Here is a 144,179-nt window from a genome sequence, read left to right as displayed (position 1 = left end):
ACTTTCCCATCTTCCATGGACACCCCAAGAATAGCTATTGAAATCCCCTTTGGTAGGTGGGGATGAACCATACTCATTACGCCTGTAACTATGTGATGACAAGGCGCTAGAAACTCTTTGCTGATCTTGGAAAGAATCCTCAAATTCACTAATTTTGTTCCAAAAAAAAATCAGATTAAGAACAATGCATATCATGATGCATGAGTAAACCGGTAGCAGTAACTAAAGCCATGCAAGGCAATGATATAAAAAAAGGGTACTCCATTGTCAAAATTCACAAATGCGGACTATAACGACATATGTTTATTAGCCCCTATAGAAAAAGATTCATCTTACCTCAAAATTGATTGATCAAACCCACTAGGCAACTTTCTGCAAACATCCAATTCGCTTAATGACAATAAAAACTCCCTTTTATATAAAATTTTCAATTTCCTGCATCATTAAAACAGTTTTTTATCAGAGTTCACCAAAAGTGGAGAAGCAAATACAACATAAAAGCTCAGAAAAGAAAAATTCGGCCATAAAAAGTGGAAACGGAAACAGAAGTTCATTACTTTTGCCATTCATGATTCGTTTCAGATGGCCGATCCAATAAGTTTTGGTCTTCATTCTCTAAGCTCATTCTGCAAAGTTTGGAATAAACAATATGATGACAGCAAAACAGCGTGCGGTCTCAACCACGGAAACCAATACCCGGAAAGCTTCACCAACTCTAATACAAACTCCTGCTCACTAGGCAATGCCCAGAAATCATAACGTCATCTGCATCTTAAAATACTCCGACATAGTTTGAATATTTTGAAACTATATCCACCACCTATTCAAGAAACTACACTAGTAAAACCCTACAATTTAGTGAATTCGAATTGCCAATTCCTTCTCATTGACCGAGGTTTGGAATTTCCAAGCCAAACCTCGATCCTAACTAATCGAAATCATTGAAAATCTCTAAACTGTCAACTCTAGAAGCTTGATGTTTCTTTCTACGATCCAGCTCAATCTACAAGAATCACCCACGCAACCAAAAATTTAGAAACCACCCCCAAACTCCTATTTCTAATTTTGTGCAATTTCCAACGACCTTCCAAAACCCTATTTCCGGAAATTCAAGCCCAAAATACAGATATATGTACACATAACATCTAGAAAATTAGCCTTCATACAAATCAAACCCCGAATCTCGCATATTGTAGGAAATGAATCCACAAATCATCACAAAAGATAATCGAATTTTGATCAAATCAGCTCCGGACAAGCATCAAGAGAAACAAGCTATAGGGTTTCGTTTTAATCTACAAGCTCCAAAAATAAAGGGTTTTCGTTTACCCCGATCAGGAACACGAGAGATAAAATTACAGTGACGTGGTAAGAATTTAGGTATTTTGATCTGTGATTTGTGTCTCTTGGTTAGTTGGGAGCGATCGACGACGGAGACGGACAGAATTTTAGAGTAACACACTACACAGCGAAGAGGGAGAGAGCGCGCGCCCGTGAGAGGGAAAAAAAAGCTTCCGCATGGCAAAGTATTGGAAGTTGCACGCGCCGCCTGCTTCGTTCGTGACAAGCACGCTCTCATTAGGTGGCAGCGAACCTATTTAAATTCGAAAATGACAAACTTGAAATATTTAATAAAGAACATTACAAATTTTATAAAGAAATTATATAAAAATAATTTTCTGAAATAATTTTATTTGATTCATTACATCTATTTATAATAAAAATAATTTTTAAGTTTAACCAACAATAGAGCAATTTGGAAATTCATGTTAAAATATAATAAATTTTTATTTTTTCAAATTTACAAAAATAAAAATTCATTGACATACTTTTCACACTTAATATATATTTCATAATTTTTCACAATATATATATATAAATATTATGATATAGTCTACAAATCTAAATAAATAACTATGAATTTATTTTTATAGGCCTTTTTGTGTTCTTTTTTCTAATGATGAACATTGGCTTAGATGATTTTAATATATGGATCAGTTTTATCATTTTACAACCATTTTGACTCAAGGCTCAATTGAATAGAACATCAAATAATTCGAATTTAAGACAAATTACATAGACTAATTTTATGTTTAACCTAACATATATTAGACTAATTTTATGTTTAACCTAAGATTAAATATATGTTTTGCCCCTAAATTATTAGGTATTTTAGACTTTTCATCAGTAATTACCATATCACATATTACATTGTTCAACTATTATTGATTATCAAACAACACTCTTCATTCAAATCTACTTTTAATAGGGGTGATAATATGTGGTATGATTCGTAAACTCAATACAAACACAACACAGAATTAGAGAGTTTGAGTTTGATACAAATACAATCGGGTTAAAACAGGTTGACTCGTTAAGACAAGATTAATAAATAGATTGATAACGGGTCAACTCGTTTAACCCAAAATCAACCCATTTTGCCCCCTTTTTTGAGATTTCAAATATGTTTCACGCTTTGCCATTTTTTCATGCTTTTAGAATCTTGTGAAAGCCATCCATCTATAGCTCCCTCTTGCAATCAAACTCCTAAGAAAATATTTTCTAACTTTATTTATGGAATCTTCACCAAATAATAGCAAACTATCTGTGGTTTTCCACCAACACTTATGCCTTAGAAAGAAGTATTTTCCTATACTTCTATTAGCGGATCTTCACCACATTTTCTTTAATTTCTTTTCTTTTAAGACCCACCACAAGTGAAAGCATCTATCCACCAAATCAAAGTGAATGCTTAAAAGTGATGCATTATTGCAAGCCCCAAATAGACTCGTAAAGAGTTATCCTCTACTGATAAGGTCTATTAACTTTTATCTAAATTTCAATTTTATCTATAATTAAACCGATATCATTATCGATGTAATTAACAAACTGTGAATTTTATAAAAATTGTAAGACTCATTTCATACGTCTTTTATTTTTATTTTTTTGAAACTCTTAAATTCAGATAAAAACGTGAGATTCTAAATTTTGAATAAGAATTTGAGATAATCGTTTAATTAATGAGAACCGAAAGAAACAATTTACTACGAGATTATCATGCTTTGTAATTCATCACCCCAAAGAAAGCAACCCAACTATTGTGTCACAAAGACAGAACAAAACAACAAGAATCTTATTCACATTACATAATCTGTAATGCTCTCCTCCATTCATTTGTTTGGTAGGCTTTTAAGCCATTTATGCTTTCTTTCTTGAACCAAAAACACCCTATAATTTGCAACTTGCAAGTGACAAAAGTAGCAAGCATTTTCTGACCTACCTTCCCATCTGGATCAAAAAGGTTACAAAGTCACATTATCACTTGCTACACATCCAAAAGTCTTACATTTGGGAGGGTGGGGGCCTACCTGCAAGCAAGCAATCAATCATCTGCAACAAGCAAGCATTTTTAGCCGTCTGATCTATGAAGGATGTATTGTATTGTATTGCCTGGCCGTGTCTATATTATAACGGGCATCTTTTGATTGTACAAATACTATTATTTATTCCCTTATTTATAATGATAGAACCTTGAGAGCATTAACTTTGTTATTATTTCTTAAGAGAAAAGTTTTCATGGACACTTCTATAAGTAACCTACCTCACCGCTCATTTGAGGGATGTTTTAGAAAATTTGTAATAATCAACTTAAAAAATAAAAAATAAAAATAATTTAATTTGTCACTTTGCTTAATACTATTTTCTCTTTCTTATATAAGATTTGCTTAAAAATTTTACACACTTTTTTTAAAGTTTTCATAAAAAAAATATATATATATTTAAAATCGAAAGAAAGAGATTATGGGCTAGTTTGAGTAGCAGAGTATTCTCAATATTATTTATTATTTTATTATTATTCACTACTATTTATTACTATTCAATATTCTATTATTATTTTTTTATTATTATTTATAAAATATCTGATATCATCTCAATATTCAAACGTAACCTTATAATTAAAATGAGAAGATTTCTAACCATAGAAGTGGGAATTTGAAAAATAATTACGTGATTCCTTATCTTTTCTTACTTTTGTAGATGGGGAGATACATCAAGTTTGAGGAAAATCTTGTAGGGTCTTGTTGTTGACTGAATATAATTATTTATTTCATAACTAATAAATAATCCTCAAAAAAAAATTATTACTAGTATAACTTAAAAACATGGCTCAATGCAATTGAGCTAAAAACTGCAGCAGCATCTTTACAGCTACTGCTACAGAAAAGGATACACACATTTCTCAATTCATTCATAAAATATTCTTTTTCCCACTACACCATTCTTCTGGTATTGTTTCCAAATCTTCGAGTCTCTTCATGACCCTGTGTTTGCCGGACGGTAAACCCAGTTCTCCAGGTTTTCCGGCGAGTCCAATGACACCTACCCTTTAATTCCTTTGTTTTTGTCTCTCTGTATATCATACACGCAGTCAAACAATGTCGGTTTACGACGCCGCATTCCTGAACACGGAGCTGTCAAAGCCTACCTCAATCTTCGGCCTTCGCCTCTGGGTCGTCATTGGCATATTCATGGGCTCGCTCTTCGTGCTCGCCCTCTTCCTCCTCTCCCTCTGCATCACCTCTCGCTGTCACCGCCGCCCCCACAAGCACGCTAAACCCAACACCGCCGCGACCACTACCACGCCTCCCATGTCCAAAGAAATCCAGGAAGTCTCGCACCCCCAGGCTCCTCCACCGGCAGATATCCAAATCGAGATCGGGAAGCTCGAGCATCGCGTGGTTGTGCTGTCGGATCGGTCGAGCGGGGAGAGCAATGGGACGGCGACGGTCGAAACGGGGTCGTTCGGGAGCGGGAGCATGGTGGGGCCGGAGGTGTCGCACCTTGGGTGGGGTAGGTGGTACACTCTCAGAGAGCTGGAGGCGGCCACCAATGGGTTGTGCGAGGAGAATGTGATTGGCGAAGGGGGGTATGGGATTGTCTACTGTGGGGTCTTGCCTGATGGTACCAGAGTCGCCGTCAAAAACCTCTTGAATAACAGGTACTCTACACACTGTCTTATTCCACTAACATTGTTGTGTTAGACACCGTTTAGAACATTTTAATCTGGGTCGCATAATTTTCCTTTGAGATGATTAAATTGCAAAGGAAAGATGGATGGCTTCTCTCAACTTTGCCTGATGGAGTGATTGGATTTTGTGCGTATTTAACCATATTTTCTTTTCTTCCTTTCTCTCGGTAACCAATCCAAGTTCTTTTCCGTTGGTCATGGTTATGTGCTAGTTCTTTGTTTTCTTGTCTTCTGGTTTATTTTCTTTTCTTTTGTACAATATTGTTTCTTGACTGCGTGAAAAATGAGAATTCTGCTGCAAAGTAGCACGCTTTCGAGGGTCTCAATTTCCTTTTTAAGCCCTTGTGCCCCTGATTAAGCCTGAGTAAGTGATGTTTCAATGAGTAAAATTTGATATTTTTCACCTCCTCTCCCCCTTCTTCAAACTGTTGCACTAATGGCTGTCATACTCAAGTGGACTCCATTATCTTTACCGACTCGGATTTTTCTGAGTTCCTTGGCTTTAATGTGTATATATAATGCATTAGCTCAATTAGCTCATTGATAAGCAGGGGTCAAGCTGAGAAAGAATTTAAAATGGAGGTGGAAGTAATTGGGCGGGTGCGGCACAAGAATCTTGTTAGGTTGCTTGGATACTGTGTTGAGGGCGCATATAGGTATCAATAATTATCTTCCTATTTGAGCCAGGGGTTGTGGTTTCTGTAGCGTCTAGAGATGTAATAATGTGTGATCTGGTTTTGTTTCTTAGGATGCTTGTATATGAATACGTCGACAATGGAAATCTGGATCAATGGCTTCATGGTGATGTTGGTGCTGTCAGCCCTCTAACATGGGATAACCGTATGAACATCATATTGGGAACTGCAAAAGGGTGTGCTGATATTTTTATATTAGTTTTGCGTTGGTTTCTTTTTCCATCCAATGCGTGCAATTGAACACTAGTTGTGACTTTTTGCTCTTGCAGATTGGCCTATCTTCACGAGGGTCTTGAACCAAAGGTTGTCCATCGAGATGTAAAATCTAGCAACATACTACTTGATCGTGAATGGAATGCTAAGGTTTCTGATTTTGGGCTTGCTAAGCTCCTGTGTTCTGAGAGGACTTACGTGACAACTCGTGTGATGGGAACATTTGGGTTAGTCCATTTGTTTTGTTTTAGTTAAAGATGGCCTTAAACCAATGTCATGCATTGAGGCAGTTATTTGTTTTCTTCTTTAAGTTGGAAAAGTATCTCTCATCCTGTGTTTCTCTAGGTATGTTGCCCCAGAATATGCTTGCACTGGAATGCTGAATGAGAAGAGTGATGTTTACAGCTTTGGGATACTTATCATGGAAATAATTTCTGGGAGAAGCCCTGTTGATTATAGTAGACCAAAAGAAGAGGTTAAACTCAAATCGCAATTGGCTTATTTCTTTAAACCCTTCTTCTATAAAGTTCCCTTCGTTTGCTAACTAAAGGTAAGTACCAAAAAAATTGCAGGTGAATTTGGTAGATTGGTTGAAAACCATGGTTGGATACCGAAAATCTGAAGAAGTTGTTGATCCCAAGCTGCCTGAGATGCCCGCTTCAAAGGCACTTAAACGTGTTCTACTGGTTGCTCTTCGATGCGTTGATCCTGATGCGACGAAGAGGCCAAAAATGGGACATGTGATCCACATGCTCAAGGCAGATGACTTGCTATTCCACGATGTATGCGTTATATTTTGTCCATTTTTTTCTGAAGTGTTTTTCTTCAGGAATTCTATAATCCATCCAATTTCCAACTCCATCCATTTCTATGATTAATATGCAGGAACGCCGGATTGGGAGAGATCCTTCCCACATGCATAATGATAATCAGCCAGAAGACAAGGCTGTTTCAAAATTAGGCAATTGACAATTTGGTCAAGGGACTTCTGATACAAGTAAGGTGATAGTGGTAACTAGGAACCATCATCAGCCACAACTAGTTGGAGAAGATACCATCACTCAGTTCAAGTTTCCTCCTAGTTTTTTAAGCTTGTTTTATTAGTTCCCCATTTTTTTGATTGTCCCTTCAATTCCAAGCAAACGATAATAGGCATGTACTTCATATTTCGTTTACATTGTTTTTTCCGCACTGCCTCAAATTGGGATGCAATTGTACAATTCAAATCATTCATTCATTCCTCACTTTGTAAACAATAGCTGTTAGCATATTACATCAAATGTCTATTCATAGTTTTCACGTTACAAATTTTGTTATTTGTATGTCCAACTGTTAGTTAAATAGTCGTGTTCTCAAGAGGATATCAATTACTTGGCATGTTTGGGTTTCCATTTCACCATTACTGCCAGCCTCGAACCAGATGGCTATGGGTGGTGGATCCAACTGGACCAGCTACTTTGATTGAAACCGTTAATCAAATCACATCACATCACTGCAAACTCTGAATTGGACCCCACAACCAGTAATTCAGTTTTTATTCATGTGGTTTTTCTTGTCCCTGTTCGACCTGCTAGCTGGGCAGGCCAAGATCTATATTGGAACTGGGGTCAGGGGTTTTGGTTTAACATCACTGCCAGAAAATGCTCTTGCCTACTTAGCTCTGAATATTGGCATTTGGCAGGAGATGAACCCCCCCACCTTTTTTTATTTTTTGGTTTGTCTCATTACTCCCTACAATATTGAATAGTTTATGATGTTAATGTTGCCAGCAGCATTCCTGAATACTTAAAAAAAAAAACATAATTTCTTTTCCTGCCTGCCTTATTGTGTGCCGGCTTCTTTGTAAGTTGACAAATTTTGACAAACTGCATTATTTCATAAGATTTGGTCATTGAGATCGATCTGAATTACTAAAACTGAGTAGTTTTTGGTGTTGATTAGTCAAATTTTTCATAAAGAGTCCGGCACCCAGAGTAGTCTGTTCAATCTGACCGTCAAATTCAACATTTTATTTTTTTTAATTTTTCAATTCATATTTTTTTATCATTTTAAAATATTTTTAAATAATATAAAAAAAATATCAATATACAAATAGTCACTTCTTTAACTATTAAATAAATAAAAAAATACACGAAATATCAAAATGAGTAGATAAAGTAGCATTTTTTTTCCGTATAAATAATGATGTTAGTTTGACCTTCAAAAGTTTTATTTCTTTTCCTTCAGAATTTTTAAAGGTCTAATATTTATGAAGCAAGCTTGTGAATCTTTTTATCTAATTCTCTATTTCTTTTTTTTTTCTTTTTTTATTATCATTGGCTAGACAGCTACTATCCGTTTGGGATTGAATGACCATGAATCTGGCCGTACAACAATTGTCCACTTATTTTATTAACGATATATTTTATTAATATTTCGGCAACACCACCCAAATATTTTATTTACTTTTTAACTCCTTTCCTCTAATATAGACATAATAAGTTAGTCATACAGTATTTATTGAATATTTAACGAAATCTAATAAAGAAAACATAATAAAATAGTAAAATATATTTTACGTGTCTATATTCAATTTTCCTTTTCAATTATTTAACTAAATTAGATATTTCAATTTTTAATAAAGATGGACATATTATGTGGGTGCCGGTCACATTTAATGCTATTCGTATAAGCTTTTTTAGACAATATGGACTCCACAAGAGTATTTGATATTGTATTTATCTCTGTGCATTGAACAATCTAATTCAGTCAAGCAATTGAATAATATTTTAATTCTTCGTGTAAAATTCGAAATCCTAATTCATAATTCGTCTTTCCATGCACTATAGGTTATAAATACTATAAAAGAGAAATATTATTTACAGTCTTAGGGTGAGTAAGTCTCGCACACTCCATTTAAAAAAAATAGATACATCTAGGATTTACATGAAAAAATTATTTTTTTAATAATATACATTACTTTTTCAAAAAGAGTGCGCTGACTTGCATATCCTAAAATTGTATCTAGTATTACTCATTACAAAAATTTATTTCATTCCTAATTTGATTATTTGTACGTGAAAATATATTAATGCCTTTGTTAATATATAAATTTGCACAACAGTCCGGAATGGAAGAAATAATTATTCCCAGCCCACTAAGATGATTTGGGTTTCGATACGATGTTTTTTGTGTTCATCCATAAAATAAATAGCAAATAAACAAATAAAAATAAATATAGATAGACACAGAAATTCACGTAGTTCGACATAAGAGCCTACGTCCACGAGTTGTTTGGGGGCGAAATCCACTTTGATAAGCGATTTTACATATCTCTCATGACTTCACATGTCTCTCAATATAATGGAGAAATTTGAGATTTCGGGAGGTCAAAGACGTTGCCTCCCTTGATTTAGGGTTTAGGAGTCTGAGTCAACTTCTTTTGGTTTATCTTTCCTTGTTTTATCTCTTCCATGTCTTATCTCTTGGCTTATTATCAGTAATAGGTTTTCAATGGGTTGAACTCAATCAATTTTATCCCTAAAAGATGTCCACGATTCTTAAGGTCGACTTGCTCGATAAGAAGACCTTGAGAATCTTTAAGTCAACCTTGATGGAGATAACTTGTAGAAAATTGTAGAAAAATCAATTATGGGAACTGGTCCATAGTTTCCCGATGTTATGCAATGGAGATCTCCATGAGTGATCCTCAAGCAGAATTCGTGAAATTTATAGTAAGGGCCTTCGAGTAAGAGCTTCTAGGAAGTTTGTTTGTAATAACGTTTGCCTAATAATCGAGTGTACTGATGATTGCATGTGACTGTTTATCGTTAGCAAAGTGCGCATATTTTCGTATTTGGTGATCATTTTTGTTTTTGGTAGCATTAGCGGATCTTTTGCCCCGTGATGCAATTTTTTGTTGGTGTTTAATGTTTTTGTTTTGTTGTAGATGTAAGAGCTTGTTTGTAGTAACCCGTACTTAAGCAGTTAGGGAGCCCATCGACCCCCTGGACCCATCTTAGGCGGTTGCTAAGCCCATCTACTCATTCTCGAAGGAAATCCGCGTGAGACAGTTGTAGAGCTTAGAGGCTCGTTCTCGAAGGTAATACGTTGGTGGCACTATATAAAGCGTGCACAATGCTCCAATCTGGTGAGTATCTCTGCCATGCAGGGCGACCGCCCTCAAATCCCGTCGTGCTATGGGGGTGGTGGTTGTAGGTTCAGTGCGATGAAAGAACTAGTTGCACGTCGTGCACCGCTTACGTACATTGTGCATGGCATGCACAATGCATCTGTCACTTGCGCAGTGCATGCCATACACTCCACCAGTTTACTCTTTTTTTTAACAGGGTTAACGAAATAAAAGGAAAATAATAGATTAGTATCAAAAAATCTTATCTGCATTTTGTTATGGAGAAGATCTCACGAGTCAGGGAATCATCTTTCTTCCACATCCTGTGTAGATAGTAATCGATCCCATAGACGGTGCCAACTATTCATGTGTAAATTTGCACAACAGGCTGGAATGAAGGAAAAAATTATTCTCAGCCCATGATGGTGATTCAGGTTTCGATACGATGTTTTTCATGTTCATCCATGAAATAAATAGCAAATAGACAAATAAAAATAAATATGGAAAGACACAGAGATTTACGTAGTTTGATATAAACGTCTACTTCTATAGGTTGTTTGAAGGTGAAATCCACTATGATATGCAATTTTACATATCTCCCATGACCTCATGTGTCTCTCGATACAATGGAGAAATTTAGAGTTTTGGGAGGTCAAAGACGATACCTACCTTGAGAGAAGATCCATTAGAGTCACTGTGCGTGATAAAGATTGTCTAGAGAAATTGTAGAGAGTCCCCCTCATTTGTAGAGATCTCCTCATTTTATAGATATCTATTTTGTTCCTTGAAATGATTGAATCCAACTTGTCTTATGAAACATTTTCCTTTTAGAAATCTGAGTTAACTTCTTATAGTTTATCTATTCCTTGCTTTATCTCTTGACTTATTATTAGTGATCGATTTTTAATGGGTTGAACCTAGTCAATTTTAACCCTAACAGCCTTTGTGTATGAAAACTAAAAGAGATGCTGAAAACAAACAACGAATGGCAAAGGAAGCTTACTTTGAAGGAAAACAGCGCCTAGAAAGCAACCAAAATCTTGAAACCCAAGTCGGGTATGTAGGAGCGTATGTTTTCTTCTTGTAGGCCAACTTCACCTTTGAATATAATTAAATGCGGAAAATAGCAAACAACGGTCGGATTTTGCGGATCACGAATGATGATGGTGACTGGACACCGTTTATATGGTCATGAGGGCCTTTTTTTTTTTTAAGAAAAATCCACTTTTTTTTTCTCCGACAGAAAAAAGGAGTTATTGTTAAATATTATATTCTAGTCTCATTTTTATCCAAACGTGTTGATATTCTATCAATTATTAAATAAACTCTTAATTTTTTTTAAACTAATAAATTTATAAATAATATCACATCAATATAATAAAAAATAAATGATATAATATATTATATTTTATGTAAAAATTATCTCAATAACAACTTTCATCAAAACATCTTAAATAAGATTTCTTTGACAGACAAAAAAATAAAACAAGAAAAATTTTTGCAAAACTTATAACAATTTCTCAAAATAAAAACTTTTCATTACTTTTTAATTCATTATTATTTTTATTTATAAACTCTTGATCATGAAATTATAGAAACAATCATGACTCAAAAATGTCATTTCCATTTATTATTGTCATTTTCATTTATTATTTTCAATCTGATTTTCAAATTGATTCCAATCAATTCAAAATTATTATTTTTTCTTTGTCTCATGGTCAAATTAGTAGCTTATAATTTAGTCTCAAGATAAGGCTAAAAATCAAGCTAAAAGATAAAGTCAAGAAGAGACTTACGTTTGGGTGTTAAAAAATGTTGAGAAGTGTTGAGAATGTTTGTGAATAGTTATGAGTAAAGATTGGAGTGAGTTTGTAGGTCCCATTGAGAGTATTTTGAGTTGTTTGGATGTGTGAAATATTTTGAGTTGTTGACTTTTGAGTAGGTAGTTGAAAAATGTGTGGGTCCCATAAATATTATAGTGATTTGATTTTTAATAATAAATATAATAATGATTTTATTATAGTGATTTTTTAAAATTAATAAATATTGTAATGATTTTATTTTACTTTTATATATAATAATGATAAATATTATAATGATTTTATTTTTAATTTATATATAATAATGATAAATATTATAATGATTTTATTTTTAATTTATATATAATAGTGATAAATATTATAATGATTTTATTTATATATATATATAGTGATAAATATTATAGTAATGTTATTTTTTATTTATATATTATAGTGATTTTATTTTTAATTTATATATAATAGTGATAAATATTATAGTATTTTATTTTTTATTTATATATAATAGTGATTTTATTTTTATTTATATATTTTAGTGTTTTTATTTTTTATTTATATATAATAGAGATAAATATTATAATGATTTTATTTTTTATTTATATATTATAGTGATTTTATTTTTTATTTATATATTATAATGATTTTATTTTTTATTTATATTTAATAGTGATAAATATTATAGTAATTTTATTTTTTATTTATTATATATTATAGTGATTTTATTTTTTATTTATACATTATAGTGATTTTATTTTTTATTTATATATTATAGCGATTTTATTTTTTATTTATATATAATAGTGATAAATCTTTTTTATTTATATATTATAGTTATTTTATTTTTTATTTATATATTATAGTGATTTTATTTTTTATTTATATATCATAGTGATTTTATTTTTTATTTATATATAATAGTGATAAATATTTTTTATTTATATATTATAGTTATTTTATTTTTTATTTATATATTATAGTGATTTTATTTTTTATTTATATATTATAGCGATTTTATTTTTTATTTATATATTTTAGTGATTTTATTTTTTATTTATATATAATAGTGATTTTATTTTTTATTTATATATTATAGTTATTTTATTATAGTGATTTTATTTTTTATTTATATATTATAGTGATTTTATTTTTTATTTATATATTATAATGATTTTATTTTTTATTTATATTTATAGTGATAAATATTATAGTGATTTTATTTTTTATTTATGTATTATAGTGATTTTATTTTTTATTTATATATTATAGTGATTTTATTTTTATTTATATATTATAATGATTTTATTTTTCATTTATATATTATAGTGATTTCATTTTTTATTTATATATTATAGTGATTTTATTTTTTATTCATATATTATAATGATTTTATTTTTTATTTATATTTAATAGTTATAAATATTATAGTGATTTTATTTTTTATTTATATATTATAGTGATTTTATTTTTTATTTATATATTATAGCGATTTTATTTTTTATTTATATATAATAGTGATAAATATTTTTTATTTATATATTATATTGATTTTATTTTTTATTTATATATTATAGTGATTTTATTTTATTTATATTTAATAGTGATAAATATTATAGTGATTTTATTTTTTATTTATATGTAATAGTGATAAGTATTATAGAATGTTTGTGAATAGTTATGAGTAGATATTGAAGTGGGTTTGTGGGTCCCATTGAGAGTATTTTAAGTTGTTTGGTATGTGAAATATTTTCAAAAGTACGAGAATACTTAGAAAATGTTGAGGAATGTTTGGTACCCAAACATAGCCTTAAGACTCCTAAAAAAAAAGAGACTCCTATTTCTAAAAGGAAAAGGCTTAAAGCAAGTTAGATTTAATCACTTCAAGAAAATAAACCTCTATACAAGGAGGAGATCCTCTACAAATCTGACAGACTATCTAAGCTCTCTCCACAAAAGCTCCCTATGTGCAGACTCCACCATATACACAATGATTCCAAAAGATCTTTCCTAAATTACTCTATTGTATTTTGAGATATGTAAAGCCATGAGAGATTATAAAATCAACCATTATAATAGATTTTGCCCCCAAACAATTCGTGAACGTAGGTATTATATCGAACTACATAAATCCATGTGTCTCTCTTTAGTTATTTTTATTTGCTTATTTATTATTTATTATATGGATGAACGCGGAGAGCATCGTATCCAAGCCTGAATCACCAACATGGGTCAGAAATCATTCTTTCATCTCTTCCGATCTGTTATACGAATTTTAGGCATTAACACCTCATATGTGAGATTTCTTAAACAAAAAATAAGATCATTTTTCATTATTGTGCACACCAGGCAGGAGTTATAGAAAATTGAACAAAAGAAAATGAAATTATTTTCTTTATTTGGTCAAGAGAAAAACTATGATTTAAATAGACCTCTATTTAATTTATTTAAACACTAAATATATCAGACTTTTCAAAATATGTCAATTGGACAACACTAATTCAATATTAAAAAATAAATAGAATGAAAATAAAGATCTTATCAAAAGGACTTCATGCTTCGCATTTTGCCTTTGGAAAAACGATCTTCCTAGTAGGGGTGTACAAAAATTGAAGAAATCGACCATATCCGACTCAAACCGATCGAAACCAGCAGAGAATCAGTCGTCCAACGGCAGAACTATGTCAAAACTAACGTCGGCTAGTTCGGTCAGGGTTTGAAGTTGGACCGGACTGCTGAACCAACCGATTATATATATATTTTAAATTATACATATATAAAACGACATCATTTCACTTAAGTGAATGAAACGACATTATTTTGTGTTTGTAGTTTGAAAAAAAAAATATACGAAACGGCATCATTTTGATTTAGGGTTTAATAACCTCCCCCCCCCCCTTTTGATTCTACTTCGAGCTTCACCCTTCAGCCTTCAGAGTGCCACTTTTAGCTCGCAGGCTTGCAGCCGTTGTTCAATCATCAGTGGTTCACTTCCAACCCTCCACTGTAAAACGGTCTAACCCAGCCCCCACCTCTACCTTGAACTCATTCCATTTCCACGGCGTTAACGCCGTCTGTGACCAGTTAAACCCCCCACTCTTAGTGCCCACCACGTGATGCCGTGACCAAAATACTTCTCTCATCTCTTCGCCTCTCGTCCGTGACTTACTGGCTCGTGTTCGGTGTTCTAATGATTTTTTGAGGTGCAATTTTTTTTTCCACGTTTTCACTTGATGTATTTTTCATTATATTAAATTATTTCTCATATTATTTGTTGTCTAATGAATTTATTGTGTATGTACAGGGATTGAAAATTTCTTGATCTAATTTTCAGTTGTGAACAGTAATTCGAGACAGATCTAATTCCCATTGTGAGTGTTACTAACTTTAAACTTACTATTAGATCAAATTATTAATATTGGGTGCTGATTTAATATTGTGCTGACAATCTTACTGTAAAATTATTTTGAAATAAATTGTGAGGTTGATAAGCGAACTAAAATCTAGATTAGAGTCTACTTGTGATGTTTGTTATGTTGCAAACTAGTTGTTGTGTAATCATGGTGATATTTGTTCTTTGTTTGTTTTAATTTGTTGTATTTTGTAATTAATTATGTATTTAGTTCTTCACATGTTAGATGGATTCTTTGTCAAGTCCAATTGATCTTAATTCGAATTAACAAACCATTAATTTGGGAGAGACACAAACGCCAAGACCCCCAAGTGCCCCTAATAGTAGTAGTTGTCCACTTTCTAAGAAATGGAAGGAAAATAATCTGTTAATTGTTTGAGACCATTTTACAAAGGTTGATGGTTGTCCCGTAGATGATCCTAAAGCCAAGTGTAATTATTGTGGCAAGATGTATGCTTGCCACTCAAAGAAGAACAAAACTTCAACTATGCAAAATCATCTACCTTCATGTCCCAAAACTCCTCATAAACTGGGGCCTTTGGATAGATACCTAAAAATATTGGCAGGTGAGGCAACACTCGATGAGGGGGTTGGAGAGAGTGATAGTAGTGTGGTAAAGAATCTTGTAACCCACAAATATAGTGAATATGCTGTGAGGTTTACGATTTCAGATATGATAATTATCGATGAATTGTCATTTAGAATTGTTGAAAGACAATGATTTATGAAGATGGTTTGGTTGCTTGATCCTTTTTGGAGTTCGCTGGTTCCGAGAACCATTAAGACACTTATTTGTGTTCAGAGTTAGTTTCGACATTCGCCAACGCCAATTGATATTCGAGAATTCATAGATAATGTGGAGAATTTTGTAGTAGAATTAGGTAATGTTTTACTCATTTAATATTCATTTACTTTTATAAACTAATTTAAGTATTTTTCATCAACCAAATTCATTAATATTTGATATTTTAATCTTATTAATATTTTTATATAGAGTTAGAAGCACAATCAGGCGTCACAACTATTAAAGACTGGTGACAATTTGGATGTTGCTTGGAAATTTATTTGGATGTTGCTTGGAAATTTATTTGGTTGTTGAAGAGTTAGTACAATATTATTCAAGAATAATTGTTGCTTACTTGTTTAGGACAATTTAATTTAATTTGTAATGTGTATTAATTATTAAACATTTAGTGGAGTTTTTTTTTTTTTAAGTTATCTAGTAATTATTATAGTAGTATATACTTGGTAGTTAGTAATAGTATAAAATTATAAATGACATTTAAATTAAAATAAAATTGAATATTTAAAATGAGTTTTAAAAATTTAGCAAATTTGAATTTGAAAACAACTAAAAAAAAGTTTAAGAAGATATTGGATAATGAATTGAGAAAAAAAAAACTTAAAAAAAATGTAGAATTGAGCAAAAACAAAAACCCAAAAAAGAGTAAAAAAAACTGGCCAAACTGACCTAGAATTGGCCGGAACCGGTCTGGCTGGTTTCACCCCACTGAGTCCCTAGCCTAAAGAAAAATGAGTAATGCTACTCATCATTCCAACTTCCATCATCCTCCCATCATCCTATGATGTGACATTAAATGATTAGAGATTATTTATTATATTTTACTTGTGAATCTATCATTTAATGCCATATCATAAGATGATGGAAGAATGATGGAAGTTTAGATGATGAATAGATTTTTTCAGGAAGAATATAGCAATCCACACCATTAAAAATTGGAATTATTATTGGGTTTTCTTTCTAAATTGGGTCTGGAAAAATGATTTATACAAGGTAAAAATAAAGAAGTTCCACTTAATCCTCACCGTAATTTCCACCGACATTTCAGATATCACCTGAGTCATTCATCCACACCAGATTCGTCCCTGATTCTTACCCATTAATGGTTAGCAAAAACATTGGAATATTTTTAGTGTATTAAAAAAAAAAAAGTTTTTCCTTGTTTTGATCAAACACGTGTTCGATAAGATTTCCCTTAGGACAAGTATTGCCGTGTAGAAGTGTCCAGTTCGTACAGAAGCTGCACCAGAGCGAGACCCAGCAAGACCAAGACTCGAAGACCTCATTTGTTTTCGCACAAGATGAGATAAAAAATAATTAAAATAAAAATTAAAAATTAAATAAAATATTATTAAAAAATATATTTTTTAATATTATTATTATTTTAAAATTTTAAAAATTTAATTTTTTATTTAATTTTATATAATAATAAAATAAAATATATTATAAAAATAAACGAGACTAAGATTTTTCTCCTATTTTAACTAAAGTAAAATTTTATTTATTGTCCCCGCACTATGCTTATTTTTATTATTATTTTTATTAAATATGTGATATATATAGCTAAATTAGTAAAAAAATCTAATTAGTTTAAGAAAAAAAAAATGGAATCTGATATGTAATCACAATAATAAAAATAAAAATAATTAATAAATAATGTATCCGTTAGTTCCAGACGGCCCAGTGAACTCCTCACACGTGTCGCTGCCTCTCTCAACCCCCACTATATCCCTTGGGTTATCCTATCACTACCTCGGTATCCGTCTTCAAAACAAGAACAAACCTACCCCAATCACACGCCCGGAAATTTCAAGGAAATATCGTCGCAGACTTTGAAACTCTCTTCCGAATAGATCAGATCCAAAACTTCTGGTACGTTTTCCTCTCTCTTTTTGTTCCCAAGCTCGGAAAAATATGCAATTAAAGCAGATGGTGATTTGTTTTGGGGGAAAATTATCTAGGGTTTGGATTTTCTAAATTCTGATCAGATTTCTAACGATCGGAGGTTAATTTTGGGTTCAGATTGGTCTAATCAGGGTTCTTATTCAAAGATCCGACTGTTAGGTGAGTTATTTGCTTTATACATGTGTATGCCTTTATCTATTTGTGTATATTTTTCTTTTCGGCCTATTTTTATGTTTGGTTGTCTGTGAGAAGTAAGGGGTGTGTGTATGTTTTGATTTTCGGCCTATTTTTATGTGGATATCATTATGCTTAGGTGGTCTGTGAGAAGTAAGGGTTTTTTTTAGGTGGTTAAAATCTTTGGCCGTTCGACGATGTTTTGCGAGATGCGGACTTGCAAAGGTGGGGGGGAGGGGATTATTGCTTTAGGTTTCACTTGGCCGTGTTTTTGTTGCTACTGAAATGGAAGAAAAGCATCAAGAAAAACATTTTTTAGTTATGTTTTCCTGCTATTGGGTCGTTGAGCTAAGCTTTTCATCATCATTTTTTTTTACCTATAAAAAAGAAATGATGAAAAGCTTAACTCAGCGAACCATAATGATTCTATTAGGTTGCATGGAATGGAACTCATTTAATAATGTTCCAAATAAGTCGGTTGTTTCATGGATGGTTCATGTGAAAAAATCTTCGCTGAAGTGAGAGTTTTTCCTGGGGGTTGCCTCATGGGGTTAGTTATATGGCATGCATATATTGTGAATTGTATCATACATTTTCACATGCCCTTTAATTCTACCATCGCCTATGAAACTGTGCCTTGACATATGGTTTTTCTGAGGCTTTTCTCTGTTGTCATTTCGGCAGTAAAATTATCGACATGAGTCGTCCACATGAACCACACCAGCCCTTCTTCCCATTTGGGAATCCTTTCCGAATGTTATCATCATCTCATTTGTCTCGAAAGCTTCTTATACTATCAAATACTTTTGAGGAAACCTTGGCAGGGAGGCTAGGAAGGCTTAATCCCAAAGACAAGGATGAAGTCCTCAGCTTTTCATGGATGAAATTAGCAATGGAGTCACTTTGTGAAACGCATAACGACATAAAAACCCTCATAACAGAGCTTGAACTCCCTGTGTGTGACTGGGATGAGAAATGGATAGATGTGTACTTGGATGTCAGTGTGAATTTGCTTGATGTATGCATTGCTTTCAGCTCTGAGCTCTCACGGTTGAACCAGGGAAATCTCTTGCTTCAGTGTTTGCTACACAATTTCAAATCCAACTCTTCAAAGCTGTTTATCCGGGCCCGTTCTTCACTTGATGGCTGGAGACAGCATGTTAATTCGAAGAACCCTAGAGTTGAAAACTGTTGCACCATTTTGGACAAGCTTGTGAAGTCACTGGATCTTCCCAAGGTTAAGAACTCAGCCAAAGGTAAGGTTTTAATGAGTGCTCTGTATGGAGTCAAGGTGGAGACAATATTTGTCTGTAGCGTCTTTGCTGCAGCTTTCTCTGGTTCTGGTAAAAAGTTGCTAGAGTTAAATGTTGCTGACAAATTTATATGGTCACAAGCTTATACTGCCCTGCAGACTAGTGTGAACGGGGAAATTAGCAATATATTGTCCAGTGGACGATTTCCAGTTTTGAAAGAACTTGAAGCGGTTGATTCAAGTGTCAAGAAATTGTATCCCATGATCCAAGATGGTGTCGACCCTGTTGAAGTGGAAGCATTCCAGAATTCTGTTTCAGATTTGGGAAGGAGAGCCGAGAAACTTTCACAAGGACTAGATCTTCTTACAAAGGAAGTGGATAGCTTTTTTCAGTTAGTTTTAACTGGGCGTGATGCTCTGCTTTCTAATCTAAGAACAAGTGGTACTGATTCTGATGGAAGGCTTTTGGGAAACGGAACAGAACGAGTTTGAAGTTGATTATGCTGGAACTAAACTCAATCCAAAATACAGATGGGTTTGGGTATGTGGTTTTCTGTTTTCCTATCTATCATAGTGTACCATGTTGTGTCGCTTATCATATCCAGTATAGTATGAGTTGCAAGGAATGTTGTGTCTCTGTGCTACTGGAATGCATCTGTATAAATTACAATGTAATGTTATTACTATATGAAAGAATGTGGTGTTTGTGGAATAGGTTGTCATTTCAAACTTGATCAGCAATCACAGGAAGACTTGTCGATATGACCCCCTGCAAAATACTAACACTATTAGGATTTGTTCTCTCGACATATCTCGGACCATTATCAGATATCTTGTATATTAATTTTCTGATCAGACTTTTTGATCTTTCTAGATCCTGAAGTTTTGGGTGAGGAGTTCCTTCCTGAATCTTTCTGGGTCATCATCAACTTGCCCAGTTTTGGGTGGAATTGACGGGACCCCGATCCAAACTACCATCTGAGGCCCCAGGCTACAAGCAGCTCAAGAAAATTGTGCTGTTATATTTTTGGGTCTCTTGCCTTGTCGCATAGAGCTCAAGGAATGACTGAGGCTTACGGATTTTGACAATGGCTGGGGAGCAAATCTTTCAATGCCCCCTGCAGAAACCTTCCCCTGAAGCAACGGATGCCAAGTAAATCTAACCTTCGAACCTTAGTGATCGAGCCTGGGGCTGTATTACTCGCCCAAACTCCGCTTGATTTATGAAAAACAAAGTTCGAGTTTGGCTAGAAACTTGAGTTGTATTTGAGTACTCAAGTTGAACAGGGCTCAACTAAAGATTTTTTTTTTTTTTTTTTAAGAGGTAATAAATAAATGAATATAGAAATACATAAATGGGATAATAAAGAAGTTGATCAATTTCCAAATAAATCGACCATGTATGGAGTTGCCACCAATCTTGACCTAAAAGAGAGGAAGCATGCAGTTTGTTATCCATAAAGAGTTCTGCTATTTACAAGCCACTGTTGTTTAGAGAATCATAGGCTAGAGTGCCATTGTTGTCAATCCAGGTGATGTCTATGTATCTCTTTCTAATATCTATGTATTTGCTCAGACTTCTTGCCTTGCTTTGTCTCTCTCTGACCACCATTGAAGGAAGGTATGTTAGGTCTGTGTTACTTGATGTTTTTCACCCACGAAAGAGAATGAATAGTTGTCAAGGTTCCCTCCGGAGATTCCTTATTTTATTTAAAGCTCATTGATTTTTTTTTAAAGAAAATATATTTATAACTGTGAATTGTGATATTGCTGCGTAATTACTTTGAAAAAAATGAATAAAATATGAGATCTACATAAAAAAATTAATATTTTAATAGTGAATTTTACTCTTTTTCAAAACAATTACGTGACGTTTACGCATTTTACGGTTGTACATAGAATTATTATTATTTTTTTTTATAATTCGGTGCATGTTCTCAAAGTCATTGTGTCTACCTCTCCTATGTAATTATCAAAGTTTGGACCAGCACAATTACAAACTGTTTGAATTGTGTCCATCTTCTGCTCAAGGAAGCTTCAGAAAATGAAAGTCAGATTCCATTCTTTCAAGGACTTATTGAGCCACCTAGAATCAGAAGGAAACGAGGGAGACTTCGAAGTTTTCGCAACCACAGTGTACCTAGTTTGGAAGAGAAGGAACGAACTGGTGTTTGAGAAGAAATTCGAGAACCCCTCCAAGCTCATCTATAACAGCTACTAGAAACTGAGAGATTTTAAAGATGCAAACGCAAGCTGTCCCTCCAGACATAGTGACATGCCCCAAGCAGCAGAATGGACTCCTCCACAAGTGAATGGCTTCAAGGCAAACTGGGATGCGGCTGTTGACAGATCAAGGTGCAAAATAGGCATAATAGGGGTGATGGTGAGGAACTGGGAAGGTAAGGTAATTGCTACCATGAGATCTCAAAGGACTTTGTTTTCGGAGGCAAAGCTGGCTGAGGCTTTGGCGGCTCTAAAGGCTGTAATCTTATGTAAACATCTATAGCTTCAAAACCTCATATTGGAAGGTGATGCACTCAATGTGGTTCAAGACATTAACGCAGAGAGAAGAGATTGGAGCACAGTAGGTCTGATGATTCAAGATATTAAAGCAGAACTTAGAGGATTGAAATCCTGGTCATTTCATCATGTACCTAGATCATCAAATTGTATAGTCCATAGTTTAGCAAAGGATGCTGTAAAACTCTCTGAGGAGAGTATCACTCTGGAGGAAGCCCCTCCATGTATCCAACATTTGCTGTAGTAATGAGAAACAAGTTTGGTTTCAAAAAAAAAAAAAAACCAAAAAATCTGCGCCAGATTTCATTCATACTCTTTTTCTACCTATTGCTGTTTGGGATTGAAATTGTTTGTGTTTTTGAAAGGGTGCTTTTTTCTGCTTGTTAAGAAAATTTCAACCCCCAACTCAACCTGACAAACTGATGCAAAACCGATTGGTCTGTTTTGTGAGTTTTGGGATAGTTTTTAATAAATTTTTTTAAATTTTTATATAAAATATAATAAAAAATTTAATTTTTTAAAATTTTAAAAATAATAAAAATATTAAAAAATAATATTTTAATAATATTTTATTTAATTTTTATCTAAAACTATTAGTTCTTATGTCACTATTTAAACAAAGCCTAACATTGGAATTGTCGTCGCTTGCTCCACTATTGCAAACCATCTGCAGCACCATGTTCCACATCCATTGGTTTACAAGCCTCTTTTGATCAACTTTCAGAATAGTCTTTCTTTCGAGAAGCTGTTGACTTGTTTTCCGATCTTTTTCTACCTCATGCTCATATTTTCCTCTATTGTCCTCATCCCTTTGCCGAATGTTAATTTGTTGCCTCACATACTAAAATAGTTGACACGCAATACCCTGGTGGCCTGGCTACCCACGATCCGCCACTTACCATTACCAACTGTACTCTGAAACAATCTAATTTAGCGTATCATTACTCGTAGCTTTCGACTATAAAAATTATATCCAGTAGTGTTATACCACACATTTGTTTTTATTTTTGATCTTTATATTTTTTCTCAACATGTGCGTAGTATAGAATTGCTGAATAGAAGAACTCTATACTATAAGAATAATACTAGTATGTCCTCTCATTTTATCCTCTCATTTTGACTGTTCATATATTTAATTTTTTTATTTACTAATTAAGAAGTGACTAATAGTATATTGATATTTTTTTTATTTTTTAAAAATATTTAAATATGTTAAAAAAATGTGAAAGAAAAAATACATTTTACTTAGGCGGGACGCTCCGCTGTCACTATAGGGCCATCACTCATACTATAATATCAAGGGAAAACCTGCAGACCGGTCAAGCTGTTATTTCTTAATAAACAGCCCTCCAATAATGAGGCACCACACATGCATTTTATTTTACTTAATTTGAGTTTGTCTACACCCGATGAGACCCCATACAGCCCCTCACTTCTTTGTCTTCCCCTCCATCCCATTCCCAAACGATCTTGACCCCACGACGGAACTCGACCCCACACTCATCTCATCGGCAGCTCGACCTCCCGACCGAGCTCGACCCAGACGGTGGCATGGAGGACAATCGATTTCTAGAGAAAACTGTGAGATCTCTAGCCGTGTTCCAAACTGATTTTCGAAGCTTTTTAAATTTACTGGTATTTTTGCATGCTTCTTGACTGAGATCTCCACCAGTATGACTTTCTCAATAAAAGCATTAATTTTTGGTTTACGGGTATTTCATAGTTTAAATAGAAAATTCTAAATATAAATTTTTCAATACATTCTTAATGGTTGGGCGATGTTGTGTTAGATAGCTTAAGTGTGAATCTACTGCTTGGTTGTAGGTATTAATGTAAACTGGTACTCAAGAAAGAAGAGAAAACGTTGGAAGCCTAAGAGAATGCCATGCATAGAAAATGTTTGGTAAAAGTTCTAAGAAGAAAAATTATGCTCAAATTGTCGATTTTACATTGTATTAGCATTGGCATGGGTCTATTTGGATGAAATACAGATATACAAACATGTAGTTGTGCATATTTGGGTCTATTTGGCAACTGCCAATAATGCCTCAAGCGAGGTTACATCAGATTTGAGGCAAGTGAAGCCTATATGTATATATTCAACTGGTTTATTAGTGAGTTGTTGATAAATACCAAACTTATTGCAATTGAGAACCACATCAGAGACACAAGCAGACAGGCATACAACATGCAATTTGTTGTGGGGTAAAGGGGGATGATATTTGCACATTCCAGATGCTATGACGTTGATGGGTGATTGATAAATAATGTCTCAAGCGAAGTTACATCAGATTTGAGGCAAGTGAAGCCTATATGTATATATTCAACTGGTTTATTTGTGAGTTGTTATAATGCCTCAAGCCTTGTAATTAACATGCTAATTTATTAGTGAGTTGTGCAACACCAAGTTTTATTAGTGAGTTGTGCAACACCCAGTTTTTTTTTTTTTGCACGAACATGCTACTTTCTTTTGTGAGCATGCACCAGTTTTTTTTTGCACCAACATGCTATTTTCTTTTGTGAGCATGCACCAATTTTTTTTTTTGTTTTTTTGCTTTTTTTTTTCACCAACATGCTAGTTTATTTTAAAATTGATGACTTTTCTATATGATGATAGACAAGGAGAAGTTCGGGCTCTCATTCTGGTTCTCATTCTGATTCAAGTTCTTGGACCGCAAGAGGTAGGTTGGAGAGAACACTTTGCTATTGTGGTTGCCAAGTGAAGTTACGCATTTCTGGAAAACTTAATAGTTTTGGTAGAAGTTTTTACAGATGGGTAAATAATGTAGATTTTTTGAGTGGATTGATCTTCAAAAAGAGCAAAACAGCTGTTGTAAGATGGCCTTGGAGTTAGCTGAACGGAGGAATGATAGGGTACTTAATGAGCGGCTACGCATCGAAGAATCCAAATTTAAAGCAATAGAGAAGAAGTACAAGAGAGTCTTGAAAGTGTTAATCTTGTCATGGTTATTTTTTATAATAGTTTGTAGTGTAATTGTTATGTATCCAAAAACTTACAATGTATCTCAGTCAGTGCTACGACTCATGTAACCCGTTTTACTTTAATGTAATGACTATTTTTTTAAGGATGACTACATTCTCTTATGTAATGACTACTTTTATTTTATTAATGTAATGACTACTTTTATGGATGTAATGACCTACTTTTAGTAATGTCATGACTACTCATCACAATATGTTTACTTATCTCAGTGTGAAGTTGCTTTGGCATCAATATGTCCTAACAGTTGAATATTGCACATCACAATATTTTGTTGGAACTGAAATATTCAATCCCAAAGAAATACAAGATGTCTGGAAAAAAATACAATATAGTTCAACTTTCATGTTTGGTTACAATTAACAATATGGCTCCAAAAGCTTTCTTCAGCTGCCTCGATACCTAATTCAACTTCTCCTCGTCTGACACAAAACCCTTAGCTTCTCCTTGCCGTTCTCAAAAACCTTCCTGAACAATGATGCAAGCACAAGGGATTCAAATTTTTTATATTTCTAAAGCAATTAAGATATAGCTAAAGAGAAGAGGGAATATATCACATACGAGATATATTCAAATTTGCACTATGAATTGAAGTGTTCAGATCAGTTGTTGGCCCAAAATCCTTACAAAAATAACAACAAACTGTATTACTTTCTTTAATTAAAAACCAACAAAATACAAATAACTACAAAGCTACTATACCTCACTGAAGGACAATTATTTTTAGTATGTCCCTAATTATTGCAAATGCTACAACGTCTTTTCTTTGGTATTTGTGTTTCCTTTGGGTAATTCGATCTCAAATACTTTGGGTGCCCTTTTGGGGGCACCTGTGGATGATCCTGCACCGTTTGTGAAAAGTTCGATAAACTCCCACATATGACATGTACATGTAGCATGTCTTTCATTACCCGATAATGTCACATGGTAAATAGGTGTTTCTTTACCATGGGCTGTCACTCCATATGTTTTGACCTCACCACTCACATACAATTTTTTTACTTGGTACCGTAGACTATTAAACAGCTCATCTTGGAAGATCACGAAAGACTTTTTTGTATAAAAAATTGTCGCCTCCTCTTCAATTTTAAAAGGTGTATTCATTATTGTCCGTGTAGATTTTGTCCGCACATCTTTCTCTCTCTTTAAAGTAACGTGTATCTATAGCTTTCTCATACTGATGCACAAAGTCACTAACCATAGTGCTTGAACGAACATAATCTTTGAAAAATTTGTTCATGCTTTCACTCCTCTGAGTTGTTGACATATCAGCACAGAATGTCGAACGCAAGTAGGCCGGTACCCACATATCCCGTCTGCTATACAGATTTTGCAGACAAGTATTTTCTCCTAGCTCATACATCACCACAATCAAAGCTCATTCTTGCTCGAACTCATCAGTAGTAATTGTCTTATGTATGCAATGACGAAAATCTTTCTAAAAGTCCAAAAATTTGTTGTATACATGAGCCAAGTGTTCGGGAAACTTTTTTAAAATGTGCCACAAACACAACCTATGAGTTGTATTCGAGAGTACCTCTACAATTGCCTTAGACATCGCCTTGTCATCATCGGTAATTATTGTTGAAGGGGCACGCCCAAACATTGCTTCTTGCCATGTTCTCAATGACCATGTATATGATTCTGCCGTTTCATTAACTAACAAAGCACAATTAAACATTATGGTCTGATGATGATGATTAACTCCAGAAAAGGCACAAATGACATCTTATAAATATTGGTCAGGTAAATGGCATCAAATGTAACAACATTTCCAAAATATTGGTATGCAGCTCTTGGTCTTGCATCAGCCTAAAAACAACTTCCCATACATCCATCCTTGTCAACTTGCATGGAAAACACAAACCCATGTTTTTTGAGTTGTCGATCAAGAAAGTATGAATATAACCTTTGTGCATCCCCCTCTTCAAATATTTTTCCTTTTGGTTCCTAAGTAATTTTCTATATCCTTACTAATACAACCGACATTAAATTCACCACCTAAATCTTTACTCAATACCAGAATTATCTTTTTTATCGATACACCTGACTCATTCAAAGTCATAATGAGTTTTTTTTAGACTTTAGTAACTCCCCTATGTCCACAAAGGAAACTAGTACTTCTCAGTGTAAGTAGAATATGATTATGTCCAACTACAAACTTGTTGACTATCCACTTTTCACCATCTTTCTTTATTCTCATTATTGTCTTACATCCAAATTTTGTCTCAGCGGGTTCAGGGACTATTCTATCTGTGTCTTTCTGAGTTACTCATCAAAATCCTTCATTTGTGCAAATATAGTCTACTGCACAAAGAGTTTTATTATCTTTCGACAATCGAGTATGATTCGTCCGGATTGCAAATCCTTGTCGCCTTGCATATGCCTTGTAAAATACTTGGGCGTCTTCGACCTCCTCAAAAATCATACCAATGAATGACTCTAACGGACCACTATTTGAAGAGGGAATCACATTCACTCCATCTTCGACAATGACACTATCTTGAACATTCACATCACATTGAATGTCTTCAGTTTCAGCCTCAAGTTCATCACTATCAACATTATAAATTGACTCATTCAATACAAAACCACATGATTATAAATCTATTAGTTATGGAAAATCACCAAATTACATATGCAAGATGCATAAGTTCCATATAAAAATAAGACTAGAACTGAAAAATCCAAGATCAGACAAGATTTTTACAAGAGATAATGCATAACAGAAAAAATAAAAATAAGACTAAAACTATGACTAGAACTAGATTCTCTTATGTCTCAAATTTTGTGCAACAAATTCAACCCAAATAAAGATGAGCATGTCTAGAGTCCATGCCATCGTCAAGGTGGTTTCTTGTTAAACAAAAAAAAAATGGTAATAAATGCTTATTCACACAAAGAAACAAAAGCAATACATGTTTGCAGACTCAACAAACTGTAGTATCGGCAATCAAGGATCGCTTCTCAATTACAAATGCAGAGTTTAATACTATTGATGCTACTCATTCATGGATAAAGGGATTTGAAGCAAATTACACACTTCTAATACCTAATAACTGCACCTTTTTACAATAAATAAATAAATAAAATTCAACTAGGAAGATAAAATTAGGAAGATAAAATTCAATTAGGAAATTATTCTCCAGTACGACGTTGCAACAAAGCTGAGCAAAGGCCAATTAGGAAGATAAAATTCAACTTCAGAGCTCATTGGAGAATCAGGGATTGTCTGTGGAAGAGGAAATACTCCTTTATTTTGTTTTTTCAAACCAAACCCGCCGTACATTATAATGTAAAAGAGGAAATACCTGAGTAATACCAAGGTCACTAGAGTCAGCCATGTACAAATGTTAGTTGGTGATGAACTATAGTGGAGAACGAATGGACCAATGGTGGCGTAGTGGGCGAAATCGGTGTTTGCGAAATCAGCCTAGGAGGAAAACGACGGCCTTAAGGTGGTGAAACTGGTGGCGGCAAATGTTGGTGGCGGATGCTGGTGGTGGTGCTTTGGTTGGCGATGCACGCGGGCTTAAGATGAAGATTTAAATCATGCATAGATGAAGTTGTTGATTCTGCAGTGTTTTACAATTTAATCTCGTGTGCACAAGTCTAGTTGTATTATGGTGTAATTTCTAATGTGGCGCCCTTCTATTGGAGGGCTGTTATTCTTTGAAAAGTAGATGGACCGCTTAGCAGCGGCTTTGTAATATCAAACTTCCAAAGTAGGCACTTCTTTTGAAGACAGTTGCTCGTTCCATTGAGAAACATAAATCCGAACTAATTTATTGGCTTCATTGTCATTTTTTACGTTTATTTCTATCCACTGAATTTTCTATAAAGGGCTGTACGTTGTGATTTCCTTTTATATTTCATGTTAAATTAATGCAATATTATTAATTTATTCGAATATAAAATAATGACAAATACTTTTGGTACAAAAGAATTTTATAAAAATAAACCTACAAATTAATGTGGGTTGATTTCTTATGTCATATTATAAAATTATTTTGAGTAGTGCTATATGTACTTATAGTTTTACTTACACTTTTACTTACAAAACTCATTTTGTTAGTTTTATTTTGAATTTCAAATTTCACGATTTTCAGTATATCAATAACTGATATGTGGAAAAATATATTTTTTGTAAGTTTTTGTTAAGTACATTTAGCATTTTCCAATTATTTTTATTATAAAATAGTTCTAACGTATTATACGAAATTATATTAATTTATTAGTTTATTTTTATATAATTTTTCATGAAGAGAGGTTGTCTAAAATAAAACACCCACAATACCATTTCCATCCAAGTGCCTTTTGGTTGGGGAGCCGACCCTAGTTTAGAGAGAGAGACTCCTCATTCTCTCTAGAAGCCACCACCAAATCAAAACCTGTGCAGACTCCCTCTTCCCTCCTTCATCCTACTCCCTCTCCTCTCTAGTTTTCTTCTTTCATTTTCTTTTTTAATTGTTTTTTTTTCAGGGCTAAGTGTGACGGAAGGTCAATCTACCGCTCTTCAGCGTTTATGACCACAATGCACCCTACCGCAGGTTTCCCAAGGCGTCGATCATTCAAAAGGGTGAAGTATTTTGCCAAACAGAGCTGCGTGTGATCCACACGCGCGGTCCAAAGTGGGCGTGTGAAATCCACTCACCACCGCTAAGGGTGCTCTTCTGCCATCACGCGCAGCTTTTTTGGGTCCAGGGCTAAGACCTGACTGACCACCATACCCCTAGGGTGGCTTGTGGCTTTCATGCGCCATCAGAATCACTTTGTTTGTATTTTTTTCCTTTAAGGTTGAAAATGCAGATCTATATCTTTCTAAGATGTAATTCATTTTTCTCATGTATCTTTAATTTATGTTACGTCTTTTGTTTTAGAAAAATAAAAACAAAAAAACACATCATTTCTTGGACTTCTGTCCATAAAGTGTGTTTTTTAGACTTTTGTCTATAGAGTGTGTTCTCTACTCTGTCTTAGACAGAGTATGAGGTTTGTTAAGTCTGTCTTGGACATTGTTGTGCTATCTCTCAGGCGATTTGAGAGAGGTGTGCAGCATGGACTAGACCATATCAATTACAGTTGTATATTAGGGAGCCATTAATATTATAGTTGGCTTGTAATAAATATTTCAGGTCAAAATTATAATATCCATTATTAATGAATGTAATTTGTTTTATCAAAAAATAAAAAATAAAAAATAGAACACCGAAAACCACACGTTAGTCTTCAGTCCTCCTCCATTTTCAGCCTGCGTTTACTTTAAGCGGCCTCCTTTTTATTCTTCCTTTGAAAAAGCAGTTCAGCAAAGAAACACCAGAAAGCAACTGTATGATTGATCTCTTTCATGTGTAAATACCATACTCTTCGCCAGAGAGAGACCGCACAATGCAATTGTATGATTCATCTTTCCCACAACCAACTGTACGATTGTCCGCTATCCAGATTAGCCGGAACTAAAAGAAAAATAATAATTATATTTGTGAATGTATAAATATCATATAGTTATTTAAAAAAAAAATATCAGATTCATATAAAAAAAATTAATTTTTTAATAAAAAATTCTATTTTTTTTTTAAAATACTACACAATATTTATATATTCTATAATTATACGTAACATTACTTTTTAATTAATCGAAACTTTATCTGAAACCACAAAAAAATAATAATTTCGAGACATAAGGACCACACAATACTACTGATATTTAGTCATATTTCACTGTTCGTACAATATAACAAATGCCTTCACCTAACACTGAACTCAATTTACAATAACAGGGCCACCGTAGTTAATACTTGTCCCCACTTATATTTATGTAATCTTATCTAACCTTTTGCCCACGATATGCATTGACATCATACTTTACATGTCATTGTTTTGAAATTTGTGTTCGTGTTTAGACCAAAGATGTACACGCTTCCCTATCCTAGAAGAGTTTCCTCTCTATTTGTTTAATTATTGAGTTTTGCTATACCCTAACACTATTTATAATGAATTCCATTATAATTTAAAAAATAAAAAATAAAATATCGATCACATTTTAACATAGTTGATATGAAAACCTTATACATTTACGATATGTTAAGAATAAGTAGTGATTTCACATGATATCAGAATAGAAGTTTTGAATTTGAACTCTGATTCTATACTTTATCTATTTAATTAAATATTTTACGTATTGAACCTATTCATTGAAGAAGAGACTGATCCACGAGTGATGAGGAGTGGTAAGAATATAATACAAATAATAAAAATCTATATCTTTTTATCAGTTTAAGTTTTTAGAATAAATGGTGATTTCATACAATGTACTGAACATGTAAAAAATAGAAATTATAAATAGATTTTCTCTTAATTATTTGAGTTTTGAAACTATTGAAAATATTTACTGAAAATGATGGAATGAATGGAGCAAGACAACGTTTCTCAATTTCAGACTTTTGAAATATCCAATATGTCCATTATTGAACGTAGACCAAGAAAACGAACAAATACTGAAATTTCTAAAGAATTAAATTACAGAGGAAATTTCGAGAGCGGACTTACCTATTTATTTGACAATTCAATGCCCATGCATCGACTTCAACAGGCTTGACATTGACAATTCTATACATCACATATTTAATGATAAAAAATATAAAATAAAATAAAAAAATATGTGTGACGTGTGGCGTAAAAATAATAAATAAAATTTTTCAACCAATTAAAACCTTTTTTTTTTATAAAAAATTTTATTCATTATCTTCACACACTATAAATTATATTTTTTTTTCTTACTAAATATGTGATATATGGATGATTATCTATTTACATAAAAACAATCCATAAGACTGACTATAATGATAGATTTGGTACTTTGAAATTATGTAAAAATATAAAGAATAATTCTATTTATCATCAATTTTATCGTATTCTTTTCTTCATCTCATGATATGGTATCAAATGATTGACACATAAATTAGATATAATAAATAATCTCTAATCATTTAATACATCATAATGTGATGGTAGGAATATAAGAAAAATTCTATTCTTAAGCCTCATACACCACACACCAATTTTTTTATGATTTTTTTAATTTTATTCTCTTATTAAATGTGTAATATATGGATTATGAGTAGAATAATTTAATTATTTTAAGAATAATAAAATCAAAAAAAACTTTAAAAAAATTTAAAAAAAATAAAAAAATTTTGGTGTGTGGTGTATAGGCTTATGAATAGCAATTATAATAATAAAAGTGATGGTGGTTAGCATTATTCAAACACAAATTATGCCATATCAAATATCAATAAACTCATCACACTCTCGTTCCACTGTAATAAGGCGGTATTGTTTATTAACGTTTAATTATTTTTTTAAAATAATAACTTAAGAATAATAAAAGTGTGACATTAGGTAAAAGTAAAATGAAAGTATAAATATGAAACATTACTCATTGTAAAAGAAATAATAACCTTTATTTTTCTCAATATCTAATAATAATGGATTTTGTTATATATTAATTATTATTTACCTCTACAAATCACGCTTGACAGTTTTTTTTTAAATATAATATATTTTTTATGAAATATAGAATATGAGGTAATGAATAAAGACTGATGATAAGAATTATATAATAATAATATTTTACTTGGCTAATTATTATGAAAAGCAGGAACATAACGGTAATAAGATTCTCCAGTCGCTAAGGATTAAAAAAAAAAAACAAAAGATTCTCCAATCAAATCACAAAACAAGAGGAGGAAAGATAATCACATTATTCACAGATACCACACCAATCCTCAGAAAAAGGAAAAGTAGAAAAGTCTTCATTGCTTCACGGGTCACCCACCCAAGGCGACTCTCACTCCAAAGTCCCCTGCTCTTTCTTTCACTCGCCCCTTTTCTTTCTCTTCTCTCTTTCCCAGAAGCAACCCAAAAGGAAGTTTTGAGATGTCAACTACCTTTACACCTACCTTTACACCTTCCCCAATTTCAGACCCTCCTCCAATATAGCCCTCACCACCCCACTGCTCCTCTCCTCCGGCTAATTTTTGCTTACGAATAAGTCAAAGAAAGGTCCCTCGGGCACCTCAAATGGATTCTGGCTCTGGTTCAGGTGAGCATAACATCAGAGGGATTCCCACCCATGGTGGACGCTACGTTCAGTACAATGTGTACGGTAACCTCTTTGAAGTTTCCCGTAAGTATGTCCCTCCTATTCGGCCCATCGGGAGAGGCGCTTATGGTATTGTTTGGTAAGAGCTTTTCTGGGTTCGAGTTTTTTTTTTTTTTCCTCCTCTTTTTCTTTCTTTTGTTTCTGCTTCTGGGAGCAAACTCTTTCTTGTTTCTTGGTTTCTAGCAGGGAAAAAAAATTAAGTAAAGAAAGTATTTATCGAAGTGACCATATATTTAATTGACTTAATTTTCTTGTTGGGTTTTAGTTATACTGGGAATTGTGTAGTAAGAAGCTGATTTGTTGTGGGTTAATTGTTAGAGTTGGCTGTTGATTTGGTGTGATTATAGATTTTTCTCTGTGGACTTGCTTTAATGGTGAGTTTGATATTCACTGGGATCCTGTATTTATTTTTGTCTAGTTAGTCCTGATAGCTGAAATGAAGATCATGGTTTCATCATTTGATTTTGTATACATTCTTGCTTATGCCTTGTGCTCGTCTTGATGACCTCAGATTTACATTGATACAGATGCTAATTATCATTACTTTCAGGTTAAAAACACTCACATCGAAGCTGTGGTTGTTGAGAATGTGAAACAACTGGGTTATAAATCGGTTGTGGAGTAACAGACTTTGAGTTTGTTGACGATAAATATCACAGCGTACAATATAAATTTACTCTTTCTTTTAGTCTTGCAGCCTTTATGTAATTCGGCCATATTTTCATGCATTAATGGTTTTGTGTATTGACTAATTGTTTATAAATCTTGAGTTTGTGTCAGTTGTCAACTCGGCCTAGGTCTCAAATGTGGGGAACTGTATCCAGTGTTTGCTTTCTTTTTTTAATTTTTTGAAATTCTTGGTTTCTTTTTAAATTTTCACTTAAACAGCCTGAAATTAATTGGGTGAAACAAATGATCTTTTACTTTATTCTGGTTTCCTGATTTAATCAAATTCAATTTTAAACCCTAATTTGGCCATGCACCTTCAATTTGTCAGCATTTGCTTGAGTCTTGCTCATGGACAGGTATGGGTGTTGGATTTGACTAATCTGCAATGAATGCACAATGCATATGGAACTATGAAGGATATGCTTTTTATTTTATTTTATTTTTTTGTCTACTGCTTGCAATGTGTTCCCGTTACTTGTGTTTAGGATGACCTTGTCATTGTCTTGGTTTAAGCATTAAACATGTTGAGAAATCATGTGTTGAGAGGCCGTGTTTATCATGTGAATGATATGCTATTTTGGTGCTATGACGAGATTTTGCTGTTTCAACAATATCCTGAAAGAAAACTTAATTTTTCTTCTTTCTTCAGTGCTGCTGTGAATGCTGAGACACGTGAGGAGGTTGCCATTAAGAAGATTGGAAATGCTTTTGACAACAGAATAGATGCAAAAAGAACTTTACGAGAAATAAAGCTTCTTCGCCACATGGATCATGAAAATGTAATTCTAGCTATCTTTGTCATTTTTCCTGTATCTGCGCTTGAAAGTTGAGTCAGCCTTGTATCTTTGTGACGTACGTGTTTTGGCCATGATTTTGGTCGTTAGAAAATTTGCAAAGTTCTTATGTATGCCATATATTTTGAATTTGTGAGCCCTAAACTCCAGAGGGTTTTCACTAATTGCTATTGTGGGCAGAAAATTTTCATGGGAATGGGTCATTATCCTTTACATGTAAAAGGCCAAAATGCCGCAGAACCTGTACATTTATCAAAGTTCTCGTCCATATGTTTTGCAAAGATGGTGTAAATCCTGTCTATTGCGACGGTGTTCTAAATTCTACATATTATGTATTTTCTGCCAGCTAGTGTAGTCCCTGTGATATTCTTTGTTTGTGAACCTGGGTTTCAGGGACAGAGAGTGGATTTTTGACATATGTAGCTCAATAAACCTAGATACAGGGACATGATTATTTGTATATACAAATTATGAATAGTTTCAAGCATATGCTAGAATTCTATCACACACACACACACACACATATTATCACTCTTGTTGGTACTATTATTAGCTTTGATAAGAGAGATTATCCCAAGTGTTGCTTTCTATTTTAGTTGAATTTATGCTTAAGGCTTCCTTTTTATCCTATGCAGGTTATTGCCCTCAAAGACATCATTCGGCCTCCACAGAAGGAGAATTTCAATGATGTTTACATTGTTTATGAATTAATGGACACTGATCTTCACCAGATTATACGGTCCAACCAACAATTGACAGACGATCATTGTCGGGTTGGCATTACTTCTATCTCTTGGATGAAGACATTATGTTTACCATGAATTTACTTATACCACGGATTTGAAAAATGTTGTCCAAATTTTTTTTATTTATAAGAATCATTCTGTTTTTCACCGAGGTGGGAGTTTGGCAAGGTCTACATTGTACGGATATTTGACGACTGAGCATCATCTTGATTAAATTTAAACTACGCAGCCATATATGGATGATATGGCTGTTGTCCTAAAATCCATTTTAGGACATACTAGAGTAGATTTATGCTGAATAGTGTGAATTTTTCTTTGGCATTTGTATTAAACATGACAATAAACTAAAGATAAAACATATTGGTTTATATCTTGTCCCGGCCAGCAGAAAAGGAAAATGAATGAACAAAGATAATCTTCTAATGTCTGGTAGTATTGTAACATGAATTTCTGTAGCAACATATTGTTATGATTTTGTTGCTATCTTTCAAGCTTGAGCTCTCATAAAAGCTTAAATTCTACCTTTGCAGTATTTTCTGTATCAGCTGTTGCGAGGACTTAAATATGTACATTCAGCAAATGTTTTGCATCGTGACTTAAAGCCCAGCAATTTGCTTCTGAATGCAAATTGTGACCTCAAGATTGGAGACTTTGGGCTTGCAAGGACAACGTCTGAAACTGATTTCATGACTGAGTATGTTGTTACTCGTTGGTACCGAGCACCGGAACTGCTACTTAATTGTTCAGAGTACACTGCAGCAATTGATATTTGGTCGGTGGGCTGCATTCTTGGTGAAATCATGACGAGGCAACCCCTGTTCCCTGGCAAAGACTATGTTCATCAGTTGAGACTTATTACTGAAGTATGCCTTTTAAAACTTCCTTGCAGAAAATGTGCTATATTTTCCTTACTGCTGGTTTATGCATACAAAAATGCCCTTGTTTGCAATTGAACACAATCATTTCTTTGTTATTCTGCTCATTAATCACAAAATCTATCTCATTTTGTGCCTTTTTGCATCAAGAATCTTGATCATTCTGGGTTGTTACACCCCTATACCACATTTAAGTGTCATTACTCCTGATCTTTCCCTCACTAGTAACTTTTCACCAAATTTAGAGACCAAGACTCGATTCAGATCATACATCTGTCTGAATCCCCTCTTTGTTTTGAGTAGGGGAACCCATTCTGAAAGGATCTTCTTCCCGTGTTTTTTCTGTCTATGGAAATATTCCTTATTGCCAAATGGAAGAAATTGCATAAACATATAACTGAATTTGGGAAAGCCAATTATCAGTCATCGTGAAACACAGAGTAAGAATTCCTCTTTTCAAAGATGAACAGACACCACCTTGGACTATAAGATAATAAGTAGGAGTGAATTGGTTGAGGAGTCGATCCGGTTTGAATGTACTTTCATTTCCTTCTGTGGTTGACTGTCTTAGTACATGCAAAATGACTGACTATGCATTCCTGTGTCAACAGAGCTGCTGCTGGTTTTCCTTTCTTTTTCCCACATTTTCCTTTTCCTCCTGGCTCTGTTGTGTCTATGCTTGTACTCTGTTGAAATGAAAGTTGTTCTTTGTCTTGTTGGGAGTCAGACTGACTTTGACAATTGCATTACTTTCCTGTTGTTGTGAGAAGCTCATAGGTTCACCTGATGATTCGAGCCTTGGGTTTTTACGAAGTGATAATGCTCGAAGATATGTTAGACAGCTCCCACAGTTCCCAAAGCAAGAATTCTCTTCTAGATTTACAAACATGTCCCCTGGTGCTGTTGATTTACTGGAAAAGATGCTCGTGTTTGATCCAAACAGGCGCATTACAGGTATCATGAGTTCCCATCATTCAGTTATATCTGTTAGTTTTTAACAGTTGCTTTGGAGTCATATAGCACTCTACTTGCAGTGGAATTTGGGGGAGATTTTAGGGAAAAATGTTTGATGTTGTTACAAGTCTTTACTAGAAGATTTGGCTTATTTGACTGCATTTCTAGAGGGCACTAGTCTAAATGATATTTCAATTGGAAATAAGAATAAATCTTCACAACATCCTCACACTCCACACTTCACATTTTTCTAAATTTTTATTATTTTTTTCTTTTATCAAATATTTATTATATGAATAATGAATAGAAAATTTGAAATATTTTAAAAAGAATAAACTCAAAAAAAATTTTAAAAAATTTTAAAATTTTAAAAAATGTGAAGTGTGGAGTGTGGTGGAGGTTGTGTAGCAAAACCCTGGAAATAAAAGTGCATGTGTTGTGCCAAAGTTGTAATTGGTTCAAGAGGTTTTACAAGAAAGTAGGAAGTATGTCAAACGTTGCTGAGTTGTTTGCAGGGTGCAGATTAGACCGTTGATCCAAGGACCATCGACTGTGTGGAAATAACGTGTTTTACTCATTTTGATGGAATCTTTCCCCATAAATTCTATTGAAAATAATTTTTATACCTGGTTTGTTGCAGTTGATGAGGCTTTGTATCACCCATACTTGGCACCTCTACATGATATCAACGAGGAGCCTGTTTGCCCAAGCCCTTTCAGTTTTGATTTTGAGCAACCGTCATTTACTGAAGAAAATATTAAGGAGCTAATCTGGAGAGAAACTGTAAAGTTCAATCCAGACCCAACTCATTGAGGATTATGTGATTGTCTTTTGTATACACTCGATTAGAATCTGATGACTTGAACAACTGAACCAATTGGGGTGGAAAACACAAAATACTAGCTGCACAATTTCGGCCTTGAAGAAAAAGTCAGTCAGATGTTATTTGTTCTTTCCATCTCTTATCTTTGGACGCTTAGTAATTCATCAGTGCCAATGAATCAGAGGCAGAATTGCTGTAAAACTCAAATCCCTTGCTTGTTGGTGCTGGTTCGTCCTTTGGTTGTTGGCGTAGGAGTTGAGGTTGGTATGATGAACTGATGCCGATTTATTTCTTATTCACTTCAATCAGCATGGTCGCTAGATCAAACAGTACGATTTTCTGAGTGTTTGGAATAGACTTGCTTTAATTTGCTAGACTGAGTTAATAATCTTTATTTCATGTCTTTGTGATTAAACTTTCTGAAACCTGTATGTATTGCCTCTGTTTAATCTGGTTTCTAGCAGTAGAAGATTTTATGGGAAGACTTCATTACGCGTCTATCTCATTCGATGTTTTTTCGTAAGAAACCATTTGCATGATTCTATCATTAAAGACTAAATTTTCTTTTGGACGTTTTGGTAGCCAAGAGAATGCAATCCCTAGCCCTGGACGCATTGTTATGTCATCGTCGTCATGATCCATATATCATTCATAGAAAGGCTATAGGGGGTCTTTATATATTTATATACATATATATATATATACACACACACACACAATTTTGCTACAAGTACCCGGCGGAGGGTACCTTTTGGGGAATTGCCTGATACATCAGCCGATATTATTTATTAAAAAAAAATTAAAACAAAAAACGATTTCAAAAGCAAATCAAACCCATCCCCCAACACCAAAATCGGTCTTTGAAACAAATCAAACCCATCCTAGAAGGAAAACAGCTAGCCTTGTTGAATCTCATTGTCAACATGTTAAGTGGATGCTTCACTTCTGTAGAAGATTATCTCGAAATATTCAGGAAGATTAAAGAAAATTATCAAGCAAGAAAAGAGGAGCTAAGATAAAAAAATCGAGTATTGAAATCGATGACTTTTAGGGAGATGCATACGAGTTTGAGCTGGTTTTTAGATTCTGTTATAACAATGGTGGAATCTCAATCCCAGTTTCAAATGTGTCTCTTCACCACTGTTGTGCAGTCTTTCTTGGCATGACCAAGAAGATTTCAACCAAGAATCTCTTCCAACAAATAGAGAACTTTCTGGAGTGAATTTTGTACTGGTCATGGAGTGATATACTTGTATATTTGAAGAACTGTGATTCATTCTTCTCACATGCAAATTCATCGAGTCTTCTGCCAAGGCTCATCCATGCACTGTTAGCAAAGATTGCTCAAAATTTAGATATAAACATCATAGCTTCCTCTTCTTCTTGTTCTTCATCTTCTCTTGAAACTGTATCTGGGTTTAGATTTTCTTACTCCTCCAAAGCCACCCCTGATTCAGTCAAGCAATCTTCACCAAGCAAAGCGTGGTGGTTTGATGACTTCCCGTGGGTTTGAACGAAACACCCTGTTTCATTTTTACAAGTGGATGAACGTGTATGCGGGGGGTTTCCCAACCCTGGGTGTGAGCAAAGTTTTTCATGTATATATAATGGGAACAAAATAACATGAATGGGAGAATTCAAATGCATCGAACAATACTATATGTATATGTACGTATGTATATTTAATATGTACGTACGTATTGGATCATATATATTTAAAGTGTTTTATTTTTGGAAGAGTTATGTGCCATATATTATATTTTATTCCATTTTCATCTCATTAAGCTGATGAGACATTGTTTATTGACTTCTATTTATTTTTTTATTTAAAAAGAGTTGATTCAAGGGTTATAGCAAAACACACACACACTAACGATGATAAATAAAGTAAAAAGCAACATAATCAAGCACACGACGCATAATATTCATGATTTGGCAAATTGCTTACGTCCACAGAGCTGCAGAAATCTTTTTAACCAGAGGAGATTACAATCACTCAATCTCAACTCACACTCTCTAGGGCTTTTTGCTCTCTCATACAATATGCACCCACTAGACAATTGGTCTCTTTCAAAATATGCTTGAGGCCATCCAAGACATGTCAAAATATGACATATATATAACACACGGCGTGGAAACCCTAATTTGGCAAAACTGCGTACTTCGCTCGAGCGGCATGTCGAGCGTGCTTCTAGCAAACAACCAAATGAACATTGGCTCAAGCGGGGTGTTGAGCGGGACTCGAGCGAACACTAGGGTTTGCGTCTCTTTCAAGCGGAGTGTCGAGCAAGACTTGAGCGAACTCTCAGACTTGAGATTAGCTTGAGTGGTATGTTCAGTACTGTCGAGTGAACTTTGGCTCGAGCCAACTTTCAGCAAATACCTTTTGCAGCTCCAAAACCAGTCTCCACATATACCCCAACAATCCCCTACTTGGAGACTGGGTCTCCACATGCCAGCCATTGTTTCCTGCCAAGCCCTATCATCTTTGCACCTCACAGCTCCCGTTTTCAAACTAGAAGACGCATTGAAGTCAAGCTCGACTTCAGTCTTCTACGTTCCCCTTAGTCAACACATCCACTAGGCAACTCACAACTCCCACTGCACTAGGAGTATGCGGTCTCAAACCGATCTTGGCAACCTTAGCCAATTTTTCCAAGCTTTCATGAGGAACAACAAAGCTGACTTCCTTTAGCTTTCTTACATGTTTTGCGAGATCAAGTCTGCCTTTTTGCACTCTTGTATTTCCCTGAACATCACTAGACCCTGATGTTAAATACTATATCTCTTACCATGCTCTAAGACCAGCGCACCCTTAGTGATCTTCTAAGCTCCTTCAGAAAAAGCTACTGCAAAACCACTGTTATCAAGCTGTCCCACAGAAATCAGATTTTCTTCAGATCTGGAACATGTCTGACTTGCTATAAAGTCCGCATGCTCATGTTTGGAAGTGTGATGTGCATATTACCCCCTCCCACTGCATCCAATGCCTCTCCATCAACCACATACATCTTTCCAAAATCACCAGCAACAGAATTCTGCATGATTTCTTGATGTGAGATGCTATGGAACGAAGACCCTGAATCTAACATCCAATCATGTACACTACAAGAAGTAAGGCATCATGAATTTCTTCTTCCACTATGTTCACAGCATCATCCTCAGCACTTTCTTGATTCCTGCAGTTTCTCTTGATGTAGCCCAGCTTGCCACAACTTCAGCACGTGATCTGCTGCCTAGATCTCGTCTTGCTCTTCCCCCTGCTCTTGGAGTTTGACCTGTCATATCCTCTGCCCCTATTGTCAACAATCATGGCCGATCCAGAACTCGAGGACTCACCCGAGTCTCTCATACTTACCTCTTTAGTTTCGACTTGCTGGCTAAACTACTCACAGCCATCATCATGGCCTCCCAATTATTTGGCAACGATGCCAACAGAATCAACACTTTGATCTCATTATCAAACTCAATCTCTACAGAAGACAATTGATTTGTGATCGTATTGAATTCATTCAAGTGTTGGGTTACAGACATACCTTCTGACATCTTCAGATTGAACAATTTTTTCATTAAGTGCACCTTATTGTTCGCAGACGGCTTTTCATACAAACCTGACAAAGTCGCCATGAGATCCATCGTGGTTCTTTCCTTGCTGACATTATGTGCCATTGTTTTGGACAAGGTCAGCCGAACAAGACCTAGAACCTGTCGATCTAATAGGGTCCACTCAGCATCATCCATGCTTTTCGGCTTCTTGCCTAACAGTGGAAGGTGGAGCCTCTTCACATACAGATAATTCTTGATCTGCATCTTCCAGTACCCAAAATCAGTGCCGTCGAACTTCTCGATCCCGGGTGCATTCACTTTATCTCCAGCCATCATTCTCCTTCAGATTCAACCTTGGTTCTAATACTAGTTGTTATGGAATTTTGTTCAAAACACACACACCAACAATGACAAATAAAGTAAAAGCAACACAATCAAGCACACGACGTACAATATACGTGGTTTGGCAAATTGCCTACGTCCACATAGCTGCATAAATCTTATTAACCAGAGGAGATTACAATAATTCAATCTCAACTCACACGCTCTAAGGTTTTTTGCTCTCTCACACAATATGCACTCACTAGATAGCTGTCCTATCTTAAAATATGCTTGAGGCCGTCCAAGACATGTCAAAATATGACATATATATAGCACACAACGTGGAAACCCTGGCAAAACTGCGTACTTCGCTCGAGTGAACAACCAAATGAACATTGGTTCGAGCGGAGTGTCGAACGAACACTAGGGTTTGTGTCTCACTCGAGCAGAGTGTCGAGCAGGACTCAAGTGAACTCTCAGACTTGATATTCGCTAGAGCAGTATGTCGAGCGAACTTTGGCTCGAGCCAACTTTCAGCAAACACTTTTTTAGGCCCCAAAACTAATCTCCACATATAACCCCCCCCTCCCAAAAAAAAAAAAAATCTTGGTCCCAGAGTTGTTGAATAACTGATTTGACAAGTTTTTAATGAGTCATTAGTCATGTAGGTCTGATTTCCTTCAAGGCTTCTGGGTGTCTTATAATCTTTGGATTAGTTTCCAGATTTTGAACCTCCAATTTGTCTATCTAGTTTGGATGGTGAACCAACTGATGTTTAATTCTTCACATTTCCTGCACCCACATTTCATCAAACAAATTGACATTAGTTCTTTCTACTCCTAAATCTCCCTCCAAATCTAGCCTTTATAAGTACCAACTGGTGCATGTACGCACATTGCCTCCGCTCCCAAGCACCCAACTCCCAACACTGCCAAGAATGCCGACAGTGATTCCCAAGGGGACACTACCTCTGCTGCCAGCTGCTCCACTGCCCACCATTCCAACCACCATCCCTTCAATCCCCTCTATTCCAGCAACAATCCCAACAATTACTTTCCTCTCCCCACCACCATCAAATTAAACCCAACAATCCTTGAGATACCACATTTCCATTTGGTCTTTTTTCTATTTATGTTTCTTTGGATCTTTCTTTGCTCCCTACTTGTGTTGTTCACCAATATGTTAGAACTTGTCTTGGTTCCTTATCGAGAGATTTTATGTTGCTGAGTGGTTCCTTTGAATTTTTTGTGCAAGAGATTCTGATGTCCTAGAATTTTCAGGTCATTTTTTATTTCTGCATCACTTGTGAGAATATTATAGTTGTAATCGTCTTTATGATTATTGAATCAATGGTTATTATGTTTGTTAGTCTCACTAGGTTATCCTCAAATTTATGCATCCCCATCCTTCTCGTAATAGTTGAGTGCCTAAATTAGCTTTAGAGCTAATTGGGCTCAGGATCTATTTTCGACCTCATATACATTTTTTTCAACAATTATTTGGGAAAAAAAAATGCATTACAGGTTGGCGACAAAAACCAAAGTCAATGTGGGTGTGATGCAGGCCAGAGGTAAGGACAACAAATAAATATGGATTTATTAAAGCAATGCATGTAACTTGCAAGATTTTGTGAGGATAAAAAATAAAATAAGATGAGGAAAAAAAGTTATTGAATATGGAAATGAAACAAAATAAACAAAAGAACAATGGAAAGTAAAAATAGATAATCCTAGAATGCCACTCGACTAGGGGTAAATGCTGTCAATCTACTCTACCAATCGCATACGTCACTCAACGCGACCAATTCACAAGCTTGATTTTCAGGAGGAATCACTCAACTCCAATAGAAGCAACATATATGCTCTATATTGTTTAAACCAAAAGCTCTTTGTAAATTCTTTTCATTTTATGGTCCATATATAGGAGTACATGGTTTCGACTAATTATATAGCCTACAATAAATGAAAAAAAACTTTCAATACTCTATTAATGTTTTAGCCAACCTCCGACAACCTAATTAATATATAAACAAGTTTCAAAGTAAACTTTAAAACAAAATAAGTTTCTATGAAAAACATTTATTGAAATGTATCTGAACAACTAAATGATAGCCACCAAGTGAATGCCACATGTCTCCCATGTAGATGCCATGTCAACTTGCCACATTAGCTTCAAAGAAATGACATGTAAGATTTTGATTGTGCAGTTGCATCATTTTCATTTTCTTCAAAAATCAACTTGACCTTAAGTTGAAACTTACATTCTCTCAAAATAGTTTGCCGATCAAACTTACTCTTCATTACAACCACAAAGAATTAGACATCTTCTCCTTTACAACTCTGCTCATACTTCTTGAAGGACAAGATGCTAGTCTTAACTCTTCAAGAAACCAAGTCTTCTACATAAGTTTCACAATGTTTTTGTTCTTGGTCTCCTTCTACTTTTTCATCAAAGATTGATAAATATTAATTGTAGATTGGTTCCTCCTCTTCCTCTTCTAGATACTTATCGTAGATTGGAAGTTTTGACTAATCAACCACAACTTCATTTGCATTTTTCATGAAAATCGAAAGTGAAATACATAAGATAATTTTGTTTTTGATCCATTTTGAACCAAAAACTCTTATACCATTTTGATGCAGGCCACGAGCAGTGAGAACAAACGAATATGAATTTCATATTCGTTGAAGTGATGCACGTGACCTGCAACATTATGTGAGGATCAAAATTTAAAATAAAATGAGAAAAAAAGCTATTGAGAATGGAAAAGAAACAAAATAAATAAAAGAATAATGGAAAGTAAAACTGGATAATCTTGAGATGCCACTCGACCAGAGGTAAAGGATGTCACTGGACTCTACTAATCGTGTACGTCACTCGACTCGACCAAAGGGTGCAAAACCTAGATCCCATCCTAGGCAATGCCAACACAATGTGATGAAGAAGACAACGCTAACGTTGGTTTGAACACAGCATAACAACTGTGAAAATACCTTGATTTGGAGAGGACGAAGAACATAATATCCTCTGCAATGCCAACACAAGCCAAACATATAATCCCAAGTAGTATAAAGTACAGTTTTCAGATTAAAATTATTTTAAAAAATAAATAGATATACTTTTCACCCACTAACTAGCCTTTTCAATTTCTTGTCGTTTGAGGCTTCGGAACATTCATTTGACGGTGACTAACTTGCGCCAAGTGAAAAGTTCATGAACTATCAATCATTAGCCAAAATTATTTACAATATCATTACTTTTAGTAATGATAAAAACCAAAATAAAAGGAAATAAATTGCAATCTTTTTAATGGTAGTTTTTTGCTTTGAGAGGATGATTGTTAAAATTAGAAGTTTAGAAGGGTGATTGTAAACTGGATGGTTAATTTGAGTATGATTTGTGTATTTATTTAATATAAGAAGTAAAAAGATGGGTTTACTATATTTTATACTAATTATTGAACTCATTTCGTTAATATCTCAATATTAAGATAGATGGAAAATGAATTACAGACGTAATCTTAATAGTGGGTATGTAACGATCCGGCCCAATAATTTTAAGAATGAAATATTGATAATTTTTATTGGGCCTAAATTATATTTAATGGGCCATATTGGATAAACTCATGAGCAATAAATCATCTCCCTCACCATGAAACATGGCAAGGCCACCATCGTCTCTTCCTTCCTTCTAATCACAACCACCATCGTCCCTCCATCGCACCATGATCAATTTTGTGTCGGAAATCTTAGGAAGCAACATTACAAGATAAGTAACTTGATAATAAATTAAGATTAGCATACGTTAGCTAGTTATATATATATTATTATTAAAACCATTTCTTTGGAAGCCAATGTTTATATACCGAGCATATCATGATATTTGCAAACACGTCATTTATCATATTTCATTCTACATATTATAGTTATGTATGTATTATGTACCTAATGCATATCACGTTGCATAATACACGTAAGCTTTCATAAGATCAAGTATAAGATAAGCTCAGAATTAGTTAACCAAATGATCATTCAGATACATGGTACCAATTCAGTTTTAGGGTGGATGTGCAAGTCACGGACTTGAGCGTAGTCCACCATAATATGCCAAAATACTATCAGCGGCTTGCCTTGTGGTCGCGGGACGTGGAGCCGGTGCACAACCTCGCGCACAGGGTTAGTTAAATATGTTTACGTAATGATGGGTTTCTTATTTAGTCATCGACTCATTTTAGTTTTTTTGTGGTTCTAAACCATCTCAGGTTAGAATATTTATGAAGATAGAGCCGTAGGATGAGACTTAGTCCAAGGAGGTCTGACAATGGCCTAGATCATGTACAGAGATTTTAAATTATGATTTTTTATGACACGGATTTTGAAAAATTTTAATAAATATTTCTGCACACTGTCTCATTTATGATTTCAGTATTTTACTATAAAATGATTTTATTTATTATAAAGAATTTTTATACTAAGCACTTCATTTAGAAATAATAATAATATTTTTTTAAATCAAGTTCACTCGTAGCACTCTAACTCCCATGATTTAAAAAAATGACGTATTGGAGCGTGGTGTTACAGGGTAGAACATTTTGGTAATTATTTGATGATGAAAATTTAATATAGGACTTAATAAATTAATCCCGTACTTATGTTCGACTCAAACTGGACCTAAATTATATTCATAAATAAATAAATCAAGTTTGAGCAAATAAAAACTCGTATAATAAACGTTCTAAACTTATATATATATAAACTTGATTCAATAAATATAAAGTCATATAATTTTGTTTTACAACTTTTTTAGTTTTATTTTAAATTTAACAATGAAAACATCTTGAATATTTAAAAGATGAAACATAATCATACAATAAATGTTTTTAAGTTAAAATATTGTAATCAATTTTGTGATAAATCTTAGTGATATAAACTTAACAATAATAGAAAAAACTGATACAATGAAAATATATAATAATAGAATTTATTTCACTAAGAAGACAATAATCCATATCGCAAACATAAAATTTAATTCAGCTCATATTCAACTAAAAATTAAACAGAAACAAAAAATCCAATTCGCAAGTCGATTGCTGCCAACATATTTCAGGACCCAGTCAATTGAACAATGAACAGGGTTTTGGTCAACGACAAAGAAAGGGTGATAAATGCAAAGAGGGTTCTTCGATGAGTAATGTTACATACAATCGTGGAATGAGCAAACGACGTACAGTCGTTTTGAAAAAGAGTGGGGCCTATTATTAAAAAATTAATTTATTTTCATGTGAGTTCCATATTTATTTACTTTTTTCAAAACGACTGTACGATGCTTGCAAACTCACGACTACAAGTATAATTTCCAAGATTTATTGCTTTTGAAAATTGAAAAACATTTTGATCAACAATATGGTTCCGATACTGATGAGCAAGATGTTGGTGTTGGCTCCCGTCATCAAGAACCTCTTTCTGATATTAATAAAATATATTTAATTGATTGCTTCATTCCAACAAAATGATTTTTCAAAGAAAAGATTGTTATTTGTCATGAATTTGAATTTAAAGTTGTTGCTTTGATTGATTCTGATATGAATTGTTTCTAAGAGATTATAATTCCTAGTAAATACTTTGAAAAGTCCACTGAAAAATTATTTTCTGCTAATGGTTCTAAAATGAAGATTAGATATGAACTGAATAATGCTCATGTTTGTCAAGATACTGTCTATTTTAAAATTCATTCTATTCTTGTTAAAAATATGACTAATAAGGTGATTCTTGGTATGCCTTTTATATCTTCTTCATATCATTTTCTTATTGAACATGGTGGCATTACTACTGATCCTTTTGGGCAGAAAATAAAGTAAAGTTCGAGTTTGCTTCAAAGTTTGATATTGGCACTTATAAAGGTTTGAATGCTTTGATCTCTGCTAAGACAAAACATTTGAATTTCCTCAAGCAGGAAATCAAATACAAAAAAGATTTCTGAACGACTATGTGATAAATTGTTATGGTAAAAAATTGATAATTTTAATAAAAAACTTGTTGATGATGTTTGTTTTGATCTTCCTAATGCTTGTTCAAAAAGAAAGCGTTAGGAAGATGGAAAGAAAAAAATTACGTGTTAAAAGAATATAGAAAGAAAAAATGCAAGATATGTAAAAACATATACTATCTTTTTATTTTGTTGAAAATTATTATATTTCAAAGAATGTTTCTCAAAATAGTTTAAATATGGTCAAAAAATCTAATTTTGTTACTGAAAACAAATCTGTAATTCGAGCAAGTCATCCACCTATTGAGACGGTAATTATTAACCATCAAGGATCAGAGGTTAAAACTTCCCTTTTGAAATTCCTGTCATTGATTCCAATGCTCCTACTTCTATTGAAACAAAAAAGATTATTGAACAAAATAATTTTGTCAATAACTCTTTACATGTTATTGGTGAACAACTGGATTGTATGGAATAAAAAATTGAAACCAACTTCTTCTATTAAAATTGAAAAACCTTTGGTTAGCTTACCTGAAACTAGGCAAGGTTTAAGTCTCAAGACTAACCAAGTCAGTTAAGAGAATCTACTAGATGCTTTCTGATTTAAAAAGAATAAAAAATGAGAATACCAAAGCTTCTATTAGTAACACTGCTTGTGTTATTAATAGTAAATGTAAGAAGGTAATCTCTGATGAAGACTCAAAAACCAAATCTTCTAATTTCTCTACAAATCATGATATTGCATTAATTGAAGACTTTTGGAAAAAATGATTTATTAAAACCCGAGATAAAAAAGGTTTTCAAGAAAACCTAATCCCATGAATTTTACAAAAAATTGGTATTCCAAACCTATTCCTCCCGATTTACAGTTTGAAGAAAGATTTTTTCAAATGTAGTTTCTTTTTCTTTTGATAGGCTTTATGAATGGAACAATGATAGATTATTAGAACAAAAAATTCTCAATACAATGAATAAGATGTCTATGGTTGCTAATGCTTATATTACTAATCATAATCTTACTCATGTTAAAATTGTTGATTTATTAGCTACTGGATTTTTCAGTACTCTTAATCATTGGTGGACTAAGCATCTTACTGATGATTCAAGGCAAACCATCATCAATTCTATTAAGCATGATGATGATGATATGCCTATTTTTTATACTACTATCGATCAGGGTATCCTTGATGGTGTTAACACTTTGATTTATACTATTGTTAAACGTTTTATTGATATCCATTCTAATATTACTACTCGTATCAGTTATTATTTGAATAACTTAAGATGCCCTACTATGTCTGATTATAGATGGTACTAAGGTGTTTTTATTTCTAAAGTAATGCTACGGGAATATAGTTTAAAACCTTATTGGAAAGATAAATTCATTGATGGACTACCCCATCTTTTTGCTCATAAGGTCAAAGATGAACTTACCGATGCTACTGGTTTGATTAACTATGATAATTTCACATATGATTATATTAACAATACTATTAAAGAAACTTAGTATCAACATGTGTAATGATCAAAAGATGTTATGACAATAACTGAAAAATGCAAAGAAAACCAAATATGAAATAAGAAATTTCTATGAAAAATTTGGCTTACCTCCTATTGTCTCTTCCAAGTAAAAAAGGAAAATCTTATTTACAAAAATTCTGGTAAGTTTTATAAATCCAAAAAACACATGTCAAAATTGTTCATAGGGATTTTCTTTTTTTGCCTGGAAGGGGCAATAGGAGGTAAGCCAAATTGTTTACAAAAATTTCTCATTTCATATTTGGCTTTCTTGGTACTTTCGATTGTTGTCGTAACATCTTTTTATCATTACAGAAGTTGATACAAGTTTTTAAATAGCACTGATAATATCATCATATGTGAAATTATCATAGTTAATCAAACCAGTTGCATTGATAAGTTCATCTCTGACCTTATGAGCAAAAAGATAAAGTAGTCTATCAATGAAATTCTCTTCCTAATATATATATATATATATATATATATATATATATATATAAATATTCGCTATCAAAACGAATCGTTTTGAAAGTTAACCCTCTAACCCCCCTTCTCCCGGCCGCAGTCTCTTCTCTCTCCCCCCCCCTCTCTCTCTCTCTCAATCTTAGAGCCTCTCTCGACTCTCACTCTCGCCTTCTCTCCTCCTCTTCTTCTCATCTCCCTCCTCGACATCCTCTTCATCTCAGATTTTTTTTGTATTTTGTATCTTGCACACCTATTTGTTTTTTGTTGTTTGCCAAAGATTTGTTTTGTAGTTTAGGATATTTGTTGTTGAGATTTGTTGTGTCTTTTGTTGTTGAATGTGGATTTGTATTTTGTTGTGTATTTTTTTGTGAATTTGTGATTTTATTTTGTTTTTCACATCTGTGGGTTGGACGGGGTTGGAGGGGGCAGGTGGACCAATGGTTTGGCCCCACCCCCAATGTGCGGGGAATCAGCGGGGGCAAAACCCCACCCTCTGCCCATGCGGGGGCAGGGTGCAGGAAGGAGCCACCCCTGTTCCCGCATGGGTGGGTAACACCTCTATGCATGGTGAATACCTCTGTTTTGGCAGTGCTCTAAAAATAAAGGGCAAAAAATCTACGTTTTTGCAGTGAAACCATTTTTTTCATTCCAACTCTATAGCAACCATGGCATAAAGATAAACAGGACCAACCAAATCAGAAAAACTCTTTGAACCCTCAACGGCTCCTCTAAATATATAGATTATAAAACATGTTAGATTATGAATAAACAATGAAAAATATTAAGAACTGTGCATAGGTCTACAACATTCAAGTTTGGTTCCTCCTTAATTACAAGAAAGAACAATTCTGTAATTCCATTGACACCAGCAATCCTATCTTTTCTATTGAATCAATCATTTATCAAACGGCCACCACGATTCAGTTTCCTGGTTCTCACTGTCCACTCCATTCCACGGATGCTAGGCCATTTACACGGTAGGCGACCAATGTTCACAACGAATTACTTCAATTAGCAACAATGCATAGTCAGCATTCCGGATTCCAAATCCAAATGTGCCTTCATTTCTCTTCCAAATTTGCAACTGATGAAATTTTCAAAATATGACATATATATAGCACACAACGTGGAAACCCTAATCTGGCAAAACTGCGTACTTCGCTCGAGTGGCGTATCGAGCGCGCCTCGAGTGAATAACCAAATGAACATTGGCTCGAGCGGAGTGTTGAACGAATACTAGGGTTTGCGTCTCGCTTTAGCAGAGTGTCGAGCGGGACTCGAGTGACCTCTCGGACTTGAGATTCGCTCGAGCGGTATGTCGAGCGAACTTTGGCTCGAGCCAACTTTCAGCACACTTTTTTAGGCTCCAAAACTAGTCTCCACATATAAGCCAAGAAAAAAAAATCTTGGTCCCAGAGTCATTGAATAACTCATTTGACTTGTTTTTAATGAGATGTAGGTCTGATTTCCTTCAAGGCTTCTGGGTGTCTTATAATCTTTGGATTAGTTTCCAGATTTTGAACCTCCAATTTGTCTATCTAGTTTGGATGGTGAACCAACTGATGTTTAATTCTTCACATTTCCTGCACCCACATTTCATCAAACAAACTGACATTAGTTCTTTCTACTCCTAAATCTCCCTCCAAATCTAGCCTCTATAAGTACCAACTGGTGCATGTACGCACATTGCCTCCGCTCCCAAGCACCCAACTCCCAACACTGCCAAGAATGCCGACAGTGATTCCCAAGGGGACACTACCTCTGCTGCCAGCTGCTCCACTGCCCACCATTCCAACCACCATCCCTTCAATCCCCTCTATTCCAGCAACAATCCCAACAATTACTTTCCTCTCCCCACCACCATCAAATTAAACCCAACAATCCTTGAGATACCACATTTCCATTTGGTCTTTTTTCTATTTATGTTTCTTTGGATCTTTCTTTGCTCCCTACTTGTGTTGTTCACCAATATGTTAGAACTTGTCTTGGTTCCTTATCGAGAGATTTTATGTTGCTGAGTGGTTCCTTTGAATTTTTTGTGCAAGAGATTCTGATGTCCTAGAATTTTCAGGTCATTTTTTATTTCTGCATCACTTGTGAGAATATTATAGTTGTAATCGTCTTTATGATTATTGAATCAATGGTTATTATGTTTGTTAGTCTCACTAGCTTATCCTCGAATTTATGCATCCCCATCCTTCTCGTAATAGTCGAGTGCCTAAATTAGCTTTAGAGCTAATTGGGCTCGAGATCTATTTTCGACCTCATATACCTTTTTTTCAACAATTATTTGGGAAAAAAAAATGCATTACAAGTTGGCGACAAAAACCAAAGTCAAAACCAAAGTCAATGTGGGTGTGATGCAGGCCAGAGGCAACGACAACAAATAAATATGGATTTATTAAAGCAATGCATGTGACTTGCAAGATTTTGTGAGGATAAAAAATAAAATAAAATGAGGAAAAAAAGTTATTGAATATGGAAATGAAACAAAATAAACAAAAGAACAATGGAAAGTAAAAATAGATAATCCTAGAATGCCACTCGACTAGGGGTAAATGCTGTCAGTCTACTCTACTAATCGCATACGTCACTCAACGCGACCAATTCACAAGCTTGATTTTCAGGAGGAATCACTCAACTCCAATAGAAGCAACATATATGCTCTATATTGTTTAAACCAAAAGCTCTTTGTAAATTCTTTTCATTTTATGGTCCATATATAGGAGTACATGGTTTCGACTAATTATATAGCCTACAATAAATGAAAAAAAACTTTCAATACTCTATTAATGTTTTAGCCAACCTCCAACAACCTAATTAATATGTAAACAAGTTTCAAAGTAAACTTTAAAACAAAATAAGTTTCTATGCAAAACGTTTATTGAAATGTATCTGAACAACTAAATGACAGCCACCAAGTGAATGCCACATGTCTCCCATGTAGATGCCATGTCAACTTGCCACATTAGCTTCAAAGAAATGACATGTAAGATTTTGATTGTGCAGTTGCATCATTTTCATTTTCTTCAAAAATCAACTTGACCTTAAGTTAAAACTTACATTCTCTCAAAATAGTTTGCCGATCAAACTTACTCTTCATTACAACCACAAAGAATTAGACATCTTCTCCTTTACAACTCTGCTCATACTTCTTGAAGGACAAGATGCTAGTCTTAACTCTTCAAGAAACCAAGTCTTCTACATAAGTTTCACAATGTTTTTGTTCTTGGTCTCCTTCTACTTTTTCATCAAAGATTGATAAATATTAATTGTAGATTGGTTCCTCCTCTTCCTCTTCTAGATACTTATCGTAGATTGGAAGTTTTGACTAATCAACCACAACTTCATTTGCATTTTTCATGAAAATCGAAAGTGAAATACATAAGATAATTTTGTTTTTGATCCATTTTGAACCAAAAACTCTTATACCATTTTGATGCAGGCCACGAGCAGTGAGAACAAACGAATATGAATTTCATATTCGTTGAAGTGATGCACGTGACCTGCAACATTATGTGAGGATCAAAATTTAAAATAAAATGAGAAAAAAAGCTATTGAGAATGGAAAAGAAACAAAATAAATAAAAGAATAATGGAAAGTAAAACTGGATAATCTTGAGATGCCACTCGACCAGAGGTAAAGGATGTCACTGGACTCTACTAATCGTGTACGTCACTCGACTCGACCAAAGGGTGCAAAACCTAGATCCCATCCTAGGCAATGCCAACACAATGTGATGAAGAAGACAACGCTAACGTTGGTTTGAACACAGCATAACAACTGTGAAAATACCTTGATTTGGAGAGGACGAAGAACATAATATCCTCTGCAATGCCAACACAAGCCAAACATATAATCCCAAGTAGTATAAAGTACAGTTTTCAGATTAAAATTATTTTAAAAAATAAATAGATATACTTTTCACCCACTAACTAGCCTTTTCAATTTCTTGTCGTTTGAGGCTTCGGAACATTCATTTGACGGTGACTAACTTGCGCCAAGTGAAAAGTTCATGAACTATCAATCATTAGCCAAAATTATTTACAATATCATTACTTTTAGTAATGATAAAAACCAAAATAAAAGGAAATAAATTGCAATCTTTTTAATGGTAGTTTTTTGCTTTGAGAGGATGATTGTTAAAATTAGAAGTTTAGAAGGGTGATTGTAAACTGGATGGTTAATTTGAGTATGATTTGTGTATTTATTTAATATAAGAAGTAAAAAGATGGGTTTACTATATTTTATACTAATTATTGAACTCATTTCGTTAATATCTCAATATTAAGATAGATGGAAAATGAATTACAGACGTAATCTTAATAGTGGGTATGTAACGATCCGGCCCAATAATTTTAAGAATGAAATATTGATAATTTTTATTGGGCCTAAATTATATTTAATGGGCCATATTGGATAAACTCATGAGCAATAAATCATCTCCCTCACCATGAAACATGGCAAGGCCACCATCGTCTCTTCCTTCCTTCTAATCACAACCACCATCGTCCCTCCATCGCACCATGATCAATTTTGTGTCGGAAATCTTAGGAAGCAACACTACAAGATAAGTAACTTGATAATAAATTAAGATTAGCATACGTTAGCTAGTTATATATATATTATTATTAAAACCATTTCTTTGGAAGCCAATGTTTATATACCGAGCATATCATGATATTTGCAAACACGTCATTTATCATATTTCATTCTACATATTATAGTTATGTATGTATTATGTACCTAATGCATATCACGTTGCATAATACACGTAAGCTTTCATAAGATCAAGTATAAGATAAGCTCAGAATTAGTTAACCAAATGATCATTCAGATACATGGTACCAATTCAGTTTTAGGGTGGATGTGCAAGTCACGGACTTGAGCGTAGTCCACCATAATATGCCAAAATACTATCAGCGGCTCGCCTTGTGGTCGCGGGACGTGGAGCCGGTGCACAACCTCGCGCACAGGGTTAGTTAAATATGTTTACGTAATGATGGGTTTCTTATTTAGTCATTGACTCATTTTAATTTTTTTGTAGTTCTAAACCATCTCAGGTTAGAATATTTATGAAGGTAGAGCTGTAGAACGAGACTTAGTCCAAGGAGGTCTGACAATGGCCTAGATCATGTACAGAGATTTTAAATTATGATTTTTTATGGCACGGATTTTGAAAAATTTTAATAAATATTTCTGCACACTGTCTCATTTATAATTTCAATATTTTACTATAAAGAATTTTTTGTACTAAGCACTTCATTTAGAAATAATAATAATATCTTTTTAAATCAAGTTTAGTAGTAGCACTCTAACTCCCATGATTTAAAAAAATGACGTATTGGAGCGGGTTGTTACAGGGTAGAACATTTTGGTAATTATTTGATGATGAAAACTTAATATAGGACTTAATAAATTAATCCCGTACTTATGTTCGACTCAAACTGGACCTAAATTATATTCATAAATAAATAAATCAAGTTTGAGCAAATAAAAACTCGTATAATAAACGTTCTAAACTTATATATATATAAACTTGATTCAATAAATATAAAGTCATATAATTTTGTTTTACAACTTTTTTAGTTTTATTTTAAATTTAACAATGAAAACATCTTGAATATTTAAAAGATGAAACATAATCATACAATAAATGTTTTTAAGTTAAAATATTGTAATGAATTTTGTGATAAATCTTAGTGATATAAACTTAACAATAATCGAAAAAACTGATACAATGAAAATATATAATAATAGAATTTATTTCACTAAGAAGACAATAATCCATATCGCAAACATAAAATTTAATTCAGCTCATATTCAACTAAAAATTAAACAGAAACAAAAAATCCGATTCGCAAGTCGATTGCTGCCAACATATTTCAGGACCCAGTCAATTGAACAATGAACAGGGTCTTGGTCAACGACAAAGAAGGGGTGATAAATGCAAAGAGTGTTCTTCGAAGAGTAATATTACGTACAGTCGTGAAATGCGCAAACGCTATATTATCGTTTTGAAAAAGAGTAAAGCCTACTATTAAAAAATTAATTTCTTTTCATGTGAGTCCCATATTTATTTACTTTTTTCAAAACGACTGCACGACGCTTGCACACTCACGACTGCAAGTATAATTTCTCAGAGAAAAATAGGGTGCGGGGGGCCTAGACCGCCCCCCTCTTGGCCCTCTGCACCTCGGGCTTGGCTTAAGCCCAACCAATATATATATATATATATATATATATATATATATATATATACAAACACACACAACTGATAATAACTCTATTAAACAAGATTTATTGCTTTTGAAAATTGAAAAACATTTTGATCAACAATATGGTTCCGATATTGATGAGCAAGATGATGGTGTTGGCTCCAGTCATCAAGAACCTCGTTCTAATACTAATAAAATATGTTTAATTGATCGCTTCATTCCAACAAAATGATTTTTCAAAGAAAAGATTGGTTTTTGTCATGAGTTTGAATTCAAAGTTGTTGCTTTGATTGATTCTGATATGAATTGTTTCTAAGAGGGTATAATTCCTAGTAAATACTTTGAAAAGTCCATTGAAAAATTATTTTCTGCTAATGGTTCTCAAATGAAGATTAGATATGAACTGAATAATACTCATGTTTGCCAAGATAATGTCTATTTTAAAATTCATTCTATTCTTGTTAAAAATATGACTAATAAGGTGATTCTTGGTATGCCTTTTATATCTTCTTTATATCATTTCTTATTGAACATGGTGAAATTACTACTGACCCTTTTGGGCAGAAAATAAAGTAAAGTTCGAGTTTGCTTCAAAGTTTGATATTGGCACTTATAAAGGTTTGAATGCTTTGATCTTTGCTAAGACAAAACATTTGAATTTCCTCAAGCATGAAATCAAATACAAAAAAGATTTCTGAACGACTATGTGATAAATTGTTATGGTAAAAAATTGATAATTTTAATAAAAAACTTGTTGATGATGTTTGTTTTGATCTTCCTAATGCTTGTTCAAAAAGAAAGTGTTAGCAAGATGGAAAGAAAAAAATTACGTGTTAAAAGAATATAGAAAGAAAAAATGCAAGATATGTAAAAACATATACTATCTTTTTATTTTGTTGAAAATTATTATATTTCAAAGAATGTTTCTCAAAATAGTTTAAATATGGTCAAAAAATCTAATTTTGTTACTGAAAACAAATCTGTAATTCGATCAAGTCATCCACCTATTGAGACGGTAATTATTAACCATCAAGAATCTGAGGTTAAAACTTCCCTTTTGAAATTCCTGTCATTGATTCCAATGCTCCTACTTCTATTGAAACAAAAAAGATTATTGATTTTGTTCAATAACTCTTTACATGTTATTGGTGAACAGCTGGATTGTATGGAATAAAAAATTGAAACCAACTTCTTCTATTAAGATTGAAAAACCTTTGGTTAGCTTACCTGAAACTAGGTAAGGTTTAAGTCTCAAGACTAACCATGCCACTTAAGAGAATTGACTAGATGCTTTCTGATTTAAAAAGAATAAAAAATGAGAATACCAAAGCTTCTATTAGTAACACTGCTTGTGTTATTAATAGTAAATGTAAGAAGGTAATCTTGATGAAGACTCAAAAACCAAATCTTCTAATTTCTCTACAAATCATGATATTGCATTAATTGAAGACTTTGGGAAAAAATGATTTATTAAAACCCGAGATAAAAAAGGTTTTCAAGAAAACCTAATCCCATGAATTTTACAAAAAATTGGTATTCCAAACCTATTCCTCCCGATTTACAGTTTGAAGAAAGATTTTTCCAAATGCAGTTTCTTTTTCTTCTGATAGGCTTTATGAATAGAACAATGATAGATTATCAGAACAAAAAATTCTCAATACAATGAATAAGATGTCTATGGTTGCTAATGCTTATATTACTAACCATAATCTTACTCATGTTAAAATTGTTGATTTATTAGCTACTGGATTTTTCGGTACTCTTAATCATTGGTGGAATAAGCATCTTACTAATGATTCAAGACAAACCATCATCAATTCTATTAAGCATGATGATGATGATATGCCTATTTTTTATGCTACTATCGATCAGGGTATCCTTGATGGTGTTAAAACTTTGATTTATATTATTGTTAAACGTTTTATTAATATCCCTTCTGATATTACTACTCGTATCAGTTATTATTTGAATAATTTAAGATGTCCTACTATGTCTGATTATAGATGGTACTAAGATGTTTTTATTTTCAAAGTAGTGCTACTGGAATATAGTTTAAAACCTTATTGGAAAGATAAATTCATTGATGGACTACCCCATCTTTTTGCTCATAAGGTCAAAGATGAACTTACCGATGCTACTGGTTTGATTAACTATGATAATTTCACATATGATTATATTAACAATACTATTAAAGAAACTTGGTATCAACATGTGTAATGGTCAAAAGATATTACGACAATAACTGTAAAATGCAAAGAAAACCAAATATGAAATTAGAAATTTCTATGAAAAATTTGGCTTACCTCCTATTGCCACTTCCAAGTAAAAAAGGAAAAATCTTATTTACAAAAATTCTGGTAAGTTTTACAAATCCAAAAAACACATGTCAAAATTGTTCATAGGGATTTTCTTTTTTTGCCTGGAAGGGACAATAGGAGGTAAGTCAAATTGTTTACAAAAATTTCTCATTTCATATTTGGCTTTCTTGGTACTTTCGATTGTTGTCATAACATCTTTTTATCATTACAGAAGTTGATACAAGTTTTTAAATAGCACTGATAATATCATCATATGTGAAATTATCATAGTTAATCAAACCAGTTGCATTGATAAGTTCATCTTTGATCTTATGAGCAAAAAGATGTGGTAGTCTATCAATGAAATGCTCTTCCTAATATATATATATATATATATATATATATATAAATATTCGTTATCAAAACGAATCATTTTGAAAGTTAACCCTCTAACCCCCCCTTTCCCCGGCCGCAGTCTTCTCTCTTCCCCCCCCTCTCTCTCTCTCTCTCTCTCTCTCTCTTTCCTCTCTTGTGTCTCAATCTTAGAGCCTCTCTCGACTCTCCCTCTCGCCTTCTCTCCTCCTCTTCTTCTCATCTCCCTTCTCGACATCTCCTATTCTTCTCGGATTTTTTTTGTATTTTGTATCTTGCACACCGATTTTTTTTTTTTTTTTTTTGTTTGCCAAAGATTTGTTTTGTAGTTTAGGATATTTGTTGTTGCGGATTTGTTGTCTTTTGTTGTTGAATGTGGATTTGTATTTTGTTGTGTATTTTTTGTGAATTTATTTTGTTTTTCACATCCGTGGGTTGGACGGGGTTGGAGGGGGCAGGTGGACCAATGGTTTGGCCCCACCCCCAATGTGCAGGGAATCAGCGGGGGCAAAACCCCACCCTCCGCCCATGCGGGGGCAGGGTGCAGGAAGGAGCCACCCCTGTTCCCGCATGGGTGGGTAGCACCTCTATGCATGGTGAATACCTCTGTTTTGGCAGTGCTCTAAAAATAAAGGGAAAAAAATCTACGTTTTTGCAGTGAAACCATTTTTTTCATTCCAACTCTATAGCAACCATGGCATAAAGATAACAGGACCAACCAAATCAGAAAAACTCTTTGAACCATCAACGGCTCCTCTAAATATATAGATTATAAAACATGTTAGATTATGAATAAACAATGAAAAATATTAAGAACTGTGCATCGGTCTACCCCATTCAAGTTTGGTTCCTCCTTAATTACAAGAAAGAACAATTCTGTAATTCCATTGACACCAGCAATCCTATCTTTTCTATTGAATCAATCATTTATCAAACGGCCACCACGATTCAGTTTCCTGGTTCTCACTGTCCACTCCATTCCACGGATGCTAGGCCATTTACACGGTAGGCGACCAATCTTCACAACGAATTACTTCAATTAGCAACAATGCATAGTCAGCATTCTGGATTCCAAATCCAAATGTGCCTTCATTTCTCTTCCAAATTTGCAACTGATGAAAGTTTCTCTTCCAAGTCTTCAAGCAGATCGTGGTATTCAGAAAATGCCAGATGCGACTGACCATCATTAATCAATAAAGAAGACATTAAGATACGGATATACAAGTAATTGCATTATTAATTCTAAGAACATGAAAGTTTAGAGGCATAAACACCTGCAGGGTAATGCTATATGCCTTCCATAACCGCATATCATGCTGGAAAAGATCCAAAAGAACCTGACAAATTTACAAGGAATATGGGTTCATAAAGGGTCTAGGGTTATTATCAGACTATCCATATGAGATTAATATATTTTTGGTAAAATCACTTTTGTCTTCCCCCTCTTTCAAATATCAATTCACATGGGCACCTAGATGCCTCTTTGGCAAGCATGCACGAAAACGTCCTATAATTCACAGTGCCATCCCACCATCTGAACATATTTTGACATTTCTCCATATGCTTTTTAGCTTGCTGTACTGGTTCTAATCAATGGTTTTTGTCATTGATTTGTTGTTATCTCTTGCTTTACAAGTTTTTGTAACATCTCTAGTGCAAAAATGTTGAAAGAGTTCATTGAGCTATAAAACACCAGGAGGATAGTATTATAAGAATGCAAGCATTCCCAAAGAGGTAAAATAATTGCCCTTACTAGGCTCCGTCACAAATAACCCTTTGAAGGGTAAGCAAAAACAAGTGTAATTGCCGTTCCACGGTTCCAGTTTGAAAACTCTCACCACAGAAATTACTTTTTTGCTGTGATAAGATTTCATCAATAAAGAAAGAGGTACACAGGAAGTATATGAGTGATCTGCCTAACTATCAAAAGGAATAAAATGTCCTTTCATGCGTTTCTTTTAGTTGATCTCAGGAAAAGTCATACAAATTATGTGGATGCATAAATATATAATATACCACAGTTTGTATAAAAGAAGCCAACTGTACCTCAGACCTTCGTAGAAGGGTAGCCAATACAACAATCCACTCTTTGAACTTGACGGAGCACATATGAGCCAAGAGGAATTCTGCATCCAACCGGCTTTGTAACATCCCCATTTGAAGCTGGATACATTAGAGACTTCAGTGAGAGAGAGAGAGAGAGTGTATTTAAAAAAAAATAGTGGAATTAGATGCCTAATCATGCTTTGTGATCAAGCCTCTGCATCAATTCCTCTTCGGTTAAAACACTTAATATAGAGATTAATTAATGGCATTTAAGAGTTTTAAGATGTTAATGCCTTTTGCCCAATCAGTTCAAGCCCTGAAGCAAAGTTCTCCAAGCGAGCACATCCATATCTTTCTCTTTGAAGATACTCCTGCAGCACACGTTGTCATCAGAAAACTTGAAATCACTTCACAGTAGGACATAATATGCAGAAGAAAAACACAAGCTTTTCTTACCACCAAATCAAACTGGGTGCCTTTTACAAATGCAACAAGCTTGGAAAGTTCTTTCCCTGACATTAAATAACTAGCATGGTTTTCTAAGATATTCTTAACAGGAGCAACATGAGCACTTTGCTCTTTCAATGAGTTGCTGCTAGAACAAAGAGGGAAAAAAAGATCTGAAGTTAGTATCATATGGAATGTCAAAGCAACCGGGGCCTGAGAATCCTAAAAACCATATTGAAAATTTAACCTTTTATCCAAGGACTGCTTCCGGTAACTTGTACGGGATAGAAAATAGCCCAAGAATCTAGGAGATGATCTGTCTGAATCTGTGGATGCCTGTTCATACTCCCTTCCAGATCTCAACAAGAACCTCACCTAATAATAAAATGAAGAAGAAACTATTATCCCTCTTCAAGATATCGGTACCAATTGTCAAAAAAATCATATCATCATATCAAGCTCATACCAGCTCCCCAGCAAGCTCATATAATGATTCATCAAGCGTTGCCTGCAGAGGGTTTGACAATCATTGCCAAAATTAAACTTAAAAAAGAACAAACAAAAGGCGAACAAGGTTAAAAATGGAATAATTTTTTGCAATGTAATACCAGTATCTACCTGTAATAAACGTAAAGCACAGTACTGACTGACGGCGGGACCTTCAAGTTTAGCAATTACCTAAACATTCAAGATGAAATGAATTGATAAAACTAAATTGACAGGTTCACACACTCAGATCACATCTAAAGGCAGAAATATATTGTATGCGTTCAATAGTCTCAGACCAGATTTTGTCATGCATTTACAGGAGGGACACTTTTTTTTTCTTGTGCATAGCCTTGTAACCACACAAGAAGAGATTTTGAAAATGTACCCCTTACATGGAGAATACTGCAGTTTATGTGTAGGATTGAAATTTTCTTTTTCAAAGGAAAAAAAAAAAAAACACTTCTATTTCCGATCATTTTTTTTTTTATTGGTTGTTATTACCGATCAAATTCTAGCCAAATACTCTAGAAGAGGTAAATGATAGTAAGTATAATACTTGTTAAAGCATTGGATATTATGCATAACGTTAAACTGCTTACCATCATGTAATCAGGAGAGAAGAATGATGGCATCAGTTTTAAATAAAGAAACATATTGTCTCGAAGAATGGTGCAACATATTTAATAGTTAAGCTTTAACCCATACTTCAGAGAAAGAAGAGAGGTTGCCTTCCCAAAAAACAGAGTATTTCTTACAAGTATATAACAAGCAGCAGTTCGATACCATCTCCGCTGGAGGCATTCCTCAAACAACCTAAAAATAGAAAAAACTAGAAGTAAAAAACAATTGGATTTGAGATAATAAGAAAAAAGAATACCAAAATTAAGCATACAAAGTTGCACATGTCTGTGGTCCATAATTTGCCGCATTGTGATTAGTTCCTAACATAGATGATTCCTATACACTTCAAACATGAGGTAAAAATATTAAATGGACGAAAAATGACTAAAAATAAAAAGTGAAGTGAAACACTGAACTCTGTTGATCTTCCAGCAGCAGAAAACAAATCTGCCCAATGTCGACCATCGGTTTTTCTTGCAACACTGACAACCACATCAAAATACTCTGGGAAACTTCTGATCAAATCACAGGTCTTCTCCAGAAGAGATGAGTTGTTAGCATATTTAGGGGCTGAAACGTGGTGCTTGTTTGTGTTTTGCCTGGAGTTCAATTTACCTAGTAAGCAACAGGGTTTGCATAAACACAGATAGAAATACTGAAATTATCACACAACTTCCCTCAAAATAGAAAATTAGGGGAAAATCATTTAAGAACAAGGAAATCATCAATGCCAATAAACAACTTGATTAAGGAACCAACTAACATGTTGGTATAATGGCTCAAGACCTGGTACCAAGTTATACCTTTATCAATGTTGAGGGGTCTTATTAGTAGGTAGGAACGACATTTTAACCTTTGACAAACATAAAAAAAAAAAAATGTAGGCACCTACTCACATTGTCTAGTCAACCGTTCCCATATGTGCTAAAAGTCAATTCACTTGAGCAAGAAAGTGCACATCATGTCCCATTAATATACGGTCCAGCTAAAAGTCAGATTGATTCCCTTCCTAGATTCAAACATACCTGGTTATTTCTGTATCAAATACTGTAAAAAGAAGCCATTCCAGACAATGCGAAAAATGAGGTTTTTCTGCAGATAATTGCGCCAACCGTAAAGCCTCTTCCCTTTTGTCCCTCTGGCCCACGCATACAAAAACTGAATTAGAAAGGAAGAATATTGAAACATAAGAATGAACACTGTTATTAATATGACATATACATGAAACAAAACCAAATACAGAAAGTAGCATGATTTTTTATAGCGGGGAGATATTCTTTTTTGAAGTCTACTTTTGGACCTATGTATATTTGTAAACAAGTGTTCCAATTTAAGTAGAAAGATTACATACTGACAGACTCATATGTGAGGTTTCACATCCTCACTGAAGCTCTACCATCATCACTCTGAAGTTGAAAAAACTCTATATTTTTTTTTACAAGGGTTGAACAAAAAAAACAAAGAAACTCTATAGTAACTGATATTATAAGCCAATAATTAGGCGAAGGTAAAATATTTTTTGTTATCCTTGAAACTGAATTTTAAGTGCTTGACGGACCCATCCACTAGCCCTCCAAAAGTCAATTCTATTGTGAAATCACCACTTGTCCCAAAAGTTTAAGCTAATAGGAACAAATAGATTTTATTATTTAATTTATATCTTAAAACTCCCCATCACGTGTGGGTTAGACTCCCCCTCAATGAGTGGGCCTAACACGTGAAATATTTAATTAGATTGAGTAAAGTGTAGAGTCAAGATTTGAACTCAGTACATTTGCTTTGATACTATGTAAAATCACCACCTGTCCCAAAAGCTTAAGCTAATGGGAAGAGGTAGATTTTATTATTTAATTTATACTTAACATCTATAACATTCCTTTAGGCTGAAATCACTTTGAACCTAATCATTCAGCAGTCAGAATCCAAAACGATAAGCCCTACACCATTTGAGTTTTGTTTAACCCAGTGAGCTCTACCTGGCTCATTAAACAAGTACCACAACCAGTTATTGCATGCTTATAATGGCAGTTGTCAAGTTTGTTAAGAGTATAGAAACAAAAACAATCAGCTTTTCTCATTGAGAATATCAATCAGTTGTTATCAATTTCCACATATAGGAATGGTTATTAATCACGACATACACTAGACCTTGCAATCACTTTGTTATAGACTAATTTCGGTTCATGATCAAATTATGACATACATAACAATGGAGGACAAGCTCTGATGGGCCCCTAAAAAATGTGGGGGGTTTGAAGTCACAGATCATTCTACAATGTTTTATCTCCCACAATAGTAGCTCATTCCCATGAAAGAACATTTGGTGGACAAAGGGTCCTTTTAGAGTATCTTTATTTGTTTGGACAGTTTCTTTAGGAAAGATTCTTGCTTTTAATCATGTAAGGAAGAGGAAGATAACTGTGTGGATTGGAACTTCAAGTGTCGAAGAGATTGGGAGTCGACTGATCATCTTTTCGTTAACTGTGAGGTGGCTACTGTTTTGTGGAATTCTGTTTTTGGGTTGTTTGGATTATGCCTTGTTTGGTAGATCTTTCAGAGGGTTAAAAAGGGTAGTTTGGCTGTTCTCAAAACAAAGCATTGTGGAAGATCCCCCTTTGTTTGATGTGGTGCATTTGGAGAGAAAGAAACAACTAGAATTTTGAGGATAGCAAGAAGACGGAGTTCAAAGACTTTTCTTTAATACCCTTTACCATTGGATGATTGCTCATTTCAGTTATTCTCTTTCTAGTGTCCATGTAACGCCCCAATGGAAGGCCCAAACCACATGACCTATACTCCAAAAGGACTAGTCAATGATACAATTGGAGCCCCATTGGAACCTAATAAAGAGCAATAACTTCTTCTTCCCAAGAATTGTGGGATCCCATACACCACTCACCCTTATCCAAATCATATGGGGTATCACAGTCCAGGACTTTGTTTTTCTATTATCTTTTTATGGTTAGGTGTATCTCATGCGTACATCTTGTGTACTAGGGTAACACCTCTTTTGATCATTAATAAAGCTTAACTTATCAAAAAATGAGTATTCATTGAAATTAAGATTCTAATAAGAACAAGTAATAAATTTGGTTAGTCCTTTTGCACTTTTTAATAAGGATTTCCTACTTGCAAGAAAAATAAGAACAACAAATGAATTTGGTTAAGTAAGCAGCTGATTAATGCCATCTAGAAAGTCAGAAAAGTAAAGATAGTAAATCAGTTTTTCTAGAAACTAACTCAAAGTGTGGTAGCGATCTAATTGAGATTCATGATTACTCAGTATGCACAAACTTTAATTTTATTGATAATGTTGAAGCCAGCCAATCATATCTTAAAGCTAATAGTCCAGAAGTATTAGTAAATAGTCAATTGCTTTACAAAAGAATACTCCAATTCCCAAATCATAGCAACACTGCAATACTTGAAAGATTCAAATCCTTAACAACAGGCCTTGTACATACCACTCCCCAGTTTTCTTGTGATTTTACTCAAGCTTTGAAATAACATAATTGACTAGACATTGGCCCAGCTAACATAATAAGTACAGCCCAATAGCCTAGCTGGTTGCCAGAAATTATTATACATGCAAATTTTTCAATTATGATAAATCAACAAGGACCAACAATCTGCCGATAGGATGGCTGAATATGCCAATGAGCTCAAGCTTTAGGGTTCCAACAAGGATGGAGAGTGAGATCATAGGTTTGAGACCCACTGGATGCAAGTGTAACTTAAAGCCAAAAAAAAAAAAAAAAAAAGTTTCATTGCGTTAGATGAGTAAACACAAGTGAAAAGCTTGAGACTGGGAATTTCCAAATGAGGTCACGAGGCTAGTAATTCATGCCATCTGCAGTTGATCTCAGTCCCTTCAAAGTTGACCATTATGAGAATGTTGTGTATAACCACCCACCCCTCCCTGAGGGCAAAAAACTCTTGAAACACACAGAACGGTGGGTGGATGGTGGCATTGAGGAAATTATAATGCGCTTATAGTTTCGGTATGAGAAAGGGAAACCTCCATATCAAAGAATATTATAGAAAGGTACCTGAAGAAGGTGTCGAAGTAGGCAATGAAGTATAGTTTGAGCTTGAGGAGTAGGCTCAAAACATGGAAACTCTGTGCATGCTGAAAATGACATCCTCTGGGAAACACCAACAACAACACCAGCATTTGGAAGAAGCCCCAGTGGGTATATCTCACGATCAAATTCCAGCTCCGGATCCAACTAGAAATTAATGCTGAGTTACTTAACTCAGAGAACCTCGACTAAAACCAGATCAAAATATCTTACATCCCACAAGCTCATTGTTAAAGATGCAAAAACATAACTTTTCTGGATGAAAAATTAGTCAAACACATTACCAATCTCAATAATTAGGAAAGTTAGCATCTCCTTTTCCAAAGGTAAGAACATCTACAGCCATATTGCTTGCACGAAAGACAACCAGAACATAAAAATATAATTGACTCCATCTTAATTAAAATTACAAAAGAAGCCACATCTCTCACAGTATCAATTAAAGCCACAAACCATATAATATTAAACTCTGATATGTTTTGAATCAGTACCCCCTCCGATTTTTTCTATATTGGATGATTAGACATCCAATATAATTGAAAAAGATAGATAAATGACACATGTTCTGTTCCGTACTGTCTGGCGAAAAATCAAATATAGTCTTAAAGACATGCATACCTGCATGAAATCCTCCTGTTTAAAAGGGTCAACACCAGGAGATGGATACCAAACCTGTAAAAATAAGCTTCCAACCAGAATCTATATCAGACAAGTAAAGATAACCAAAACTAAAGGTGAACCATAATAAAGCCGAATGACAACAAATAAGAGTATTAAAAAACAATATAGACCACTACAGTTCATTACCTGCATTCCTCGGTGACCATAATCCAACCATGAAACTTCCTCTATTAGATTTGTTTTCTCCTCTGGACCACAAGTGACCCAAAATAATTCAACAGAGTCAGTGAGCTCTCTTTCGTGTCCATCATCCAAGTCAAGAAGTGAAAGGTCCCCATTCGCCCTCAGTATCAGACATCTAGCATAGCACACATCCATTCAGAGGCATGTGATTTATGAAAATTTCTATTTATCACTTTGAGGTGGGGACACATACCTCGCAGGCTCTCTAAGTAACAGAGCCGAAGAGGAAGAAACATGATCGTTTGGGATGCCCTCTCTTGGAAGCTGATCTGGGATAAAACGCATGGCAGCAGGATGGCTCTTTGCAGTCATGATTGAGAGTTCCCGTACTGTAGAAAGCTGTTTGTCATTTTATCACTTAAAAATCTATGAAGAATAAAGTCTCGTTAAAGACTATCTACCATTCAGAGTGCAAACTGAAATTTCAAGAAAACAGAAAGCAGTACCATTTCCAATTTTATACTCAAAGAACAACTAAAAGAACATTCCTTTACCTGTAAATCTGGGGTGCTAGACGGTGTCAATTCACCTAATAACTTCACATGGAATATGTGGACATCAAACGGTCGATACGTAACAAGAATGTACTCTTGATAGACATCCATCACCATTGGTTTGGCAAGCAATGGTTTCCTACCAAGCAGTGAGCTTTGATCAAGGTGATATCTAGGATAAAAAAGCAATTCATACCTGCAATGGACCAACTCTGTTAGAATTATAAATAGCAATGTCCTGCATTGCATAATAAATGAGCATCAATTGAAATAGATTATCATAAAGTATAAGCATTTCCGACAGATAAAAAAAACGAAATAGATTAACTAAATAGAACATGTAACCATTGATAATCATCTCACATGTTAGAAGAATCAATGTAGTTGCAGACAACAACGATCTTCCCCAGCCATAACAAACCTTTGCACTGAATCTTATGTTCCTGAGTAATATCTCCAAAGACTCGCCACTTTTTTGCCCTTATATCATGTAAGATTAACCCATGGAGACCGGCAACTGCTAAGAACATTCCATCCTTGCTAGCAGCCACATGTTGAACTGGCCAATTTTGGGACATGTACGAAACCTGAGTCAAGGCAAAGCTTAATCAGAAAAATACATATTGCAAGGATATCAATTGTTTTTTCAAGTTCGCAAGTCAAATTCATAACTGGAAGGTTAAGATGTAGCATTTTAAGTTCATCAGTATCCTCGGACTGCACAACAAGCAATCGATCTGCACCATAAATCACTTGACGGACATATGTCGTGCCTGAAACTCCTCTGTTTAGGCAACATTTTCCAAAAGAAAATGCAACAATTCTCTCCGGAGATCCTTCCTCGATGGTATAAAGCCTATATCCATATTCATCCCACTCTATCAGTGAGGTGCCCCCCATTAAAGGTTCATACTTACTATCCTGGTTTGGCTTAACCATTGGAGAAGATACAGAACTTAAACCAATTTGACGGATTGTTGACATCAAACGGCACCCAGAAACAGACCAGACAGTAAGTCCTCTTAACTTCCACCCAACTGCAAAAGCTGAATTATCAGGTGTCCATGCAATACAACTGACAGAGCCAGTATCCTCCATTGAATATCTGCAAAATAACAATGTCAAGACATAAAAAGTTAAAACCTACCATACCTCATGATCTGTAACCTATACCCATATAGTATATGACACCGACTTCAATTCAAACTATGACGCTAATGTCAATAATCCTAATCCAGAAAACTTAAAAAATAGGAAGCAGATATTAGCAAATAAATCAAATTGGCACATCCTGCAGAAGAAATACACGACCCACTTTAGCCATCATTGATCAATTCGAATGAACTGCTAAAATAAGGAAATGCATAAAATTTGATACAAAAGCAAGCCAGTAATGCTTAATACTTTGTGGTATATCATTAAACCATGAAATGATGCATCATATTATACATGCAAGATTCCAATTCTCAGATGCAATGCAGGTCCACTTACTTTCCAATTATTTGATACCACATTAAGGATGATGGAAAGATGATGAAAAAGAGACTTAAGAATACCATTTCTTTAGTGTGACTCTAAAGAAACTTAAGAGGCTTAAGAATTTGTCTTTTATTTGCAGATGATGCCCTTTTTTTCTGTGGAGCATACCCTTATCTTAAACTTTTTCATCTAATCATTACCTAACCATTACAACTTTCCGAAACTTCCAAACAAAATACAAAAACAATTCAACTTTTTCAAATCCCAAAACAAAAATAATATTAAAAAATTATAATCTAATAATATTTTAACTTTATTATAATTTTATTTAACTTTTTCTCTCTCATTTTCCAAAAACCCATAAAACATATTAACTCAAACATTTCACTACTATTCACAAATTATTTCACTACTATTCACAGATCATCTCATCTCATCTCATCTCATCTCACTATCCAAACGAGGCCTAAAATCACCATTTCTTACTTGCCCAAGTACTTCTTGTCTTTATTTCTGCTTCATAATATGACGACCAAAAGTATAGAGAAGATACATTGAGGTTCTTTATGGAGCGGAATGGGAGATGAATTCAAGTTTCATCTAGTGAACTACGCATAGCTATGCGCTCCCATTTAAAGTGGAGGGTTGGGAGTTTTTGACTTGTATGTGTTCAATCGGGCTCTATTGCATTAATATTTTTTTATCAACAAGTTTTAGGGGGCAAATCTCCCCGAACACCCTCAGAACAGCAGACCAACTTGATATCTTTTACCAAACTAAAGGAGTGTTCATACAGGAATCATAATTGCATTTAGAGGTCATTTCGTATGTATTGACACACTAGACTTGAGGTGGGTGATGGGTCTTGTATCAAATTTTGGCACAATCTATCGTATGGAGATTGGATCCTCAAATAAATCTTTCAGTTATGTATGAGATTACGTGTGCAACGGAAACCTCAATAGTCGGTCTTATGGTATTCTCCGATGGTTCCCTTCAATTGTACGTTAGTTTCTTCTGAGGAGCACAAGATTGGGAAGCAGAAGCCATCATAAAATTTTTAGTTCTCTACTCTACAAGAGTGAGCTAGAGAAGCAAACAAAATCCTTTGGTGCCTTTCTGAAAAAGGAAGGTTGACGGTTCGATCATTTTACCAGGCTCTCTCAACCCAAGACACTAATACATTCCCTTGGAGGAACTTTTTCAAGACTAAGCACCCCTGGAAGTAGCTTTTTTTGTCTGGACAGCTTCTTTAGGGAAGATCCTTACTATGGATAACCTAAGGAAACGTCTGACTATTGTGGTGGATTTGTGTTACATGTGCAAGGCCATTTGTTATTACATTATGAAGTAGTCAGGACCTTATGGAACGATTTATTTGCTAAAGTGGGATTAACATGGGTCTCATGCCTAGAAGCTTGGTGGACTTTCAAGCACATTCTTTGATGATGAGGAATCTCGGAGACTGTACAAATGCAACCACTTTTACCTGGTGAAACCCTAGACCAAGGTAACGTGTTCCCCTCACGCAGATAAGGCAAATCATCGGCTTTTTCATCGATGGGACGTGGCCCCTAAAAATTATTTGCACCTAAGGGTTCGAACCTTAGACCTAGAGCGACAAATACCACTAAAACCAAGGCCCTTAGTATTTGAGACCACACCTAGAGGTTGGATTTTATAGCAAATTAGAGAGGCTTACATAATAATCCACAAATTGCAGTAACATAAAAGATGGCTCTCATATGCCTATTGTGGTGCATTTGGAGGGAGAGGAATAATAGAAACTTTGAAGATTGCAAGAGGATGATAGATGAGCTTAAAGTTTTTCTTCTTTCAACATTTTGTTCCTTTGGACATTGCGATAGATTAAGGGACTGAGTGTCCACAATTTTCTTGCATCAGTTGTACATTCTTGTATATGTCCTGTATACTTGAGCTATGCCTATTGTTGTTATTAATAAAATTTCTTGCTTACTTAAAAAAATAATAATTCTTTAGAGCAACTCTTGGAACTCGAGGACACTTTTTTCTTTTAAACCTCTTGCAACTCAATAGTGATGAAAGAAACTATCATGTGAAGATGAAAAAGAAATGAGGCAAGTGTAAATTAACATAAAACCAGGACTTAAAGGAATATTATCTTAAGAATCTTAGGCAAGGCAACTAAATTTTATAGCAGCCTCTGGTGATTCTCAGAATCTAGCCCTACAAAGTATAACAAAAAATCATTACATTATGCCACTTTTATAGATTTACAAATTTTATCCAAGCCTTACCCCCAGTCATACAAAGACACGGTATGAATAAGAGGTGTGGATTCTGCCAGATCATATAACTCAACAACCCCTCTTCTGGTACCAACAGCAAGGATTTGTTGTTCGGAAGCTACTGAAGCACATACAGCATCACCAGAGCCCAAAATTCTTTCAGCTTTAATAGAATCAGCTTGCTTTAATCCTTTCTTACTTACTGAACACAACACCATTTGTCCATCAGAATATAACACCAATAGCGACCTCAATGGAAGATTAAGCTCCAATTGAATAATAGCAGCCGTCCTTGAGACATTATGGTCCTGGATAATAACTCTAGGGGCACCACCAGAAGTGAAACCATTATCAAGAGAATTTGATGGATGAGTGATTTTACTGCTGTCACGAGAGTGGGGATCAAGTACAAATGACCCATAAAACTGTCAAGGTAAAGACTATAATTAAAAAGATTTTTTTTTTTATTAGTAAAAGATAGATATTATATATATGAATGAAATAGACATAGTCCTTGTACACAGGAAGTATACATAAGAACTCCTAACTACATTCTAAAAGCGATAAATTAAAAACAAGAATTCCTGAACATTATCCCCGTGTAATACAATAGTGGAAAACCAACACATTAGAGTGTGGAGAAAAAATTCCTCAACTTGGACATTGTGCGTTCCTTATCTTCAAAGCAACACGCATTCCTTTTCGTCCAAATACACCACATAATACACAACGGAATCATGTTCCACACTGCTGCCACTTGATGGTTGCCTTGCATCTTTGGCCAACAATCCAACAAATCCACCACCCTCATAGGCATAACCCAAACAACATCAACCCTTAAAAAGATCTCCTCCCACAACACCCTTGTTAGCTCACAATGTACTAATAGATGGTCCATAGATTCTCCATTATTTTTGCACATATAGCACCAATCCATCACTACACATCCTATCTTCCTCAAGTTTTTTGTGGCCAATATCTTCCCAAGAGCAGCACTCCAAACAAAAAAAACTACTTTAAAAGACACACGAGACCTCCAAATATTCTTCCAAGGGAACGGACTAATATCAAATTGTGTTGTTAAGATGCTATAATACGCCTTAACTGTACATATCTTGTGGTTATTAGACCACCACTTCAAACTATCTCGCTGTGCCATAGGAGTCTCCGTGGAATATGGTAAGCTGAAAAATTCTGAAACAATAGGTAATTCCCAATCATGGAAATCCATACTAAAAAGAACATTCCACTAATGCGCACCATGAGAGAATAAACGCATGTCCGCCACTGAAGACTCCCTATTAATTGCAATATGGTACAAGGCCGGAAAAGCCCTTTCCAATGTGTGTTCTCCACACCACACATCCTGCCAAAATCTGATACGAATGCCCTCACCAACTACAAAGCGAATTTGATTTACAAAACATAGTCACCCCTTCTTTATGTACTTCCATAAACCCACACCATACCCCCCTCTCACTTCCTCAGAGCACCAACCACCCCAAGCGACACCATGTCTAGCATCAATAATATCCTTCCACAATGATCATCCCTCCAAATGATATCTCCAAAGCCATTTTCTCAATAAAGCTTTATTAAAAGTTTTCAAGTTATACACTCCCAACCCCCCATTCACAACTAAGGAACATACAGTCTTCTATCTAACTAGGTGGAATTTCTTCTCCTCCCCCATGCCTCCCCATAAGAACGCCCTAAAGACTTTCTCCATTTTGTTCACCACCCCTACAAGCATAGGAAACAAAGATAAAAAAATAAGTGGGAAGGTTAGTGAGAATACTCTTGATAAGAGTGAGGCGGCCCTCTTTTGATAAATACACCCGTTTCCAACCAGCCAACATTTTCTCTATCTTCTCCACTACCCATTCCATATAGCTCTATTATTGAAAGTTGCTCCCAGCGGGAAACCCAGATATTTCATTGGGAAAAAGGACACCTTACAATCCAGAAGGCTTGCTAAGCTGAGGATAATAGAGACCGCACCCACAGGAACCATCTCAGACTTGTCCAAATTCACCTTTAACCCTGACATTGCTTCAAAGCAAAGTAGCAATGCTCGTAAAGTTTGGATTTGGCTACCATTCGCTTAACAAAATATTAACGTATTGTCTGCAAAAAGAAGATGTGAGATGATAATAGGACCACCAGAACCATTGCCCACCTGAAAACCCGATAAGAAACCTCCCTAACAGCTGCCTGCACCATCCTATTTAAAGCCTCCATAACTATAACAAATAGAATAAGAGATAGAGGATCTCCCTGCCACAATTCCCGCGAACTATAAAAAAAACCAGCAGGTGTGCCATTAACCAGAACGAAGAACCAAGTGGTTGAAATACAATAACGCATCCATGCAATCCACTTATCCCCAAAGCCACATCTCTCAAGCAAGTATAAGAGAAATTCTCAATTCACATGATCATATACCTTCTCCATGTCAAGCTTGCACAGAACACCTGAACCTCCCTCCCATAATCTGTAGTCCAAGCACTCATTTGCAATGAGTATTGAATCAAGAATTTGTCTCTCTCGAATAAAAGCATTTTGGGACTTGAAAATAATATGTTCCAACACCGGGCTAAGCTGGTTAGCAAGAACCTTTGAGATAATCTTATATACGCTACTAACCAAACTTATAGGCCGAAAGTCTTCAATAGACAAAGCCATGTGTTTCTTGGGAATGAGAGCAATAAAGGTCGCATTAAGGGATTTTTCAAACTTTTGGAAAGAGTGAAATTCACTGAAAACCTGCATAACATCACCTTTCACAATGTCCCAGCAAGTTTGAAAGAAACCCATTGAAAAATCATCTAGCCCCGGCACTTTATCCTTGGCTATGCCAGATATGACCTTGTAAATCTCTTCTTCAATAAAAGGTCTCTCCAACACACTCACACTCTGCGAGTCAATTGCCTCAAAATGCAAAGCATCCTGCTTCAGCCTCCAAGGAACCGATTCTGTGAGAAGGGTCTCATAATATTGTATTATATGGTTTTCTATCTCGGGAGAAGAAGATAGCATCTGAGAACGTGATTGAAGTGACTCAATAGCATTGTTATGCCAATGTGAATTAGCCACTTTGTGAAAGAACTTCGTACACCTATCACCTTCTTTCAACCAAAGGGCTCTGGATTTTTGATACCATGAAATCTCCTCTGACAACAAAACCCTCTCCAGGTTTGCCATCACCAAGCCCTTCCTCAATAACACCTCCTCCAAATTATCTATCAAGAACTCTTTCTCCTCTAAGTCTTGCAGTTCCTCCAACAATGTAGTCTTCTAATTGTCAATGTGATCAAAACCCTCAAAATTCCACTTCTTCAAGTCTTATTTCAGTGCCTTCAACTTGCTTGCAAGAATGTAACTTGGAGTACCAATAAACTGATATGAAGACCACCAAGCATGTACCATCTCTACAAACCCAACTGTTGTTAGCCACATGTTTTCAAACTTGAAATATCGACGCCCCCTGTGAATACCTCCCACAATCCAAAAAGATAGGAAAATGATCTGAACTAACTCGAGCTAGTCGTTTCTAACTTACTTTCAAATATTTAGCTTCCCACGAAGGAGATACAAAGAATCTATCTAATCTCGACCAAATCCGCCCACTGGACCAAGTGTACTCTCCCCCTACCAGAGAGAGATCCATGAGGTCTAGATCAAAGATGAACTCACTGAATTCTTCCATAGTCATAGAATGTCAACAATGCTCTGATTGCTCACTAGGAAAGTGAATATCATTAAAATCACCTCCCATGTACCACAGCACATCCCATAAGGAGTATATGCCTGCCAACTCCTCCCACAACCCTCTCCTATCCCTATCCACATTAGGACCATAGGAACTTGCAAATGCCCATTCCCATCCATCAACCACGTTTTTAAAAAGAGTCACAACCGAGAACTCTCCAATACACTCCTCAATCGACTTAATCACTCTTTTATCCCACATAAGTAACACTCCACCTGAGGCTCCCCAAGAAGCCAAATAAGTCCAACCCACATACGAGCACCTCCATAAACTTCTCACAATTTTCCTATCGATGAATCGCAACTTTGTTTCTTGCAAACACACTACATCACCTTTCCACATCCGCAATAACGATTTAATACTAAAGCATTTATTGCGATCATTGAGCCCCCGAACATTCCATGATAGAATCTTAGGTTTCATAACAAAACTATATTGCCCCTCCCTCTCGATCTATCCCTTCCGCCACACCCTTCTTTCACATCATGATTAATGGAGCACTTTAACTTTTTAAGTTCCCTATCTCACTTTGAGGCTGACTTCGAATGGCTATCCTCAAGAGCTACGATGAGAGCCTTAAATTGTTCTTCGTAACCTCCAAACGAAATCCCAATGACAGCTTAAATCTCTTCTACTTTCTTGAAAATTCACTTTGACGAACAACTCCCATAATTAGAACTGGGAGAAAGTGTACACAAAGGAGTTAAAATGGCCCCCTCCTCACCAGTGCTGGTAGGAGTAAAAAAAACCAATTCCGAGCCACAGACTGAATCTGGTTCCCCACTGGCAGGTACAGAAAATTTTAATTCTTCAACCCCATCCCCAAGCTTATTCTCTTCAAAAGAAACCATCTCCAGTGATAGAGAGTCTATCGGAGACCTCAGTATCGGGATGTCATGCTCTGACACAACTGACTGCACAGGAATCACCGCTGGGCCTCCATCCACCACGCATGGCTGAGTCTGTGCATTTTCCAAAGACAACCCACGAATTGGCGACGGGAAATCAACCAAAAACCCATCCTATGCTGGCAAGACTAAACACTCAGGAGCATCATCTGGGCCTTCGACCACCTCGCACAACTGAGTCTGTGCACTCCCCGACAACAACCCACCTGACGACGACGGGGGATCAACCCTCACGGTCTTAGCCACTATAATCTCCTCTGCCATCTCGCCGTCCTACAAATCTACCCACCGGAATGACTCTACCGGCTCACCATAGTGCTCTACCGCGACCGGTGGTTCTTTCTATGCCGGTGGGGAGACCGGCGAGGCGCTTATCGGCGCCATCGGAATATGACTCGGCACCTGGGCCGTAATCTCGGTCACCCGTTGCTTTGCCCTCCAACTTTTCCTTGGGCCTACTGCCTGGCCTAAAACAGGGCCCATCTCTATCCCCGTCGAGACAATTTGCTCCACATGCCCTCTCCCTACACCCATAACCCTCAAGCCAGAATCATGGCCCTAGCCCCTCCCTTCAATAAAGCCCGTATCATAGCCCATACCCACCCTCAGCACCTCCTTACCCTTAACGCAGCATTTCAGCCAATCTATTTCCTCTAATAAAGTCCCAACTTTTCTCTCCATCTCACCCAGCACCCTTAAAATATTTTCCTCATTTTGCTCCAACAGTACACTGCCATCACCCCCTCGTCTATGCACGATCTCTGTACTGGCCACGCCTGGCAACACAGCACTCACGGCTCGAGACTGACCCTTCTGTGCTTGAAGCACCTCACTGTATGACTGTGCACCAACTATTGTCAACGGAGGAGCACCACCATCACCCCTCATCATCTTCAAGTTTCTTGCCTGAACCACACTAACTATTTTGTTTCTCACACTCGAAACAGAGGAAGGAGGACTGAGCTCCTTCAATGTAACTCCAAAGTTCCTCCAACCCTCCCCCTTCCTTCCTTCCTTCCTTCCGGCACCACTAGCAGACCTCTCCTCTTTTCATGCCCAAACTCCGATATGAAGATAAAACAACCATTGTTATTACATCCCCTCCTCACCATTAACATATTATTTCCTTTTCTATGAGTTCTCAGGAACTCTAAAGAGCCCAATGAAGCTGCACATTCCCTTACCATAGAACCCAACCATCCCAGGGCTTCATGATCCAAAGAAATGTATTTCACCACACGGCGACTGCTCTCTGTGATTCTCCACCACCTTTCATTCTCCTTTCTGAACTCAAAAACCTTCTGATCAATAACAACCTCTCTGCACAGCCCCATCCAAGCCAACCAACACAATAACTCAGGATGGACAAATACACTAATCTCCACAATGAGATGTTGCCATTAACGCACCACTACCAACAGAAAGAAAAAACAAAGAAAGAAGAAATGTACTGAGAGAAAAAATTTTAGGAGAGAGAAAATATCCGGCCCCCCCTTATAACAATCTATTAAAAGAAAATTATTACAACTAGAAGAAAATGTCTCGATACCAAAAGGACTTATAAAATCAATACTCAAAATGTGCTGACGTGATCTAGATGAAAAGAAATTGCTTATGCCTATCAGTATGGCATTACCTCGCCCTTCCATGAGATGCTATATAAAGATCCATTAGAAAGTCCAACTAGCAAGTGCTTATTATCACATACAAAATTGCTCCTGCCAAGAAAAAATATTACCAAAAAGTTATCAGTATGAAAGTGAGAAGAACGGCACAAGATCAAACTATAAAAATGAAATGCTAACAAACATCATTTTGTTTTTTTGTTGCAATATGTTTTTTGATAAGTAACAAACATCACATTGTTAAACATCATGAAAATAAATATTTAATTCAAAATTGAAATAACAAGAAAAATTAGTGTGCTCTGAAAAAATAGAAACCAAGTTGGTCATATCATCAACAATATTAATGACATTACTAAGAAAATACAATCTCATACATGGGAAATTTGAGCAAGATCACATGTCATTTACCAAACAGAACTTCCTTGAATACTTCCCTATACTTCAATTTGTTTTCCTTTTCAAGCTACTTGGATGAGAGGAAGATAAAAGTCAAACAATTTCTTAACCTCTTCAAGAAACGTGAATCAGGCCAAAGAAACTTCCATTCAGGGCTTTATGCAAGCAAAGCAATTTTTCTTTTTTTGATAAATAAAACTTTATTTGGAGAATAATAAGCAAGTTTTGTAATCCTTTACCGCTGCATGCAGACTATATTCCATCTGATTTACCTGAGTACGAAACGGAATCGATAATTCTAGTATGACCAGAGTGAATTTTGTGAAATTAAAAGATATCATACCATTTTTCATAAGTAATCGAAGATTGTAGTAGTAAACGCGAAGGGCGAAACCCGAGTATACATGATGTAAACAAGAGGAACACTTGTGAGAGAGAGAGAGACAGAGAGAGAGAGAGAGATCATAAAAATTCAGCCCATTAACATCTATAGAAGCTGCCTAAAGGTCAGAGTATTGAAAAGTAATATTTTAGGCTGCATTTGGATGTTGAGGTGATCTTAGATGATCTGAGTTAATTTGTGAATAGTAGTATTTTGCGGGTCCCATTGAGATGTGTTTGAATGTATAGGTTGATATATGTGTTTGAATATATGAAATAAGTTGAGATGGGTTTAACTTTTTTATAGGAAATTGAAAAAGTAATGGGTCCCATCAATTATTGGTTTGGGATGAGTTGAGCTCACTATAACAACCAAATATAGCCTTAATCTCCTCCTTCGTCTCCTCACAATCCTCAAAATTTATATAATTCCTTTCCCTCCAAATTAATCACACTAGGCAGATAGGGACCATCTTCCATACTGTTACAATTTGTGGGTTTCAATATAACCCTCTCTAATTGGTAAAGAAGTCCAAGATATTATACAATTTTTCTGAGAGTACAAACTACAACTGACATAGAGGTTCCGTTTTGTGAGTAAAGGGTACTTACACAGCCAAGTCCTTTTCCGCAAAAGGCACCTGCTCACTCAGAAGAAGAGATATAGAAGCAAGAAACAAACCAGAGGGTTGCTTCCCTCCAATCTGTATTCTTTTCTCTGTAAACTGAACCTTAAAAATTTGAAGAAAGAAAGATGATGTCTGCAAATAAAGAATAAATAAGCATCAGGATGACACATCGGAAAAATGTTTCAGAGCTAGATCTGAAGTATGCATTCAACACAAAGTGTACAACATGCTACAAAATATGAAGTCACGTCTCTTTTGTCAAGAAAATTATAATTTAGGTCAAAATCAAAGCTCTTGTCACCCTAAAAGATCGATGGTATGAAAATGCAAACACACTCTCGAAGGGTGTCATACCCAAGAACTTAGAGCCCTGACTTGGTATATTAATATTTCAATTATGTTGATTATGGCATATGCAATTATAAGGGTATTTTCAAAGACTGGTTGGTTTTATTTTGGATGCTGATTTTTGATAATAGGCAAGTAAAGAAAACTGTTGGATTGGGCCCTATTAGGCCTGGTGTAGGAAAAGGGAAAAAAAACATTTGCCAAAACTCGGACAGGTTCTATATCAGAATTTTTTTATGGGTGAACAAAATTTCATTGATCACAAGAATAGGCAAAAGCCCAAGTATACAGAACATATACAAGAGCATCACCTATGCGTTCTTGTTTAGGAATACATGAAATTCATGGAAGTTCATGAATTTCGTGCTGTAATGGATGGATTTAGTTCCAATGACTTTCGTGCTTTTTTCAGCTTTAGTTTGTAATTAGGTATTTTCTCTTGTATACTTCCTGTGTAATTGGGTTATGCCTAATTACATGATTTTTTAATAAATTTCTTACTTATCAAAAAAAAATATGGAAGTTCATTCCGTTAAAATCAATTACAACTGACCAATGGAGAAAAGTATTGACATATCAGAAATTTTAGGACCCTAGAAGCCGTAAAAGCAAGTCTGCCATGTCTCTCAAAGAGCCTAGGAAAATGCTGTATTGAAAAATTCACAATCGAAGCTTCTAGGAAGGGACAAAGGTGCTGAGAGTCAGCAGCCATTTAAGGATGGTGTCACGTAGTTTTGTTCTTTAGAACCCCTAGTATTGCTGCCAAAAGAACTTGTCCCCTTTTATCATGAGCCTGTCGTCCCTCTCAACCTGACTTTCTCTAATTTCATCCTTAAAAAAAAACATTGGAAAAAGCATTAGAAAAACCTCCTTCAAGTCTACCACAGCTATAGGTGAGAAAAACTTTGAATTTCCAACACTCTTGTTCATGAATGGATAAAGAGATAGTTGCTGATTTCATTTCTATCCATCTATCCAGATTAAAGTCCCAAATTTAAAGCCAGGGTCTGAACATCCATTCTCTCAAAGCTGCTGCCACTTGATTGGTACTTAACGGTACAGTTCTCTTAACTCTAGAAGGCTACCATCTCTATTTCTGTTCCAGCAGTTAAATAAGTGTCCTATGTTTTCTACTCCTACACTCCACAGCACATCTTTCAAGTCCTAAAGGATTCATAGAGATTGCAATTCTTTGTTCAACCTCTAACAGAAATATCTCCCACTTCCCAATAGTTTTTGTTTTGATTTTCGTAAACTTTGTTTTGATTTTTTGTGTTTGGGTAAATGATTGGATGACAAGTTGAATGGTGTATTTTTTTTAGATTTGAAGATGTTTGCTTTGATTTCGAAAATGTTTTGAGATATTCTGTACAAATTCTGAAAAAATGCCTGAACCAAACCAGGTCTTATTCTTGGAAACATGAGCTCAAAAAAAAGGAAAATCATACCCATTCATGTAAACAAAGCAAGTATAAAAATGACTCAACATTAGAAGGAGTAAAAAGGGGTTGATGGTAATGGTTATGAATGTTTTCCCTAAGCTGCAAAGGAAGTGTGGATACTGTGCAAGTTAGGAAACAAGGCAAGTAGTATTGACCATTTTTTGAAAAGAGATATTCAAGTTATATGCTATGATATTGACCTTTCCTGTAAGCACTTTTCTATGCACATTCTATATGGTATGTTGTCAAAATATAGTTCTCATGTGCTATTTAAACATAATGAACATATTTATGTTACGAAAGCTACACAAATATTTTTAGTATGAAAGTTATGCATGTCATGAACTCATGATTATTCTCAAGTTATGAAAGTTCAAGATCATTCTTATGTTTTGAATGTTATGAAAAACCTTTTTTTTTAATGAAGGGGGAACCACCCCACGGTAGAGCCATTAGACCTCACCCCCGAGGAGACTAGCACAGCAACCCACCGCCATGACCTGCCACTTAAATCGCAGTTTGATCCCAAGGGGAATCAAACCTGTGACATGGGGCTCATGCACACAAGTTCACCCTTACCACTTGGGCTACCCACGGGGTGGGTTATGAAAAACTTTTGTCATGATACGTATGATTATTCTCGTGTTTTGGTACAAATGTTATGGGTGGATGTGCAGGTCACATTGAAGATTGTCGAGAAGGTGTGTTCCACAAGATGTTTACATCCAACATGATGTTTAAGAATGTTTTCAAAGGTAAAACATGGTTCAAAATAATTATCCTATATGTTTTACTATTTACTGGATATTCAACTCATTTTCTTTTTATGCTTTAAATGTCCTAGGTATTGATCATGAGAAGTTGGCAAGCCAAACCCAATAACGGAGACCATGATCTTTTTTTTTTTCTTTGATAAGTAAGAAGTAAGTTTCATTGATATGAATGAAAATAGGCATAACCCATGTACACAGGGAGTATACAAAAGAAAATGCCTAAATACATTCTAAAACACTAAATTAAAGATAAGAAATCATGCACATTGTTTCCATTCGGAACAATGGCTGAAAACCACAAGAGTAAAGTGTGTAGAAAAAAATTCTGAAACTCCGCCACTGTTCTTTCCCTATCTTCAAAGCATAGCGCATTCCTTTCCATTCAAATACACCACATAATGCACAACAGGATCATTTTCCATGCTACTGCCACCTAGGGACGGCCTTTGATCCAGCAAGTAAGCAAGTCAGCCACCTTTGACGGCATAACCCAAGCGACACCCACGCTACTAAATATCTTATTCCACAACTCTCTTGTCACCTCACAATGCAATAATAGATGGTCCACTGATTCTCCATATTTTTTGCATAGATAACACCAATCCATCACAATGAGACTCTTTTTTCCTTAAGTTGTCCGTGGCTAGAATACTCCCAAGAGCCACAGTCCACACAAAGAAAGCTACTTTGGAAGGTACGCTAGTTCTCCATATACTTTTCCACGGGAATGATACATTACCTTGTGAAGCCAGTATTTTATAATATGTTTTCATTGTGAACTTCTTGCTGCCACTGGACCTCCATTGTAACTTGTCACCCTGTACCGTTACACTTCCTGAGGAATATATTAAGCTGAAAAATTCTGAAACTGAAGACAATTCCCAGTCATGATTTTCCCAAGTGAATAGGATATTCCACTGATGAGAACCATGGGCAAACACAAGCAAGTCCGCCGCCGAAGCCTCCTTATTAGCTGCAATACTATAGAGAGCTGGGAAGGCCCTCTCCAAAGAGCGCTCTCCACACCAAACATCCTGCTAAAACCTAATTCTAGTGTCCTGTCCAACCATAAAATGGATATTATTTTCGAAACACTGCCAACCCCCCCAATATATCTCCACAAACCCACACCATGCCCCCCCCCTCCCCCCTCATTACATTGGTACACCAACCACCCCAAGCACCTCCATATCTGGAGTCAACAACTTCCTTCCACAATGACTCCCCCTCCAAGTGATACCTCCATAATCATTTCCCCAATAACACTTTAGTGGAAGTCCTCAAATTTCATGCACCCAATCCTCCACTCGAGATTGAGGAGCAAACTTTATTCCAATTAACAAGATGGAATTTGTTGTCTGCCCCCTGACCACCCCACAGAAAAGCCCGAAATAACTTCTTGATCCTATTCACCACCCTAGTAGGCAACGGAAATAGAGATAAGAAATATGTTGGAAGATTAGATAAAATACTTGTGATTAGAGTGAGGATAGATACAACCGTTTCCCCCCAGCCAACCTTTTCTCCACTTTTTCAATGACCCCATCCCAAATAGCTCTAGCTTTAAAAGTCGCCCCCAAGGGGAAGCCCAATATTTCATAGGTAGAGACGATACTTTACACCCCAAAAGGTCTGCGAGGTAACTGATATGAGGCACCACACCCACCGCCACCACCTCAGATTTACCAAGGTTTACCTTAAGCCCCGACACCGCTTTGAAGCACAACAAGAGTGCATGTAGAGCTTGAATTTGGCCCATCTCCGCTTCACAAAAGAGAAGTGTGTCATCTGCAAATAAAAGATGTGAGATCATGATAGAGCCATAAGTACCATTATCCACCGAGAAACCGGCTAGAACACCACCCTCTACAGCTACCTTCACCATCCGGCCAATTATCCACCATGATCTAAATTAGTGTTCAACAAATAATTGTTAGGTTTTGGATTTGATGACAAGATGATATGGATGAAATTGTTTAGTTTATTTTTATTTTGTTAAATTTCATACTATGGTTAGAGATTTAGTTTAGAATAATGCTACATACCACTCTCATCCCACTTTCATCTTTTTTTTTTATAAGTATCCCACTTTCATCTTACTATGTAAAATGTGGCACTTTTCTCACCCTTGGATCATCCTTTATTTTTTTTACAAACAAAACATTCAAAGGTTAATGGACAATGACACCTCATCATAGTTGGATGAAAGTGGAATGGAAGTGTGATATGCAAAATTTTCCTTTAGTTTATGAATCACTTTTTTTTTATAAGTATGAATCAACTATAAATTAGCTCTATCTATTTTTTTTTTTTTCATCGGTAAACAAGATTTGATTGATCAAAAGAATAGAAAAAACCAAGTATATGGGACATATACAAGAGTAACACCTAAGCATTCTTAGTTTAGAGATACAAGAAATTCATGAAACGACAAGCCACTAAAATCAATTACAATCGACCAATGGAGGACATCCATTGACTACATTTGATCTTCAAAACTTATTTCGTTCCTCTCGCTCCAAATACACCACCATAAACATATTGGAACCATCTTCCAAATTGAGGCGATTTGAGAGTTACCCTGAATGGCTTTCCAAGAAGCTAGGAGGTCCATTACCCGTCTCAGCGTCACCCAAGCTAATCCCACCCAACAAAAACTTCATTCTCACAATGTCCTGGCAATCTCACAATAATCTGGCTATCTATTGTTATAACGTGACATTCCTAATCCTACAAGAAGAGAGTCTTGCAGTGAAGGATGATTGGTAAAGTCAACAACCGATAGCTTCTCCTCTCCATAAGTAAGGGGTGGAGGATGAGGTCATGGATTCGATTTGAAACTACTGTTGAACTAAAGGCATCAAGATTAATTTCCAAATAAAGGAAATTACACTTTGACCCCCAAATTACCACAACTTTTTCAATTTACACTCAAGTTATCAACTTTGACACATTGCATCCTTAAACCGCCTAAAAGTTACACTGTGCACCCTCCACTAAAGATATAACCATTAAAAACTATCATATGACCTGGCTTTCATCCATCTTAATGGTGAAATCTTTTTTTTATAATAGGTAATGGTGAAATCTTAACCAAATGGTGCACGTTATAGGGTTTTGGTAGTTTTAGGATGCAATTCAGTAGCTTGGGGAAAAAAAATGCAAAAAAAGGTGATAGCTTGGTAATAAAAAGTAATTCCTCCTTCCAAATACCTTCAAACTACTAATGCCGCAAAATGTTGGATATTTTTCATAAGGAGACTGTGTGTTTGAATTCACTAGACCTCAGTAACAAAAGTTGGTGATAAATTGAATTTTAAATTTTGCTCTCATTCCCTTCCAAACGTGCCACCAAACTGGTATAGCTACACAAACAGCACAATGCAGGACACCATACTCCAAGATCAAACTCCCTATCCCATTTTTCATGCTGAGTCATTCTGTCCCTTCATTTCCCAGCGTAATGCACAATATTCTAATGTTAATATTGAACATTGCCGTTGCCACATCTGTCAACAAGGGAAATTATACAAACAAATGTCTAGATGTGTGCAGAGTTGAGATGTACCAAGACACTTTCCAACGAATTACCATAAGGTAGGAGAAAGCAATACCAGTCGATTCTACGACATAGTTTTTACTGAACTGATTGAAGCTTCTTCTTTGTTGTTTTTTTGGGTAAGCGAGCTCATAAAAACACATTAGTAAAATAAAAAAAAGGAGACAATAAAATGATTGAAACACTTACAAGAACAGCGACTAATTTAGCATCAGGGCTCCAAACAGCCTGTAAATTCTCTCCCTCCCGCTGCAGCGAATCCGAATCCCTCTTGTACTTCCCCAATCTTACTTTGTGCTGAACCCCAGAGCCCAAAAACAACAGAGAAAATGTTAAAACCCAACAAATTCAGCTTGCCCATAACAAAAACTCTCCACACCCACAAATTCGCAAAAACACACATACTCCCACATACAAATACACCAAAAATATGTGTGTGTATGTATATATATATATATATATATATCCTTTGTATATGAAATTTAGTACCTGGGAAGAGCTCCAGAGCTCTAAATGAGAGGGGGAGACGACTAGCAATAGGCGATTGATGACCTTGAGGTAGATGATCCGCTGGGAAGAGGGACAGAGCCCTGGTTCCAGTGGGATCACCTGGGGCCAGCCATATGCCATATACATCTTGTTCGTCGTCTTCTTTGATTTGGTTTTTCAGTTATTGTGGTGAGGTAAAGATCTGAGAATTAGAGGCCTTGGCCCAGATAGATACTAGCATACTTGGGATAGATCTGATTCATTTTCTATCAGAAAGAAACAGAATAATCCACCCATTTTCGGTTGAATCGTGACCGCCCTTCAGAACATCGTAGCTCTGTTTACAATTTCTCAGTTCTTTTTTTCTTTGTTTCGTTTTTTTTTATCAACTTTAAAATGGAAAATGTTAAGCTATTTCTATGATTTTTATGCAAACATGTATAATAAAAAAATCCTGCTCATCATTTTCCAACGTCACTCACAATATTTTATTTATTTATTTATTAAATATGTAATGATGAATAGAAAATTCAATTAAATTAAAATAAAAATAAAAATAAGTGTTATGTATAGAAATTATATTTATAATAATATGATAACCAAAATCTTAATAATATCATACTAATATTTTATCATAAAAAAAATGTATAATATTAGTTTAGTATTTGTTTATTTAAAAAATAATAATAATCCGTCAGCAACCATTTTAAAACTTAATTAACAATCAACCCAATATGATTGTATTATTTTATCAAAATAATATTTTTTAAACTTTTAAAATTTTCATCTAATTATGAAATGGCAAGCTAGTTGTGATCTTGGACACCGTACATTAGAAATTTAGAACCGTTATGCACCACCGTGAACGTTGTCATGCGTTCGCCTGCCATAAGAGCATCCGTATCCGGATGTCTAAAGCCTTTATTTATTTATTATTTACTTTTTTTTAACAATTTAATTTCATTAAACATAAAAAGTGATACATGAGAAGGGGGTGGAGTTCCCCAATAATCACCCCAAAGCAATAGAAAACATTACTAAATACATAGAAAGGGGGTGAGGTTTATTCGAGATCAATATTTTAGTCCCTATCTCTATCCTACAAGAGGACGCCGTCTTATATAAAGAAGAAAAAGTGTTTGCAAAAAAATGAACAATGGAACTATCTTCCTCCGCTAGAAGCGGTGGCTGTGGTGGGTGCACTGTCACATATTATCTGGAGTGGATTTTTGGAGAAATCCACTATCCCTCTTACAAGATCATTGGTTAGAGAATGCAATAACATAGAGCAGCCAGAATCCAAGCCGAGTTGGCGGCAACAAACCAACACAGGTGGTGGCAGCACATGTATGACGCGCCACCTGAGGAGGTGAACGAACGAGCAGATTTGAAGGATCTGAGGTCTCTGAGACAGGTGGGGCTGCGTGTGGCAGCCAAATCCCCTCTGGTACGCAACTACGACTGAAACTACTGCAAGGCTGTGGCTGCGCATGCATCAAACTCGCAGGGCAAATTCACATTTTTCTTCTGCGAGCATGAAGGTCGGAGACCAGAGAGGTTGAATCGGCGTCACATGTTGGTCGAAAGTTGTCGGAAGGCAGTAGATCGGAGAGGATCGGCGCTAAGGAGAGAGAACTAGATAAAAAGAAAAAGAAAAAAAAATAGAAAACAAACTATAAACATTAAAAAGCCTCTGGGGCTGACTAGGAGAGGAGGTGGTCGGAGCCTAAACTCCAAACCCCCTCCGCCCAGTGAAAACAATGGATCGGTGAACTTCATAGAGAAAAGAAAACTAGGACGAGAGAAGAGAGCCTTTTTACTAAGTGTGTATGTCTAAAGCCTTTAATTCCTTAAAGTTTAGCAAAACAATTTATTTATTTATTATTATTATTATTATTTTAACAAAAACATCTCTCCATCTAATTCCCAAAAAAGTTTGTGATGTGAACGGAGCTACTATTCATTTTAAATCATTTTTTATAAATATTTTATTCTAACAAATTAAACAAATTCTTCTTTCAATCATCTACAATTTCTCTAATACTCATATTTATTATAGTTTTAAGTAATAATTTAAATAATTTTAAAAATATAAAAAAATAATTTTAAAAAATTATCGTACCCACAAAAAAAAATTAAATTTGTGTTTAAAATATTTTCTAGAGAGTAATAGTTCAAAACATAAGAAAAAATATAAAATAGTGAGTAGTTAAGTTTGTAAATAGAAGTGAGAGAAAAAAATAATAAAGAAATAATAGAGAAATATTATTTTAATAGAATAGATAAATAATAGGGAGTGAGATGTAGAAAGTTTTTTAAAGATAAGTAAAATTTAGGAAAAAGTTTTAGAAAGTGTGTTTTTTAACCAAATTTCAAGAAAAATTATAGGGAACCCAATGTGAATTATCTAAGGCACCACCCTGTTGAACTAGTGGCTACTCATTAAATACAAAAAATAGTTACGGTTTAAATTCAGCTTTATTTAAAAAATGATAAACTTACAATTAATTTATAAGTAGTTTAGTACTCTACTTAAAAGACAAAAAAATCCTTCAGAGTCTCCATTGAGCTCTTCTAAGATAAGCTTAGGTGGAGGAACAGTCTCGCATGCTCATTGAGTGAGGGAGGAAGAGGTGGTTGTATGCTTGAAGCCTTAGTGAAAATGGAGGACTTGGAGAAGAGATGGGATCATCTGAAGTTAACCGCTTAAGAGAATGCTGAAATAGAAATTGGGAAGGAATAGATAGAAAAGGTGTCGGCAGAGGGTGATAGGTGTCTGGTGGGGAAACTAATCACTGATCGAAGGATGAATAAGGAAGCCATTAGATCAACTTTGACAAATATTTGGAAGCTAAACGGTTCCTTTACCATCAATGAGATCCGCGTGAATTTGTTTGTAATTTCCTTTGAGATCTTGAGAGATAAAGAGAGAGTTATGGATGGGAAAACGTTGTTGTTTGATAGTCATCTTCTTGTACTAAAGCCTTTTGATGGTTTGACCCCTCCACAGAGTATGAACTTTGATTTTGAGTGCTTTTGGGTATGACTGAATAACCTGCCATTGGCATGTATGACCCCTAAGGTAGGCAACCAAATTGGTGCATCGATTGGCAGCGTTAAAAAGGTGGATGTCGGTGACAATGGGATTGGCTGGGGATGTTATCTGAGAGTAAGGATCAAAATGGATATAAGGAAGGTCATTACGAGGGGAAGAACTGCCAACTTGGCGGGAAATAGATTATGGGTGCCTTTGACGTACGAGAAGCTACCAAAATTATGCTTCAGATGCGGGAGAATTAGACATATAGGTGGTGGATGTGATGGTGTGGGGGACAAATTGCAGTATGGAAGCTGGCTGCATGCTCAGCCTAGCTCTTGGAGGACTAGAATGTAGAACAAGTAGTACTAAGGGAGGGAGTAGAGGGAAGGTAGTGAAGGGTATCAAAGTAGAGAGGAGTGGGGAGTGGAGGGGCTTTCAAATCATACGACTCCAATGAACCAGATGAGAAAAACTAAAGCAATGGAGGATCCAATGAGAGCTCAGAGTGAGGTGGAGGTTATAAGGGTGGTGCAGAATATGGTGGTTGTATTGAAGGATCAAGTATTTGATAAAATGAGTTAGTATGGTGGAAAGAAGGGGGAGGGTGAGTCAGTCTCTATGACTGAGCAGACAACACATAAGGCTAATAGGGACCATGTTGACAACTCTGAAGCTATAAAGGGTGGACCCGAGGTAGAGGAGGATGCAAGTTTGGGTCAGCAACTATCCTGTGTAGATCTGCAACCAGTTGAGAAGGTGGGAAGGTTGGGAGGAGGAGGTGGAGGTTGAAGAGAAAGGCACGCAACACAGGCAATAAGAACCAGAGTGCTTTTTCAAATGATGGGAAGAGAAAGTTGGTGGATGAGAAGGACAACAGTCATGAAGAAGGCTTGACATAGAAGAAAAGGTAGAATTTAAGGGGAGGAGTTTGTGGAAGATGAACAAATAATGGAGGAGGCTGTTTACCAGCACTGCCAAGCATTATGAAAATCTTAATTTAGAACTACCAAGAGCTTAGGAACCCTTGGACAGTTCAAAGCCTTCACTAGATGGTGAAGGAAAAAAGACTCGAAATGGTATTCTAAATTGAAACAAAAAGCTGCAAGTTTGAAGGTATTAAGAAGAAGATGGGATGGGAGGGATGTTTTATTGTTGAAGCAAGGGGAGGAAGGGTGGTTTGGCCTTATTGTGGAGCAATGGGGTTAAGGTAGAAATAGCTAACTACTCTCATTTCCACATTAATGCAATAGTATGGTGTGTGAAAAGAAATTTATCGTGGCTATTCACTAGCTTTTATGACCATCTCAAAGCATGTAAAAGAAGGGATTCATGGAAGTTGTTGTCATTATTAAACCCATATACTCATATGCCATAGTGCATAATAGGAGATTTTAATGAAATTGCCTTCCAATATGAGAAATGGGGCAGAAAGCCTAGACTTGAATCACAGATGGAAGACTTTAGACAGACCTTGGCTGGGAACAGTTTGTTTGATGTGAGATGGAAGGGGAATCTGTTTACTTGGAGTAACAAGCACTCTGACAGCACATTCACAAAAGAAATGCTCGATAAGGTTGTTAGTAATCCTTTGTGGTCTGAGATTTTTCAGGATGGGATTGTTGAGGTTTTGAGGTTTTGGATGCAAGCCAGTCTGACCATAAGGCTTTGTGTTTAGACTTAAGTTTCAAGATGTTGAATAAAAGAAAAGAGAAAAGAGTTTTCAGGTTTGATGCAAAATGGATCCTGGATGAGTGGTGGAATAGGCTTGGGACAGAATTGATGGTGTAATAGACTCTCTCATGAAGGTGTAGTCAAAGCTGAATGTGTGTAAGGGTGATTTATGTAGATGGAGTTATCATAAGGAAAAGGATGCAGAGGCAGTGTTGTAGAAGAAAACTGAACTATTAAAACAACAGCAGGACAATGAGGGGTCTCATAATGTGGAAGTGATTAGGCAGTTGCAAGAGGAGGTGGGGATGATGCTAGAGCAAATGGACTTGATATGAAGATAGAGGGCAAAGAGAAACTGGTATCAATTGGGGGATAAAAACATCAAGTTCTTTCACTCTTGTGCCAGTCAGATGAAAAGGAAGAATCAAATCAATGAAATTATAGATTCTTTGGGTAAAAATGTGACAGACCAAGGAATTATAAACGGTGTTTTTCATGAGTATTTTAACAACTTGTTCAACTCCTCTAATCCTACAAGGGAGGCTATTGATATGTGCATTAGAGACATGGACCCGAGAGTTACCAATCAAATGAATGCTGATCTTCAGAAGGGTTTTACTAAAATTGAGGTGGAAGAGGTTTTAAAGCAGGTGGCCCCATTGAAGTCCCTTGGACTCGATAGTTATGGTGCATGCTTCTACAAAGCATATTGGAGTGTAGTTGGGGAAGGTGTCTAATGTCATTCTCAACTTCCTAAATGGTGATGGAGAACTGGAAGGTAGTGTTAACAGTGCACTTATTGCTCTCATTCCCAAGATGACTAATCCTACTGCTACTAGTGATTTTAGACCAATAAGTTTATGCAATGTGCTTTACAAACTGGTTTCTAAGGTTCTAGCTAATAGATTGAAGAAAATTCTTCCAATCATTGTTTCCCATAACCAAAGTGCTTTTATTTCTAGGAGACTCACTACAGACAATATGATGGTTGCATATCAGACACTCGACACTATGAAAACTAGACAGAAGGAAAATGTAGGAAGTATGACATTTAAACTAGATATGTCTAAGGCATATGATAGAATAGAGTGGCGATATTTAGAGGTTGTGATGAGGAGGATGGGTTTTGGGGGAAAATGGATTTCTTTGGTCTTGAAGTGTGTGACTACGGTTACATATTCAGTGCTTGTAAATGGGGAACCTAATTGTATTATAAAGCCAACAAGAGGGTTAAGGTAAGGGGATCCCATCTCCCCTTACATGTTTATCCTTTGTGCAGAGCGGCTATCCTCATTGATTAATGCTACTGAGAGAAGAAAGGTTGTTGTTACAAGAAGGGGTACAAGGATCAGTCATCTCCTTTTTGCTGATGACTATCTCATTTTTTGTAGGGCTAAGATGGCTGAGTGGCAGCAAATACAATGGCTTCTAAAGCTGTATGAAGAGGCCTCATGCCAATGTTTGAATTTACAAAAAACCACCATATTTTTCAGCTCCAATATAGATATGCAGATCAAGTTGCAAATCAGAAATATGGCAAGGATGTCTGTGTGTGGTAGCTATGAAAGGTACCTTGGTTTACTAACCATGGTGGGTAGATCAAGATACAATACATTTAGAAACCTGAAGGAGAGGGTATGGTCTAAGATCAGTAGTTGGAAAAACACATTTTTATCTTAAGCAGGAAAAGAAGTGCTCCTTAAAGCAGTTGTTCAGGCAGTCCCTACCTTTGTAATGAGTGTCTTCAGGCTGTCTAATAGATTGTGCAAAGAAATAACATCTATCATGGCTCGTTTCTGGTGAGGTCATAAACAAGAGGATAACAAGATCCAGTGAAGAAGCTGGTACAGAATCAGTGAAGGCAAGTGGAGTGGTGGATTGGGATTTAGGGACCTAGAATGTTTCAACACAGTTATGCTTGTTAAGCAATGCTGGAGAATGGTAAATAATCCATCCTCATTGGTGGCTAGGATTCTAAAAGAAAAGTATTATAGGCATAAGGGGTTGCTTGATGCAAAACCTGGTCACGATCCCTCTTATATATGTAAGAGTTTATATCTGAATTTAATTTGGTGAAAGAAGGGATGGTTTGAAGGGTGGGAAATGGGACAGGGGTGCAGATATGGAGAGACAAGTGATTACCACAACAAGCCTACCCTCGAGTGCAATCACCCACTAATATCCTATCAAGTAATGCCAAGGTGGATCAACTTATAAACAGTAAAGAAGGCACATGGAAGAGAAACCTACTCAATGAAATATTTTCAGAAGAGGAAGTGGAATTGATCAGCAGCATTCAAATTAGTAGATGGGGTGCAAGGGATAAACTGGTATGGGGGCACTCAAATGATGAAATTTTTTTTGTCAAGAACGCTTATCACCTTGAGCACAAAAGGAAGAGAAGAAAGGTTGGGGAAGTATCAAAAGGAGTATGCGATGATAAAGAATGGAGACTTATTTGGGGGCTTAATGTCCAAGGTACAGTCAAGCACTTCCTGTGGAAGGCATGTCACAATCTGCTACCTACTAGAGATAAGTTGGCCAAGAAACAAATCATAAAGTCCAGTCTGTGTCCAATCTATGAAATAGAGTCAGAATCAATTATGCATGCTCTCTGGAGTTGTCCTGCGGCCTCGGATGTATGGATGAAACTTTGTAATATAGCTTAGAGAAATAGATGAAATAAATGGAAATATATGTCTGTTAATGGATATTGGAATAGATGAATATTGTAGAAGATGATAGAAATGGAAATCTGATAGTAGTAGAATCACGGTGTTGTTCGAGGCACACCATCCTCCAGATAATTTCCCTCAGGACATTCATAGAATATTCATGCCTCACACATGTTCCAAACTTTCCCTATATTTTCTGCCAGTAACTAACTTGGCTTACATCTGCCTTACACGTGTCCATCTACAGCTGTAATTTAAAATGGCAAACTAGTAAAATGATAAAAGTGCATAACATCCGATTACTACGCAACACTGCGTTTATTACTTCAAATCCTCAGATATCGTAGCCCACGGTCTCTTCCAGCTTCAGCCTAATTCACTTCTCTGTGGGCTTCATAACAGATCCGCCCCCTTTAGAGCACCTGGCCCACCAGGTGGGGATAACTCTCTCGAAGCCTCTGCAGGGACTCCCACGAATTCTCTTCTGCCGAAAGTCCCACCCACTTCACCAAGACCATAGTTTGAGCCCTAGTCCCATGTCGGCGCATACGGCATTCCACCACCATTTCGGGTTCCGGCTGTACCTCGTCGGCATCTTTGATTGGAGGAGCGAGGGAAGGGCTTGGATCCGAGTGCCTAGTTTCCTCTTGAGACACAAAATGTGGAAAACTGGGTGGATTTTGCACTCCAGTGGCAACTCTAGGCGGTAGGCCACTGATCCAAGGCGCTGCACCACCTTGAAAGGACCATAAAACCTGGGAAAAAGTTCCAGGTTTTGCCTTGCAACCACTGTCTTCTGACGATACAATTGTAAATGGAGGTATACTCAATCTCCAATTTGAAACTCTCTCTCCGTTCTTCGTTGATCTGCAAATTTCTTCATTCTTTGTTGTGAAAAATTGAGATTTTCTTTGAGTAAGAGCTTGATCTGTTCTCTGTCTGTCAACATTTTGTCTGTTGCGTCATTTTGTGAAGTGCCCAGAATGTATGTAATGAGTTGTGGTGATGGGTAGCCGTAGAGGGCTTCAAAAGGTGTCATCTTTGTTGATGTGTGGTACGATGTGTTGTACCACCATTCGACAAGGGGAAGCCATCGAGGAAATTGTTTCGGTTTAGAGCCCACAAAGCACCTTAGATAACCTTCCAATGCCTTGTTAAGGATTTATGTTTGCCCGTTGCTCTGCAGGTGATAAGCTGAGCTATAGCTTAGAGAAGTACCTTGCAGTGAGAGCAAGGTTTTCTAGAAAGTGCTTAAGAAAATGGGATCCCTGAAAGGATGACCTTAGGAAATCCATGTAATTTAAACACCTCCCTTAAGAAAGTCTGAGCTACTCTGACAGCTGTATACGGATGTGCCAAGGCCATGAAATGGCCATACTTAGTCAACATGTCCACAACAACTAGGATGACATTAACCCCTTGAGAAGTAGGAAGACCCTCCACAAAGTCCATAGATGTTTCTTCCCCAGCTTGGTTTGGAATGGGAAGAGGTTGCAACAAACCCGCTGGGTAGAGGTTCTCGTGTTTATTGACTTGGCATATTTTACAGTTTCTTATCAGTTCCTTGATATCCTTCTTCATCCCATGCCAGAAAAAATTCTTCTTTGCTCTTTGATACGTTTTTAGAAACCCCGAATGGCCTGCCTCTGGGTTGCTATGTATAAACTGCAATACTTTGACTTTAAAATAAGAGATGGGATTAATCACAAACCTCCCCTTCTTTAAGACCAGCCCCTGCTGGACTGTATAACCCTTAGGTAGCTCTATCTTGGACTGCCACTTAGCTAGCAAGTCCAATAGCTCGGGTGAGGAAGAATAGCTAGTCTTTAACTCATCAATCCAATCTGGTGTGGGAAAAGAAATAATTGCCAGCACCCCCTCTTCTTCATCTCCCTTTGCATCTCTCCTGGAAAGAGCATCCGCCACCTTATTTTCCCTTCCCTTCTTGAACTCAATCTTAAAGTCATAGCCCATAAGTTTTGTCACCCATTTCTGTTGCGCCGTGGTTTCCACTTTTTGCTCTAATAAGTATTTTAGGGCCTGCTGATCAGTCTTTATAGTGAAAGATTGGCCCAATAAGTAGGGTCTCCACCTTTGTACAACCATGAAAAGAGCCAATAGCTCTCTCTCATAAGTGGACAGGGCTAGAGCTTTACCTTTCAAGGCCTTACTGAAATAGGAGATGGGTTGTCCAGCCTGCATGAGTACTACTCCCACACCACACCCACTTGCATCACACTCAATGGTGAATGACTTGGTAAAATCTGGAAGCCTTAACACGGGAGGTTGAGAAACAACCCCCTTCAATTGCTGAAAAGCATGTTGAGCTGTGGCATTCCAAGTGAAAGCATTCTTTTTTAATAGGGCTGTCAAGGGGGCAGCTATGAGCCCATAGTGCCGTATAAACTTACGGTAATATCCCATTAGGCCCAAAAAACCCCTCAAGACCTTTAAGTTGGTAGGAATGGGCCACTCTACCATGGACTCTATCTTGCTCGGGTCAGCCTTAATACCTTCACTTGACACTATGTGTCTCAAGTATTCCATTTCTCGAACCCCAAAACAGAACTTGGACAGCTTAGCATAGAGCTGATTTTTAGCTAGCACCTCCAACACTAGCCTTACATGCTCTACATGATCCTCCACCGTTTGGTTCTACACCAATATATCGTCAAAAAAAATCAGCACAAACCTTCTCAAGAAAGGTCTAAAAAGTTCATTCATTAACCCTTGGAAGGTGGACGGGGCATTGGTGAGCCCAAAGGGCATTATCAAGAACTCATAATGCCCTTCATGAGTGCGAAAAGCAATTTTGGGAACATCCTCGAAAACCACCCTGATTTGATGGTACCTGGACCTTAGATCTATTTTAGAAAAAATCACGGAACCATAAAGTTCATCCAACAGCTCATCAATGACGGGGATAGGGAACTTATCCTTCACCTTCTCTTGATTGAGGGCCCTATAGTCCACACATAGGCGCCAACTTCCATCAGCCTTTCGAACTAGTAAAACTGGGGAGGAGAAAGGGCTAGAACTAGGTCTAATCATCCCTGACTTGAGCAAATCAGTGATAATTTTTTCAATCTCAGTTTTCTAGTAAAATGGGTATCGGTATGGTCTTGTGGATATAGTTGGGGTTCCATCTTTTAATGTAATTTTGTGGTCATGGGTTCTTTTGGGTGGTAAGCTGCTAGGTTCTACAAAAACATGTTTAAACTGCTGTAATAACATGGTTAGCGGGCTGTTTGGTTTTGTGTTTGGGGTGGTGTTTGGGTTTGTGAAGGTGGGTTGTACAGCAGAACATTGGATAAAGACTCATTTGGGCCCATTCAAACTATTCAACATGACACCCCTTCCTTCCCCAAAGGATGGTCTCCCCAAATGGAGACCCTTCAACTCAACCAATCTATTTTGTCACAAAAACTGCATCACTAACTTGGAAAAGTTTCAAGTTATATTGCCCATATTTTTCAGCCATTGTATGCCTAACACAGCGTCACAACCACCCAAAGTTAACAAGTAAAAAGAAGTAGTAAAGTGGTTACCTTGTAATCTGAGTGTGGTGGCTGAACATGCCCCTTCACTTGTGACCAACTCACCATTGGCCACTTGCACCTTGAGCTTTTGAGTGGTGTCTAGTTTCAGCTTTGCCTTCCTTGCAATGGAAGGATCTAGGAAATTGTGAGTGCTGTCTGAATCCACCAACAACAGCACCCTCTCCCTACCAATAGAGCCACGGATTCGCATGGTATGCGGATTGGGAGTTCTCGTGATGGCATTTAGGGATATTTCTAGCTTGTTTTCTCCTTGTTGGCCCTCTTGTATCTCATGTGAATCAAAAAAAATTTCCTCACCCTTATCTTCCCCTTCTTCAACACACCCCTGCAACACATACACCTTTGGGGATTTACACAAGCAATTAGGATTCCATTTCTCATCACAATGGTAGCATAGACCCTTCTTCAGTTTCTCATCCATTTGAGATGAGGGAATTTCTTTCCTTGGCTTGAACTGTTTCTGACCAGCTCCTTGAAACTGATTAGGAGAATAACTAATTCCTGACCCCAGGTTGATTGGAGTGTGTCTGTCCATCCAGCTCCTCACTGATTTTTTTGAACTAGTCAGGTATTCCTCTTGTATTTTGGCCAGTCCAAAAGCCACATTTAGGCTCAAGGGGTTGAACATCCTTACGGGAAGACGGATTTTATCCTTCAACCCACTAAGAAAGCAACTTAGTTTGTGTGATTCAGTGAGTCCCCTAAGTCTGTTTGAGAGGGTTTCAAATTGAGCTTTATAGATGACCACAATATATACTTGTTTAAGGCGGGTGAGGGCCTCCATGGGGTCGTCATAGGCCATGGGTCCAAACCTAAGCAATAAAGCTCTAGAAAAAGCTTTCCAGTTATTAAATTGTGCTATTTCTACTGCATCTTGATACCATATTAATGCATCTTCATCCATGTGATAACAATCGTTGTGCAGGAGATGTTTGATGGTATTCAAAATAGTGGGAAGCTTTGAAAATCCAACATGCTGGATTGGTGCCATCAAAGTAAGGGAAATCCAGTTTCACCTCCTCTCTGTCCTTCACGCCGGAATTCCTGGAACTCCCTGTCTTGCTGATTAAATGTTTCACGGTGAACCACTTGTGCAGTTTGGTTGGTGACTAAAGTCTTCACCATCTCAGTCAGTTGAGCGATGTCTGCACGCATTAAATGCATCATTTCCTCCTGGGCCTGCATTCGAGTTTCTTGAGCTTCCTGCCGCTGCAGTACATCTTGATGTTTGGATCTTATATTATCCGCCATGAATGGATGCATGCGGAAATGGTGGTCTGAGTAATGAAGAAAATAGAAAAATGATGAATGGATGTATGATTGGAACGAGATCGAAGACCTAATACCACTGTAATATAGCTTAGAGTAATAGATGAAATAAATGGAAATATATGTCTGTTAATGGATATTGGAATAGATGAATATTGTAGAAGATGATAGAAATGGAAATCTAATAGCAGTAGAATCACGGTGTTATTCGAGGCACACCATCCTCCAGATAATTTCCCTCAGGACATTCACAGAATATTCATGCCTCACATACATTCCAGACTTTCCCTATATTCTCTGTTAGTAACTAACTTGGCTTACATTTGCCTTACACGTGTCCATCTACAGCTGTAATTTAAAATGGCAAACTAGTAAAATGATAAAAGTGCATAACATCCAACTACTCCTCAACACTGCGTTTATTACTTCAAATCCTTAGATATCGTAGCCCACGGTCTGTTCCAGTTTCAGCCCAATTCACTTCTCTGTGGGCTTCATAACAAACTTAATGGGGTTAATGAACATTAATGAGGTTAATGCCCAAAAATGGTGTAGTAATGAGGTTAGCTTCATGGATTTATGGATGAAACTTAATGAACAACTTAATATGGAGCAGGTGGAGTTAGTTGCTTGTGTGTTGAGAAAAATATGGCTTAGACAAAATCTATGGTTGTTTGACAGTAAGTTTGTTGATCTTAGGTCTGTGCTGAAATCTGCTAAGAAGGGGCTTCAGGAATTTACTACAACTAATGAACTACAACTGAAGAGACAAGGGGAAGGGGGTTCAGACAGAAGGGGCCAGATGGGAGAAACCACATAGTATGAGCATAAAAGCTAATTGGGATGCAGCAGTAGATATGGAACTTAAAAGGATGGGGCTGGGTGCTGTGATTTGTGACTCTAGTGGGGAAATTCTGGCTTGTCCGAGTTCAACTATGAACTATGTATAGAAACCTGTCATTGCAGAGGCTTTGGCCTTTAGAAGAGTTGGTTATCTATGTGTAGGATTGGGGTTGTCGAATGTGATTTTGGAAGGTGATTCTCAAGTGATTGTGAATGCTACAAACAGTGAGGAAGAAGTTTTGGCAGATTATGGCAACATAGTTGAAGACATTAGACTGTTATTAACTGACAAAGTAGACTAGAAAGTTAGGTTTGTATAGAGAGAAGCTAATAGCATAGCTCATAAACTTGCAAAACTAGCATTTAAGTTTTATGAGGAAAGGGTTTGGATAGAAGAGAGCCTCATAGAGATAGTTAGTGATATACAGAAAGAAAAATATTGTAATGATTGAGTTATTATGATATATCAATAAAGGAGGCATTCTTGATTTAAAAAAAAAATATTACTTTACTTAAAATGAAAGGTAGTTAAGTAAAATTGAAATTCTTTAAATAAAGTGTCATAGTTATCTTACACTGGACCAGAGTAGAAAATTATTCCGATGGCTAGTTAAACAACTGAAGCTAGAGATTGAGATTGAGAAAAGTTGCAAATAGAAATAAACTCTGAGATTAGGGTTTTACTATAAAAATAAATCAATCTCTTCTTAAGCCCACAAGTCAGGCTTAAATAGCTAATGAAAAATGGTAAAATTGTAATTAAAATCAAATAATAAAATACTGAATAAGATAATTATGACTAAAATGTAGCCTAAGCATTCGGAATAAAATCGTTACTAAATATAAACATTACCACAAAAGAAAATTAACCAAAAATGAAAGAGTTAACTAAAAATGATGGCTCAGAAGGAAAAAATGTTGATTTTGGAGTCAACAAGGGGCCCACCAAGCAAAGCATGGTGACCACGATATGCGTGCCAAAGAGAGTTTTTTGAATTGGGATCATATGCGCGATTTTGACTTGTGTAGCCAAAGTTATAGTTAAAATACTGATGTCGCCACTTCTCCTCACCCAACCGAAGAATAAGTCTCCTCGCCCAAATCTGCCGCTTCTCGCCCAACCCTAGGAATACTTATCTCTTCCCGCCGATTTTGCGTTGGTCTACCTTATCAAAGTAGTTCAGTGCTTTTAACTTTGCATATGTCAACTGAGCCTCATCGGCCTCAGATTCAAACTCGGATCCCCCTGCATCAGCCTCCCCGGGTTGGAAAGAACTCGCCCTCGAGTTCACGCCATCGTCAACAAAGCAGGGGTTGAGGTGTTTTGATGTTGAACACATCCAAAGTCCTTATATGACCGGGAAGACGTAGTCTATATGCATTGTCGTTGATCATTTAGAAAACTTCACAAGGTCCAATCTTCCTATCCTTCAACTTATTATACTCGCCAACAGGAAAATGATCACAGGTTAGCCCAAACAAGATCTCCAACATCAAAAAGTACCTGGAGGCGACAAATGTTGGCATGAACCTTGTACTTTGCATTGCTCGCCTGAATTGCTTGTTTGACTTGGTCGAGTACTTCCTGAAGGTGATCTGACATCTCCTTGGCCTTAACGTTCAGGCAACCAATCCATGGGACAGGGACTAAATCAAGGACGCCTGGTGAGTTCTGGTACACAACTTCAAATGGACTCAATTGGGTAGTCCGGTTCTTGGATCGGTTGTAAGCAAACTCTACCTGTGATAAGGCGAGGTCCCACTGTTTTGGCTTATACCTGCCACACTTCTCAAGAGGTTGCCCAAACTTTGATTTACCATCTCGGTTTGGGGGTGGTAGGCACTACTAAAGTTCAGCTTCGTTCTGAGTTTTTTCCACAAACTCTTTCATAAATTACTCATAAACTTCGTATCTCGGTCTAAGGTGATAGACTAAGAAATACCATGCAGACGAGCAATCTCCTTGAAATAAAAGTGGGCGATCCAGGTGGCGTCCATGGTCTTTCTACAAGCTACAAAATGGGACATATTAAAAAATTGATCGACCATGACAAAGATTGAATCCATGGCGCATTGGTTCCCTGGTAAACCTAAGACAAAATCCATTCTGACGTCAAGCCAGCATTAGTGAGGGTTCCCTTCACTTTTTGGCATATGAAACATCTCACCACGTATCGTACCATGTCACTAGTCAACTTGGGCCAGTAGTAATCTACGATGATTAAAGCCAAAGTCTTTTCTCTCCCAAAGTGCCCCTCGACATGTAGTTCCTATATAATGTGCTCTCTCAAGAAACAGTCTGGGATACACAACTATAAGAGATGGAATAAAAAACTATTGTGCAAAAGAAAATCACTTCGCCTACCCTCAGTTACTTCCTAAAGAATCTTTCCAAAGGATAGATCTTCAGCATACAAATACTTCAAAGTGTCAAAACCTGCCACTCTAGTACTACTGGTGGTGAGGAGTGCCATTCGACGGCTTAAAGCACATGCACCTGGATTCAAGCTTCTCGATTGGTGCCTCAAAGAGAACGTGAACTCTTGCAGATAGGCGACCCACTTGGTATGTTGTCTACTCAGCTTGCCCATTGATGTACTTCAACGCCTCAAGGTTAGTGATCAGAATGAACTCTTTTTGTACCAAATAATGTCTCTAGTATTTCAAGGACTGTACAATGGCATAAAACTTCAAGTCGTACGTGGAATAGTTTTTCTTCAATCCTGATAGTTTCTCACTTAAAAATGAAATAGGTCATCTTTCTTGACTCAGGATGCCGCCAATACCCACTCTGGAAGCATAGCAATTCACCTCGAAGATCTTATTAAGGTGCTTGTGCTTCAGTCATCTTCTAATTGACCAGTCGGAAACTGTTTTCTGCTTCCTTGGACCACTAGAATGATTGCCCTTTTAGGCACTTTGTGATGGGCATGATTAGAGTGCTGAAATTGAGGATGAATCGTCGATAAAATGATGCCAATCCATGGAAGCTCTGCACTTCATGTAGGGTGTTGGGGGTTGGCCACTCTAAAATGGCTTACACTTTGGATTGATCTGCATGGACACCATCTGTAGAGATGACAAATCTAATGAATGTAACAGAAGTGGCAAAACATGAGCACTTTTTTCAGTTGACGAAAAAACACCCATTTCGTAATGTCTCGAAAACAGCTCTGAGGTGTTCTACATGTGCCTCCCACGTCAGACTATAGATGAGGATATCATCGAAGTAGACGACGACAAACTTTCCCATAAACGGCTGCAATACCTGATGCATAAATCTCATAAATGTACTAGGTACATTGGATAGCCCAAAGGGCATGACCAACCACTCTTAGAGATCGTGTTACATCTTGAACGTTGTCTTCCACTCGTCATCAAGGTGTATTCAAATCTAGTGACACCCATTTTTAAGATCAATTTTGGAAAACATCTTAAAGCCTAACAACTAATCCAGCATGTCGTTCAAGTGGGAAATTGAGAATCTGTACTTCATGGTGATTTTGTTAAAGGCTCTATTGTCCACGCACATGTGTCATGAACCATTTTTCTTGGGTACCAGGAGGGCAAGAGTTGCACATGGACTCATACTCTCATGGATATAGCCCTTCTCTAACAATTCCAGCACTTGGCGCTGCAATTTTTCTAATTCCTTGGGGCTGAGGTGATATGCTGCTATGTTGGGTAAATTAGATCCCGGCACCAAGTCAATCTGATGTTGTATATCTCTCATGGGCGAAAGGCTAAGGGGAAGGTCTTTCGGCATTAGATCTACAAACTCAAATAGTATCTGCTGAACTTTTGGCGGTATCTCACGGTCCGCCATGGCCGTCACATGGCACCAAGGCAAACACCATGCCTTCTTTCTTTTCCTCCTCCAAGAATGTAGCCTTTAACAGAAGAGTGTGTCCCTTTTCACCCTCAAGAGCAGAAGCAGCTGCCTCTCTATGGGATGCTAAGGTGACCTTCCTCCCTTTAATGCTAAGGGAATAGGTGTTTTTACGCCCATCGTGAATCAAGCTTCGATCATACTAATACAGTCTGCCTGGCAATAAATGATAAGCATACATGGATACCACGTCACACCTCACGTTGTCAAAATACTTCCGACCAATTGAAAAGGAGACCAAACAACGTTGGTCAATGGTGCCCTCACTACCCTTCTTCGGCCACGACAGTTTGTACGACTTCAGGTGCTGGTCTGTCTTGAGTTGTAGCTTTTGAGCTGCTTCCTCGAAGACTACATTCTCACAGCTACCACTATCTATTATCAGTTTGCATGCACACCTTCTTGAAAATAGTGCAGGTAGTATGAAAGATATTAGTTCTCAACCAGTCTTCACCCGAATCCCCCGTGGGAGTTAGTATACTCTTCCTGACAACAAGGGTCTCGTTACCATCTCCGTGCAAGACATCTCCTTCCTCAACATCTTCTTCATAGATCAGTTCTCCCATACTTTCAACATCTTATGTGTCATCCTCATTGATTAGGAGGATTTTCCACTTCTAGGTGGCAGACTTTCCGCATTTTGTCGCCCTATGACTGAGCTCCCCACATTTGAAGCATCGAATATTGGCATTCAAACTTTGACCTTGAGTGGGCAGTGGATTAGGGCAAGTCTCATGTGACAGACCCCTCACGTGTTCTAATCGCCCCTTAGTGCAAGTCGCCTATTTGCTGCTTCTCCACAACTAGAGCATGTTGATAGGCTTCAAAAACAGTCCATAGAGAGCGGAGGATGAGGTTTCGTAAGGGATTCCGCAAGCCACCCAAATAACGTGCTACCAAGTGTTCTTCAATTTTGGAAGGATCATTACGGGCCACCAACTGATAGAACTCCTTGGTGTACACATCAACGGATTTCATTTCTTGCCTCAACGTGTGAAGTCACTGAAACAAGGTCTGAGTATATCCGAAGGGAAAAAAAGAGATCCTTTATCTTTTTCTTCATATTCTCCCAGTCGCCAATCTTGGCTTTACCCTGTCGCTCTCAAGATCTCTTCAACTGCTCCCACCAGGCAGACGCTTGGCCCTTCAGTTTGATGGTGACTAGTTTCACCTTCATACGATCTGGGACATCCTTGTAATCAAATATACGTTTCACTTCATGCAACCAATTGATGAAACCCTCTGTTTGCAGAGTACCAGAAAATTCCGGTAGTTCCACTTTGTAGCCTAGGTCTCCACCTCACTCCTCCCTACCACAGTACTCCCGAAAAGCAGCACGATTGTGATAGGGGTTCTCAAAACTGGATTCAGACTCTTGATCATAAGTCTGACCCTCCATGTTTTACTCCTCTAGACACTGAGATAATTCTGCTATTTGCCTCTGTAAATCTGCAATCATCGCGTACAGTACATTACGATCGTGGGGAGGGAGGGACTTCCTTATTTAGAACCTATCCACGTCGACCAAGACCTCTACCACTAGCCATGAAAACTGACGATAATTCACCCCAGAAAAATGCTAAAGCTCTAATGCCAACTAACGCCAGACCAGAATAGGAGATTATTCTAATGGCTAGCTAAACAACGGAAACTAAATATTGAAATTGAGAAAAATTGCAAACAGAGAGAAACTTTGAGATTAGGATTTTACTATAAAAAATAAATCAATCCCTTTTGAAGCCCCCAAACCGGGCTTAAATAGCTAATGAGAAAATATCAAAATTGTAATTAAAGTCAACCATTACAATACAGAATAAGATAACTATAACTAAAATGTAGCCTAAGAATCCGGAATAAAATCGTTACGTTACTAAAGATAAATATTACCATAAAATGACGATTCGGAAGAAAAAATGGCTGATCTTGGGGTCTAAAAGGGGTCCACTAGACAAAGCATGGGACTACGATGTGCGTGCAAAAGAGATCTTTCTAAATTGGGGTCATATGGGCGATTCTGACACTTGTAGCTAAAGTTCTAGTTAAAATACTGATGTCGCCACTTCTTCTCGCCCAACTAAAGAATAAGTCTCCTCATCCAAATCTGTCGCTTCTCGCCCAACCCTAGGAATACTTATCTCTTCCCGTCGGTCTTGTGATGGTCTACCTTTTCGAAGTAGTCCAGTACTTTTAACATCGCATCTGTCAGCTGAGCCTCATCAGCCTCAAATTCAGACTCAGATCCCCCTGCATCATTATCTTGGTCAGTTTTAAATGAATTATAAAATAGTTGTAAGGGGTATTTTTGGCTTGCTACCGATTGGGCTAGGGACTACAGCCAACAGTTTTTTCTAAATCCATCAGCTCATTCTTGACTGATCCAATTGAGTGTTAATAATATAGAGTAAAAGGATTCGAAACTTTGCATGACGATGCCAAAAATCGTTGCCTTACCTTGGCTATACTCCATACGACCTTGTTTTGGACATTATAATTGGGGGAGGGGGAAAGGAGAAGCAGGATTTGAAGAATAAGCTGAGTCATGCAAGAATGCGGGGATATAGCAAGTAATCAACAAGGTTCTCTCTTTAAGATCGACTACAACAAGCTCATGACTCTAATAGAAAGAAAGGTTAAGCTCTCTACTCTATTTGTTTGTAGTCCTATACCTATCAAAGTTGGTGAACGCTTCTATAACCTTAGACTCGTTACGTTGTTCGACTAAACTCATTGGCTTCGTGTCCATCAAAAGTCTATAACCTTCGTCACTATCAGATTTGGTACTCTCTCGATAGCTTGAATAATTCATTAAAAGCCTTTAGTGTAATAAACTATAAGTCCTTAAGAAGAAAGACATAATCAAAAAAGGCTTGATTGTAGGAACTGATGGTGACAAAGGTTATCGGGCCAATGCATCAAGTAGTGGCCGCCGATTGTAGAATATTCGATAACCTAGCTGCCATTATCATGTGCGTACAATTGGGGCTTACAGACGTTTTGTCATCCGAGAATGGATTCTACTACTTTGAAAATGGAATAGTGAGGAGAACTTAGACTTTGTATTGGATTAGGCTCCTTGGCTCATTCAAATAAGAGTTGTACCCATATGAAATTATTATGTTTCTCGATATGATCCGGCTGACTAGAAACTTATTCTTGTGGATTCCCCCTTTCCCTTAGATTGTTTAAAGACATTATTCACGTCAAGTTGAAATAAGGACCACTTTCTTATTGTGCAATCCTCAACAACAACTTATTCTTAGTCATTCCATAGGTTCCCTGAATCAAACTACCCATGATCTCAACATGCATTTAATCATAGGCGCCTCGACCTCTTTGACTTCAGCATTCATTGCCATTCATGCAGCTCAACATCCTTCAAATGATCTAAGCTCGAAAACTAATGGAGGACTCATATAAACCTATTCGTGGAGGTCTTCATGAAGAAAGGGCTTTTTGACATCGAGCTGAAAAAGCTTTTAGAATTTTCATATAATTTGAAATTCAAATTTAACTAACTAGTTGTGTTTCAATCTATATTTGTTATAAAAGAGCCGTAAAAAATATTGTGCTTGTTACTTTATAACATATTTTTACTTATTTATTGAGTTTTTTATGGGAACTAAGGTGGGCTTAGTCTTAAAGATCCTTTACAAGTTCCAGATGGATCAATTACAAGATCAAGAACCAGGAAGATCAAAGAAACAATACAATAATTGATGCAATCCATTTGGGATGAAGTTAGCAAGTTCCCAACACTCAAGATGGGCTTGAAAGAAGGAAAACCAGTTTTGATTCACTTGATACAAGCTATAGAAGACATGATTTAGAGTTATTGTTTGGACCTATTATTATTGAAGACTTACAATTTGCTAAAAAATTTATTTTATTAGTTTAGAATAAGTGGGTTTGAGGATGCTTGACTCACATGTCTTATTTCTTATGAAGTAGGGTTTTTAGGAAGACCTTGTATTTTGGCCAAAGGCTTATTTGGAAAGTTACTTTTTAGGAACTAGGGTTTAAAGAGGTACTGTAGCGAGTTACTGTAGTCATGGTACTGTAGCCGCGACACTATTTATCCTGGGGTATTTTTGAAAGAGATGGTTTTATTTTGGCTAGAGTTTTAATTAGGTTTTGATTTAAATACTCTTTGTAGCCTCATTTTAAGAAGTTTATAAAATTTGATGAATTTATTCATTGTGGATTGAGTTTACTCTTCTTGTTCTTGATTGAACTTTTGAACTCATTAAAGGTAAATTACAACATTTGTGGCGTTCTTCCTTGTAATATGGGTTCTTGAGACATGTTCTTCAACGGGTGTAGATTTTAATATAATCTAGGTTCTTGAAACGAGTTCTCAACGGATCTAGATTCTTCATCCATTGACTTGATTTTTTACTTTCTTGAATGAGTGTTCAAATTGATTGTGGATTCAAGAGATTTCATTCCTACATGTTCATATCAATTTTGCTATATGTAAGTTAGTGTGTTAATATACCACTTAATGTAAGACTTATTATAATTTTTAAAAAAGTTAGACACCAATCATTTTTTAAGATAGGTGATGTGGAAGACTTTAATAAATGTGTAAAAATAAGGTTTGTAAAGAGATTGTTTACTATTTATTATGAGATTCTTATAAAAAATCTAGAAAATAAATGTTAAGGAGCGGTTAGAAGTCTTTATAAAATAAAAAATTCTCCTTATAAAATATGTCCATCACTATATTTCTATTAGTTTATCTTTAGCTTATTTATCTATATTCAAGGGTCAAACGTCATAACTACAAACAATTTTATAAAAATTATTTTCTTTTTCAAAGACGACTTCTATACATAGTACTGTGTGGGAAGGAAGAATTTCTAAACTCCATTCTCAGCCTCAGTTTCTCTTTTTGCTTCTCACATTTCAACATTTTCTATCCCTATGAGAGAGAAGTTTCAGCCCTGAAAGAGAGGTTTTCATATGAAAACAAGGTCTGCTGAAATTTTTTCATTCTCACCGAAGATCACCTCCAACTGACAATTGAACATTAAAAAAAAAAAAAAAAGGACTTTTTAAATCTTTTTTTTAAAATTATTTTCACATAATTTCAATAATATAAAAAAAAAAACCCAAAAAATTATTTTCACATTTCAGGGTCGACCTAAAAAATCTGCTTTTAAAACTTTAATTACTTTGGATTTTCTGCATATGTAGAGGCTTTTCTACCTTTCTTAGGGATATGGCATCACATGGCCTTCTGTTTCGTATTGAAGTGTCATTATTTTGTTAAATATTTTGGAGAGGAAAGAAAACAAGTAACATGAAGAAATTAGGGAAGAAATATAAAAAAGAAAAAGAAAAATGAACTCAGATATCATGCTGTATGACTAGACTATGCCCAGTTCCCATTCCTGTGTGCAAGTTCCTTTCTGCATCATGTTGACATGTTTCATCTCCTGTGCATGCAAGTCTAGGAAAGGAAAACAACTGAGTCTGAAAAATGAGATTTTACCATGAACATTGTCTCTAAGATTGAGAAATATTACGGCAACAAAGAGATTCAACAAAAATAAACCTATAAATTGATATGGTTTCATATGATACGTTAGATCTACATTACGATAAAAGTAGCTTTACAATCTAACGTACCACATCAAACTATGTCAGTTTGTGGGTTACTTTTTTGGAATGTCTTTGTGACTAAAATATTTTTCAAAAAGAAAATATTTTATAATTTTATTAATAATTTCTCGTGATGGATAACTATATTTGGGACACCTTGGTCATTACCATAATATGTTAGGTCACAGTGCCTGATTTACCATGCTTGTAATGGTATCCAACTGCCAGATGAGCTTCAGTCTTCAATTAATCATTTCACACCTGACAATAAGGATTCAAGAAAGCAAAAAGGGAAAGACAATGAAGGTTTCATACATGCATATGTTGTCAAGCAAGCACCAGGAAGCCTAAAATATCAGAAATGCATGCATCTTTGTCTAATCCTAAGTTCTTTGTGGTCCAACATAATACAGTACTAAAGCAAATAGGATGGTTTTCATCTTTCTATTATTATGTAAGACTAAATCAAATAGGATAATGTTTGTGGCAAATAGGATAATGTTTGTGGTAAATGATTCATCTGTCAGTTTTTCTCCATGTTGTGTGCTCATAGGTTGTTGTAAATTTGACACTGATATTGAAAGCAATACTAAAAAAACTATTTAGAATGGAATTAATGGATTGCTCATAAGATTATTGTAAAAAGAAAGATACTAAAATAAAATTGGCACCCAAAAAAGAACCCAAATATTATAAACAATTGAATGGACACAAAATGGAAACTTGTCATCATCAAAATCACATATGGAGGTTATGACAGAGGCCAATCGGGTGATGAGGACCCCCAAAACACTCCATTAGAAAATCCAAATCAAGGGTCAACTGACTGGAAGCCACAAATCAGAGAAAGATGAGATAATATTTCAACTTTGAGGGGGGGGGGGGGTCTGCATGCTTGAGAAGAAGTGAGAGAGGAGACACAGAGGAAACATTTTGTTTATGCATTGGGTCCCTTAAAATGCTATATATCTCCATCACTTTTGGTACAGGAAAACAGTACCTAGTTTCAACCATTGACAAGAGCTTGAATGAAGTTTGGGGGCCATGAGTGTCTTGGCCTGGCACAGCAAAAACTTGGCACTGTGGTTTAGTGTTAGCTGAACTTTCATGTTCAAGGGTGCACCCTCTGGCCTACTTGGGTTGGGTTAAGTCTAGATGCAGGGTCTGCTGATACAGCCATGATGCTTTTTATCGCTTTGGGGGGGGCCAAGGATTAGCACCACCGACCGATATTTGTCCTGTCTTTTTCTCTCACTGCTCTACTCTCCATGGCCCCCTGCTTCTCCTCCCCTCCTTATCATGGACTGTGAAGTGGGCATGTCCCACCCAGTTCACTAGTTCTTGTTATCCACCTTGTTGATATCCACTTTTTCTTTATTCATTCGTTCTTTATCTTTTCTTAGTGTGGGGGTTTTTTCTATGAAATATGTACCATATTAAGTTATAGAAGTTTAATAAATCAAGAAAAATTATCCTCACAAGTCGATGTAGAGAACACTTCGTCGACATCACTGATATGACAAAATTTGATTTGCAAGCTTCTCTCCATAACAATTTTAATCGTCATGTCGTTTAGATTCTTCTTAGCGAGACTCATTTTCAATAATATTAATCAATCTAACGTATTATAACAAATCACGTCATACTCGTCTTGCTTCAAACCCAAATCTTTGAAGAAATCTTTCCATTCTCAAACACTTGAAACAGATCATCACTCTTTAAGCTGCAAAAACATTATTTTAACATATCTTCCTCTCATAATGAGCCTCCAACTTTTTCCATAAATTATTATCATTCGTCTCTTGAAATACATGATTGAAAACATTAAGATAATCAACCCACTATCTGATATATCCCTATGATAACATTAATGTGAATTCATGTATGAAAAAAAACATAATCTTTTGAAGACAATGAGCCTTTAAAATGGGAAAAATGAAGAAAAATAATTGGAGAAACCAATACATTTACTCAAAAGAAGTGAAAACAGGAATCTTGAATTTTATCTATTTATTTATTTTCTATAAATAATTAAAAACTGTAGAGAATTAAGAATATCGTACTTGCTTTGTGTTTGTGGCTACTTCTTTTTAATTTATTGATGATCAGCAGAAATGATAGATAATTAATAAAGATGCCAATTAAGGGTACAGACAATAATAATTAGGCGTGTGATCATTGACAGAAACATATAATAATTACACACACACTAATTCACCTTTAATCCTTGTTTTCTGAACAAATCCTTTGCTTTGTGTCTTTAAAAAAGTAGTTTGTCCAATAGAGAGTGAACATGCAAGATCTTTGGGTCATAATTGCACAAAATAGTCAAACTTGTCCATGCAGAAGAGAAGAAGCTCACTAAATTGGTTTAACTAACAAAATGATCAAGAAACATGAGCATCCCACATCCCCCCTCTTGGTAATTATTAAGAAAGACACATTCAACCACACGAGTAAACAGTGTTAAAACAATTAAGGACTTGAGACTTTGTGATTTTTGTTTAGTTGCCATAAGGATCCATTTGTTAAAGAAGTCTTTTAAGGCACCATTTATGCAGATTTCTCGGATGATTTAGGGATTAACTCGAAGAACGTAAATGAAAGAAACGGACTCGAGCGTTTAGTCAATTCAATCCTAGTAAAGATGTAAATTTACTAATTAAAATTAGATAAATGATAATTGCAGTCGTAAGTGTCATGCAATCACTTTGAAAAAAGTAAATAAATACGGGATTTACAAGAAAATAAATTAATTTTTTAACAGTAAATCTCACTATTTTTTAAAGTAACTACACAATATTTGTACATTCCACAACTGTACATAGTATTACTTTTAATTTGAGAATTTTGTCCCAAACCAAATCCATTTGTTAGAGAAGGTCAATTAAACAACAATGGAGATAGAATTAAGAAAACCTAAATTATGATGAAGCACCCACTTCCTCATTATTTCCCAATTACAGCACGTGATACACACAAATGTAATTTTGCAGTCTGCCTAGAATGGCTACAAATAGATATTATATATAATATTACTACAAATTTTAATTATTTTTCTAGTATTGTTTAGTCTATGATACCGTGTGAGGCATAGCTCATAAAAGCAGCCTTGCATGACCCAAGTCACCAAACCACACCCACAGGCCCTTCACTCACCCCACCAATCATTCTCCTCCACATGCCTGATATCACCTGCACTACTCAAGTGGATCCCAGCCAAACCATATATGGAAGCCGGAAGGAAAACCCCATAACTCACAGCCTGTAACTATATCATCTTCTTTGTACTGTAGCTGAAACAGAAGCTTCCAACCCCTCTCTCTCTGTCTCTGATCACTCTGTATATAAAAGTCTCTCCCTGTCACTGAATTGTAAACGTAGCTAAAATTCTCTCTTTCAAAGAGAAAGGTCGAGTTTTCTGTGTTTTTTTTCCTGAGCTCCATGGGCTTCCCAGTCGGATATACGGATGTTCTCTTCCCGAACCTCTTTCTCCACGGACTTTCACTTCTGGGTTTCATCCGAAGCCTCATTTTCTCGCTCTTTCGCTTCCTGGGTCTCTTGGACATCCTAGAAACCGACGTGACTTGGCCGGAAGACGCGACCCGGATGCCCGAACACAAACCCGTATCCGAGCTCCTAATCCAGGAATTCCTGCCCGTTATGAAGTTCCAGGACCACGCAGACTGCGCCGAAGTTGGAGACCCGCCGGAAAGCTGTGCGGTGTGTCTGTACGAGTTCGAGGGAGGGGAGGAGATCAGGTGGTTGAGGAATTGCAGGCACATATTCCACCGGGCTTGTATGGACCGTTGGATGGAACACGAGCAGAGGACGTGTCCTCTGTGTAGGACCCAGTTTGTGCCCGATCATGAGATGAAGAGCGAGTTCAATCAACGGCTCTGGGCTGCTTCTGGAACACCTGATCTTTACAGTGAGTACAGTGAGCAAAGCTCGTTTTCAGGGTTTTGGTAATATGGATGATGATGGGATGGGGTTTTACTGGGCATTTTGAAATGTATACATGCATGAGAAGCTTGTACGTAAAAAAAAAAAAATACATATAATATATTTAGAAAATATTTTAGGATTTCTTTTTTTATTTATTTCTTCTCATGTTTTTTTTCCCTTAATTTCTTAATTTTTTTTATATTGTTTCTCTTCGTTGTGAGATTGGAATGCAAAGGGTTCTTGAATTATTTAATATTTGGTATCATTATTTCATATGATATATACATACACACACATGCAATTATCGTTGATATTTTCAAAAATATTGCGTACACTGTTAGAGACATATAATTAGCAGAACAAAAAATAAATAACAAAAATTATTATTCTAATTTAAATTCCCTTACGAGTTTTATCTTCTTTTTTTTATCTTTTTTTTTATAATGAGAAATATTTTAACCACAAAAAAATTACACAAAAGTAAATCTATAAACTGACGTGGTTTGATATAATGCGTTAGATTGTAAAATTATTTTTATTATAAAATAGATCTAATAGATAATATAAAGTTACGTCAGTTTGTGAATTTATTTTTATGTAATTTTTTTATATATGTAGTAGTTCTCTTTTATAATTCAATGAGGGGGTGTGTCGCCTTTGAATTCATGGTGTCAATAATGAATTATGAACTCTATATATGGTTTCGTTTGGTAAGTAAATTCATCTCGATTCATTATTATAATTTTTTTAAATTTCAATACAAAATATAATAAATAATTTAATTTTTTTAAATCTCAAAATAATAATAATATTAAAAATAATATTCTAATAATATTTTATCATCTCAATTCAAGTCAGTTCAACATTCAAACGCACTCTAAATAATGAGTTTCATCCTCAATGGTGTATATATGGTAATTAGTGTTTAGATGTCTAAGAGCATTGGCATTGGACTCATCAAATGAGTCCAATCTTCAAAATTTGATGATTTTAGCTTTAAACTCCTGGCATTGGATTCATCATATGCTCAAATGTCAAGCTTTGAGCTACAGTAAATTTCTCTTCATCTTCAAATTTGAAGACTCACTATTCACACTCTATAACCATTATTTTATTTATTTAAATTAGTATTTCCCAATTTTGAGCCACAATATATTTAAGTTGAGAAACAATAATTTAAATATCAAATTAAATTATTAATTAACATATAGTTAGTGTAATTGTAAAATATAAAAAAAATAAATTAAAATATTATTATTAACAAAATAATATTATATTATTATTTTGATGAATCCAATAACTAATCCAATGTGGGGTTATAGATAGAGAAGTTTTAGATTTATGAAAAATATATACTTTTCATCAAATTTTGAAGATGAAAATGATGAACCCAATGCTAATGCTCTAAGAACTCCTTTTGATCTATGACAACAAATTGTAGGCATGTGGTGGAGCGCCCCCCTTGCTGCTTTTTTTAAGTGCAAGACAATAAAACAAAACACAACAAAGAACAAAAGATGGTGAATAAAAAAAAATCTATTCATCATTTTTTTTTTATCATCTTTTCATTATCTTATGATGTATTATTAGATGATAGACTTACAAATAAAATATAATAAATATTTTCTAATCATTTAATGTCACATCATAAAATAATAAGAAAAAAGATAAAAATTAAGATAATTAGTAGCATTACTAAACAAAATAATAATAATAACCCTACTCCAATAACTTCTCATGTCTTTTCAGAAAAAAGGTGAAAAAGAAGAAAAAGACTTGGCATGGTTGTGCAATTCTGTCTTCTTAAGATTGTATCATGCAGGTTTGGAGCATGGAATGAAATGTAAAATTCTTATTTTATTTAATCTAATCTTATTTTTAAATATAATTTAAATACAACTTTTTAAAACTAATTATTAAAGTTTTTTCAAACTAATCAGTAATCATTATAACTTTTCAAATTTTTAAATAAAAAATAATTCTAACTTTTTTAAATCTCAAATAAAAATTATATTATAAAATTATATTTTTATAATATTTTAACTTTATAATATTTTTTATTCAACTAAAATACTCAACTCAAACTATCTAATTATTATTCACAAATTATCTTACTACTATTTATAAAATTTTCATCTCATCTCATTTCTCAAACCTGCTAGTATACTTAGAGAATAAATATTAGAGAGAGTAACATGAGATACAAGTTTAGAACATGTAAAGTTTTGGGCAGCTTTTTTGGAAAAAAGTGAGCCCACCATCATTTGCGAAAGAATTAAATAAGAGAGATTAAGGTGCCATTTGATTATACAGATAAATTATAAGGTGAGATAATATAAAAGTTGAATAAAATATTATTAAAATATTATTTTTAATTTAATATTTAAAAATATTAAATTAATTTTTATATTTTATTTAAAAATTTAAAAAAATTATAATAATTAAACAATATAACATGAAATGATTTACAAAATCAAACCAGGGCAAAGGTGGTGGGTGCAAAATCACACCAAAGTTATATTGAAGTTGGAGCCTGTACCTGACCCATCTATCTCATACTCTCTTGCTCTAAAGTGCGAGGGATTTAAAGGCAAATCTGCTTTGAAAGTTTCCAGCTTTGAGTCGGAACAATCAACCACCTATCAAAACCTCTGTAAAGTCCCAAAAGATGAAGATCTGATGGTATTCATCTTGGGAAAGAAAAGAGAATTTACAGGTGAAATTAATGGTTTTTTTTTTTAAGTAATGCTACGTATAGTCATAGACTATGCTAGTATTACACAATTATTTTGAAAAGAATTAGAATTTACTATTAAAAAATTAATTTTTTTTTATGTGAATATCGTATTTACTCACTTTTTTTAAAGAGATTGTACAGTATTTATACACTCTATTATTGCAAATATTATTTTTTTTATACTTGCAGTTAGCTTATTTTTATATATATTTTTAATTTTTAATTATTTTATTTTTTCTAATATGTTAATACAACATTTTTTTTTTTTGTAATACTTAAGCGTTGATTGAGGGTTTTTAACATGTATCGTCGTATGATTAGTCTAACGTGATATGTGAGTGATATCGTTATTACTATCGCGCCCCACCCCCAAAAAAACAAATTCGTTGGGACTATTTTAAAATTTGACAAAAGTCCAACAACAAATGTATAAGAAAAATGATAGAAAGCCGTTTTGGGCTCCCATTTATTTTGTTTAATTTTTTTAGTTTTATTTAAAAAAAAATTTTACATATTTTTTTAACATTTTAAAATATTTTTAAAAGAAAATTCACATTATTATTAAATAATATTTTCTTAATTACTAAGTAAAAAAAAATTAAAAATAAAACAATCGGACAAAATAAACGGTTGGACTCCTAGCATTTTTCCCAATGTATAATTTAACTTTTTTCTACCATATAAATTAGTAATACTATTTGAATGCCTTTACAGTATACACCATCACATGACAAAATCTGATAAGTAAAATTCAATTTTTAAAATTTATTTCCCAAACCAAACGCTCCTAAAAAACCAGATCCTCCTTAATGAGTTGGGGTTGGATCTCTTGGTTCTTTCGCATATGTACGATGTTTTTTCATGAGCTTTTGAAAGATTAGAATACGCTGGCATTCTCTTCTATGGACAAAGGTTGCAAAAATGGTGAAAATCTACTACTTTTTTTTTTAAAAGAATGTTATACATTAGCCACTATTCATTCTCACACCCTATTTATAACTTTTCCATAGAGCGTAACGGTGTTTTTCATAAAGTGTATAAGTATTTTTTATATAGTGTGGAGTCGTAAATAGTGACTAATGAAAAGAATTTTTTTCATTTTTTAACCACCATCAAATAGTCATCCATGTACGGTAAAAACATAGACCTTAAGTTCAATTATCGAAATTGGTCTAGCACATAAAGATAAATTTCTAGGTCAGGAAAAACATAACCTACAAAATGAAAAGGCATAGCTTTGTCTCCTTTATAGAAACTACAAAGTGTTGCAGACATGTTTGGGATTTCAAAGGCAGCCAGACTGCATGAACAAAACAGCAGCAATAGCACAAAATACATATTTATCAATAAAATTTACAACTATCTATATATTAAAAAAAAAATGGTGGTCGGGTTACTGGCGAACTCCCAACAGGCAGAAGTCCACTGAAAATAGAAAACCTCACATAAATAGGCTAATAGCCACCAAATTTGCATAAACCCCAATGGTTGTAAAAGAAAAATAAAGAATTATGCAGCATATACATAACTGTAGAACAGAAAGAAAAAGAAAAAATTAGATATGATTTGAACAAGAATGAGGAGCTGGAACTTAAAGATGAAAACATGTGCCCAAATCATGTTCAATCATGACTCGTAAAAAAAACCTGTTTCTTGATACAGTTTCTTCACCTGTAAAGGCTATTTATTTAGGTCAAGACCATTGATGGAAACCAAAGGAACAAATCCAAAGCTAGGATTGAGGTTGAAAACATGCCTATATACAGAGAAACATTCAGAAGAAAAGCTGGCATTAACAACAAGATTACTTTGAATGTGATTTTACTAGGCATATATAGACATGCATCATGGTCACCATCACTAGGGATAATTATGACGATGGGCAGGAGCGGGAGGATATGCAGGTGGAGGATACCCAGTGGGAGGGTAACCTTGAGCATGAGGGGGTGGGGGGTAGCCATAGGGCTGCTGCCCATATGCTGGTTGGGAAGGATATCCAACAGGCGGAGGAGTTGGCTGATCAATACGAGACATCTGCTGGACTGCCGGTACTGCCATCATTGGTTGTGGCCCAAACTTGCCATCTCTTTTATCCATTTCAATCTTGTGCTGGGTCTGCATTAGAAACAATTAAAGTAACCATGTCATAGGAACCTTGGAATTGCAAAATTTACATGAAACTGTTTAATCTAGTACACTCCTAAAAGAACCAGATGACTATCCATCATTGGGTCCCAACCCAAGTCATATGATATAATATTGGCTGTCAAAAATGATTACGTACGGTTAGTTTTACAATTACTCTAGGTACTTGTATTACTTGAACCTTCCTATGGAAAAAGGGGGTTTATCTATGGGGGAAGTAGGCAGTTTATGTACTGCTCCTATGATGTTGCCAATTTTACTATCCATCTGTTCAAACATAGTACATAGTATATGAAGTTCGTATGCTCTATGGTTGTTAAATGAACTTTGTTTTGTTCTCTTGCATACCTGCATACATGCACAAACCCTGCAGATACAAACCAAGTCAATGAATTAGCAGAGATTTTGCAATTTATGTCTCTTGGCTCAAGAATGGTGCATTTTAAGGCCTTACGTGCAATAAGTCAGATCAGCCAAACAGTTCAACATCTGTGAAATCTCTTGAATTTCATCACTTCCGACTATGCATGCAACTATGGAACATATACATGCAAGTTGCTGGAGACAGAACATGAATCCCTGAAAGAAGACAGTGCGTCATGTGACAAACATGTTGATGATAAAGAAGCAGAGCAAGTGCAAATTGATATTTGGGGAGGAGATGTGAGAGGGGGGTGTTAAAGAGAGAGAGAGAGTACAATAATGCAGTTATCACATTTCGTTGTCTGTATATTGAACTCATCTTGCAGCAGAAAGCGTGTCGAGGCTACTGAATTTCCAAAGCAACAGAAAACCTGAACAAAGTGAAGAAATCACACATGCAAGAAAGAAAGTGATTTTTTTTGTTACAAATTAATAAATTATAGGAGCAGAAGTTCATGCTGGACAAAGCCGGGGGGGGGGGGATGTCCCCCCAAAGCTCTGAAGACCCAAAGAAACCTGCAGGTTTTGTGAAGTTCCACCCCTCAAAAAGTCCCCCAAGGCCCCCTCCCCCAACAAAAGGCACCCCAGGAAGTGCTTCTGGCTTTGTCTCTGACTTCACATTTGAAAATCTCCCTTTTTTCAATTATAAAATAATGACCATCACGAAAAGCGTAAAGGAAACAAAACTGTAATACCTCAGTGCAAAGACAAATTTCAGGGCAATGACTTTCTCCACACCTCCCACTGCATGGCATATAGCCAGCACAGCATGTGTACCTGAAACATATGAAAACCGAGAATTTTGCCGCATTCACTCTAATTCTTGTTAGATGAAAACTCAAAGGGAAATATGTCACAGAATACCTTGACATGTCATTATAAAGAGCCCGTTTTCGAAGCAAGTAGGAAGCACAGGGACCACTATCACATAACAAAGAAAAATTATATAGGCACACCTATAAAAATAAAAATAAAAAAAAAAAAGAAAAAGAAGAACAAGAGCTAGAGGAATCAAATTTTTCCATGTCATTTAGTATTGTATTACAATGATTACTAAATAACAAGGTCCAGATCATCTAGGTGAAAACTATCCTTATAGTTCCATTGAGACTAGCCTTGACGTAATTATATATATGTAAGCAATAATATATATATATATGATCATTAATATATATGTAAGAAACTCTGCTCTGAAACAAATATCTTGATATCTTGTCATACTACATCTATTATTGATCATTGAATACTTATGGAGCAGTATGTTAGCCCAAAGAAAAATTGTCCGTACAAAAGATTTCAATATCTGAAACAAAAATTAACATAGTTGAATAACCACCAACACCATAACTATTATCCTAGTTCCTATTGAAACCAAATTTTAGTTTGGTTTAGATGTGTAGTTTTTCATCTTCAGAAACTTAATATCCAACAGAAGGTTTTATTTATGAGAGAGAGAGAGAGAGCATGGATATGAAGAAACAGAATGCCCCCTTTATCCCCCAAATCACCCGAGTATTAAAATTTATACAACATGGCAACCAGTAGAACTCAGGATAACCAATATATCGAACCCAGAACAAACTCTAAGAGCCAGAACAAATCAAGAACGCATCACATATCAGAACACTTACCACAACAGTGCAAAGCAACAATCTGCATACCAAACAAGAAAAAAAACAATTTAATCAGCGATCAATGTAATTTGAGAATCAAAATTATTGGTGGAGAGGCGTTCTAAGATTCTAAATCAAGTTTCCAATGTTTTTGAAAAAGCCCAGAAGTATGCATTGATATTACTCAAGAAAACAGAGTATCCATATACTTTCCACTGAGTGCCATATGGAATAAAAAAGAAAAAGTACATATACATGAAAATCGCAGATCAGTGGAGCCAAGTAGCAGTTGGTGATTCGGTATAGTTATGTATATTTTCTGGGACTCTATCTCTCTCTTATTTTCCTACAATTTTATCAAAAACCAGCCTTCAATTTTTAACAAACCAAGATCAGTAATCAATCGGTTTGACTGCCTAGAAACCAAATAAGAAAAAGGGGGTCAAAACCTTCCTTTTGATCAAATATCTCAGATAAACGAATCAAACTAGGATTAACGATGAAGGCCTAGTTGGATGGAGCTTTAAGTCAAAATCCAAAAGTCTCGACTCTTCAATATCCAATTCGTTTACAGCATGTTTTTAGCAACCAAAAGAGTATGGGCCAAAGGGCGTTTACGAGAAGTAATCACTTGAAAGAAGCCAAACTGTTGCTACCAGTATAGTTTCCGTCTAGAGAACATTTAACACTCGAGTATTTAATGTTATTTTTCTTTTCTCACATTTTCTCCGCGAACGAACAGAACTCCACTCACAAATCAAACTTAAAACCCACGCACGCGCGCACAAATTTGAACAGTAGCTGATGAGAAGATTTATTCAATTTTAAACACCCAATCAGCCAATCTCACGTAAAATACAAATAGATATTCTCAGGAGCAAAACAGAGTGTATATGCACACTATATATATTGCTTACAAGGAGTATCGGTATAGATGGTGCTCATGAGATCGGAGTGCCAGAGATTCCGGTAATTCTGCCGGAACTGCATTTTCTCCACCTGTTTATCCATGGCAGTTGAAACAAAATGAGATAGCGATTGCAGCGAATAAAGATTCCAAATTAAAACCCTAGCTTCGAAGGGAAATCTTCAGCTTGGCGTTCGAAGAAGACGCGTGGTATGGATGTTTACACAGACGCGAAGTCTGGTAAGTTGTTAAGTCTGCGTGTGCGTATTTAAATGTAGAGGAAGAAATAAAAATGCTCCCAAATTCGTAAAAGTACAGCTGCGACCCGGAAGCTTCCATTAATGGTTGTTTGGATTCCAAGAAAAGTCTTCCAATCTGACGAATCCACGAGCAGAAAAAGTTCTTCCGTCTTTATCTATTATTATTTTATTATAATAATAATTGAATTTATTATTGAAATAAATATTAATTTTTTTAAATCTTAAAATAAAAAATATTACGATATAATAACATTTATATCACAGTCTATTTACAACTAACTATTAAATAAATTGTAGAGTAGTTGGCGTTCTATCATTGTCTATACTTAATCATGTACGCTAATTTAGGTTTGGTCTGGATTGTGAAATGATTTTAATTTATTTTATTATAATCTTTTTTTTTAACTTTTAAAAAAATTATAATAAATAATTTAAATTTTTTAAATTTTAAAATAATAATATTATTAAAAAAAATTAATAATATTTTATTCAACTTTCAATTTTATCTCAATTTATCTTATTTTAACTTATTATCCAAACGACACCTTAGATTTAAAAAATGAAATATTAATTTGTACAAATCAAATATATAAGATTCATGCAAACACTTTATAAAAAAGTAAATAGTCACATTCTCATAAAAAATTGTAAGAAGTATTAAAAGTAGGACAATACTAAGATGTATATCAAATGTGCATCATAAATAAGCACACAAGTACAAATGAATTTTTTTCTTTTAAATATTTTTAAACATCCTTAATCATTAAAAAAAATATATAAATTTATTAATAATCATTTTTTTAATCTTTAAGAAAAAAATAAAAATAAAATAAAATGCACAAATGGGTACATTTGAGAGTCTTACTATCGTTTTTCTCAAAAGTATTTCTTAAAAGAGCGGTGTTTTTTATGCTAAACAATGCAATTTTTTTTCTTTTTTATTTAAATATTTTTAAAATCACTTTAAATATTTAAAAAAAATAAAATTTACAAATTTATTACAAAAATAATTATTAATTAAAAAATATTAAAAATACAATTCGATAGAAAAATTCGTTGGGAGTAACGTTTCTCTTCTTAAAATTATGGGATATTGGTATCATTATATTCAAATTACTAATCATAAATATCGTTGTAATTATAATTTATTTGTTTTTACTATGAGAGCATTTCTTGTTTTGGAAAAATTAATTAAAAAATTACCTCAAACATCCACCTTTTAAAAAAATTCCTTTATTAACTATTTCTGAGGTTGCATTCCTTAATAGAGAAGTTTCTCCAATCTCCTTCCATCTAAAAGGATATCTCAGATTCTCAATAATTACAATCAAAATAACATTAAAAAGCATCTTCTGTCTAAGATATAACCCCTATTGGAAATTCATTTATTTTATTATTATTATTTTTTTAAATTTTTATATAAAATATAATAAATAATTTAACTTTTAAAAATCTCAAAATAATAATGATATTAAAAAAATATTCTAATAATATTTTATTCAACTCATCTAAAATTATCTCAACTCATCTACGAATCCAAACGGGACCTAATATCAATCTAAAACAACGTAAGATTGGTTAAAAAAACCAACATTAAGCGACGTGTGGATATTTATATCTTATAATTCTGTAAATAATAGTAAAATAATTTAGATTAAAAAAAATTGAATAAAAATATTATAAGATTAAAAATGGTTTGAATATTATTTTTAATTTGAAATTTGAAAAAAGTTATATTATTTTTTGTGTTTTATTAAAAGTCTGGAAAAATTGTATTAGATTTTTTGTTTGGATAATAATTAAGTAATGATTAGATGAAAAATTTAAAAATTAAAAATTAAAAAATATTTTATATTTAAATAATTGTGAAAAAGATATTATGAGAAATTATGAGAATATCCAGATATTCATACAAGCCCTAACAATAAAACAAGAAATTGTCATACCTACTCCAAAGTCAAAAGTATATTATATTAAGAAAGGATTTGAAAATTTCATAATTTGAAATTTCTAATAAACAACGACTACTTATAATCTTTTTGTATTAAATAATATCAGTAATTTATATTTTTAATTATTTTATATATATTTTTAATTTGTAATATACATCAATTTGACGTGGAGATGTTACTACAAAAACTTTGCAACGTCCTATAAAAAAAAAACTTACCAACGTCTACTTCCCTGGCAATCAAGAAATAGACAATATTTTGAGAAATATAATTTCATCCAGTGGGGCCAAAGAAAATTGATTTTTTATAAATTGCAGAAGCACCCAAAAGGTCTTTTAACTTTTCTTATTATTAAATCAATATATAATAATGGATAGCACATGTGAGAAATTGGAGAACTCATGTCTACTTGCTAATTTAATAATTCGAGAATTCATCACAGAAGATTCTTCAATATTCTATTGATTAAATTCGTATTACACAATTTATTTATGTTATAACATGCAATTTTATATATTTATATGTCTTTTCAAAGTCAAGTAGTGTTATGAAATATTAATATTGAAAGCACCAATTATAACAATATTAATTTTTGGAATGTATGAATAAGGAAAAATAACAAGTACACCGTCACAAAAAATACTATATTATATATATGCTGAGTTTTTAATTACACCATTAATGGCCACCCCTACTACACACATAGAAATGACAATCTGATCTCTTATTGCAGTCATAGATTGGCTTGTTTTAGTCGTCATGTCTACATTACAAGATGAGGATGCCTTGTCACCAACCCCACACTCAATAACAGGGAGCTGCACTCTGCTTCAATTCTGAAATATCCAGTCATCAGGAGTCACCGTTCCAATAAAGTTATACAGCGCACAACATACTGTAATAATAAGTCATTGCCTCCCAACCGAATATGCAAGCATTAACTTCAAAATTTTAATACGTTCTTTCAATACACCAAAAGTGCATTCTATGAAATTATGAATTGATGAATGACCGTAATTAAGTAGTCTTATACCCCTTGAATTGACACTGGTTGTGACGATCACTCATTTGATACCTTTCTATGGGATAGAGGCCAGAAATCCCTAAGTACATGGAAAAATAGAATCAACAAGATAATACTGACCTGAGAGATCCATTTAAAACCAAAACACACAGTTCAATATTTATGAAGGGAAAAACAAATCACTTTCAAGGATAAATATTTGAAAGTAAATATTATAAAATTTTACCCTCGGGTGGCCACGAAAAATGGACAAATGAATCACTGCACGCATGGTGGAAGAGACAAGCGTCATGCATTGATCCCTCCCATTCAGTGTATACAAATGTAAATTTTATATTCAAATCAACTATACACAATACATTTTGAGTAATTTGCTCATGCCGGTTTCGATATGCCTCACATACCTCAACTGGTATGATTGCCTCCATCATGGTGTCGTTCAATGCACCAAAGCATTCCTATCAAATCAGAAATAAATCGATAATTTTGAACTACCTTAAATAAAGTTTATTCCGGTGTCAAAGTTACTTAAATGAAGTCAACTCTATTTTTCTTTCGAAAATGAAATTAAATGAAGATTTCTTACAAAAAACCAAAGAAAATTTTGATGGCTGCTTAAGATAGGGGTGCACGCCATCTCTATGGCAATCAAATGTCTCCCAAACTCACATAGTGCATTTATCACTCTTCTCATATGTTTATTAATTGTTTGTGTCTAATGTTGAAACATGTCTCCAACAATCCGTTGGGCAAATGCATGGCTCGCAACAAGTGATTCGTACACAAAACATAGTTAGAGATATTCCTCCACCATCACTGATCTTCTAGAATCATACAACAAGTGATTCGTACGTAACAATGTCCATAATGTGCAAAATGCGAGTACCTCCATGAGGAACAAGTCCTTACAATTGCCACGATGTCCATTCAAAATTTGTAAAATATATTGATCTCTGCAGTGGCCTATATTATGTTGTGGCATTGGATGATTCCATCCCGGTCGGGAGGACATGATCCTAATTAGGGTGACGACATCTACTACCTTGAGGCCGGCCTCATAATCACTATCACTCCCTTTTGTCCAATAACTAACATGTTCGCATTCGACGTTCATGTGTGTTGGTGGACTTCCCGCTAAAACATTGTCATCTTCCATTCTCTAACATTGGAGTGCGTACTATTTATAGAAATACGTAAAAATTCATACATCGCCAATATATTAATAATATTAATAATTAACCCAAAAAACACTAATGTCCACAATCTCCAAATATCAATAAACACACCAAAATTAGGTTATAGAAGTGCATAAACATGTAACATAATATACCATCAGGTCTAGTACGTTCAAATCAAAGTTTATAGCAACTTTGATAAAATATGAGAAATACATAGTAATGTAAATGAAAAATAAAACCTCAACATAGCAATGTAAACAATGTCCGAGTAATGGTTAAGCAACACAACATCAATTATGCATGACTCAAGCCCGCCCATGCACGTCATCTATGGCCAAAAAAGCCTCGCTGAACCATGGGATCAAATAAGCAGTCGAATGCACACGAAAAAATTTCGCTCAATAGTGGAGGTTGAATTTCTTGTAAAAATGTCACACATTGAGCAAACGGATCCCTATCGTTGTCGCTGACCATGGTGGGTCCCGATCCTCTACTACGCTTTCCCCTTGATGACTCAGCTCTACCCTCATAGCACTTCTGTCATGTCTCATAGGAACTCGTGATCACATCGAGGAAGTTCAATATGTCCTGATCCACTTGCTTGCTTGACCCCCCCCCCCCCTTGATGCCGTCAGGACGATCGGCTCAATGGTCTTGATGAAGGTGTCCCCATGTCCATGGAAAACTTCATCATGCCATCAATACCAAAGTCCACACTGGCTCACGTGCCCAGTGCGAGGCCTCGATGTCACATCTCTGCATCAATATGCCGCTCATCCTTAGACGTTGGGGGTGGTTCATTGGACACATGGTGGAGCATACCAGTGACAATTGATGCGCCAAAAATTGTGAAAAGCTTTGCATACTTTGGGCAGCCTAAGGTTCGGAATTTCATCAATTATGGTTTTGCCTAGTCCAAATATTTCAAATTGCTATATATTAGAGACTCGTTAATATGACATAAACTATAAAAACACATGGTACAATCGGCAAGTATGATATAATATTTTCAAACATGGCTACAGATTCCTTACCCTAATGGCATTTTTCCAATATTTGTCACTTCCTATCACCATTTTTGTACTGAGGTCTCATCTCATACAAGTTTGGCTAATTAGGTCGGTGAAAAGCCACTACATCATCTTTAGCATATGTAGTTTTCTCTTGATTTGGTTCGCATCATACGCCCTTATGTCCAAAATCATAAGGCGTTCAGCATACGAATCGTAGATAGTAACGCCAACAAAACAAAAATGTTGTTCAAAGTTTTAGAAGATAGGAAGTGGACATTAAGCTAGTAGCATATTGAAATAATAAAGAAAAAAATATTCTATCAATAATAGTTATTAAAGAAGAAGATTTTTCATTCAAGGTAACATTCAATGTATTGAAGATAATTGACAATGATGGAACCATGCTACATAAGTTAATTTTATATGTTTAATATGGGGATCGATACTAGTGGCATACGATCAAGGAGAAAATATTGTGGCTATAACACTTGTCGATTGGTACAAAAGATTGTCTTGATTGGTATGCCCAATAAACAAGTTGCACTATATTGCCTAAAAGTGCAGTTGCCTTAGCCTTAGCAAATGAATTTATAAAGTATACAACCACATGAAACTTGCTATGTTGCATGGAAGTAAATGTGATTGCGATTTGGTTTTTAAGACATCAGTGAAATTCAATGATGAATATTGGAGACTGAGCTGGTGAAGGTGAGATCTGTAGAGATGAGAAGCTTTTAAATGATAATTTTCCTAGTGTTTTGTTTGGATTCCAAGAAATTAGCAAAGACCCCCATTAATAAGACCGACTCAAATTGCCATTACAAGAATGATGAGTACTTGAAAGACTTATTGACTACTATTATAGCAGCTATGTTAGCATCATTGTTTTCTCCTTAATTGTCCTAAATAATAATATCCTATGTGCCATAGTTGTTGAATTGGTGCTGCGCCTTTGACTGTGAAAGTTGGGGAGAGATGCTCCTTGATTGCAGATGCCAATAGTGGTGGACATCGTGATTCTCCTGGCTTTCGGCATGTTTTATATATAGGAGAAATTGGTCTGTGATTTTGAAACAGATGAATTTATAGAGATTGAGAAAATCTTCACATACCCACGTGAGAACACTGTGTGTCGTAGAGTCCAGTTGATTCTCGGCACAAGAAAACCACGCGACGCGACTATATTTCAGAGCGGAGAAGACCATCGGTTTTTCTAATAAAGTAATATACCGAATATGCAGGGTAGTAATGGTGAGTTGCATGGCTTGAAAGATCCACATAGGCCAGTTGCAGAGGCCACAAACACTCGGCCTTATCAGCCTATCCAAGCGAGGACAAGCCATATGTACACAGATGCAATCCATGCGACGCCACTATTCTTTCACATGGTTTTGCAAAAGACGGGATGAGGATCGAGATTCACACGGCTAGGCAGATAAATGCTGCATCCTATTGCCGAAAGTGAGTCGTACACCTCTGGGCTAGAGCAACATGGGAGAGATGGTCAATGGGAGAAAAGTTGTATTGTCAGTGTGAGGCTGAATCAGTGAACAATGTCAAGTAAATGAGAGAGGAGTGAGATCAGATGAGATTTAAGAAAATGTATGTTTGTTTTCGCAGAGTAGTTGACTATACGAAAACTTGAGATGGCTTGTGTTTCATCTCTGAAAACAAACGAGCCCTAATAGTACCAATTGGACTTCTCCCTCGTACTTTCTTGCAGAGTAAGAGATATTTTTTATAATTGTTTTTAAATTCTATTTTAAATTTATTGGTTGTAAAATAAATTGTAAGGTAGTTGTAACAGAATTAAAGTTTGGTTTGGATAATGAGTTGAGTTGAGATGATTTGAGATGGTTTGTGAATAATAATAAAATATTTGAGTTGAGATGAGATGAGTTAAAAATAGTTTGAGTTAAAATGTTGTATGGGGTTTTGGGAAATGAGGGACAAAAAGCTAAAAAGCAATATTACAAATTAAAATATTGTTATAATATAATTTTTTAATATAATTTTTGTTTTGGGATTAGAAAAAGTTGAATTACTATTTGTGTTTTATTAGATAAAAAATTGAAAATTTGAATTTGAAAAGTGTTTGTGTTTATGGTGTTTGAATATTGAGATGAGATGAAATGGAAGCATTTCTCTATCCGTACCAGACCTATTGTATCATTACTCTAAGCCTATTAGAGAATAATGAGTCACTAATCCTCCTAATTGTTTTTGTTTATTTGAGCTTATAACTCTTAATTTTTCTCATCTTGTCCATTAAGTCTATGTTTGGATAGTGAAGTGATCTCATATGATCTGTGAATAGTAATAAAAAAAATAATGATAAAATATTAAATAATAGTGAATAGTAATAAAGAGTAATAATAAAATATTATATAGCAGTTGAGTGATTTGAGAAATAATTATTCTCACCACTATAAAGTTATAGTTTGCTTTCTTTTTCTCGTGAGAAATGATATTTACAGTCCTGTAAAATGCAATCTCGGTATACTCTATTTGAAAAATAACCTTCACTTCTGAGTTTTTGTCAAGAGGAAGACATAAAGACTACCTACTTCAAAATTGTATATAGCATTACCATTTTCTTATTGATGTCGATTTCTTGTCGTAGGTATCGAACATTTCATTCGATGTTTGTTGCCAAGTGAATCCAGCACATTACTTGTCCGTCTGTAGGGTGGGGCAAGCTGGGAGGACCATATAATATATGCCAAAAGCAACGTCCCTTCAATTCATTCAGCACACGGATCGATCCTCCACCCTTTAACTTTTTTTTTTTTTTTTTTTTTTTGGGGTTTGCCATCCATTCTGTTAAAATTTAATGGGATATATCTTGTTTGAAAAACCACTAAACAAGATTATGAAAAAATAAATAAATTTTTTAAATAATGTTCTAATTTTTTTTTTTTTTTTTTATACATAGAAGGTGAAGGGTTCGAACTTGGTTCGACTGATTAGAAATCAGGTCCTATACCATCTAGTCCAAAAGATCTTAGCATGAATATTGGAATATTGTCCATTCATTTTCTATGAGGATGTATCCATAAAATTTTGAACCAGGAGAATCTAGTAGCTCTCATTGGTAGATTCGTTTTCTTTCATCTTTATTTTTACGAACCCAACAAAGAACCAACAATCAGAATATTTGGATGTTCCTAATTCTAGATTTAGCATCGAACTCATGCTATAGCCATTTGCTTTTGGCATCTTTGCCCTATTAGAATTATAGAGGTAAGAGTATTGTTCCTCTCGGCTTACTCTAGAATCCAATTATCCGGGTTCTGATTACAGTTTCCTGCCCGATTTGAACCGGAGCCAAAACTCTCATCTCAAAATCCAGACCTACTCGATCTGGGTTGGGTATGAAACCCAGGTCGGATTTAAAACCCAATACCTGGGTTTATATATATATATAAAAAAAAAATTAACCTTAAGTTAAAAATAAATTGGATTTCTTTTTTTTGTTTTACTTGCATTTAGTTAAAAAGGTAATTAGTCGCTTCTAGCTTTATTTACTTTTGACATAAAATTTGGTTTTCTATTTTAATATATTTTTATTATTATAGATAATGTTAAATGCATTAGCATTATGGTTTTCAATATGACTTATTGAAAAAACTTTAATAAAATATAGGCTTTTATATAAAAGGAAATTATGCTTCTCAACAATATTTTTTCTTAAAAAAATTGTAATAAAATATAGGCTTTTATATAAAAGGAAATTATGCTTCTCAACAACATTTTTTCTTAAAAAAATTGTAATAAAATATAGGCTTTTAGATATTAAAAAACAATTATGCTTTTGGATAATATTTTTTCTTGAAAAAAAAAATAATAACATATAGGCTTTTTTTAAAAAAAAAAAAAAAAAAGAGTATAGCCAGGAAGCTAAGGTCCCGTTTGGATTCAGAGATGAGTTGAGATGGTTTTAGATAAGTTCAATAAAATATTATTTGAATATTATTTTTAATATTATTATTATTTTGAGATTTGAAAAAGTTGAATTATTTATTATATTTTGTGTGAAAATTAAAAAAAATTATAATAATGAGATGAGATGAGTTTATGTGAGTTTTGAATCCAAACGGGGCCTAAACTTCCAGGTTTTAAAAACCTAGTTTCATCCGGATTTCGGCTCTGGTTGTAATCCGAGTTAACTCGCGCTAGGTATACTTGTTTAGCCAGGTCAGAATCTAGGTGAACAGTCCTATATAGAGGACTCTTTACTAAGCAATTTAGATAAGAGAAATGCTAGATCTACCAATTATAGAATTATATTTATAAATTGATGTGGCATAATGTCATATATTTTATAATATTTTTTTTTATAAGAAGTGTTTCATCTCAACTCACTATCCAAACGACACATTAACGTCTCACATCAAACTACATCAACATACCATTATAGTTTTCTAATTTCAATTTTTTTTAAAAAAAAAAGGTTTGTGGCTTTTGTTTGGGAAAATGATTTACACAACTTTTTTCACAATATTTTATACAACTATGTTTTAAATGAGGGGTATTTTTATAAAATATCTTATGAAAATAACATCATTTACAAAAATACCATAATTTTATAACATTATTGTGAAATGTATTTTGTGTATATCATTACTCATTGTTTGACCGGATCTCACTTACTCTATTGTTACTCTAATTTAATAGAAAAATAAAGATATGATAAATTTTTGTCTTTTGATTCAAGAAAATCATTCAAATCACCTTCAATGATGTAGATGATCGGAGGATCCGACCGGATCAAATCTCAAGAATTAAAAAAATTAAGAGTAATGATATACTTATAATTTTTTTATAACTATTTTACAACTCATTTTTAAACAACTAATGAAATCATGCCACTCTATTAAAACTAGATTTTAATATTACAAAATTACCCTCCACTTTATAAAGTTGTAAAATAATTATAAGGTTATCATTTTCCAAAAACTAAGATGGAAAGTAATTTATATAGATAGTTTTTAAAATAGTTTTCAATAAGATACTAAATATATTTCTCTCGAGTAATGATATACATGCAATTCATTTTTAACTTTTCTTAACCTATTTCACAATCAACCAATGTAATTAAACATGCAATTTCATTAGAAACGAGTTTCATTTTTATAAAACTATCTTTCATTTAATGTAGACTTATAAAAGAATTGTTAGAGTATTATAAATTTATAAGTTAATCAATGATAATCAATAATGTTGTGTGAATTATTAGCTATGGTTGTAAGATCAATCCGGTGGCAAAGAAATAGGCACTGCTTCTTTAAAGGGATTTTACTAATTCCAAGGAAGTTTTACTCAATTCATATCAATAGAAATGTTTCAGTCACAAAAAAATTAATTTTGCAAAAGTAAACCCACAATTTGATGTGACTTGATATAGTATATCAAATTATAAAATTACTTTTATTATAGAGTAGATCTAACGTATCATATGAAGTCATGTCAATTTGTAATTTTAGGCCCCGTTTGTTTTTAGAGATGAGATAAGATTTTTCGAGATATATGTAAATAATATTGAGATATGTTGAGTATAAATGAGATAAAATGAGATAGGATAAAATTATGTTTGTTTATAGAAATGAGATGAGATTAATTTGACTCTTTTGTGACGTATTTATGGTTGTGGAACCCACAACCATTTTGCAGCTTTTGCATTTTTTTTTTTTTGCTTTTTCCTAGGCTGCATTGGGTTGCATTTTGTTTTTTTGTTTTTTATGTTTCCTAACATCTCGGCGTCACTCAACATATTTCGGCGTTTTGCTTTTTTTTTTTTTATTCATAGATTTCGGCGTTACTGCAGGGACCCACTAATATGTACCACTATGACCCATAGCTAATTGTTGTCGAGAGAAAGAAAGGATGGGCCCACTGATAGCTTTTTCTATGTATAGAACAATTGATGAATAGTGATAAAATAATGAGAGATAAAATGAGATGAGATAAAAAATGAGTGTGTGTTTTCAGAAAGTATCTAACCGTACAAAACTTAGAGAAGTTTTCAAAGTTTTGTGTTTCATCTCTCAAGGCAAACGATGTCTTAATTTTGTGAAATTTTTTTGTGAATATAACAATTCTCGTCATATAAATTAGTATATCAAAATAAACTGTAGAACACATCATGTGAGGGGAGAAATCCCCAGGGGCCGGGCCTGGGATAAGGCACGGACCCATGCACACATATAAGGCCTGGAATAGGCTAGGTCGGCCCGGGAGGCCTATGAGGAGGAGAACAGGGCAGGGTACATTGACAAATGGACAGAAGGTGAGCAGGACAGCCTGACACTATAACTAATCGACCGTCAGGGACATCCCTTATCCCTGATGCTACTGTCTGTACGGTGCAGGAGGACGAATGTGCCTGACCAGGACTACGCCGTATTCAATAGAGCAGGAGCGGGCACGCCATGGCTGAGACCACGCCGCATTCAATGCGTCTCTGGGATTGGTGCACTACAACATGCCTCTTGGGTATTAGTGACAACCATGGTCAGACTTGGCAGGACTGCAAGGAAGCTGGCAGGGACACTCGATCTCGGTACGGAGCCACGTAACAGTCACCATCACCTCGAGGCTCACCCCGACCAGGTATAGATACCCCCTCTCTCAGTCGAGAAAGGGGTTACTCACTCTCGGATATACTTCAATACTCACTCTCTGATATAGTACTTCAACATTCACTCCCTGATATACTTCAACTCTCACTCTCCTTCAGCTCTCTTCATCTTTTACACTGAAACTAACTTGAGCATCGAAGGTACCACGGCCCCCAAGCCCCTAATTCTCCATCTTAGCAGAAATCAGGCCCGAGCTCGATAGCGTAGAGTTGCCTAGGCTGCGAAACACGATATCAACACATCACTTTCCAGTTCAGTTGCTAGATGGAGAGCTCTAGATACCAACTCCTATAAGGCTAATTGGAATGTGGCAATTGATTCAATGAATAATAGGATTGGCGTGGGTATTATTGTACACGACTTTAAGGGAATGCTCAAGAACCTTGAAAAACCATTACCATTTTGCTTAGAACCAGTGCGGTACGTAGAGGCTTTGGATTCAATAAAAGTTATGTTTTTCTGCAATGAAAACTAGGATTGGATAAATTGTTGTTTGAAAGTGAGTCTTTGCAAGTAGAGAAAATCTGCTCAGCCCCCGGTCTCCCACCGCACTCCACATACTCTCCAACATGGCAAACCGGGTCTAATTCCACGTCACGGTTCTTTCATCCAACACAAACGCGAATTAAATCTCCTCTTTGCTCTCCTATTCTCTATCTCTTCGAAGTCGTCCTAACCCGAGAAGCGCTTCCTCCCTGTTATGCACTATTCTCTCTCTCAACGTCGTTGGCATCAACTCAGCTCATCTCCTCCGTGAGCCCCTTTCTCTCCCCCCATTGCTTGGCACTTGAATATACGGCAAACTCGACCCATAATAGTGAATCTAGGGCAAGCGGCAAGCTTGAATCGACGGCAAACTCGACCCCCATCTGTGTATCTCTGCGTCCAGAAATAAACCTTCAAATGTGTCACTGGTTGCTTCTCTATCGTGTGTCCCTTAGACAGCATTCAAACCTTCCCGTGCATCCAGATTTGCGGCACCGTTCGGTAAGTTTCCTTTCGGTGCTTTGTTGATCTTCCCGATGCTTCATCTTATGTCATCATTCATTTGGCTTGCCCAAGTTCTTAATTGGTAAGGCATTTGTTAAGCAAGCCACTTGAAGATGAAAGTAGCTAGGAGATTTATTGTCGCAAATATCGTATGAAATTGGGAAAAAGACATTTTGCCATGTTCACAACTGCAGACAGTGATACAAAATTTTTGTGTGCTTATGTTGAATATTTGTAATTAATTATTTTCCCTGGGAGCAATTAGCTTGATCCCCATCACGTAGATTCGGTGGAATATTTGTTGAACTGATTTTGTGTGTAATTTCTTTGTTTGGAGGTTGTTCTCCATGAATTATCTTTTGATCATTTGATATTTGTTCTTGCCCATCATGTGTTTGACAAAAATACTGAACCAAACAGCTTGAGATTATTTGTTCTTGCCCATCATCAAACTTTGACTTATCAAAGACTGACTTCCGTTCATGCAATACATATAAATAATTTAACCACAACAAAAGCATACAATCATTTTTTAATGAGTTAGACGTATATAAACCCGATAGGGAGTATTAGAAAAACATAATTTGAAAGCTATTGAAAGTCCTCACTTTTTAAAACTAGACAATTGGTAAACTTTCTTTGTTTAAGCTATTTAAGCAATGCTCATCGCCCATTGTTTTGTTTTATGGTGCAGGAGATGAAGATACAATGTGATGAAAATAGGTCCTTCAATGGAGAAGCTGAGGCCATTTCGGAATCTATGTTGTTTTCATTTAATTTTTATTGTGGAGTAGTTGGTAGTAATGGAATTTGTAGTTTGTTGTAATACTCTTTTTTGGCATGGGTTTTATATTCTAGCCCCGTGTTTGCCATTGTATGCCAAAACATGATATTTGTATGATTGGTAAGTAAAAGTAATGGTTGAAGACTCCAGATTAGATTTTGATGCTTGCTAGTTTTTGGTTGTTGCACTTTATTTGTTGTCTGACCATGATTTGTTGTTCAGTCAAAAGAAAGAAAAATGTTGTTCAATCATGGTTGCCTTTGCAATGATTAACCAAATTTAACTTATGCTTAATATATTCAAAAATGCATGAGAAATCCATGAGACCTCCTTTAGTACATTACAATCATAATCTCAGTCACATCATGAGCTTTGCACACTTATGAAGCAATAGAGAGAAAAAAAAGGGGTACTAAATTCATCTTCAACAATTTCCTGATTATTCTAAAAGCTCTTGGTGAAACAAACTCAATTTAAGTAAATGAAGGAAATAAATAATTACGTATCCTATATAAAACCTCAACCAACATGGAGTTTTAGCACCTGAATCATCTTGGTATGGTGGGAGAGGTAAAACATAATGTATTCATTCACTTTCAGAACCTAGCATAAGCAAAACATTACAAGAAAAATTACATTCATCAAATATGTAGAAGTAATCCAAAACGTGTACAAGAAAAATTACATCCATCAACTCTTAACATTCAAAACTACATTTATCAACTGGACATTTATCAACTGGCAAATAATTCTCCAACTCATTTGAAACCCATAATTTGCCTACACATTCACATACATCTATTCTTAAAATCAAAATAATTACACAAAGGTTGGATACAATAATTCTCAAACTACTACAAACAGCAAAATACCAAGTTTGGATATAACCCAATGCCAAACAGAATACACTACAAATTCAATCATCTCAAAATTCTTCAACTTCCAATTTGCCAGCTGCAGTGACATAGTTCCATAAAATATGCATTATCAAGTGAGCATCAATCCTCTCATTGGAAAGCAAGCCTTTGAACTTCTAGTGTCTTTGCATGTTGAAGCTTCATTGTTTAATACATGTATCAACAAAGGGAAAAAAATAATCAAGACAATAATACATACACTAATTGCTACGTATATACCTGTAGCTACAATCTGCTAAAAAAAACTCATATTTACTAATATATAAACACTAATGGCTATGCAAATTCACAAGGACTGATTTGCACCAAGTTCAAAGTGGCATGCATGACATATCATCAAAAAACTACTTTAACAGCCAATGCCACCAAAGTTTCTCTTTATTACTGATAACATATTTCTTAAACAAAAAAAATACAATTGATATTTTGGTTTCAACCCTGCTTCACCATCAAATTCCAGTGTTGATATTTAGGGAAGAAAAAAATGGCTATAAATCCTTTTTCTGCTACTAGCAAAGATAACAATTAACATCAAAGTATTTGGAAAATGTGTCTAGTTATAATATGGGGCCTAATGCTCACTCTTCCCCCTTCACCCATCACGCTATTTAACTCAAATCCAATTATTGGTGACTAACACCCACCCCCTTCAATTGCAAATGCAAAAATAAACATATAAATAATAGAAATAATAGAGATTTCCTTTTGTGCCTAAGCAAAGGCTAATATTGTGGCATTCAACATATCATTTACCCTCGTCCCTTCTCTCTTTTCCTGTTGGGGGGAGGGGGGGTTGATCTGCTTCTGCTAATTAAATTGACAAAAATAAAAATAAATTGGCCAAGTTTGAAGTGAATTGTTAAGGTTTTGAAGCAACACTAAGGTCATCAAAACCCCACAAACTCACAGATCAACCAATGCCATGATTTCTGGACTCGCACAACGATGCCATGTCTAGTTGTAGTCTTTAACGTTACAGACAAATATATAATGAACACAAATCACAGATTAACAAAAAGCCCCACAAAAATTGCAAAAAAATCTGCAAGCTTTCCGGTTATTTATGCAAACTCACAGATCAAACAAAAACCCCACAAAACTCACTTTAGTACCACGCAAAACACAGATCAAAAAATAAAAACAAACTCACAGATCCATTAAATACAAAAACACTCAATATACTAGAAATGGAGAGGCCTCATTTCAAAGAGAAAAATAGAAATCCTTTCTTTCATTTCTTACCGGCCTTGTCGGTAGAGTACTAGGGGACTGATCGTGGGTATCGGCAGTAAGATCAACTAGCTGGGCGGAAGAGACGATGAGGGAGAAAAATGCTGAAGAGAAAATGGGGGGGAGAACAATGCGGGAGGGGGGTTATTTCGAAATAGTTCCTAGGCAAATAAAATTCGGGGAAATTAAAACCAAAAACCACGTTTTGTTGTAAAAAAAAAAAAAAATGCCACGTTGGCTGGAGTGCAGAGGTTGCGTGAACAGTGGAGGTTGAGTAGTAACACTCTTGCAAGTATTAATAATTTAAATGATCCAAATGTTAATCTTAGTTGGTATGGTTTAGGATTAGTTTGGACATTTAGAATATCTCAAAATTATATAAATAGTAGTGAAATGATTTGAGTTAAGATATTTTATTAGGCTATGAAAAATAACAGAGAAAAAGTTGAATAAAAATATTATAAAGGTAAAAAATTGTTTGAATCTAATTTTTATTTTAAAATTAAAAAAATTGTATTATTTTTATTTTTTGTGTATTATAAAGAGAGGGTCATGTGGTTCTCCAACAAAATCCCATTAAAACAACTACAATGCTAACAATAAAATTGGGCTACATTAAGGGGATGCTTGGAGAATGAGATAAGATGATAATTTTGTAAATAGTAGTAATTGCATGGCTTGGGAATAGTAGTGAGATAGTTTGAGATAAGTATTTATTGAATTTTGAAAAATGAGAGAGAGAAAATGAATAAAAAAAATCTATAAAATTAAAATATTATAAAAAAAGGGTGTGGTTCTCCAGCAAAATTCCATTAAAACAACTATAATGCTAACAATAAAATTGGGCTACATTAAAACATTGCCTTAGAGTAGTCTCATTGGAATAGCTATAGGTAAATAAAATGCTTCAAATAGCTATTAGGACAAAAAACAAGCGGCATTGGATTAGGCGAAGTGTATCTACAGTTAGCTTTTTTCCAAAACTAAAGTCATATTTGCTTTAACCTGTAGAAGAACCAAATCTTTATTTTACTGTATCTTTTGGAACGCTCTCTCTCTTCTGACTTCTCTTGATATTTTCTCACAAAATTACCGTCAGTTTCTTTCCCTTTGAATTTTCTCAATCTTCACGTCTCTGCTTCTTTGTTCTACCCTAGTGAAAAATCTTAGAACTTGGGTAAACTTTACAGCTTTAGACTCACGACCCGCAACAACTGAAAGTCTCGTTGGCAGCAACGCCACTACACCACCCTTTCCTCTAGTGTGTTATCTTCCTAATCTCGCGTGTTCTCTTCCTCTCCCAGTTCGACCAAGTATTTCGTCTTCCTCATACACGTATTTCTCTCCCCATCGACTTCTCTCTCTCCTAAAGTTTGTGTGCTCTAAACCCTCATCATGTTGATGTTGTTTTCTCATTTGTTTTATGGAGAGAAGTTTGGGATTGAGGATTTTGGGGCTTACTATCTGTGAAAATCTTTTTGAGGTCATTTGAAGGATTCTAGGGTCTGTGTTTGCATCTGGATAGCTAACTTGGTGTTACAAGATTTAGGGCTTGCGAATTGGTTGTTTCAATCGGATTTAGGGTTTGGGAATTGTTCCTAGTTTTTTCCTGGATTTAGGGCTTTTCTGTTTGTAGAAAATGTGAGAATGAGTGTCGGCTTTAGGGTTCTCTGCTTCCACCGCTCGAACAGTAGGCCTAAGCACTTGCTTCGGATGTGTTTTGTTGTTTATATGGATGCATTTCTATGGAAAGCATTGTATATATTAGATTAGGAATGCATGCATAATATAGTCATGGTTCTAACAATGGCTTGAAGAAAGCCATTGATTGGTGTGGTAGTAAATTTTCTTTTACTACGAATGCCACAAAAAGTTGTTCATAGATTATGCATTTGATAGATAATAGGAAGTGTATTGAAAAAGAAAGCCCCATCTTGCTGGTTAGAAACCTCATTTGACATCACTCTAAGCATTTCTCTATTGAGCTTCATTAAATTTGAGACACTTGGATGCTGGGTGCAGGCCCATTGATTTTGCCATTACCTTGCCGTTAAGGATGCATAGTGATAATTGTCATAAATAAGAACATGTTGGGATATAGGTGTCTAGTAATGAGCTTGAGAATTTATTATATTTTGTTAATATAGGAAGTTACTTATTACATGGTTTTTGCTTTCAGTTGGGAGCTCTAGTACTAAGCAATGTACTGAACTACTAGTCTGATCATTTCATTACTATTTAATATTTTATTATTAATTTTTTACTATTATTCACAGATAATCTGAAATCACCTTACTATTCAAACGTAATCTAAGACTATTATGAAAGATAAATAAGGAAGTCATTTTCTTGACTTGGCCTGCGTGGCATATCAATTGGTGAAGAGTTACCTCTTCTTTACTTTCCTATCACAAATATATCAAATCATATCTCAATTAAATTAGACAAAAGAAAATTATCTTTTGGGTGTGATCAACCCCATCTTAATTCTTTTGGAAAGTCTTTCACCGTAGAAGATATATTTGATTTGGAAAAAGTGATGCTGAGTTTTATATAATGTAGTTATAATATTGTATGACTAATGTTTTTTTGGTATAAGAAGATGCTGAGGGCTATAAGTTTAGCCGAGATGTTTGTGATTATGAACATTAAATGATCATTGAAAATATGAATTTTAACCAATAATTTAATTAGAATATAATTATTAATTAATATATAATCGATAGAATGGTAAAAGATTATAAAAATAAATTAATTAAAAATTTTGAAAAAAAATTGAAATTAATATTATTTTGTTATTATATAAAAAATAAATGGATAATCCAATGTGGAGATTAGATGTGAATGAAATATGCAAAAGTAAATTCATGTCATATTAGCTAAAATTTGAATTTAATTTTGACTATTCCAATAAGAGTGATTTTATTGATTGAGCATGCTAGTCCATTTTGGCATTTTTTTTCATATTTAAATATTTTTAAAAAATAAAAAAAAAATACATCAATATATTAAAAATTATTTTCTTAACCATTAAGTAGAAAAAATAAAAAAAAAATTAAATGCACAAACAGTTAAAATAAGTGGGTAAAGTGAGAGGGTAAATTAGTATTTTTATTATTGATTTTAATGTTAAATGACCGTCTTTGACAATCTGCTAAGTGGACTGTAATACAATTATTGAAGACGATGATTGGTATTGGTGCGCTGCAGTTTTTTGTTTTTAAAATTATATATAAAGAACAAGAAAAATGATTTATATATAATATTTTATATAATTATGTTTTAAATGAGAAGTATTTTTATAAAATATCGTATAAAAATAATATTATTTTATAAAAATATTTTCATCTTATAATATTATTATAAAATATATTATAAAGATATTATATATATATATCATTACTCAAAGAACAAACCACAATATTCTCGTACTCGAGAATTTGTCATCTATTTTGTCACGAGGCATGTTCGAAAATAAAATTATTCTCCTGTATTTTTATATTATTTTATTATCATTTATAAATAGTTTTTTTATTATTTATAAATTATATTATTATTATTTATAAAATATTCCACCACTCTTTAGTAGAATTCAAATTATCTTAACATTCCGACAGATCCGTAGTCGGCCATGGCCAGACCTCGTTGACCACACGCGCGAGGTACAAGTTACAACACCACAGCATGCACATGATCGGAACAATTGAAAACGCGAAAAGAAACGGCTGCTCTCTCTCTCTCTCTCTCATCACGTACACAGTACTCTACACGCAGTCTCTTCGTTGGCACGAGAGCTGTGGCTAGGATTCGAAAATGAATTAAAATAAATTGAGATAAGTTATAAATAATAATAAAATAAATTATGAATAGTAATAAGATTTACGAGTTAAAATTATTGAATAATAGTGAGATGAATTAAGATAGACTGTGAATACAAATGAGACATCATCTATCGAACTTTGAAAACTGATTTAAATTATTTTATTTTATTTTATTTTAACTTATTTTATTTAATTATTATAATTTTTAAAATTTTTTATATAAAATATAATAAATAATTATTTTTTTAAAATATTAAAAAATAATATTTTATTTAATTTTTAATTTTTATCTCATCTATCTCATTTTAATACGTAATCGAACGAGCAATAAGACTACTTCATCCGTACCAGACACAGACACTGCTTGATCTCCTTCCCCTAAGCTCACATGATCTAAAACCTCCTTTTACATACGTTCTGGTCCAGTTTTAGTTTTTCTATCAACCCCAAATCCCGTTTCCAGATCTGGCGCCATCGATCAAACTCTTGTCTAATGCAGGTATTCATTCGAACAATAATCTGGACCTCGCTGCACGGCATGAGCTAGATTAATCGAGCTAGTAGCTCTTTCCAGTACGTAGGAGATTTGCGATCGAGCTCGATCGGTAGTACTCACGTTTACAAGCAGCTCAGTTCAGTTCGATTATTTTCGTATGCATGCATGCATGCTACTTTCATGATCAGATAAAAAGCTAGCTAGCTGGAGTAGCAGCTCAAGCTTAGTGCTTTCGTACGCATACATGCAGCAGTTGTTGTTATTTTAAGAAACAGAAGGAAATCAGACATCTTCGGCCTGCTGATCAATATTGACTTTGATTTGGCATGAATATTGGAAAAAAAAAAAAAAAAAAATTATTCGGGGGAGAGGATGATCAGGTTTTTCATAACTTTTTTTTTTTCAATAATTTAAAAAAAAATAAGAAATAGTTTCAAAACTTCCGTCCATTCGAATCTTTATTTTAAGAAAAATATTTAGGAGATTATTTAGAGAATTACTATTCATTCTCTAAATCATTTTTATCAATATTTTATTTATTTCAATTAAATTAATTATTCTTTCAATTATCTACACTTTATCTCGTACTCTTATTTATTATAATTTTAAATAATAATTTTAAAAATAGTTTTAGGGTTGTTTGGATTCAATTCAGAAAGTATTTCATCTCATCTGATCATTTCATTTTATCTTATTGTTATAAATTTTTTAAATTTTCACATAAAATATAATAAATAATATAATTTTTTTATATTTTAAAATAATAATAATATTAAAAAATAATATTTATTTATCTTTCAATTTTTAATATCTAAAATATCTTATTTAATTTCACTGTCAAAACAGCCCTTATAAAGAAAAAAAAGGACAAATGTCTTATCACTTATGTTAATCATAGATAGTGAGGTAATCCAATAATAGCGAAAGCAATATTGCTACAGTTGGATCGATCAAATTCAGTCAACTCATTCATTTTCACCCTTTATTTATTGTCCTTTCTAAAGATAGATACATTAGATTTTGAAGAAAAAGCCCATTTCATCTCTGTTATTAATTAACGACGCGCCAATCTTATAATACATCAAATTACACGATTTTTTTATTTTCGAATTGGCGTAATATATAACATTTGATTTATAATAAAAATTTAAAATTTAATTCTCTTATAAATCATATATTATAATGTCAACAGTATAATAAGAGTGCTTTCCATAAGCATGTGCTTGTCGACATACATATATTTGTTGAGTTACATGTCGAGCCTGGTTCTTGATCTATAAAAGGCATAACCCGTGAGTTCGCTTGATTGTCGTTTGACTTGGTACTCGAGCGAAACTCAACTCATGAGTTCGCTCGAGTCTCATGCAACAGTGGGCTCTCGCGAGACACAAACCCTATTGTTCGCTTGAGCCAATATTCATTAGTTGTTCGCTTGAGACGTGCTCGAGCGAAGGACGTAATTTTTTCCAATTAGGGTTTCCGGCATCAAGCGTCGTTTTCTATAAATATGTAATATTTTGACTTCTTATACAAGTTTTTAGCAGTTTTCAGATTGAACAAATTAAAAAGGCAAAGTGTAAATGTATATTACGAGAGAGAAAAAGTCATAGAGTGAGTGAGTCTAGATTGTGTGATTGTAATCTCCTATGAGTTAATAAAAATTCTACAACTCTATGAACGTAGGCACGTTACCGAACCACGTAAATTGTGTGTCATGTGATTTTGATCGTTGCTTTTATTTATTTATTTATCGTTAGTGTGTGTATTTTTCACAATAATATAATCATAAGAAAGCGTAGCTTGCATATACATGCCTTCACCACGCGTGCGCAAGGACATAGATTAGTTGTATTAAAATTGTGTATAAATAATAACTCAATCATTGTTCCTCAGTATTTAGTTTAAGTTTACAGTATATTTTTATTTTACTTTCACCTTATTATATAAGATGTGATGCATTTATCATTATGGACGATAAATAATCATCTAATAATTCAACAGTTGTAAATATATTATGTCTTATATAATAAGATAAAAGTAGAATGATAATATAATGTATGGATTTTCTCCTAATTAATTTATACGGGGCGAACATATGATGTGCAATTGTAGAAACTTTCCATTGGTAAAGTAATAATGATTGTTATGTTGCCATGCTATCGTTCATTCAATGAGTGTATGGAGAAAAAAAAAAGAAGAGAATAAAAGGTGGTGATGCTTTTAAAGCTTTTTACCCTAAAATCTGGCACAAAATAGTTGCAAACCCTTTATCAGTATTTCCGACAACTTTTTTTGGGTAACTCGTTGGGTGTAGTCATTCTACAGATCGAGAGTAAGTGCTTCGAATTATTTACCATCTTAAAAAAAAACCCCCCAAAAATGAAAAATAATCAAGCAAAAATACCAAATGATGGACCATGCTTGAGTAAATTGTTTCGGTTATGTATTTAATATATTGTTATTAGAAAAAAATTATACTTGTGATAGTAATGACGTAAGATTCCCATTTCGTTCTTGTTGGAACGGTCGGAATTTTTCGTCCTGGTATAGCATCCAATACATTATTCATCTTCGTTTCGTTTTGTTACAAATTTCGCTCTGTTCCAATCAATTCCGGTCAAAATTTGCATTCCGAACTATATTCTATTATGGATTTTTAATGACAATTTTGTAAAATTTGATTGTAGATGACATTCATATAATTTTAAAATCTAAAAATCATTTATATAATTTTAAATTTGTTGAGACTTTAAATAAATATGTCCCCTCATTGTTTTTTTTTTAAATCTAATTCTTTTTAATAATTTTTTGACTCTTGTATTTTTTCTCTATTGTTTTGTGTTTTAATTCAAGTTTGTGATTTTCTTAAAATTATTTTGTAATACCAATATTTCTACATTTTTTTTGTTTATGTTTTTGACCTATATTCATTTTATAAATCTTCAATGCTTCCACATATATAAATAATCTTAAAATGGTACTCTCAAACCTATCAGTATAGAAATATTACGTTCCAATACTAAAACCTGAATGATTACTGTAACGAAATTTAAAACATTACATCAAATTTATTTTGTGTGTCTATCTATTAAGAATCCAAAAAAAAAATCCGGGATTCCAATTATAGTTTGCATGCATGATTGAAAACTTCATTATGAACTATACTTAGTTGGGAAATAATCAAACTAGTTTATTTACCTGGGTATCTGTCAATCTCGTGTTTTTTGACTGCATGTTGATCATCGGCCTCACTCCGAGCCATCACAGCCGTCAATTTGTGGGCTGAATCAAAAGTGACCCCACAAGTAACCTCAAAGCGGGCTTTTCAAGTGGGCCATATGTGTTTCCCCACTCCCTCGATTTGGGCGCGTATAATCCACTCGACCTTTCCTCTGTTGAGTTCCAGCCAGAGCACAAATTTATTTTAAAATAAAAAACTGCGTACTCCTGATATGATTTTTTGTATTATTTTTTTAATATAAAATAATTAATTTGATTAATCAGTGCAATAAATACATAAAAATTATTCTACATAGCACAACTCTTTTAATATTTATCAAAAATTCTAAACTGCATTGCATAATGACCAAAATGCCCTTCTAATATGTGTGCGCTTCGGAGGAAAGATCGAGTGAGGTCAAGCTCACACCTCATCCTCACAGAAGCCACACACGTTGCCAGCATTATTTCACAAAATAATTATGACAAGCCGATCAGTTTGGTAACTTTGGTTTGGGCAACCTAAAAACTTCATTAAAT

At 35.0% G+C, this 144,179-nt stretch overlaps 7 protein-coding genes across 18 annotated transcripts in view; 4 read left to right on the top strand and 3 right to left on the bottom strand.

The window, feature by feature from the left end:
* The window catches only part of LOC109003516, a 9,244-nt gene extending 7,743 nt beyond the window's left edge, over positions 1-1,501 (bottom strand). Inside the window, exons 1-3 of one of the 3 annotated variants that reach the window (XM_035683114.1) lie at positions 558-1,501; positions 337-435; positions 1-148 (exon numbers count right to left, since the gene is read on the bottom strand). The exon at positions 1-148 is cut by the window's left edge and continues 55 nt beyond it. In XM_035683114.1, the coding sequence (XP_035539007.1) occupies positions 1-148; positions 337-435; positions 558-625 (315 nt within the window). In that variant the 5' untranslated portion in view covers positions 626-1,501. The remainder of the gene's footprint in view (positions 149-336; positions 436-557) is intronic. The other 2 variants (XM_035683115.1, XM_035683116.1) reach the window with 2 other exon arrangements.
* Positions 1,502-4,179: 2,678 nt separating this feature from the next.
* On the top strand, positions 4,180-7,245 carry LOC109003521 (probable serine/threonine-protein kinase At1g01540). The gene is made up of 7 exons (XM_018981685.2): positions 4,180-4,999; positions 5,581-5,685; positions 5,778-5,900; positions 5,994-6,164; positions 6,283-6,412; positions 6,510-6,719; positions 6,823-7,245. Exons 1-7 carry the CDS (start codon positions 4,437-4,439, stop codon positions 6,904-6,906), a joined length of 1,386 nt encoding a protein of 461 aa, XP_018837230.1. The 5' UTR covers positions 4,180-4,436; the 3' UTR covers positions 6,907-7,245.
* Positions 7,246-17,820: 10,575 nt separating this feature from the next.
* On the top strand, positions 17,821-20,164 carry LOC109003520 (protein BPS1, chloroplastic-like). 4 transcript variants are annotated; one of them, XM_018981677.2, is made up of 3 exons: positions 17,821-17,945; positions 18,096-18,137; positions 18,837-20,164. In XM_018981677.2, the coding sequence occupies exon 3, from the start codon at positions 18,850-18,852 to the stop codon at positions 19,894-19,896; it is 1,047 nt and encodes a 348-aa protein (XP_018837222.2). In that variant the 5' UTR covers positions 17,821-17,945; positions 18,096-18,137; positions 18,837-18,849; the 3' UTR covers positions 19,897-20,164. The 4 variants fall into 4 exon arrangements, with proteins under 4 accessions (XP_018837222.2, XP_018837221.2, XP_035539385.1 ...); XM_018981676.2 differs by having other exon boundaries at positions 18,834-20,164; XM_035683492.1 differs by having other exon boundaries at positions 17,836-17,945; positions 18,062-18,137.
* A 12,530-nt stretch (positions 20,165-32,694) lies between these two features.
* Positions 32,695-38,442, top strand: LOC118343972 (mitogen-activated protein kinase homolog MMK2). Its single transcript, XM_035683487.1, has 6 exons — positions 32,695-33,168; positions 34,408-34,537; positions 35,188-35,325; positions 35,829-36,161; positions 36,944-37,127; positions 37,768-38,442. The coding sequence occupies exons 1-6, from the start codon at positions 33,008-33,010 to the stop codon at positions 37,938-37,940; spliced, it is 1,119 nt and encodes a 372-aa protein (XP_035539380.1). The 5' UTR covers positions 32,695-33,007; the 3' UTR covers positions 37,941-38,442.
* A 12,092-nt stretch (positions 38,443-50,534) lies between these two features.
* On the bottom strand, positions 50,535-86,168 carry LOC109003518 (guanine nucleotide exchange factor subunit RIC1-like). Of its 6 annotated transcripts, none has more exons than XM_018981670.2 (24): positions 85,791-86,168; positions 85,491-85,598; positions 79,163-79,311; positions 77,782-77,863; positions 71,475-71,890; positions 68,389-68,821; positions 68,080-68,303; positions 67,717-67,912; positions 67,416-67,561; positions 67,166-67,337; positions 66,977-67,030; positions 66,326-66,505; positions 63,302-63,414; positions 62,693-62,875; positions 62,411-62,468; positions 61,785-61,844; positions 61,633-61,674; positions 61,414-61,541; positions 61,176-61,311; positions 61,013-61,090; positions 60,727-60,836; positions 59,948-60,010; positions 59,780-59,849; positions 50,535-50,863 (listed from the first exon to the last, which is right to left on the bottom strand). In XM_018981670.2, exons 1-24 carry the CDS (start codon positions 85,935-85,937, stop codon positions 50,756-50,758), a joined length of 3,456 nt encoding a protein of 1,151 aa, XP_018837215.1. In that variant the 5' UTR covers positions 85,938-86,168; the 3' UTR covers positions 50,535-50,755. The 6 variants fall into 6 exon arrangements, with proteins under 6 accessions (XP_018837215.1, XP_018837217.1, XP_018837216.1 ...); XM_018981672.2 differs by having other exon boundaries at positions 50,759-50,863; positions 60,720-60,836; XM_018981671.2 differs by lacking the exon at positions 50,535-50,863 and having other exon boundaries at positions 59,399-59,849; positions 60,720-60,836.
* A 25,482-nt stretch (positions 86,169-111,650) lies between these two features.
* Positions 111,651-112,542, top strand: LOC109003517 (E3 ubiquitin-protein ligase RHA1B-like). The gene has a single exon (XM_018981668.2). It carries the CDS (start codon positions 111,786-111,788, stop codon positions 112,311-112,313), a length of 528 nt encoding a protein of 175 aa, XP_018837213.2. The 5' UTR covers positions 111,651-111,785; the 3' UTR covers positions 112,314-112,542.
* Positions 112,543-116,472: 3,930 nt separating this feature from the next.
* LOC109002057 lies at positions 116,473-120,452 on the bottom strand. Of its 2 annotated transcripts, none has more exons than XM_035683824.1 (8): positions 120,125-120,452; positions 119,226-119,247; positions 118,459-118,515; positions 118,290-118,371; positions 117,870-117,965; positions 117,626-117,750; positions 117,526-117,538; positions 116,473-117,147 (listed from the first exon to the last, which is right to left on the bottom strand). In XM_035683824.1, the coding sequence occupies exons 1-8, from the start codon at positions 120,216-120,218 to the stop codon at positions 116,887-116,889; spliced, it is 750 nt and encodes a 249-aa protein (XP_035539717.1). In that variant the 5' UTR covers positions 120,219-120,452; the 3' UTR covers positions 116,473-116,886. The 2 variants fall into 2 exon arrangements, with proteins under 2 accessions (XP_035539717.1, XP_018835185.1); XM_018979640.2 differs by having other exon boundaries at positions 116,473-117,141; positions 117,520-117,538; positions 120,125-120,443.
* Between the last annotated feature and the right edge of the window lie 23,727 nt (positions 120,453-144,179).

This window comes from Juglans regia, chromosome 12 (assembly GCF_001411555.2).
Source record: "Juglans regia cultivar Chandler chromosome 12, Walnut 2.0, whole genome shotgun sequence".
Classification (NCBI taxonomy): Eukaryota; Viridiplantae; Streptophyta; class Magnoliopsida; order Fagales; family Juglandaceae; genus Juglans; species Juglans regia.
The sequence above is the reverse complement of the archived record's forward strand: the minus strand, read 5'-3'. Positions and strand labels throughout refer to the sequence as shown.

Bases quoted from the DNA above. Each gene is read 5' to 3' on its own strand.
- LOC109003517 (XM_018981668.2), top strand. From the start codon at position 111,786: ATGGGCTTCCCAGTCGGATATACGGATGTTCTCTTCCCGAACCTCTTT.
- LOC109003521 (XM_018981685.2), top strand. From the start codon at position 4,437: ATGTCGGTTTACGACGCCGCATTCCTGAACACGGAGCTGTCAAAGCCT. The intron at 6,165-6,282 runs GTTAGTCCATTT...GTGTTTCTCTAG, and splicing joins CGTGTGATGGGAACATTTGG to GTATGTTGCCCCAGAATATG. The intron at 6,720-6,822 runs GTATGCGTTATA...ATTAATATGCAG, and splicing joins ATGACTTGCTATTCCACGAT to GAACGCCGGATTGGGAGAGA.
- LOC109003518 (XM_018981670.2), bottom strand. From the start codon at position 85,937: ATGTATATGGCATATGGCTGGCCCCAGGTGATCCCACTGGAACCAGGG. The intron at 61,675-61,784 runs GTAGATACTGGT...AACCCTCTGCAG, and splicing joins GTGCTTTACGTTTATTACAG to GCAACGCTTGATGAATCATT. The intron at 61,091-61,175 runs GTAAGAAAAGCT...CGTGTGCTGCAG, and splicing joins GCACCCAGTTTGATTTGGTG to GAGTATCTTCAAAGAGAAAG.
- LOC118343972 (XM_035683487.1), top strand. From the start codon at position 33,008: ATGGATTCTGGCTCTGGTTCAGGTGAGCATAACATCAGAGGGATTCCC. The intron at 33,169-34,407 runs GTAAGAGCTTTT...TTCTTTCTTCAG, and splicing joins GGCGCTTATGGTATTGTTTG to TGCTGCTGTGAATGCTGAGA. The intron at 34,538-35,187 runs GTAATTCTAGCT...TATCCTATGCAG, and splicing joins GCCACATGGATCATGAAAAT to GTTATTGCCCTCAAAGACAT.
- LOC109003520 (XM_018981677.2), top strand. From the start codon at position 18,850: ATGAGTCGTCCACATGAACCACACCAGCCCTTCTTCCCATTTGGGAAT.
- LOC109002057 (XM_035683824.1), bottom strand. From the start codon at position 120,218: ATGGATAAACAGGTGGAGAAAATGCAGTTCCGGCAGAATTACCGGAAT. The intron at 118,516-119,225 runs GTAAGTGTTCTG...GTTATGTGATAG, and splicing joins TGTTGCTTTGCACTGTTGTG to TGGTCCCTGTGCTTCCTACT. The intron at 117,751-117,869 runs GTACTCTCTCTC...GTCTTCTTTCAG, and splicing joins AATGTGATAACTGCATTATT to GGATTCATGTTCTGTCTCCA.